Source organism: Volvox carteri (assembly GCF_000143455.1).
Source record: "Volvox carteri f. nagariensis unplaced genomic scaffold VOLCAscaffold_47, whole genome shotgun sequence".
Classification (NCBI taxonomy): Eukaryota; Viridiplantae; Chlorophyta; class Chlorophyceae; order Chlamydomonadales; family Volvocaceae; genus Volvox; species Volvox carteri.
Window position 1 is genome coordinate 100623 of NW_003307590.1, and position 140366 is coordinate 240988.

General features: G+C 55.3%; 12 protein-coding genes across 12 annotated transcripts; 5 read left to right on the forward strand and 7 right to left on the reverse strand.

Annotated features, from left to right (window-relative positions):
• Positions 1-1324: 1324 nt before the first annotated feature.
• Positions 1325-10175, reverse strand: VOLCADRAFT_95795 (uncharacterized protein; the record flags this gene model as incomplete). Its single annotated transcript, XM_002954929.1, has 18 exons — positions 1325-1463; positions 1563-1619; positions 1856-1908; positions 2260-2329; positions 2601-2608; positions 3153-3212; positions 4182-4269; positions 4649-4671; positions 5174-5285; positions 5480-5502; positions 6237-6318; positions 6548-6570; positions 6939-7056; positions 7308-7315; positions 7999-8039; positions 8362-8434; positions 9035-9125; positions 9760-10175. The coding sequence occupies 18 exons, from the start codon at positions 10173-10175 to the stop codon at positions 1325-1327; spliced, it is 1485 nt and encodes a 494-aa protein (XP_002954975.1).
• A 4547-nt stretch (positions 10176-14722) lies between these two features.
• Positions 14723-17495, forward strand: VOLCADRAFT_95796 (uncharacterized protein; the record flags this gene model as incomplete). Its single annotated transcript, XM_002954880.1, has 7 exons — positions 14723-14753; positions 15236-15337; positions 15506-15624; positions 15886-15965; positions 16350-16456; positions 16927-17029; positions 17441-17495. The coding sequence occupies 7 exons, from the start codon at positions 14723-14725 to the stop codon at positions 17493-17495; spliced, it is 597 nt and encodes a 198-aa protein (XP_002954926.1).
• Positions 17496-22578: 5083 nt separating this feature from the next.
• On the forward strand, positions 22579-27131 carry VOLCADRAFT_106592 (uncharacterized protein; the record flags this gene model as incomplete). Its single annotated transcript, XM_002954881.1, has 7 exons — positions 22579-22959; positions 23223-23355; positions 24592-25175; positions 25609-25720; positions 26215-26235; positions 26350-26478; positions 26787-27131. The coding sequence occupies exons 1-7, from the start codon at positions 22763-22765 to the stop codon at positions 27129-27131; spliced, it is 1521 nt and encodes a 506-aa protein (XP_002954927.1). The 5' UTR covers positions 22579-22762.
• Positions 27132-28858: 1727 nt separating this feature from the next.
• Positions 28859-37679, reverse strand: VOLCADRAFT_95798 (uncharacterized protein; the record flags this gene model as incomplete). Its single annotated transcript, XM_002954930.1, has 14 exons — positions 28859-29023; positions 29328-29493; positions 29663-30258; positions 30362-30400; positions 30614-30768; positions 31433-31602; positions 33274-33403; positions 33513-33803; positions 34517-34662; positions 35619-35773; positions 36065-36109; positions 36674-36753; positions 37048-37221; positions 37466-37679. The coding sequence occupies 14 exons, from the start codon at positions 37677-37679 to the stop codon at positions 28859-28861; spliced, it is 2526 nt and encodes an 841-aa protein (XP_002954976.1).
• A 4880-nt stretch (positions 37680-42559) lies between these two features.
• VOLCADRAFT_95799 (uncharacterized protein) lies at positions 42560-46384 on the reverse strand (the record flags this gene model as incomplete). Its single annotated transcript, XM_002954931.1, has 8 exons — positions 42560-42705; positions 43297-43404; positions 44078-44123; positions 44390-44491; positions 44545-44671; positions 45512-45584; positions 45645-46021; positions 46326-46384. The coding sequence occupies 8 exons, from the start codon at positions 46382-46384 to the stop codon at positions 42560-42562; spliced, it is 1038 nt and encodes a 345-aa protein (XP_002954977.1).
• Positions 46385-48625: 2241 nt separating this feature from the next.
• On the reverse strand, positions 48626-53273 carry VOLCADRAFT_106593 (uncharacterized protein; the record flags this gene model as incomplete). The annotated part of the gene is made up of 9 exons (XM_002954932.1): positions 48626-48706; positions 49510-50386; positions 50627-51072; positions 51671-51712; positions 52000-52082; positions 52380-52504; positions 52774-52861; positions 53131-53209; positions 53241-53273. The coding sequence occupies 9 exons, from the start codon at positions 53271-53273 to the stop codon at positions 48626-48628; spliced, it is 1854 nt and encodes a 617-aa protein (XP_002954978.1).
• A 5464-nt stretch (positions 53274-58737) lies between these two features.
• VOLCADRAFT_65425 (dynein heavy chain 9) lies at positions 58738-85375 on the reverse strand (the record flags this gene model as incomplete). The annotated part of the gene is made up of 50 exons (XM_002954933.1): positions 58738-59169; positions 59500-59784; positions 60100-60297; positions 60619-60712; positions 61036-61166; positions 61556-61720; positions 62219-62438; positions 62819-62907; positions 63198-63486; positions 63761-64016; positions 64233-64638; positions 64980-65090; positions 65380-65496; positions 66105-66221; positions 66553-66693; positions 66995-67150; positions 67488-67587; positions 67872-68089; positions 68325-68408; positions 68615-68734; positions 68923-69125; positions 69552-69771; positions 70086-70244; positions 70441-70581; positions 70903-71032; positions 71298-71404; positions 71587-71688; positions 72283-72996; positions 73207-73399; positions 73726-74048; positions 74475-74584; positions 74979-75171; positions 75394-75981; positions 76538-77208; positions 77575-77740; positions 77917-78063; positions 78599-78703; positions 78992-79148; positions 79348-79435; positions 79748-80033; positions 80375-80526; positions 80976-81141; positions 81563-81639; positions 81966-82062; positions 82369-82515; positions 82850-83001; positions 83492-83762; positions 84103-84214; positions 84612-84858; positions 85207-85375. The coding sequence occupies 50 exons, from the start codon at positions 85373-85375 to the stop codon at positions 58738-58740; spliced, it is 10122 nt and encodes a 3373-aa protein (XP_002954979.1).
• Positions 85376-93143: 7768 nt separating this feature from the next.
• Positions 93144-96110, reverse strand: VOLCADRAFT_106594 (uncharacterized protein). Its single transcript, XM_002954934.1, has 5 exons — positions 95773-96110; positions 95269-95470; positions 94665-94783; positions 93920-94081; positions 93144-93760 (listed from the first exon to the last, which is right to left on the reverse strand). The coding sequence occupies exons 1-5, from the start codon at positions 95920-95922 to the stop codon at positions 93650-93652; spliced, it is 744 nt and encodes a 247-aa protein (XP_002954980.1). The 5' UTR covers positions 95923-96110; the 3' UTR covers positions 93144-93649.
• A 4232-nt stretch (positions 96111-100342) lies between these two features.
• On the reverse strand, positions 100343-109593 carry VOLCADRAFT_118894 (uncharacterized protein; the record flags this gene model as incomplete). The annotated part of the gene is made up of 17 exons (XM_002954935.1): positions 100343-100546; positions 100782-101021; positions 101377-101695; positions 102349-102491; positions 103132-103260; positions 103513-103620; positions 103983-104060; positions 104572-104695; positions 105200-105449; positions 105537-105715; positions 105989-106314; positions 106829-107074; positions 107129-107271; positions 107491-107629; positions 107979-108117; positions 108396-108641; positions 108968-109593. Coding segments are annotated over 17 exons (3639 nt in total), but the record flags the coding sequence as incomplete, so codon positions are not given.
• A 690-nt stretch (positions 109594-110283) lies between these two features.
• On the forward strand, positions 110284-118350 carry VOLCADRAFT_65427 (uncharacterized protein; the record flags this gene model as incomplete). The annotated part of the gene is made up of 20 exons (XM_002954882.1): positions 110284-110320; positions 110398-110639; positions 110875-110988; positions 111287-111391; positions 111654-111710; positions 112046-112153; positions 112404-112529; positions 112970-113164; positions 113483-113575; positions 113896-113951; positions 114565-114694; positions 114898-114965; positions 115199-115322; positions 115660-115830; positions 116039-116207; positions 116524-116721; positions 117084-117223; positions 117560-117628; positions 117816-117959; positions 118189-118350. The coding sequence occupies 20 exons, from the start codon at positions 110284-110286 to the stop codon at positions 118348-118350; spliced, it is 2508 nt and encodes an 835-aa protein (XP_002954928.1).
• Positions 118351-121598: 3248 nt separating this feature from the next.
• Positions 121599-125041, forward strand: VOLCADRAFT_95808 (uncharacterized protein; the record flags this gene model as incomplete). Its single annotated transcript, XM_002954883.1, has 8 exons — positions 121599-121763; positions 121846-122037; positions 122649-122747; positions 123184-123254; positions 123602-123735; positions 124289-124353; positions 124565-124657; positions 124939-125041. Coding segments are annotated over 8 exons (922 nt in total), but the record flags the coding sequence as incomplete, so codon positions are not given.
• A 400-nt stretch (positions 125042-125441) lies between these two features.
• Positions 125442-130451, forward strand: VOLCADRAFT_65399 (uncharacterized protein; the record flags this gene model as incomplete). Its single annotated transcript, XM_002954884.1, has 12 exons — positions 125442-125571; positions 125847-125977; positions 126591-126710; positions 126905-126909; positions 127032-127223; positions 127450-127495; positions 128016-128105; positions 128358-128423; positions 128676-128760; positions 129148-129240; positions 129765-129844; positions 130314-130451. 12 exons carry the CDS (start codon positions 125442-125444, stop codon positions 130449-130451), a joined length of 1176 nt encoding a protein of 391 aa, XP_002954930.1.
• Positions 130452-140366: the final 9915 nt, after the last annotated feature.

Genomic DNA, 140366 nt, shown 5'->3' on the forward strand with positions numbered 1-140366 from the left:
GTTACTGATGTCCTGCCCAGCAAGCGGCGTATACGCATCAACACCTCTCCAATCCTAAGGATCACACGTTGCAGCTGTAAGACGCATGTCAAGCCGCCCTCGAGCCATTACGAATCCGTGTTGCTGATCCGTGTTTCGTTTACACTAATGCAACAAGGTTGATGATATCTAAGAATCTAGGTCGCTGAAATCCAAGACTGCGCCATTACGGGAGAGGGTTTCCGAGAGCAACGAATGTGTGCTTACAAAAGGTGAAATGGTTGTTTGCACCACAGCGCAAGTACACGTACTCATCTGTCTACTGACCCTAAACTTCGATACCCTTATTAGACACTATAAATGCGCCTTATCCTCCCATCAAAAACCCAAACCCAACCCAGTAATCGAAATTCCAACTCCGACAACAAATAAAGAACAAACCAGGCATACGGCACTATCCCGTCCGCTCTGTTCCACCTGCTCTCCTGCACCTCCCCATGTCATGTCATTCCCAATTCCACGTCCCTGCTAGATCGTTTTGGTATGACTGGATACATGTGCTCCCGCAGACACTCGCAACGCTATACAGGGTTGGAAGCCGGCGGACAAGACAATGGCGAGTAGGGAAAGGAGGCGTGCTGGACGAGAGTGCTATACAACATGAACTTCACACAGGGGAGGTACTTCCCTTCCCCTACAGGTCGAGAAGGACTACACTGCATCGCAAAAAATAATGTCGTTGGGCTTGGATCAACATCACGCACGGAACAACGTGCGAATTTCGCCCCTTGCCGTTGCCGTTGCGTTGCCAACCGCGCATGCAAGTATTGTACCCGTGCCAATACCTCTTGTAACGCCAACAATAACCTCATGTAAACTTAGCTTCATGTACAAGAGGAGAAAACGCGCTATCATCGGCATTCGGTAACCGCATGAACACATCCTTACAGGCTGTGTTAACGTTAGCGATGGCGAGAGCGGAAAAACAACGACACGTAATCAACCCCTGGCACAACCAGGTCAGATGCTTTTCATCCCGATTTATTTACAACAGCCCCATCCCGCTGCTCTATTTGCCAGCAACGCACTACCTGCGCAACGCTTTATGAGGAAACAAATTACACGCGTTCTTCAACACATGTACACAAATTACAAACGCAAAGTACACACGTCCTGCAACGCATGTGCACAACCTCAACGAATTCATACGACTGCTGTTTCTCGCCTTATACATACTGTCTCAACAATTAAAGCCCGACTACATACATTCTCAAAAATTACGACTCCGCCTGTTCTCCCGACCCTCGTTGCTTCCGTATGTTTCTATGAAGGACACCCTCCCTCTTCACTTGCAACCCTTGCCCCAAGTCACCCTGGTGTACGGAGCGGTGACGCAGCCGCTGTTGCCGTTACCGTTGTTATTGCTGTTGTTGTTGTTGTTGTTGTTGTTATTGTTTGTATTAGTATTGCTGTTTTGGCTGTTGCTGTGCAGAGAAAATACAAAAACGCAAGGAGGCAGGAAAACGCGAGGTAGTCCGGCATCAGAAATAGGTGTGTGCATGCATGGGAGCCATGGACCGCACCAGCCATTGCTAAGGAGTGCTATGGTGTTCAGGATGTGGTGGATCAGGAACATACAGCTGCATGTGCGAGGTGGGAGCTGTTGCATCCTGCGCCCACCCATGCACCCGTCCGTGTCGCACACAGCAGGAGTATATCTACCCACAACCCCGGACAAGCGAGGACTTTGGTGGGACTCCAGAATGTGAAGAAGAGTGATCAGAACCCCCCCCCCACGGGGTCCCCGACTATCAAAATTCTAACCTCCAATACCTAACCCCTAACCGCGTGTCCCTCCTTACCGTTGCAGCCTTACCTGCCGTCGCCCTTGTTCACCGTCACGTCCGCCCAGTCAGTATTTACCGTCGTCTGTACACGGCGTGAGCGAACGGCCGAAAAGCACTTGGTACTATTTTGGGCCATCAAGACGTATTGACCGTACCGGCCAGGAGCCCGGGCCATACGTATATATACAATCATATACTATATTATCATTATTTTATCATTATCATTATATTATTACATGTTACATATTATGTAATATGTTATTGCATGGAAATTGGTGTGCCACACAGGTATCAACCAAACTCGGAGGTTGTACCCCGAGTTGGCTGTACCGCAGTTTAGGGTTTGGCTCTCGCGTAACAAGGCCAGCAGTTCCCCACGATTTCCCACATGCTGCAGTTCGCAGACGCCCAAATTGGCCAGGCATATCCTCACCTTCTTGTTGGTATCTGTAACGGTGGTCGTTGGAGCTGTAACGGTGGTTGTTGGGTAGTTGTTGCCCTTGCTGTACGGGTGCGAATGTAGGTGGCATGTGGGATTTCACAGGATTTCCGAAACGTATGAATGTCCGTCCACGCCACCATCAAGGTGAAAAACCGGCAGACGGCTGCGTTTCATGCGCATGTGCTTCGCTCAAGCCGATCGTAAGAGCATCGCAAGTGCTTCGAAGCGCGGACGTTACCCCCATAACATTCTCAGCCAGGCCAGCATGCCAGGGCCTCCCTTTATTTCGGTAGCACTGTCGTTTTCCTACCGTTTTCAATTGCAAACCTCACCTGGAAGCCTGGAGGCGGACACATTTGCCCATGGTCATTTAAACATGTGCAGTGCAGCAGCCGCCATTGTGGTTGCCGCGGTAGTTGGTAGTTGGTCGTTGAATCGGCGTCACAAGGATCGGGGGTTGATTGGAAACCGAAACCGGAACGAAGGCGACAAACAGGTTTTAAGTGCACTTTGCATGCGATATGTTTACTCCACGCACCACATACCATGCCTTTTCACGTTTCACGACCTCGCATCCAACCCAACAACACCCAAGCAAGGCCCAATTACACCGCTATTGTCGCCATGCACTATGCACTACGTAGCGCTGTTTTTTCCCAGAAAAGTCCTGTGATGCATCACGCACTGTCGTACATCCCAGAAAAGTCGTGTATACCAGGACGTGGCTGAATCGGCCAGCACAATGACGAACGCATGTACATTGTACATCCTACATGTGAACATTACCGACAACCTTCGGCTGGCAAGTGTAACGCACACACACATGCGTTTTTGCACGGTTTCACGGTTAGTATCCCGTTATCTCACCCCCCCCCCACACACACCTCCTTCAGGCCCCGGCTGCCAGCCCCCGTGTCGGCAGTTCCCGCGGAGTCACCAGTGCTCTGGAGCCGACGTCCAGTGCCCCATTCAACTTGGGTGCCGGGGGCGCTCACGCTACCGCTACAAGAACGGGGAATCGAAATTGCACGCCAGATTTCGATGCTTCCGTGCGTACGGTTGCCCCAGGAATGGCCAGCAGAACAATTGGCAAGAGTTTATTGTACAGAATATGGCTGGCAACGCAACAAATAATTTAATAATCTTCGCATGTCGTACGAGGACCTACCACTCAAGTGGGCCCACCACTCAATGTGTACTACTCACCTAGGGCCTGCCGATACATCGACCTTGGGTATGGCGGCCCCCGGCGGAGGTTTGGATTCGAGTGGAGGGGAGGGAGGGACAGGAGTGTGCTTGTCAACACTGAGTTTGGGATGCGTGTGCGTAGGGAAATTCTGGAATGACGCGCAGACCGATGCAGGGGAAGTGATACCATTGTAAATAGGGTTTAGATGATGGCAAACCCAAAGCACAGAATTAGCTGGAAAGGTGTCGCTCTGGGTCAACCCTTTGAGCACAACATGACATCAACGATAGATCCACGCAGCGTAGCTATCTTCCATTAGATACTTTCCTCGCTTCACTCTTTACGTCTTTTATTTGGTTTTGCCGCGTTAAAATTGCCTGATCATACCGAATGAATTTATGCGGAATGCCACAAGGGTCCCGAAATCGATCCCTACCTGGTGCAAATACATACTTGAACTACCAAGCCATAAAGTCACCTAACGTTTTCCCCATTTCTGTAACCCAAAAATTCTCGTCCAGCCAGCTATTCTTGGCCAAGTTCCGACAGGGGAAAATGGCAGTGGGTGCTATTTCCCCAACAACGGAGATGTGCGGCATTTACATTGTTTCGCGTAAAACCCTAAATCCTAGGCCCTAAATCATCAAGATAGCCACGCTGCATCCCAGAAGCGTCCCACCTATAGCTTGGTGGGACGCTTCTGGGATGCCTTAATCCCACCTACCTTTGTGCCGCCGTCGCTCTGCAGGCTGCGGCGATGGCGACCGCCCCTCCACTGCATCCCCACCAGTCCATCAACATAGACGAAGCCGCTGCGGGCGGAGACGGCGAACGACCCCAGGGTGCACAGCGCAAAAGGAAAATCAGCCGCATGTTGTGCAGTCAGCGGCGTGCACTAAACTGCGACTTCATCATGCCGTCAGCTCGGCGTGGTAGCCAAGGAGTCGTCCTCAGCAGAAGATCAACGGTTTAATGGCCATACGTCACACAAACGCAAGAGCTTAAACCCGGGGAGTCTGATGTAAAGTTCCTACGTCATGCCCAGAGCGGCGGCTCTTCCACGGGAGAGAGGATGCCGTAAATCGCAAAAGTAATCATAGTACTTTAGGACCGTTTTGGATCCATGTAACAAGTGTGACCTCTAACTTCTGCAGCCTTACCGTCACAGGCCGTTCATCAAACGCAACTCACTTTTGACCCGCGCCGACCACTACCTGGGCTCCGAGGAGATCATCCATCATCCGAGGTGGTGGTTCAGGACGTGTTAACCAGGAGGAAGAAATTGAGGAAGGAAACGAATGAGAATCGATCAATCCAGAAGCTGCAAAACACACACAAACACACTGTCGACAGCTCGTCCGGCATGTCCATTGCAACGCATGCACATTCTTAAAGGCGTGCCCATACGGCCGTACGCCAAGAACAATGCATTTCGCCGAGATTTTTTGATCCAGGGGGATCAGGATTCTTTTGGCACGTCGCAACATTGAGCTTGCTTGCGGTACGAGGATGGCCCAGACTGCTCCGAGACCATCTCATTGGGCATCTATGCCATAGCAGAGCGTGGGAACCTCAGCCGCGGGGGCCCACATAGACCTCACAGATGACAGTGCGGTACGGATAATGAAACCCAAGTATGCATTGCAATGTACCTTTCCGGACATCGTAACCTGTCAACCCCGTCATCCCAAATCCCCCATCCCAACGCCCCCCCACCTCCTTCAGCCCCCGGCCGCCAGCCCCCGTGTCAGCAGTTCCCGCGGAGTCACCAGTGCTCTGGAGCCGACGTCCCCAGGAAACTTGGGCGTAGGGGGCGCTCACGCTACCGCTGCAAGAAAGAAGAATTCCAAGGAATTGCACGCCAGGCTTGGATGGTGGTAGCTGGCTGCGAGCCCGCCATAGCTTGTGTAACCTAGGCAACTCCCGCTTGTGAATTCCTCGACAGTGTTTTGTCCATGGCTTCGAATTAAATAACAAACAAGAGAACTTGGCAAGTCCCAAGCTGCCATACGTTCATCTTACCTCGGCCCGGCATTCACAGAAACCTGGACGTGATGGTAACACGCGGGGAGGGAGGGAACATGAAGCAGGGCGCGAGTGCGGGTCAAGAGGACGTGCATGCGATTTAATCTGCACCAACGATATGAAACGAATCCGTGTTTTTGAATCTACAGCCCATAGCATCGCCCGTGCACAGAATTAACCCTGCGGCCAATGCCACCCATCGAAGCACACAAACGGCGATACAGCAGTACATCCAGTTAAGCCAGTACGTACGACGACACGACGCAGCACCGCTGTTCGACTCCCGCTGTGGCCATTGTTATAATCCTGCGGCTACCCTGCTGTTGATGGCGTGCTACGAGGACAGGGAGCTGCAGGAATCCGCTGCTACAGTCCACTACGCGAGACGCTGTCACGAACGCTTAATTTTCCTTCTACCCATCTTCTCATACGTTGGCAGTCCAGGCTTTGATCCGATGGCAGAGGGGAGTAATCGGCAATTTAATAACTGGTAGGGCGCCGCCTTGCATTACCTGACATGCATTGGCATGATTGCTCGGAAGCTCCATGGGGTGGGGGAGACGTTCGGGATACCGCCACCGGGATGTGCAACCCCGATATGCAACCCCGACGTGTGCGCCAGGCTACAAACGAATGAAATTGAACTAGTGGCGCTGGACCTGAGGGCAGCTGTACGTGCCATAAGACTTCGTACTATAGGACGCTCTGGTGTGCTAACCAGCTCACGTGCCTATTTAGGCAGCCAGTTGCCTACCTGGGTACCGCTCTGCAGATTGCGGCGGCGGCCGCCAGCGTTCCAGCGCACCCGAACACTGTTGCCGACATTCACATAGCCCCTGCGGTTGTAGCACGCGGTGTGGGTTGCGACGATTACCATGCGCGTCTGGTACATGGTACACGCCTGGCAACAATTTCTAACAACGGGAAACCGACAACCAAATAAAAAAGGTAGGAAGCTGATCATGTTTTTGCCGTTTGACTGTGGATGTGTATCACTTGATCAGCCCTGCGCCCTCTTCGCACACTCCAGTCAGGACCCAACGGAATTCAACCAACTCTCCGTACTTGGGACCGGCGCCGACGACGACCTGGCGGCGGGTGATACATACATACATCCGCAATGACCCGCCCGCGCGCGGGGTGATACCATCGTCATCGTTGTCATTGTTGTTGTCGTTGGGGTTGTCGCCGTCGCCAATCCAAACGCCATCATCCGGGGAAATGGTTGGGGGATCCGGACAAGCAACCGCATCAGAAAACATCGCTGTTCACAAGAATACTGTCATGCATCGGGCAAAGTCCCATCGCCATTCTTCTCTCCATTCTTCGGCAAACCGCTAACTCAATTGAGTTATCATACAATCTTCCTTCCATCTGCCTATGTACCCCGCACGCGACCCCCATCCCCCTCACTCCCCCTCACCCCCCCATCCATTAACCCCCTTCACCGCCCCACCTGCTTCAGCCCCCGGCTGCCAGCCCCCGTGTCGGCAGTTCCCGCGGAGTCACCAGTGCTCTGGAGGCGACGTCCAGTGCCCCAGGTAACTCGGGTGTAGGGGGCGCTCACGCTACCGCTGCAAGAAACATGGGAAAACGTAACGAGCCAAGTGGGAGGGAATGTGGCAGCTGAATGGCCACTGTCCATCTACCAGAGGCACCATCTATACAGTGCATTTTCAAATGGGTTATACCCGCATTCCGTACGAAGCAATATAAGAAGTAGAACAGAAGACAAAGCAGTTCGTCGCTGGACACGCCTGCCGGTTTACGCCGAAAAGTCCTCAAATGGCAGCCCGCTCGCCGTAAACAGATGTAGGGCACCCACCTAACTCCCTGCGTGCGTCGGGGCCAGGTTGTAGGAGGAAGAAGGAGGGGAAAGGGCAGGCAGGGGTTGGATCGACGTTTGCACAGCAGACGGCTAATATGGATTCGCGCTCGAGACCCCGAAACTGAGCAGGCCAAAAGAAATTATGAGAATCCCTGCAATAATCATTCTAGTCGGTGCGATCTCACCGCGTCGTTAGCGTACTTACTACTAGCGTACGATTCAAAGAAGGGACGCGAACCTTCCCTGTTTCTTTAAGGTAGGCTCAAAGGTCATACGCAACTGCCAAGCACGTCGCTGTCAAAAATCTCAAATTAGAATGCATCGTGCCGCCTAAGAATCACTCATCCCTAGCGTGCAGTAGCCGCCTACCCTGGTATCGCTCTGTAGGCTGCGGCAGCAACCCAGCGCGCCAGCGAACGCGGACGCCAGTAATAAATATATTCGCGTTATTGCCGTCGCGGGGTGGTGGAGGGGGGTAAGGGAGGCCGCAGGAGGAAGTCAAGTGCGATCTGCCGATAGATAACTACTGGATCGTAGCCAAAAAGTCCAATGCGGATCGATAGGGTTGACAATTAGGTGACACACACTTAAGCTTTGCGGCTGGTAATGCAAGATGGGTTGGCTAGACCCATACACACAAACCTGATTACATGGCCCACCACCTGCCGTGCACCCTAGTAGAACTCACGTGCGACCTGTGCTGCTGCTGCCGCCGCCGCCGCCCAACACCTGCCCGCGGGAAGCCATACAATGCACCATACAATGCAGTGCGAAGCGGAGAAGGTTGAGCCTGAACATTTTTAGGGCTCTCTCTGTCCTCCGAGACCAGGACGGTAGGAAAAGAACCCGCGACTCCAGTACCTAAATACGTCGCGAAATGATCGGATTGCGCGGCGTACGGTTGCAGAGATGGTATCGGTTACGCAATGTACGGTCATGCACCTGACAGCGCCCGCCCTGCTTCCGCACTGCCCACCGCGCATTCACCTACCTGCCCCCGTCCCTCCTCCAACCGATACCCGCCCGTTATCAACCCCTGCACATCACACACCTGCTGCTGCAGCTTCCGTCTGTCCACGCAGCCGTAGCCCCAGAACCAAGGACCCCAAACGTAACAGCCTCCGCTGCTGATAAAGCGCAGACAACAGGGCAGGCGCCGAGTGAGGCAAGGGTGAGAAGGGAGAAGGAAGGAGGGCAGGAGAGAAAGGCCAGTGGGAAGGGCTCTAAAGGCCAGCGGCAGTTGGTTGTGCGGATGTTGACCCAGCCGGGGCCGTATAGGGCTCGTGGTGGCAGCCATATCTGTGTGCGTGTGTGTTACACATGTTGGGGTGCGAAGGCCCAAGGGCATGTATGGACTGGCAATCGCCTAGTTCAAGCAACGTCGAACAAGTCGACTCGCTGCAGTCACTGCTGAAAACGACGACGGTGCTCGTGTCGCTCGCGGAAAATGCACATCACAAATGGGCTGTTGTGCTTTGCGCCCATCATCAACTGTGCCCCTAAAAGGATTTACGACATTCAACGTGGACGCGGCTCGAATGACAAGCAAGGCGAACATGACGTGGGCATACCTAAGCCCTAGGGGGCATAACCATGTCTTCTTGTTTCGGCGCGTGTTAAGTACAGCACAAAGAACTCACATCAAACGCAAAAAACAATTAAAACACATTCCACTAGACCGGGTTGTGCCCCCGACCTCGTACCCCTCCTTCCGTCGACCTTACCTGCCCGGATTGTAATTGACAGTCTTTCCGAAGCTCCACTGCCCCTGCCATGGCAAAGTACCGTACATAAACAAGAGAAATGGGGGTGAGACTGCGGGAGCAAGCAGCACCCTCCGGTGCCAAACATACAGCATCATCAGCTGCAACAACCTGCGCATTATCTAATTATGTAATTACGTGTGAAGTTGATATGTCGACATGTGACGAGGTGGCCGAGCGGTCTAAGGCGCTAGATTCAGGACTATCCGGTGTTCCGGAGGAAATGTTCTAGTCCGTAAGGGCGTGGGTTCAAATCCCATCCTCGTCAGTTTTGTTGTAGGCGGATGATAGACGTTAAGCTGACTTCTGCTCCCGAAGTGTCCTAGTTCGAATCCGCCAGCCGAATCCTCGGGTGTTTGAGGAGTGTTGAAATGGGAGGTGGCCTCCCATCTTATGAAGAGTGTAGGACGTGATTGTATCAACTTGCGAGCTGACCAGGAACTAAGTTGTGGCACCGTTGATCCGCTAGATTTCATTGGATGCTGGTGGTGAGTTGCTGAACCCACCGAATACATTCTGAAATTGGATGAGGTGAATGCATTAGGGTGCCCCTCTAGCAGGGGAGAGCAGGGACTGCCTCGGGAAAGGGGGCCGCTGGTGAACCACCCTGTAATAACATCATACATCCAATGCATGCAGCATCGCTTGGGCGTATGGTACGGTGTAGAGCTACTCGTACTACTTACCGCCTGGATGGCGGTACGATAGATGGTTTGACACAGCATACCTTAGTGTCAACGGAAACAGTCGTGAATGGAGCCGTGACCTGCACATCGGCTCCGCTGCCGCCGCCACCGCCGCCACCGGCGCTAGGAGAAGTGGGGGCGCCACCGCCGCCGCCACCGCCGCCACCGCTGCGGCCGCCGACGACGGAGACGGTAGTGAAGGGCGCCGTCACATGCACATTAGTGCCACTGCCGCTGCCAGTGCCGGAGGGCTGCTGCTGCCCGCCGCCGCCGCCGCCACCAGGCGCAGCGCCCTGAACAGCTCCCCCACCGCTGCTGCCGCTGGCGCATCCACCGCCACCGCCGCCACTGCCGTCGACACCAACTTTGACTGCCGTACATGGAACCACCACCTGGACGCCCTTAGTCAAAATCATTGTTGTACCTCCACCGCTGCTGCTGCCGCCGCCGCCTCCATTGCTGGCCTGCTGCTGCGGCTGCTGCGGCTGCTGCGTGCCTGTAAAGCCATGAGCCGCCAGACATTACAACATCGGAGAAATAGCTGAGAATGATGGAAAATTGTTCGCTAGACAATATCATCTCGCAGCTCTGTATCTTCCAAATCGCGTCAGATAATAATCATATACGGGCCGAAACATTCCCACGTGACCCCACGCACGCCGTGCGGTCTCAGTACTGAAGCATGACGTGCTACTCAATATAGACACATACACGGCACAGAGACGGTAAAATAGGCTAACAATGTCACAGCTGCTACTGTCTTACCTGCATTACTTGAGGGCGTACCCTGATCGGGCACATTCACGCGAAGCCCAACGTTCACAGGACCCCCGTCTGTTGTGTACGCAGTCGTACAGAATGGTTTACATAAGCAGGGCAAAGCTAACGTGAGTCTCGCGCACATATGTGCATTCTTACGAATCCGGGTCGGCATATTAAGTTGCAGGAATTTGCTTTCGAAGATATTTTCAGAGATGTCGGTTCAAATAAGGCCCGAAACAAATGACCTACTTACCGGAAGTCAACAGGTCGCGGCTGGCTCCTACAAGGGTTGAGGTCAAATCAGGATCGCAAACGGTCGATCACCCAGCGCAGCAGCAGCATCAGCAGCAACAACAGCAGCAACAGCAGCATCAGCAGCAACTTGCATAACATGTTCTGTTTGAAGAAGAACTCATGCTGGCATAAACAGAGGACATAAGCCAGCCAGCCAGCGGGACCAGCCAGCCGGCGCGATAACATACAACCTCCAGAACGGCCATGGCCAGGTGTTGCGTGATAAGAATTAATCAGAGAATGAAAGATACATATCATCGCGTAAACGGGTTTGAGTATGCGCGTGTCACAAGAGCTGGCGTTACTCTCCGAAGGCATAAGGGCCCATACGAGCCGGAGGCTCTAGGGCCAGTATAAGGCTGCCCCAAAAGGATAAAAATGCAAAATAAAGCAAAATATTACTTATCCTATCACTCAATAGAGAATACGAGATATTGGGAGTGTGAATCGCTCCTATGTTCGCTCGCTCGCGCGCGCGAGCCACAATCCTTGTCGGCGACACCAGCGCCGACGTAGCCCCTGGCATACATATTGAAATGTGTAGATTATATGAATATAACTCTGATTGTCGCGTGACGCAACACTCAAGATCAAACAGCGAGTAACTTTTGATCCAACAGTCGAAGCACAGAGCGAGGCGGGAACATAATCAAACCTGTTTACACAGTGTTGAAGACCCCACATAAGAAACGGATTTTGACAACTCAAGCCCACTCACCAACGGTGATCACATGCAGCTGACATAGCGCCAAAACTGCCGTGGCCAGGATCGCCGCCGTTAACAGGCGCTGTGCCGCCGCTGTCACCGCGCGGCTCAGACCCCGAACTTTCGTGCAACTCATCTTCTAGGCGATCAACAGGAGTCGCTGTCCACCGGGCGACCTGGAGGCTAGCGCACGTCTGGGCCAAGCGCACAGTAGAATTATGGGACGTATAGTCATATATTGCAAAGATTTGCATGACAGGAAGGCAAAAGACAAATGGCAAAAGGCAAAAGACAAAAGACAAAAGGCAAAAGACAAGCACTTGATTTGTTGGGAAGCGGAAATGTCGCCCGCATGCGTTACACTAAACCCTTATCGTGTAGGAGATGGTCGGTGGATCAGATGGTCGGCGGTGTGAAGAGCACTCACCTTTCGGTCTGTGTTAGGTTTTGCAATCTGTGAGTCTGTCGTTAGCCGCTGCACTTCTTAAGAGTTTGCGCGCTGCCCTCTTGTTTAGCGACTATTGCTTGAAGTATATCTATGATGAGGGCAGCCAACTGACTGGGACAGAAGTATGTATTTCCTGACCAGCTCAAGAATACGTGGTTTTCAAAGATCCGGGGAAATAGGACTTCAGATTGATAACATGATGACCTGGCTCAACAATATGTTTTGCAATCTTTAGATCCTCTCGAATCTGCCTGTGGAATAGGCACAATCGACATCGAGTCTTCTTTGACAAGCGTCCAAGGTCAATTTAAGGTTCCAAAGGGCCGTTCGTCGTACGCTCGAGTTCCGCAGGCGTGATATTTTGGAGGTCCAAGGTTGCGAGGCGTCGGTGACGCCCTGGAAAAATCTACAACCAAGTCAAGTCAAAGTACCGGTATCAGTTTGCATTCCTTGCAAGCATAGGAAGCGATTGGCGAATGACGCATGCGAAATGATGTCTTCAAGTATGTGGAGATGGACATTGTCGTATGCAGTTAGGCTATGTCGGGCCGTGCCGGTCGCTATGGTACGTGTACCGCACATCGACCGGAAGTCTGCGGGCATCTACAGCCACCCAACACGCCAGTAAAACACAATTACTCGCTTCATACGACTTTTAATATATTTTGTTGCAGTCGCATGATACTACAGACTGCTCGCTCACTGCCACAGCGATCGCAGCGCGTTCTTCGTCGCCGACTCAACTGCCAAGAAAGTTGCTTGTTGATACGGGTACAACATAATCAAAGGTGCATGCATAATGACATACCGCGTACCCAGAGGTCCAGATATAAGTTTTTCACTGATGGCAAGGACACTCAGTCTCGTATCGACTAACTAGCCTTGGTTGTTCGAGCTAGTCAGCTGGACGGCCAAGCTCCCAGTATCGCTAATGAACTAAAAGTACTGCTCGTGCCAGTCTAATAAGTTATATTGAAGATAGTAGGATCCGTAAATGTTTTTATAACGATATTTACTAACAGCAGGTGGGTGCGTTGCCTCTCCAATCCTTTCTAGTTCACTCCTCTTGGGTCCAATCCTTTCCAGCCTCGCACCCTTGTGCGCGGTAGGCACACACCTTTTCACATGCTCTTAAGCTAAGCCTCTGCATTGTTGCATGAGCGTCTGATCTTCTCAATCTTTAAAACTTCAACTGTCCTATCGGCTCCCCTCCCCTTGCCCGCACGATCCTTTAGCAAAATCAAAGCAGCTGAGTACCTGACCCTCCCCCATACAATGCCTTTGCAAAATCGGCGACTAGCAGGCAAACGCACCCATTGTTCAACACTGGTCGCCTAACAGCGCATCTGTTGGAGGAATCGACCAGGCCCCGTCTTTGTCCCTAATCCCATTCGTCATACCATCATACCGTACCGTACGACAACTCGCCATGCGGACCATGATCAACGCAGCCGACGTCCAAGCCCACAGCATACGGCGGCGACACAGCGGCCTATGGCCGCAGGCGCCGCCATCTTCGTCGCTGGCGCGCTGTCGGGCTGCAGCAGTGCTGGCGGCTGCGGTAATGGTCATCCTGGGGTTCTCAGCCCAAACTGGTATGTGCGTCACGCTCTATTAGAGGTCGCCTGATGCCGTTGACCCTTGGCTTGGTTTCGAATATTGGAGTGTGAGGAGGGAATGGTGGGGAACAGAATCCCACTGGGGGCGAGGTGGAGAAGAAAACCTCTGGGAACACGCATGGCATGCGTCTTCGAATAATGGACCTGTAACTTGCCGCACCCACCCATGTGACCCGTGCACGTACCTGTACGGGACATGTACGAACACGTACAGAGGGGCTCCGTGGATCCTAGATAGCAAAGCCCGAAGAGGCAGTGCAAATGCCTGGGGGCTTACTGGGCAGTCAAGACGGGTTATGTGACTCGGCTATGGATGAGCGATAGTTCGACAGATCATGCATCCAGGAGGTCGCATCCGTTTCTCAAAGCACAAATGCTATGCCGGGATAATTTCATCTCATACACACACACGAGAGGCAACATTCACAACCAGCACTGGAAACAAGGTTGCGACACACTCACACTCACACAAAGGATGCAACACACTCCCTCAACTATGCGCTGCTGCTTCTATAGCTGCTGCTTCCCGGCTCTCCGCCGTATCTTCTAATGTACTTTTACCGCGGCATCGTGGTCACAATTCTGGCCATGAATTATCATTGGTGACAGGTGCTGCGAGAATTCCGGGGTCCAACTCCCAGCAGTATAAAAGCGGGGCTGCTGGCGGGGCTAATCCTTCGGTCACGAGCCCAGGCGTGGTACCAGGTGCGTGTCTGAGCGCGTGCCTGTATGGAAGTGGCCTGTCCGTGCCGCTTACCTTGGGGCCTGCCTGTGGCTTTGCGTGCTGTCTTGTGGTGTGCCGTGTCGTATTAGCGCTGCAATCGAGTAATTTTTTGTGGTGTGCAATCTTCAGGTGTGTTATGTTTCTGGTTGCGGTGTTGGTGACAAGGCATTCGTTTGAGCGGGGGTATGAATTTGTGACGACCAGAGGCAGGGGCGGGCTGGTTGCAGCGGTTTTGGCGGGGCGTCTGGCGCTGCTGCTGCTGCTGCTGCTGCTGCTGCTGCTGCTGCTGCTGCTGCTGTCGATTTGATTGCTGCCGGATTCCATCGGATTCCTAGCACGGCGATCCGATGAGCCTTCGTTGCGTGCCTCGTGACCCAACTTTTATTGCATGATCCGGTGTGAAGACAATAATGGACGCGTTTAAACTGTTTGGGGAGGAAGGTCCGTAATCACCAATTCGCTGGCAGACAACACCGCTTGGGGAAAAAAACGCTTCGGGTAGATAGAGCGCTTCGGCGTAGGCTTAGTCGAAAGCCGATGATGATTTCCTTTTCTGCAAAAATGTCTTATGTACTATCACTTTGTGTGACATGTGTGACATGTGTGACACGGACAAGTCACGGCCAAGTCACGTCCAGGGTAAGATCGCTTAAAAGGATTACAAGTGCACGTACGATACTGTGATGGAGTCCTCACTTAACCATAAGCTCCACACACACGGCGCCATGGCTTGAACTGAGGATATATAACTCATCGGCAGCTCATGCACCCGTTAGGTCTGATGCCAATCCGTGCAACGCCAGCCAGCGCCAACCAACGGCCACCAAGGAATAATGATCCTTGGCATCTGCAACGTGCAAGTGCATCCTCGTACGGTTGATGGGTATCGCCCTTCCAACCTTCCACTGCCATTGCCAAAACAGGCCACATCGGTTCCCAGGCCTCCACGGCTGACGCTGCCGTCGGCATCACCACCGCCGCCCCGCGCGATGGCGACGACGCCGCCCCTTCCGGTACCATTTCCGGTGCCAGCAGCACAAGCAGACTGCGCGGCCAACCGCAACTGCAGCAGCGGGAGCAGCAGCAGCAGCAGCAGCAGCAGCAGCAGCCCACCACAAGTACATCAGTAGATCCCGTTACTCACCGTTCACGGCTCCTCAGCACCGAGAAGGGCGCTGCTGTGTGTTCGGGAGGCTCCTGGGGGGGTTTCAGAGCTGCCGTCGATGTGCCTAATCAAGCAAAGGCAAGCGTCGACGTCGATGCGGATGACGAGGAGACGTACGACACCGCGACGAAGGCCTCGACAGCACCGGTGAAGGGGTTTTGGCATGGCAGCTGCCTTCGGGGCCTTCAGGGACTAGGAGCCTTATTGGCCTTAATGGCTGATTCCTCGGAGGACATACATGACTCCCATATTATCGTGGCGCCGACGTAGACAGTGGCGCGGCCAATCTCTTTGCGTGGCAGCTGTGCGGTGCCCTTTCAGGAAGCAAGTGTCGGACTAAAAGCTGACTACAAACCCTCTTTCGCTTTCCGTCCCTCCTCATCCGCCGCACCCCGACGTCCGTCGTAGGTGAACTGCCTGAAGCTGCGAGTCCACGGCGGTGACGGCAGCTCAGCTGATGCACTAGGAATCCCCGTAACGGTTCCCAGGTATGGCGTCGCTTCTCAATTATGTCGTCGTACTGGCATCACGGTGTTCTTTAATTTTGTGTTGATTAATATTACACATCGTCAAGCGCCACCGGCCACCCGTCATCCTAAGAGAGGAACGTGTTCGTCCACACTTGCGGTGTTGAGTAGGGAATTCCAGGCATGTTTCCTCCGACTCCCGGATTGCATCTATCCTTAGCTTTCCATGCAAGACACGTGTCACCCCTCCAGGCTTACCTCCCTACCCGCCTGCCTGCCTGCCTGCGTGAGTATATGCGGGAAAGTGTGCACTTTGTGGGCCCTGCCCCAGTACTCGTCGCACACACCCTGTTGCACCCACCATCATCCGCCCGCCCACCTGCCCGACTATGCCGTGTCACGCAGTGGTGGTGTGACAGCTCCCATGACTGGCGACACAAGCTGGCAGGGGGCCCTTAGTTCCGGCGAGAAAGGAGGCAGCGACCGTCTTGGGAACCGGCGTGGCCTCCTGGGTCAGGCTGCACCCGGCACACCGCGCTCAGACCCGGTATTGTATCTGTATTTTGCAGCTTTGTTGTATCGGTTGTGCGTCTCCCAAATCATGTCCGAGTAGATGCCTGACTGTCTGGGGCACCTGTTTTAGTTAGCCGGTAAACGAACTAACGGAGAACGAGGGGCGCTTCCATTCTGCTCACAACCCGCTAACCGACTCCTCACCCTTAACCGTCAACCGTCGACCGTCAATCATTAACCTTGCTATTAATCATTAAACTCGTTATCCTCGGCCCTATTGCCAGCATAATCACCTTGTTGGGTGCAGTTGCAAGAAAACTCCATTCCCGCAGATGTATGCCTGTATGTACATTAATGTTAAGGATATGCTGCATCTTGCATAGCACCGCTCCTCCGTCGTTTCCATGTTTCGAGGGCATTCGGAAACACTGCCGCCGAGCGGCTCCACAACCCGTCGTACACCCTCAAGACCTCCCCCTCGTTTCCTTTCCGCTGCCCCTGGACCGGACGCTCGATCAGGTACAAATAAACACTGGATATGTCCAAGTTCAAGTGGACAAGGCCCAGGGCAGGTAAGCGACCCGTGTGTCGATGGGGTTAATGCATGGTCTCAGTGAGTGTAAGTATTCAGGGCCTACCACGGAATATGCATCCGCCGATTGGTACAAGCCCTTTCCGCTCTGGCTTGCTCAAATTATTCCCACAACTCCTTGTGCTCGCGCGAAGTCATGACATAACAGTCAGCGACACATGCGACTGACAGCGCATTCGAGGGATTCAGGGAACCAGCCGTGCCTCATGATTATGAGAAGAAGGAACTGTTCTAGTACTTCTTAATACTGCCCCTCGTCTCAATACCTGGCTCAAATGTGAATGAGTCATTATTAGGCCTGTTGTATTGTTTTTCCTTGGTAAATGTGCTTCGTGCTGCTGCTTCTCCTGCTTCTGCTGCTGTTCCTTTATTTCCACTCTCACGTCCGCAGCGGCTGCGTGGTTATCCCCGGCATCGGGAGATTCGGCTGGCAGGGCGGATGCTAATTGTCGACGGCTACTGCTGCCTTGTCGGGATGCGTTTCGGGATGCATTTCGGGATGCGCCGTAATATTGTTAAAAGAGGATCTCTTGGACAAGTGCCGAGGCCCCGCTGTTGGCAAGTGGTTGAAGAATGTACTGCTGCTTGTACAGACGTACATACTGCAGGAGCAACACGCGCTCGTGTGTGCCGAAGTAAGCGACTTCTTTGCTGACAGGCATGCGATGTAACAGCGAGGGGATTTGGTAGGGCCACTGCGGCGAGTTGGATGGATGTGCGTGGACGCGTGGGAATACTGGCGTCTACAGGTGGCAGGAGTGCGGGGGCCTGAGGTTTCAAGGGGCATGCGTTCATGCGCGTATTGCTGATAGGTGAGCAAGATGAGCTAGAGGTATTCACAATAGGACTCGCCACGTGTTCGTCTTAGGCTGGCGTATTGGCACAGCCGCGCATGCTGTACATGTACGGAAATGGATCCTGTTGGGAATTGGGAGGTAAGTCCTCTTAAGGCATTCTTTCTTTTAATATTTTGTTTCTTAACGGTATGATACGCTAGTTGCAAGCAATGAGTTACACATCGCAAATGTTTGGGTAAAAAATGCTGCGAAAAGACCTAATGCAACGCATTTTCAGGGAAACATACGGGGCATGCAGGGTGAGGGCGCGTACTCCTTAGTTTGGCATGCAAAATAAGTTGATGATGATAACTCCGGATGAATACACATCAGGCCGCCAACCTTAGGGCCTCCACGGTCATCACGGGCATCAATGAACCCCTACCGCCGTACGCACGACAACTTTTAACATGAGCCACCTGATACTCCTCATCTTCTCCATTTCCATTGTTACTCAGCTATCTGTTGCCTTCAAACAGCAAGTGGAAAGCAGCATCTAGCCCCACACATGCCAGTCTCCTTCCTCACCTAGAAGCCGGCCCTGCTGCCTACGACGCCGCCAACGGCTGTCCCTGCCGCCGCTGCTTCCGTTGCTGCTTCCGTTGCTGCTTCCGTTGCTGCTGCTGTTGCTGCTTCCGTTGCTGCTGCTGTCGCTGCTTCCGTTGCTGCTGCTGCTGCTGCTGCTGCTGAATCCTGAGGCTGCAAACACCGGACTGTGTCGTACGTAGTTGTAAGTTATCCGCCATCCAATCATGTAATCTTTTGTAGTAATGCACTGGTCTTTGGTTTGTTGGTTTGTTGAAAGTTTAACTGATCTCCGTACTGATCCGTATCGTCCGTACTGTTGGGTAGCGGAACTTGGAAGTGTTGGTGCTAGCTGCTAATCAGGTAGCTCTTAACAACATGGTATGAGCAAACATACTTGATGTTTCGATGAATTGTGGCGGTTTGTGGTTGGTATACAAGGTGCCCTAGAGTCCCAAGCGAAAGTGGCGACAGCGGTGATGGAGCTGATGATGATGATGATGACCAGAACAGTTGTGTTGGCGATGATGATAGCGCCATTGGGTGCTGCTGAACGCTTGACGTTTCCCTGGCTCGACGGCTCATGCATCGGTCATAAGATCGATTTTGGTCTGTGGCGCGAGATGGAGTAACGTATGTTGGCAAGCGAGCAGGAAGTATGTATGTATTTGTGTATGTATGACGGCCATTGCCGGTGGCATATAACGTTGCTTGCAGCAAGTAACTAACGCATATGGTGTTGCAAAGAGTTTGAGCGGGGAGACGGCGCATGAAGGCGGACTGACGGATGAGGTGGTAAAGGGCGTGGGGTCTCGCTCGACATAGACATAGAGGTTGTGTGTATATCAAAATTAATCGGATAGGAGGGCAGCAGTTGGCTCAGCCTCAGTTTACATGCAAAAGCCTGCCTCGCATTGAAACACCCTAAATAATGGCAAGTTGAACACAGAACTTAGTAATAAGGCGCGTAGATTATGCAACTTGAAGTTCGACACGCCTGGATTGTTAGTAGCGGGTGGCTGTGCATGAAGCGGTCCGTTTCTTGTTTTTGTGCAGTACGAGCGGTACGCCATTCTTCTGTTTCCTGGAGACTGGTATTAATAAGGCTACTTGCAGAATAGAATTGGCTCCTGGTTTCGAGGTTGCATTGTTTGTTTTGTTTTGTAAGGGTGCCATGTATGTCCTTACGGTTATTTTATTTACGGAATGAGTGAGAACGGAGATTTTCTTGAAAGTGCATTTGGCTTCCTAATGCTTTGCTCGACTTGCATCCCTACCGTCGTACGGGAAGTACGGGCGATCGTTTGCTGCGGATACAGGTGTACGACTGCTCCCCCGATTCGTGCAGCCGTACGCGAACGCTCCTTGTATGTTAACTAGTTGCATGTTTGGGGCTAAGTCCTATACGTCCGCAACTGATAAGCAGCTTGCATGAGACTTCATTTGTATTTTGTCGCCTATGTGGGCCTGTTTCGTCGTACAGCATGTTCTCATACTCGTAAATGGCAGTCGTGTCGGGTTGTGCTATACGGCATCTCATCATTGACTTGGGTAACCGGAGTTCGAATCGCATTATCGGTGTACAGCTGTGTCGCGTATTGCAGCACGTGCATGTCCAAATTCGTTTGACCGTGTCGGTTGAACTTTACGTCGCGATGTACGACGATCGTGCACCCTGATCACTGAATGGTTTGGCCACGGCGACGAAGGCACGACGGGAGAGGTAAGTGCAAGCACATCCTGAAGGTTCCAACCTATTCGTTAAGAAACCATCCAAGGTTGGGCTGTGGGTGTTGCTCGTTGCTGTAGCACACGTTGTTGTAGCACACGCCCATTTGACGCTTTGTGGAAGCTAAGCCAGCGCCCAGTTGTGGCATTATCGGCACATGTGTTGACGTGTAACGCCACGCGTTGTGGCCGAAGTGGTTTTTTGCATCTGAAGAAGCAGCAGCAGCAGCAGCAGCAGCAGCATGCAGGACGGCGGGATGGCGATGCAGAGCACCTAGTCCAAGCAAGCCATTTTTTGTGTCCATGCGCGTCTCACTGTCTTGCCAGAGGAGTACCCATCATATGGGAAGCAACCGGGAGTGCAGATGGCGAAGTATAAGCACTGGATAGGGCTGCCCTTTTCGGGAGCCGCAGCCGTCATGTGGCCAACACATGCCAAACTTTTCATTCCTCGTTTAGCACATCGTAAGCTAATGCAGTTTCGTTTATGTTGCTGGGCTTTGGAGGCGAACAGAGCACGAAGGGACAAGCACCGTGTCCCCAGGGAGCGGCGGTTTTGCCCCTGTTGTGGTATGAATAGCCGAATCGAGGATGAATAACAAGTGTTATTGGAGTGCCCAGCCTATAATGACGTGGCCATGAGCCAGTACATCTGGCGAGGATGTTGGAATGTATGTGGGCTCACCGCAACTCAAGTATCCCCATTGGGCGCTGGTCTGGGCTGATAGTGCGGTGTTTCCTGTTCGCCGTGGCTTTTAGGCGTATAGATATTGCCTTTGGGCCGGCTCGTATGGGTAGTTTTACAGGTATGGGGTCACGCACCCCCAACCATGTAACACACACATTTTTTCTTAGGGGCCTTGCGCCGATCGACTCAAAACTGGGTACAGCTGCCTTGCAAGAACGTTCACAGACTCGTGACTAGTTAGGTTATCGGCGGTCGGTCCAGGTCGGTCCAGGCACCATCTCGCTCGTCATGCATGCACTATTACCAGCATCTCCGTGTGCACTTATCAGCAGAGGAAACCTCTCACACGCGCATTAGGTAAACGCTCGTGCAAGACACACAGGTCTCTTGCCATTCAAAGAAGCGCCAGCAGACATGCACCTCCCCTACGCGGTGCGGCCACCAGGGACAAGTCGTCGGGGTCCGGAAACGGGAAAATGCACTCTTTTGTGTGTCAGATAGAAGGGCTGCTACAACTGGAGACGCAGTAAAGGGAGGACCAGGGAGTTATACATGCTGCAGCTGCTGCCAGTGGCTTTTTGAACGCTTGGAGTTGCTGTTCTCAGCAAAGGCGTCCTGAAGGAAGGCGAAGGTGCTCTAAATGTTCTCCATGCATGCTCCCGGAATGTCGTCCCCACAGACGATGGGTGCACCGCATCCTGCCAAAGAAAGAGAGAGCTGTCGGCCAAGCATGCACGGCAGCCTGTAGATAAGGGGCCTCAGACCGGGCTTACTCGGCCAAGCAATTGCTTGCAAGCCCGCCAGGTCACTCATAAGCAGAGCGCCTGTCCATGATAGGCTTAGTTAAATTCGATATTCTTGGTTTAGGTTAACAGCGCGTTCTGAATGCCTAAAGATTTGCAAGCGAAATGTAATACGCGGCTTGAATTTCGGATGAAACCAGCTTATGCCTTGGATTCCGGATATGGATGCTCATAAGGAGCAATAATAATACGGCGCTATGAAAACTCGTGTATTCGACCAGGTGGTCTTGAGACGGGGAACACAAAGCGCACGCTCGCCAGCAGCACCTATGTTCTCTGCTGTTGTACCATGTTGCACGCATCTCCTTAGTTCGGTGCTGGATCTCCCTTCGCAAAATTCTCCTTCCAAAATCCTCACGTATAAGGAAACTATTTAGCTTTGATTACGGACTCGATTTCTCAGAAAGCTTTCCTGCCGCTATCTGTAGCAATGACCCATTCAGTCCCCTTAATCATCCGTATTTCCTTCCGCAATTCCGTCTGTGGGAGCGAAGGGCCTTGTACATCGTTGAAAAAAAATTATCTTATAAATTATACGTCATGGTCTTGTGGCTGGTTATGCGTGCCCCTTGCTCACTTCTGCGCGCTTGCTGTTGCCCCGTTCAGCTCTCACCTTGTTTGCATTGACAAAGCAAGCCATCACAGAACTCGTGCTACTGCTGTTTATGCGCTTGATTAGAGTTAAGCCTCGTTAATATATAAGGCAAATGCTCGTAATAGTGGCGTTACCTACCGAGCATGTTTTAAAGCGCTCACCCTGTTGTTAATCCATCAAGCTGCAACAAGGAAAACATATTGTGATGCATTATACCTAAGGCATTCCGATGTCTCCAACGTTTCTCAAAACATCCTACGTACGGTGGATGTCGTAAGAGGGCTGCTGGCATATCGTAATGTGGGTTATGAGAAATAAAACCGACTGGCATAATTGGATTATAAAAATGCTGTGTCAGTAAGGAACTATTCTGGCGCTCACGACTTTACCCTCAGCTGCTAGGCTGGCCGAGCGACCTGGACGTCCCGGATAACAGGATCCCTCAAGAACAAAAACAATTAATTCACGACAATAAAGCCTAAGCAGCTGGATTTATCTTGCCTTGTTACTTACTTTCCGGTCTTCAGGGCGGTTTGCTATGGCAAAATCCGCTGCGCTGCTTATGGCCGCTGCGCTGCTGTTCCTGGCGTATTACCCTGCAGAAGCCCAGGAAACCGCAGGAAATGCCTGCCAGGCAGTCCTTATTTCCGGCTTGTACAGCACTTTTCGGAATTCGTACTCAGAGATCCACCAGGCGGCATGCGCCGATTACTGGATGTGGGACTACCCATATGAGTGAGTACACCCTAGCCCACCTTTTCATAGCGCTGCTATGCATCCGAAGCTGAAGACCTCTCCCTAGCCCCCCTCTCCATGAGCCAGACAGCTCTGGGGGTTGTGCAACATCCCAAGCTGGTTGTGCTGGACATACAGACGCACACACGCTGCTGCCCCTTGGCCGTGTGCTGCATCGATCGATGCGCACATTATTGCTCTCCCCTTACCCTTCGACTCCTCCCTAGCTATTGGTAACTATAAAGAAATTTCTGCTGTTGCAGACAGTACCGGGAGGATACTGCAACTCCAGAGGCCCAGGGCCTTGCGGCCTCTCTAAATATAGCAGTAAAAGCCTTCCGATGGGTGGTTGGCGGGACCTATACCGGATCAAGATACATCCAGAGCGCCGCCCAGGTATGTAGTTTGCGGCGTATTTATTACCAGCCAGGTACCTGCGTTGTACAGGTTGTTATTGTGGTACTGCAGTTAGTTTCGTGCGCGCTGCAATGTCCTGCTGCAATAGGAAGCCACCCAAGGCCTTGCAAGTAAACCACACGAACGCCACACGCACGCCCGACATACAGCAGTACACCGTGCGCTGTACACGTGCAAAACCATGTTTTCGAGCTTCAATTTCGTTGGACTTACCGGTTCAGCAAATGGTGAAATGCATTTGAAGATTGCAAGGGGAGAACTGATATGAGGCGCACGCGAGCTTGGATTTGCAAATAACCTCAATGGGAGCAAGGCGGGGTCCAACACAGGCCCGCAGAAAGCCCGCTGTCTGTGATGCCAGCAACGGTGTTCCTGTGTGTGAGTATGTGTGTGTCGCGGTCCCACGGAAGCTACCGTCTTGACGCATCACATTAAAGCAACTGGCAAGGGGCAACGTTGTTATACAATATAACATATATGTATTCGGGTTCACGACCAGGCATAATTTTTATTACCACCCTCGCGGCAGTGGGGCAATGAATGCTCGCTTTTACGGAATAGTGGATCGCGACACTCTTGCAAGTTTGTGACGTCGGCGCGCTGCGCTTCCTTACACTATTATCATCGTTGAGGATCATCCACGTGTCGTACCAACACGTGCACAAGGCGTGGCCGCGCAGGCTTTATTTGTTCTGACGATGTCCAGCACGGCTCATCAGGAATGTACGAATACACACGCACATGTCGTGCGGTCATCAGTGTTTTTTTTAAATTGATAAAGCATGGTGCGCGCACGCATGAAATGGTGTTGCAAACGGCATGCCTGAATGGTGTCGATGATAATAATTGGCAGCACGCAAGACGCTCACACGTGCACTTATTTGCGTCCATGATCGCCGGCTTGTTTGCAAGCTGTCGTTGCTGTGTTTCTGTCTCCAACAGTACATTACCTCGCCGTGTTGGGCAGCTAAAAGCTACCTGGGGCCTGGCCAGCGGGGATCGCAACTCTGTTCCTTTGTCGGGCGTGCACGCTCGTGCATCATGTCAAAATATGTATTGCTTGTTTGTGTCCGCGCGTACCAGCTACCCGACAACTGATTCGTGTCATTTCATTTCGCAGCAGCCTAGCTCCCTTTGTTGAGTTGTTGTGTCCGCGCCTACCTAGCCTGGGTGAATTATGCGACCCCGCCCTGGGACCCAACATGTCTGTTGCAGTTTGCAGTAGTCCGGATGGAGTCAGAGGCCTACCGTGCGACTAGCTGTGGCAGTTCTTTGGTGAACTCCTCTACCGACAATGCTGTGATAATACTCGCCCAGTTCGTTGACCCGGCTATTTACCAGGCCTACATCTCGTGCATCAACCTCTTCACCAGCGGTCTCCGTATAACGCAGACTTCGGCGTTCACCTACAGGCGCGTGTCCTTGGAAGTCCGCTTTATACCCACCCAGGCCCGCCCCAGTGCATTTATCACTGGCATCGTCGCTTACCCGCCAAACACAGCGCAATGCACCATCTACCAAACGCCGCCAGCGGCCGAGCCCGCCGCCGCCGCCGTCCCCGTTGTGCAAGCTGCTGCGAGTCCGCCGCCTGCTGGAACAAGGCGCCCATCACCGCTACCTCCACCCCGACCGCTGCCGCCGCGGCCGCGGCCGCCGTCCCCTTCTCCTCCTTCACCGCCAATCACATCGCCGCCAGCGAGCCCGTTCCAGCTGCTGCCAAGGACTGTGTACTCTGTCTTCTGCCAGATGTCACCCGACGTGCCCTCTGACCTCCGCTACACAGACATCAATGTCTACACGTAGGTAGACATTATTAGTGCGCCAAAGTCATTGAACTGACGGTGCATAAACTGTAAGCAACACATGTACGCAAAGGCTCATCTATCTACCGTGTAAGAAAGTAGTGTTTCGGTCTAGTTAAAGAGCCCTCAGCTTTTTTGGGGCGAGGTTGCCATGCACACGTAGTATATGTTAAAAAGGTAGTTGGGATATCTAGCTGGTTATTCACACATGAATGCTGCATGCACGCGCGATTGATTAGGTTTGCCCTTCGATCTGCACGTTAACAGGTGCTCCCACTCTCCCAGCCGAGCTCATGTGCACATTATTTCCCTTTTATCGCCTGTCACTTACCTGCTACCTATCACCTACCTACCGCCCGTACTAACAACCTCGCCACTGCAATACATACATGGCGAGCTGACCAGTGTCCAAGTGGCTCTGATGTCGCAGGTCTTCCGGCAACTTTCATACCCTCGTGTACAGCGATCCGGATCCTCCAGCCAACCAGCTCACTGAAGTGTTCAATCGCATCGGGGCGCTGGAAACGTGGCTGCAAGCAAATGTAAGTTGCAGGGCGCACGTATGTGTCTTTGCAACATGCATGGTTGTCATCTAATGCTCAATGGAAGCCAGGTGGGCAGCTTGTTCCTGACTTGCATGCAACCAGGCTCGATCCCTGCTGTTACATTTATGCCTGCCGATGAACACTTGACAGCGTGTGAGTTACTGCACGATTCCTGCATAATGAATCTGTATGTAATATCAGGCCCCTGGAAACGCATCTCAAAATGCTGGCAGCAGAGCGCTTTTAGCGGGCATTTACAGACGATGTGTGTGCTAGCACACGGGAAGTACAGCGCGGTACTTCCCCACCGGGGCCCCGCCGATCCGTCAGCTGGCGCACTCTTAGGGATTGCCAATGAAGAACTATTTGCGTAGTTCTCCACCGTGTTCCCGCCATCTCACATTATCCATCAATCCTGCTGCTAACAGTAGCTCCACCCGTTTTGTTGTGGTTGCTTGATTGCCTTGGATGCTACGGGCGTCCCCAAACAGATTTCAAACCTCAGCAATAAGGTAAGCTTGCGTCGTCTTGCTCGCTCGGAGCTCTTTTTATGTCTGACGGATGTGATAGCGCGCGCGCGATGCTGGCGGCAGGCCTGCATTGCGCGCGCGCACCACATCCCTCAGGCTTCAGGCCAAGCTAGCCCAGCACACGCCGCCGTGCGTGGCGGCAGCAGCAGGTATCCTAGCAATGCATGCTGTCGATCTGAGAACTCGTGCAGGAATAGCCACGAGATGTTCGAGAGAAATAATGTGGTGCGAGCGATGTGACGGCAGTGTTTTTGCAAATAGCTGACGGAGCTAGTGATGAACTGCTGATGGCATAGGCCACTCGCAGTATGCGTACCCCCTCCTACATGCATACAGATTACACGCATTCTTGGTTACCTTCAACGTCTTTTCGGTATATATCGTAGCGAAAAAACGTGCCGTACACCTGCGCAAATTGGCTTCGCTTTGTTTTGGGTTGTGACGACGTCCATCAATACTTGCAGTCGCGCTTCGACACGCCTCACTTCATCCATACACGGGTCCCTTGCTGCCTCCATGCATTTTGACCACAGGTCCAGCAGCGTGCGTCAAATGTCCAGACCGGCTTCTACCAAGTGAACTTCGGTTGCAGTGAAGCCAATAACTGGGGTTGCACCGGCGGGGCAAGCAAGTCGAAAGTGTTCTCAGTCAACTTTCCGTCTTCGTCCTTCGCATCCACGCCAGTCGTAACCCTGGCAATTAATGGTATGGATGGGCCGAAGACCCAAGACAACGTGCAGCGCATCAGGACGACGATCATCTCGAGCAACCGAACTGGTTTCATTGGTGAAGTAACTGCTTGGATGCTCGACCAAGGCTGCTTCTGCCTCATCGACCTAACCTGGGTGGCTGTGGCGAAGGATGTATTGAACTTGTGAGATATGATGATGTTGTTACAGGGTGGTATAACTTCACCAGCGGCCCCCTTTCCCGTGGCAATGCCCTGCTCTTCCCTGCTAGAGGGGCACCCTAATCCAATCACCCCATCCGACTTCAGAATGTATTCGTTGGGATCAGCAACTCGCCACCAGCATCAAGCTAAACCTGGTCAGCTCGCAAATTGCTATAATCACGTCCTACACTGTCCGCAAGATGGGGGGTCGCCTCCCAATTCAATCCCCCTCACACATTGAGGGGTCGGCAGGCGAATTTGAACCCGGAACTTCCGGGAGCAGAAGCCAGGCCTTAACTTCAACCAGCCACCCGAGATATGAAAGGAATGGACATCATGTTCTTCATGTTTTATTGGTCACCAAGTGGCCTTCCTTTCCTGATTCAACCTCTCGCGTTTAAGTAGCTATATATATGGTAGGCAGGTCAATGATAACATAACCCTAACAGCAGCGAGAGAGCAGCTGACGTACGAACGTACGGCATGCAGGCAAACCCAAGTAAGGTGGCACGAGGGGGCGGTTGGGTAGATTTAGCTCGGTGCTGCAATGCCAGTACCGTACAGACAGCGCAGTTATTGCCCTGTACGGTAGTCATTTCGGAGTTCGAGCGCTTGTTAAGAGGCATGCACGCAGGACATAAGAATTATTTTGGTATTGCCTGGATAGGTTCTTACTCAAGGCCGATGCTCAGCAGCAGATAGGTTCTCATAAAATTCCCAATTCATTATGGCTGGCTCCATGAACATGCACGGAGTCCATGCATTCCTATGTGCCGCTGGCTACACATACATACGTACCGTACACGCATACACCATTGTTTGATTAAGCAAGGGTTGTTAGTTGCAAGTGCAAGCCAGCCATGCACCCTGCTCGCATGTGTGGACGCGCACGCACATGCACACGCACACGCACACGTATACGGAGCACCGTATCCTGCCGGGGCTACCGCACCCTGCCTGTTGCTGTCTGATTCAGGGGTCCATCCTGCCATAATTGTAATTGCAAGTAATAATCGATGGGACGTTGTGGGGGATGCATGCGGGCGTTCCTGGCTTAGCTTACTTAGATATCTGTGTTTTAATAAGGCAGGCGGCTGGCAGAAGTTAAGGCCTGACTTCTGCTCCCGTCGCGTCCCGGCGCGTCCGGGTTCAAATCCGCCTGCCGACCTCTCGGGGTGTTTGAGAGGTGATGAAATGGGAGGTGACCCCCCATCTTGTGGACGGTGTAGGACGTGATAAAATCAACTCGCGAGCTGACCAGGAACTAAGTTGACGCGCCGTTGATCCGCTAGATTTGGTTGGATGCTGGTGGTGAGTTGCCAAACTCAAAGAGTACACTCTGAAGTCGGATGGGGTGAATGGCTTAGGGTGCCCCTCTAGCAGGGGAGAGCAGGGAATTGCCTCGGGAAGGAGGCCACTGGTGAAGCTTAACCACCCTGTAACAACATCAACATAGTAAATGAAATCAAAAACATACGCATTTTTTTCATGGAGTTAGGTGTCCTGTCAAGTGATCTCCATGTCCGCTTGCTCGTTATGCTTGTAAGGATTTCCTTGCGTAGTTTGGCTTCAGCCCATCTAAGTTTACGTGGCACACCTACCCTACCGCTGAAAACGACAGCAGCCAGGTCAGCAGCAGGCATATATCGGCAAACGTATTCGCATTTATTCTGTAGCTGTAGAATCTTACAGCAGGATTCAGCGTATTGCAGCTCAGGCTTGGGTTTCTGGACTTCTCGCCGAAATACCACCGCCGAACCAGCTGCCGAGCAAGGATAACTTGTGCAAACAACATACAGCGAACGATAAAGGCAAGTATTCCGATACCACAATACAACAGAGACGTATATAATATTCGACGCCACCATTATTACCATACTGCGGAACAACGAAGGAAGGCACCAAGCTACCAACTGCACCCAGACAACGAACTGCAACCATCAACCATCAACCAGCTTAAGTGCAATAGCAAGCATGTACCTCGGTTGACGCCGTATGTACGTACATACAGACCGAAATCGATGTCAGTCAGTCGGCCCTGCATGTTCGTTCCTTAATCGAGCCGAGGCCAGTACCGTGCGTGCTGGATGCACACACGCTCCTGGGGCCAAGCATCTATCACCGCGCACTTCTGCTTGGATGTCCTAAATAAAGGGGACATCAGCCCCGCTAGGTCCCTCACCTGCGCCGAGCCGAAGCCAAGCAATCCGCGCCCTTCCACCAGGATGATTGCCCTGGAAATGCAGCACACCTTACCTTTCTTTTCAAGCCGCTCATCAAGCACATGCAATGGCGAACACATCAGTGACTGCCTCCAGACATCATGCGAGTCCGCATGCCCGTCTGTCCTGTACCAGCCAAGGTGCATGCAGCACCACGAAAGGACACCCCGCGCTAACTGAACAGAAATCCCCTAGGCTACTGACATAAATATTTCAGACGGCCTTGGATGTATGGAAAGGGTTTAGGGAGTGCGCTTGGACTTGGATCAGTCGATGCTATTCAAACTGTAATAACTTGCGACTTGGTGTAGGACCACTTGAAGTGTCGTCGCAGGGAGCTGTTGATGCAGGAGGCGGCGGCGGCGGTGGTTGCGACACCACAGGCGGCGCCGCGCCCTGCGGCGGCCGCGGCGGCGGCAGCTGTGCTGCCTGCTGCGGCGCGGCGCTCGTTGGCGTTGGCGTTGGCCCTGGGGCTGGCCCTGCCGCCGGCGGCGCCGCGCCGAGAGGCTGTGGTGGCGGTGGTGGTCGCTGCACCGCCTGCTGTGCCGCACCCTGAGGTGGCCGTGGTGGTGGTGGTGGTGGTGTCACTGCCGCCGGTGGCGCCGCGCCCACAGGTGGTGGTGGTGGTGGTGGTGGTGGCGGTGGCCGTGGCCTTGCCACCGGCGGTGCCACACCCAGGGGCGGTGGTGGCGGTGGCGGTGGCGGTGGGCCCCGTGGCGCTGCTCCCACCGGTTGTACGGCAGCGGCTTGCTCCGGAATGCGCGCCGGAGGCGCTGCAAGCGCGGCGGCGGCAGCAGTGGCCGCAGCTTGTGTTCCAGCAGTAGCGGTGGTGCCGCCGGGCAGCTCGACGGTGGGGATGGTGGTACCGGGTCCTGAGCTCAGGACGGGACCCTACACATGGCGGTACGGGAAAACACGTCATGCATGCCATGTGTGAGTGTGGACACGCTGTAATGCCGTTCGCATCTCCCCTGCCAGCGACAAAGACACATACGGTGCGCAAGGTCTTATGGAACGACACCCGATGGGCGGCCTGCAAGGCGCATGAGAGGACGCCGGAGGAGGGAGCGCAGTGGCGAGAGCAGTGATCAGCCACGCAGTATCCAAGCTGTATGGCAGGTTCAAATTGTGTCGGAAAGCATTTGCGTCACAAACAAGCCGACGCACGCACCGCGACTGAACTGCATGCGCCACCCCTAGAGCACTTATGCTGGCAAGCTAGAATGAACACCTTCTTAAAACTTACCTTCGGTGTTCCAGTCAGCGTTTCGACGACGCCACCGCCAGGCGCTTTAAAGGACGTGGCGTTGGGAGAGGTTGTCAGCGAGATCGGTCGCTCTGCCTGCGCCTGCTGCACAAGCAAGGTCGCTTCCTGCGCAGCCCTGATCCCAAACGCGGCGCCTGCGTGGACGACATAATTGTATGGCATAGTGTACGGCACAGTGTACAGCATTTGCTTTCCCAAACGCATCAACGGCTCCATGGGCATGTTATCAGTGCAGGAGTAGCGGCGGCAGCAAACGTTCGCATGCGCCCCGTTAGGGCCTCGGGGACCGCAAGCTGGTGATAATAGGCATGCGCAACGGCTTCATGGGCGTTGCTTACACGCTTACATACAGATGCACGCGGCCGCATTTGTATGCTGCACAACTTACACACAAGGTATCGCACACATGCTCACTAATAAGCGTTTCGTAACCAACGAAGCTCCTCTGACAGGAACACAGCGTGCGGATAGCTTGGAGGTTATCATCTTCTCGATAACTGAGCTGTGAAGCTCATCATCACAAACTCCGCTGCTGGTTTGCACCGTGCGACAGGGTGCATGAGACACGGTGCAAGAGACCACGGTGCAAGGGACATGTTGATGTGTAAGGAGACCGGGCCAGGGCTGCATATGGCGAGCACAGACATGTGCAGGCAAATGCAACAGTGGATGGGGGGATGGGGGATGCCGAGCCATCGGATGCCAACCTTTGGGTAATGGGTGGAAATAAGCGTATGGATATGTGTATGAATATGGGCCGCGTGTTGCCGTTTCCGTCCCCCTACGCAAGCGAGGTACCTTCATCTCCGGGTGGCTGCGGACAGGGCGGTGCTGTCGACGCCGGCGGCATTGCCGCCGAAACACCGACGGCCACCAAAAGCACCAGCAGCAGTCCAGACGCCGTCGCTACCGTCGCAACCGTCGCCACCCGCTGGCCAACGCCGCTTCGGCGCATGGCTGAGCTGGGCCTGAGTACATAATAACGCACACTGTGTATATGCATTGCGGTGTGATGCGATGCGTGAACCGCGTGACTTTTCTTTCTGATGCTTGGGAGAGGCAGCCCATGGGCGTTACAAAGGACAGCACATTTCTTTCGAGTTGGGCCTTACTGTACAACCAAGCGAAGGTGAACTCAACACCAATAGGACGTGGCAAAGCAACGTGGTACGAGCTTGCAGCAGCTGGGAAAGCGTAAAGCAGACGTGGGGCCGCGTTGATCCGACAAAATGTTGGGCAAAAGTTTGGCAGATCACCATAAGCTGCTGCCCATTGGTACCTTACTTGAAGCAAGGCCTTCACGTTACTAGGGAGGTACCGAGCTCAAGGATATCCTATGTACCGTGAGCGCTTGGCGACGTATAAACAGCCAACAACGACTTAGGTTTCAATTCATAATGAGCCGAAAATGTCCAAAATAAATCGCTAATGTTGCGGAGCAAATTCCGGAGGAATCCAGAGGAAGACTGATAACAGCCCGGCGGGACGGTCGAAGACGAGGAGGATTTCAAGGCTACATCATGTGACCAGACACATAAAGCTTGCCGCATACAAAGTCACGTGTGCTGGCAGGGGCTTATCTTAAGCAGGCCGGTCTTGGACCTACGTAAGTTCCCTAGTGGGAGCACACTCCGAAGCGGCGAACGGCGATGGACAAACAATGCGAGTGCATGACGGCGTGCGACACGACACGAGCCGATCTTTCGGCACAGTCGTGCATGCGTGTGGTGCTGCGAAAACGAAAAGGTTTCCATTGGACGATTCGGCCTTATAGCTCCTTTATAGCACTGGTAGGCGGCACTATTTTTCAGGTGCGCATTTCGTAAGGACAGGACGAGAATAACGGTGTAAATCCAAGCTAGGTAAGACAGGCAGGGCAAGGCTTAAGATTGGAACTTGCTTGTCTATAGAAGCTTAATCAGGTTATGTGGTGTAGTTTTCGTGTGCTTTAGTGGATACTATCTGTGCTACTGTTGCCTCTGTATGACATCAGATGGCACATGCCAGGGCAAACAACTCCTTTGGATTGATCTCCTTACCTGGCCTGGTAGATTAAGTTTCAGTCAGCCAGCTTTAATTGAATGTTAGTCATACTTTTTATTTAGAATTTGGAGTTACACACAACCTCCTTTTGGGCAAGTTGTTAGAGTGTGACTCATCATCTTGCTTTTCGTAAGGAGTGCCTTTGCAAGTATCTAATCAAATTGCTACTTCTGGCAAATCTGATTTCTGGCAAATCTGACCATTAAATATGTTCATTAACGACATGCAAGGAGCGGGTAGTTGTGGCAGGGCAACTGCCGCCGTTGCCGCGCTTTTGCACGAGCGTTCTAAGTACGGCTACATTCTGACCTCTCAAAAACTCAACTTGATACATTCGTACGAAACGAATACTCTCCAACTAAGCACGCCCAACATACATCATAAATCCGTAAGCGGGCAAGTTTTTAGTTTTCGATAAATCGTTCCGGAACCCGCCGCAGGACCCCTCGGAGATGGCTACAAAACATGGATGTTTTGTCTGCTGCCATCGTGCATCTCCTTTCATCTTCTCGCAAAATCGATTCGTTATTGGCACCCACTGTGTGGACATGCTATGCATACAGGGGCAGGAATGCTTCGCAGCAGCATTTCCCCACCTTTCACCTGCACTGTTCGTCGCCTCACTCGTGGCCTTTCGCCCCAGACCTTGTGGCTTGCTAGGACTCGTGGCCTTTCGCCCCAGACCTTGTGGCTTGCTAGGACTTGATGCGGACGTGACAATGTTCGCTCCGGAGAAGGGATCAGCAAGGATGGAAGCCGCACATACATACATACTAAGTCCGGTGATTCATGAACACGTTATGCAAGAGTTCTGTTAGCACCCTCTATCATCAACCTGAGATCTCTGTAACCATACGCCGTTTAATGTGCTGCACAGTCGTTACGTTGCAGTTGGCAAAATCACGGTGGCAATTGCGCAGCTCCGCCGTCCCCATCCACAGCGCCAGTTTGCTGTACCCCGAGAAGCTCGTCAGCAAGCAACGAGCCCGGGAAAGCAGGTACAAGTCCACGAACACATTTTGAAATATTGCTAAGTCTCCCTTTTTGACCTTGTCAATATGCACCGGGGTTACGTTGGCCGTAACGAGCTTGCGAAACTCGCCGCGCAGCACCAGGTCCCGAAAACCTGCAACGACGGATGGAGGCCAGCAGTTGGAGGCCATTGCTAGCATTCCAGCTTGGATTCTTCTCTCCTGCATATCATTGCCGATGTTAATGCGGATTTCCATGCGGAAGGCAGACGGCAATATGCTAACTAACAGGACGACGTGTGTAATTGTTTTGTATAAAATAGTATCTAGAGATGGACCGTGCCCTGGTATTATACGGTAGTGCCAGTAGAAATTGGTGACAGAATTTTTAAAAAGTCCTGAAATTTCCAATGATTCTTGCAATTGGTGATGGCCCGGAGATCGTCTTACAACTGTGTGACGAATATTGGTGACAAGCCGGTCGCACCGTTCACGTTTTGGCCTTGCCTGATAACTGCCACAAAGCTAGGCCAGTGAACGGCGTTCCGGGGCATACGCATACTCTTCTTCCCTCTATCTTTTCCAATCCCCCTCGCCCTCCGTCCCCCATCTCAACAGCCCGAGTGGCGCATCCCCAACTTTAGCAGCATGGTAAACCCCAAAGTTGTTGACTGGGGGTTACACCCCCCCGACAGGACTTCGCAACATTTCCTGTTACTTTCCCCTCTCCTCCTCCTTCCGTCCCCCTTTCTCCCTTCCTCTTCCTTTCCGTAGGGACCGTCCCTATATAAATATTACACTATGGCGCAATAATATATAAACGATAAAAAAACGTTTACAGACATATTATTGTACTTCTATACTTTACCGTTGAAATCTGTGATGAGGAGCGCCGGCCGCTCGACGAGATCTACCCCAATATCCGATGCCAGCCTTGCCGCACAGTCCAGAGCACCTTTCAGTTGCGAGATCATAACAGGTTTTTCCTTTTTGTTGTCCACATCAAAGTGCCGCCTGCGGCAAAAGCGGGAGCAAGCAAGCATGAAAAATAAAGCAAGGAAGCTGGATGGTACAGCCTGATTTATCCCAGCCAAATTACTATATAACGGTGGATGTTGGGCGACGTATTCGGTTGAGTCACACGAATATCGATTGACGCATACGTGCCCACGACACGCGCCAGTACTGCTACTGGTCGACAACGGATCTCCAACAACGCTGAATAATTGCCACGTCTGATTTAGTACCTTCTGCTGTGCATTTCAGGCGGCAGAACAGGAAGCGCTAGGTAGGTAGGTAGGTCGGTAGGTAGGTAGGTAGGTAGGTAGGTAGGTAGGTAGGTAGGTAGGTAGGTAGGTAGGTAGGTAGGTAGGTAGGTAGGTAGGTAGGTAGGTAGGTAGGTAGGTAGGTAGGTAGGTAGGTAGGTAGGTAGGTAGGTAGGTAGGTAGGTAGGTAGGTAGGTAGGTAGGTAGGTAGGTAGGTAGGTAGGTAGGTAGGTAGGTAGGTAGGTAGGTAGGTAGGTAGGTAGGTAGGTAGGTAGGTAGGTAGGTAGGTAGGTAGGTAGGTAGGTAGGTAGGTAGGTAGGTAGGTAGGTAGGTAGGTAGGTAGGTAGGTAGGTAGGTAGGTAGGTAGGTACGCGGCACGTTATTGCGATTGGTAGTTCCGTACACGTGGACAGACAAACGAACTTAGCTAGCAATTGATCCACGCTCGCCTACCTCCGATACTCCCTGTTACCGACCGCGTGTATGGTATCTGCTTGCACACGCAACCGGGTACATGTTCCGTAGGTGTCGTACGGTACGGCACACGTATCATCAATAAATATGCGCAAATAAAGCGCTTTGCGAGCGTCTTGTTGGCCTCAACTACTAAAAAATTGCATCGTATCGCTACCTACGTAGGCCTTTACACATGTGCACATACACAAACACACACAGACACACACAGACACAGACACACACACACACCAGTGCCACGCCACGTAGTCCACGTGTGCTGGTCCGTACAGGTTTTCAAGGTGCCTCTTCCCGGCTTCAGCAATTGTCTCGTTTATTTTGAACAGGAATTGGAAGTAGCAGGCGCCAATGTCGATGGCGTGCTCGGGATCGATGGGCTCGAGCCTCTAGGAGCGAGGGCACGGACGACGGACGAATAAACGGACGGGGGCAGATGGGCCGTGAGTCATAGCTGCAAAGTTTAGCCTCCGTAGCACTTATGTCAGCAGATTGTCGGCCGCCAGACGATTTTTTTACTGGATTAAACATGCGGCGAGAGCTACCTGATTATTTGTGGCGCGGTTGATTGTGCGTGGCGGGGCGCTGTGCGTTGTCATGGTGGAAAAGATGCACCATCGCTAACAGTACGTGCTGTTATTGACCCTTTCTCAACATGGCCGTCGTGCATGTGTACGCACCGTTGCATTGGTCTCGAATATTTGAACACCTCTGATAGTGAATTTCTGCGTGCGCAATGTGACACGTAAGGCGAACGGCCGGTAGGGCAATATGGAATTAAGACGTTTAAATATCTGGGTTTAGTATCCGGGGCATATCAGGGGATCTGCATCCGCCGATCGGTACTTGTTGTATAACACTACCAATCGCCACCAATCATCATTGCATGGGCTGATGGAAGCACGCAAATCTTAGCTCAATGAAGCCCGCTGTGGGGCTCTCGCTGGTTCTGGTCAGCAGCAGTAGTCTACAACGCGCCCGGAAGGTTTTGCCGCGATGAGGACTGGGACTGCGCGTCCGACCTTCGCCTTTTGGTTGAGTGCATATGGCTTATTGGGCAAAAAAAATATATATGGTGCGTAGGTTAGGCCTTCATCATGCTGTATTACCCTGGTCCTTCCCTTGGTTGCGGCCTTAATTCTTTGATCACGTCGTGATCTATGGTATGCACTGCTATTGCGTTGCCAAAGAGGTCACATGCAAACGACATGATATGCATGACATGATGCATATCGGCATAGTTCTGTTCAGCTACTTTCGCGAATCCTTGGTTTCAGTGAGATACGTACCTTCGTTTCCAAGAATCTTTGTACTGTCGAAACCTCCGATCCGTTGCCGTGGATTGTAGTTGCGTAGTACTCATCCCGAGCTGCAAAAAAACACATAATGTGGAACAAAGGTAAAATTTTGTTGCCCAAGTTGCCTTTGCGAAGGCCAGTAGAGGATCCACTGATTAAGCGTGTAGTAGGTGGCTAGGTAGATATCCCGTGATGCACGCGATATGCAGCAGGAGCTAGGCACCATGCAAATGTGCATGTTGCGCAAAGCAACAACTTTGCGGTAAATCAACGCAGCGTTATGTCTTGATCATCATGAGACTATCCGGCGGATACATATCCTCATTTATCCCGGCCACGGACGAAATCTCCCATATGGCACGTACTTAAAGTGTTGCGGTCCTTGAAAAAGTTTTTCGGGAAGTTAACCATTCTCCAGTCGATTTGGTTTGGAATCAAGAAGTTCGTTAGAGCGGCCGGCCTTGTCCAGTCGATGATCAAGATCTTCTTGTACTGAATAGCCACTCGTAAGTTGAATAAGGCGCCTCGGAGTCGATCACCTTGACAAACCACGGGAACCCCATGTTGTGCCAGCTCTTAGTAGTTGCCTGTCCGCAGCAGCAGCTTACATAGCAGGAATGGCAAGAAACACTCGCAGACAGGTCCTGTTACCCGGCCGGACAGGGGGAGCGTACATACACCCAACAAAAACATTATCGACGAGCTGCCAGCAGTAGCAGTAGTTTGTTTGTCGTGAGCTAGGCGTCTTCACCTCGCCCTCCTAGGCAACACCAAGCCACGTACCTGTGCCCGCACACTTTGCACCCCAACATTCTTGGACGATGTATTGGGCATCCGGCGAGTACTTGTTCGCGTTATGGAAAGCCTTGTAGTCCTGGAGCAGAGCCCGGTGGGGCTCTGGGCAACCCGCGAATCCTAAAACTTGCTGGGGCAGCAGCAGAGCATAAGCGACGACGACCCAGGTAGTTGCCACGGTAATAAGCAGTAAGCTTGACATTTCGGAAGGGGCAACACGCAACCCCCCTCGCAGCAGTAGTTACCCTTTGTGGATAATAAGCAGTAATTAGTAATTAGGTGTGCAACAGAAACTCTCTGTGTTAATGGCCTCTTGGCGAATGTTGGAAGGAGACTTGGCGCGACTTCCAGTGAAATAGTTGCTTCTAATATGTAGCTATCAGCCCTGTGGCATTTTCATATGCGTGCGCACGGCGGCGCGCTTACGGATCTAGGCTGTCGGATGCTCTGCACTGAACCTAGGCCTCCGTTTTGCTTTAGCTGTAATGAATACGAAACGAGTTGAATACCAGGAGGAACAACCGGGTCGCGCAATGTGCCTTTAAGCCGTGGTCTCCAAAGCTAGAACATACACGTCATAGAGCAATGGAGGCGATATGTCGGGTGAGCCGAATGAAACGATCGATAGATGTCGGGCGAGCCGATGGACGCCCGGCGATGTTCATCTGATGTGCCGTTGGCAAGACCTACATATACCTGACGGTTTCTTAAGGGCCTACGGGACGAGGTGAATGCGATTGTTACAGTGGACCCCGAACGGGTCGAGTGCAGGGCCCCTAGGAACGCCTCCCGCACAACACTGTGGGCCTTATTCAAAAAGAACTCGGCCAGGCCGTACTAACTTCACTGGACACAAGGCCTCAGTTAGTACGCTCATACAGAGAATATGAGGCTCCGACGTGAGCCCTCAGACCACGTCATTGTACATCGGTAAACGGCAAACAACCATGTCTGCGTCATTGACATATAACATAAGCACTGGATGGGGCTGCCCTTTTCGGGAGCTGCAGCCGTCATGTGGCCAACACATGCTAATGTTTTCATTCCTCGTTTAGCACATCGTAAGCTAATGCAGTTTCGTTTATGTTGCTGGGCTTTGGAGGCGAACAGAGCACGAAGGGGCAAGTACCATGTTCCCAGGGGGCAGCGGTTTTGCCACTGCTGTGGTCCTAATAGCCGAATTGAGGATGAAAAACACGTGTTATTGGAATGCCCAGCCTATAATGATATTCGTGCTGAAGAGGGATTCGATCATCAACAGAGTATGTTGGAGGCCATGCAATGGGAACCCGCACGCCTGGCGAGGATGTTGGAACGTATGTGGGCTCACCGAAACTCAATTACCCCCTTTGGACGCTAGTCTGGGCTGATGTGCGGTGTTTTTTTTCCTTTTCTCCGTGGCTTTTAGGCGTTGTAGTATTGCCCTTGGGCCTTCGGCTCGTATGGGTAGTCTTACAGGTATGGGGTCACGCACCCCCCAACCATGTAACACACACACACACATATAAAATAAGGGTGGTTGTGAGGCACGTGTTCCCAACGGTTTGGCCAAGTAATCCCGTGCCGCAAAAGTAGTTTTAAACGGGCCCAAAAGTCAGAGATAATATCGTAAGTAATGCAGTTCAGCGTCGACGTTGATACAGCCATGTTGGCATGAAGACCTTCCCTAAACAACAAACGACGACCGAGATGAGGTGTAAGTCTGCTGCCGGACCCGGTCGGGCCGAGCTTCAAGCGCTACGTGCATATATATCTGTTCGTATGTTGTTACAGGGTGGTTAACTTCGCCAGCGGCCCCCTTTCCCGGGGCAGTCCCTGCTCTCCCCTGCTAGAGGGGCACCCTAATCCGTCACCCCATCCGACTTCAGAATGTATTCGTTGGGTTCGGCAACTCACCACCAGCATCCAGTATGTCAACCTCCTTACATAGACACGTTATGTATGCATTTATTAAATAGTCACCGCTTTGACATTGACCACCGCGGAAGCGCAGTGGCGAGTCCTAGAGATCCCGTTCAACGATATTACATTTTCTGAGCTAAGGCATTTAGCTCAGGGAACAGACGCATGCACACGTGTACGAGAATGTATTTGAATGCCTTCTCCACCGCCAATCCTATCCTTCCTCGACAATAATATGGTGATGCCGGAACAGCGCTGCCCTTCCTAAGTAATGAGGTTTGGTATCGCAAGGACGCAGGATCAAAACCTGCGTTGGGACTTTTTATACATATCTTAAAAAACTCATTTTGATTAGCGCTAGCCCAGGCTTCCAGTAGTAGGTTCCTAGTCCTTCTGCTCCCTGCTGGTTAGTGCCGCCACGGTTGGATGCGCAGCCCGAGATATGCCCGAGATGTGGCACCTTATGAGGGTTCCTTAGGACCGGTAAGTTGTTGAACATCTCGAAACACATGGCAGTGGATGGCGTCGGCAGGCTGGCGACTCGGAGAGAGGCCGCAGGCATGTACAAAATACTGGTGACCAATACCGCTAGCGACACCCAACCCCTTCATCGCTGGGCCCCTTCACTAACTCCTGCCGGGTTAACACTAATCTTATGGAGTACATTTATTTCCTCGTTAATCCAGCAGCTGCTCGCACACATGCAGACACGTACCCTGCACAGCTGCTTCAAAACTTCCAATATACCCTGTTCGCTCGCTGTTCCATTCACACCGCCGCCACATCGCAGCATTCAGCCAACGTTATGCCTAATAAGTTATATCTGGCGTACGCTTGTCGCGCGCCAGAAGTGAACGAAGGCAAGCAAGTGACTAGGGTAATTCAGCACACGGGGAGCTGCATATATCGATGCAAACAAATCGTATTCAAGGTAGTACGCAGAACGTATGCAAGCAGGCGCATGTCGACGGTAAACAGATGTACAATTGGTTGGAGCATCAATTAAATCATCGTACTTTCCGTGCATCCTACCTGCCATGCGCTATCGATTGCCATTTGCCAGCTCTTTACCTCGAGACCTATCTGTTGGCCCCCCCCGCCGGCCCAGACAGCGACATTTACGGCACGTAGTTCATGAATAAATCGGCTAAGGGCAAGAAACCTATAGAATTAGTTTTTTTTAAGCCGCAGGTTCGCGCGTATGTCGTGTCGATCGATCGAACGTGCGGCGGCTGACGGAGGCATGAAGCTGCAAAAGGTACAAAGCAACAGACGATGAAGCTCAAAATTATAAATGCATGTATACCCAAGCCACAAAAATGCCCGAGTAGTAAACCAGAAGGCAATCACTGCCTATCTGCAAGAAACTCTTGCATGTTTGCTTCACAATCATTTACAGCTACACACGGCGTCATTGAACTTTTTAGCGCGTCATTAAACTTTTTCATCGTCTGTCTCTATAGATCGACCAATGCCCTAACAAAACAAATAGGGCCGCCCGCCTATCTATTACACCAGAACTCCATAGACGACAGGGACGGGCGTCCGTATCTATTATACTAGGGCATGATCTATCTGCTATCCTGCCTATATCTACCTGCTGCAAGCAACCTGCGAGAACACATGCACACGTTGGGCGCTATGTGGATCCGGAACGCGAAATCTATAATACTACACCACTCACACTGTTATGAATGTATATATCGGACGAGGGTACGACGTTGCATGCACCGTCAGTATATATGTGTAAGCCTCCGCGGCCGCCATCACGACCTGATCGACATATACATTGCGTGTTATTTTCACGAAGCACCTGCATATGTACGCACGCCATACATAGATACGTACAACAGCAGGGAGCCAGCCTGCAAGCCGCCCAGCCAGCGAAGAGGAGCGAGTGATAAGAAACGAAGGAATGAACAAGACCGAAAATCATCGCAGCAGCACACACGCATTAATTCGCCCATGTCCGAAGCAACCAGCCCAACCCGCCCCGCCGCGCATGCATACACTCTCATGGACTTCACGCATCTCGCCATCCTGCACGACAACATATACTTGGGAGTATTTCCATCCACCCCGCCAGTGGCATCAGTAGTGATAATAGGTTATCCGTCAAACATCGTCCACCCGCAGCAGGAAGTAAAGATGAAGCCAGTAAGTAAGCTGCGGCAGGAAACAGAAGTTACATCCACACATTGGGCGGTTTGCAGGTACGGGGAACCCACCCCACGACCATGTAACACTCACACACACATACACACACACATACACACACACATACACACACATGGCATAAAACTTCCTGCATGCCATATATAGGATTACATACATACGTACATATCGCTTAGGTCAGTGCTCGCGGTGGCATACTTAATAAACAATAAAGCTCTTTCCTGGGAGCGAAAATGACATTGCAATCTGCTGCTAATCAGCCAAATTTGCTTGGTTATTCGTTCCCCCACATGCAGATACGTAGCAAGTAGTGTGCATGTGGAGCTGGTGATTGTGGTCGCCAGCAGCAGCAGCAGCAGCAGCAGCAGCAGCAGCAGCAGCAGCAGCAGCAGCAGCAGCAGCAGCTAGTTGGGCAGATTACGGAAATGTCGTGTAGTAGTCCGGTGGCGGCGGGCTCGGCGCCGTCGCCACGGGGTAGGTTGGGCAGCAGCTCTTGTCTTCATTGAACAGACTGACGTAGCTGCACATAAAAACATACATACAGGCATACAGGCATAGGAGGAGATATGCTTCGGCGGTCGTTCCCGTTGGGGTATGGTTAGGGTGCCCCTGGCCAGTGTCAGGCCCGGATTGATATGCATGTAACAAATACATACACACACATGCTATGGGGCACGGGCGGCGATATATGGCTGCAGCCATAAACACCGACCCGGCACTGTTCCTGGCCCAATTGGGGAGTCTAATGGCAAACTCCCCCGGGGTTGTGGGTTTCTGAGCTTCCCTTTGGGTTCGCTTTCCCCATTACGTGCATTCAACTCCAGGCAGACGCAGCCTCCATTGTTTTATTTCCTACATGTCTGTCTCTCGCTATTTGATCTATTAGATAAAGATAGAGAGCGAATGAGCTAAGGGCTGTTCTTAATAGGGAATGCATGGAGGCGTGCGTGCATTATTGTGCGCCACCTGATAATGGTGTAAGTATGTATGTATGTATGTATTCCATCATCGCACACATGCAGCAGGTACAGGTACGCGCACGCACCAAGAGCCTCCGATGCAAAGATCTGAGAGCTGTTGGAGTTCGTTGGAGATCTCGATGCAGATCTCGCCTCCCACAGCCTCAGACATGGTCCAGTTTAACGGAGTAACTGCAGCCAGCCAACCAGCAGCCAGCCAGGAAGTAGGTATGGCGTTGTATTAATGCAGCACATACACACGCACCATGTTGTATCACGTCTTATCGCAGGAAAAAAAGAACCAATCGGCGGATGCTAGATCCCGTGATACCCAGGATACTACACACATACTCTCGTTCTGTGCGTGTGAGCAAGGCTTAACCATGCAGGACTGGATGTATGTGAGAGCTGTCTGTGCATTTATATATAAAAAAACAAAAATTATTTATCGCACGCACGCTTCACAAAATGAACCAAGTAATTGTTTTCCCACCACCACGCGCACGTCTGTGACATATGCTAGGAGCAGCATGCATATAACGTGTCTGCGTGCAGACGGGCGTAGCGTACGCCCGCAATAATCACGCACATGCACACATACACGCGTGGACACCAGTAGCTAGTCAGGCCGGCAGTTGCGTACATCAATCCGCTGACACATGCATACGCATGACGCGCTAGATGAAAACAATCGAGAAACACTAATCAACCTAGCTACGACGTAACTTACGTAACCAAAGGTACCAGCTATAGCTATCTAACTGATGACTACGTCGCCCTTACTTTTCAGTGTGTTTTCGCCGAAGGCCATCCAGGAGGGCGATCCCCAGACTGGATCGCCGCGGTACTTGGTTGTTCGAGTGCCCCTGACAGCGCGGCGCTTGGTGTCGTCTGCATTACATATACATTAATAGATAAGAGCGCGGCAGGCAGAAGCCAGGACAGCCACACATACAGACGTCAGGCCGGCTAGATACGGCGATATATAACCTCAAGGCTAAAGCCACCACGCACCAGTTGTAAGCCCGGCACGCACGCAGGCGTGCACGCCGGGCGTGTATATCTGGGTGTCTCAACAAGCTGGCATAGCCAGTAACCAAACTGCTTGCATTTACCAGTATGCATGCTCGTTCGTTGTTCGCGAACTCCTAGTAACGCACTGTCGCAAATTACGATGATGAGTGGGTGTGCATGTCCGAGCGGGGAGTGGGGAGCAACCAGCGGATGTGGTCGAGTCCGGATGTGGTCGAGTCGTCAAGTACAAGCCAATAAGCAAGCCGCATATGTGTGCCAGGGTATGAAGAAGAAAAAAAGCTGTACATGTGACCAGCAACCAGCAGCCATTCAGCGTGGCTATTATAAGCAGCAGTATCAGTTGTTCAATGAGCTTCCAGACTGTGTAGCTTGCGCGTGGAGTATCTAGCTAGGCTGAGGTTCATAAAAGCTTGGAGGCAGAGCCGCAATGATATGAAGCAATTGCAAGCGCGCGGGGACGCAATCACACTGCTCGGTATCGCCCGCAAAACTCAGCAGCGGAGTGCCCCTCCCCCCTGCGTCTACACACCTGCCCAGATCTCCGCCTTCAATAGGTATGTAGATGTACACGGGTTCTGCAATCAATCAAGCCATTTAGGTAGATTTACAGGGGCGGCCATTTGAGACGTGAGCGATCGATGCTCCTTCTGAAGCATCGATCCCCGTGTAATAAATGATACGCAAGTAAACCCTTCAGTGTCCTAACCTGCGGCGGAAAGCAAGTTCATTACAGTAACCCGGCTACGCAGGCTTCACCTCCAACCTCTCCGTGCTATGCTAGCTACATGCCGTTGCACGCCGATATCGTCATCGCATCACGATGTTCAGCAGTAGCACTTACCAAACAGGAATCACGACATACCGGAATCACGACATACAGGAATCGTGCACTATTACTGCAGTAGCTCGGTGTGAAATCAGTGTGAAAGTAATGTAATGGCGACTACGCGCGGTATAGACAGGTGGGAATAGTGAAGCCAACAGTTGCTCTCTTACCGGTGGTACTGATGGTCTGCTGCTGCCGATCCTAAAGCAGTACAGGGTGGTTTTGCTCGTCCGACCAGGCTCGATGACAGGGAAGGAAACGAGGCGCAGAGGTGTGACGTTTCGCTTCTTGTTGCACCTGATGGATTCATACACCACCGAGGGGATCATCCCAGCTGGTTTGGAACAAATTTGGACCAAAACCCTAAACCCTAAACCCAAACCCTAAAAGCCATGCATACGCACGCTCATGTACATGTACATGTGGCAGCGAGGGTATCCATGGAGATAGACTAACATGCAGATGCTATGCGTGAGTAGGTGGAGCCGCCGGCGGTGACAGTAGTTGAGTGGTCACGCACCGTCGGAGCGCGGCTGGCATCACCCTTGCGCGCCTTCATATATAATGAAGGTTCATGCAACATGTCAGATCACGAACATGAATGTGCGAATGCAAGTACACATTCGTGCACCGCGCCGGAAATACGGTGTGCCCCATGCCTATGTAGTAGTATTATAACACACATCGTGTATAGATGTGCAAGTGCACTTATGCGGAGTAGTTTGTAGGTAGGTAGCTGAGTTGGTTTCCGCTTCGGGTGTATGTCTGGATGCCACACTCACGCACGCGTATGCATGGGCGCGTGTGGGCCTTATCATGTGTTTCAATGTATGCAAGTACAATAAACACGTGCCCTGCTCACGGCATAAGTAGGCCAGTGGTAACTGCTGGTGGACTCACCCAGGCTGTGTATCAGTCCACATCTTGCGAGGCACTTTCCCTCGGAAGACAATAACCCCACAGGCATGTGTATGTACCCGTATGTGTCCGTGCTCAATGCATAGTGGATTATGGGGGATAGAAACCCTCATTGCCTTGTTCCCCTTAACACATGTCAGTCTTACAGCCGGCGTAATCTAATAGTAGTAATCTAATAGATTGCAATAACACGTAGCCGTGCCTCCGTCCATGGCTCACTCGCAACTTGGAAAGGGCGGTCGTAGCGGCTGACACACGGCGCTGACATCCAGCTGGGGTAGGCAGTTGCCGCCTGAGGAGGAGGTGGAGGTGGAGGTGGAGGTGGAGATGCGAGCCCGGAAGCCGTATCCACCGGGGACAGCAGGACAGAAGAAGTTGTTCAGGATCTGCTCTGCACCCCGACGGACGGTCTCCTGCATGGTGACCGCATCCGACTGGGAGGCGAACGTTGCACACCACTTTATGCTGTTGGGCCCGCATGAACGATCCCCGCCAGCGAAGCCAGAGACCATTTGGGAGATGAGGCCCGAATCCGCAGCTTTGAAGAGCGGCTGGTCTAAGTAAGCTGTAATGTTTCCAATTGCGTCGTAGCAAATGTTGTCATTGCTGCCATAAAAGAAGCTCAGGGGTGGATAGGCGTATGCAGGGGTCGGCGGGGCCATGAACTCGAAGGCCAAGCAGACCTTGCTACAGGCCGTGTCGCCGGCTATGGCTCCGCCCGCCATCAACCTACAAAGAAGTTTTGCATGTCCATTAGAAATTAAGACGCATCTTTCATGGATGTTAACAACCATGCAGGTGTTGGAGCAGCAGCGTCACAATCGAGTAACCATGTCATGCACATCACCATCCGTGCATGGCTTAGCTGCTTCCTCTTCTTTTAATGGTTAGTAAATCGGTGTCAGATATTACAAGATGACGGTTATTAAACATGCAAAACATTCCGGCAGGCGAAAGCAACGAAGGAGCACTCAGGGTCCTAATGAAAGAAGAGTTCAAGACGAGGATGAAGATTGCATTAACACCGACTCACCAAACCGCAAGGAGTAGCAGGGGTAGGGTGGCAACATTCGGCAGCTCTGGTCGCGCCATGCTTCAACCAAGTGAAATCAGGGTTCTACAGGAAGATCGTGTAGTGGGTCAGTGGTAAGACATGGCGAACGCTTACTTTACGGGGTGTAGAGCACGTACAGACCCCAGCAGCAGTACATGGTGTTCCAGAGTACGGTGCGATAAATACTTGATGGCTACCTAATTCTATATATTATCATTGACAGCATATACAGGTAACATCATTTGGATATTACTTACAGAATGAAAGCTTCGATTAAGAATTATGTTCCACTGCAAAATTCAGCTGTCGACAAGCAAACGCCAGCTTCCCCGAAGGTGTCCATAGGCATAACATTGTGCAATATGTAAGATGTCTACGAAAGTACAATTAGCTCTTGAGTTTATTCATTGTTGTCTTGAAAGGTTACGAGTGAAGCCTGGTGCTCCAAATCGGTTAAGTCGGTTATTAAATTGCCATCCGATAGTCGACGAAGTTTGAAAGGCATAATGGAATATCCAGGGCAATCCGAAACAAATGCTGCACCTTATGGCGGGCCGGGCTGGGGAAGTTACGGATCGCAGCGACTTCCAGAATGCTCTCCTTGACGCAGATGTCAACCGGAGGAGATAAATCCAGTACTTTGTTATAACTGCTCCGTTAAGTTCGTCTGCGACGTCGTTTCTTTCTTCTGAGCAGTAGCCTGCTTACTTTGCCGTTATTTATCACAGCACAGCTCATCCTAAGAAAGTACACTGGTAACCGCTTTTCAACAACCACTTCTTCCTCGTCGTGGTCGTAGTCGTCTTCGGAGGCGGAGAAAGCCTGGCAGGAGCGGGGACATTGGCAGTGGTCGGCTGGGTACGCGGTGTTGGTGCAGCTGGGGGATGTGTTGGACCGGGGACCAGATAGCTTGGCGTTGCTGATGTGGCTGGAGATCCTGAGGGCGGGTGCTTGCGAGACAACTTGATAAGGGACAAGGGGGAAGTGGATAGTACAATAATATAATAAACACATACCTGCCTATCTGTCTGTCTGTCTGCCTGTCTGTCTCTTGTCCGTCTGTCAATCTCGCAGCACCTTCCCTGGAGTGGAGGTGTGTCCCATGAAGGTCCCCAGCACCTTACATTGTTGGATAGCCGTACCGTTCCCATTCCGCCGATGGATGTGTGATGCCTGACAGCCACCGTTTTGAGTATACATGCGTAAAGTCGCTCGCCAGGTGCACACAGGCAGAAAAAGAGGCGATGATAACGAGCGATTCTTTCTGCCATGTCTAACGAACGATTCTTTAAGTCTGTCAATCCCATTCCCCACATGACACGCATTGATATCACGTCGTGTCTGCAAAGCGATCGTTCATGTGTTATGTACGTGTTTGTTTGTATGTATGTTTGTATGTGTAAGACAACTTTAAAATTATAAGGGACAGTGCAGCGATAGCATGAGTTAAACTGCCTGAGCCATGCAAGAAATGAAGCCCGAACCTTGACGTGGCACTAGCCAAGTTGACACTTGGCTTATGGCACATGTGTGCCTTGCTCATAGCCACACATGCAAGGCACACAACTCTCAACACATGCCATGTCACATTTTGCAAGGAAACATGTGTAAACCGAACAACTCGTTTCGCTGACACAACCCTGACAGAATATGCCCCTGTCCATGCCCCTGTCCTGCACAATCTGCCGCCCCCGGCCCCCGGGCCCCCCCTGTGTACACATGGGAATACGCTCCCCCTTTCCCCTCAAGGCACCCGTCAGCCTCATGCGGCCCTCGGAGACTAACACACTCGACGGTGTAACACACACACGCATACATACATACATGCATGCTGTGTTTCGGCTTCGGCCCTCGCCTCTCGCGGCCCACAGTGTAACCAAAGTTATACATACATACATACATACATACATACATCAGCGCCATCCCCGGATGGAGGGGCTGCGGAGTGGCTGCGTAGAGTGTTGGCAGTCTGAGTCGGGGTCGGGAGCACACAAGACTAACCGACTTGTGCTGTGTGCTCCCGACCCTTGCGCTGTGTTTCGGCTTCGGCCCCCGGCTCTCGCGGCCCACAGTGTAATCTAAGTCATACATATGCAAGCCGACGGAAGGCGCCATCTATCATATGAAAGTGTACGCCACAGTCGCACAGTCACATGTAGACGTCGCACAGTCACACATGTTGCGGTCGTGAATGCGGTAGTATATTGGTGCCCGTGTTGCACCGCTGGTGGTGTCTGCAGCACTCGCTAGAGCAAAATACTATCGGGCCAAAGAGCCCGTCAGGCCAGCACGGACTCCAGCAGGACCCTCCGGGCGGCGGTGTTGAGAGCGGCACGACCGTCCAGGAGCAGTTGAAACACCTGCGAGCACACCGCCAGCCGGACCAAGAGGACGGGCGATCGCCCTGTCGCGACAAGCAGCAGCAAAGTCTGGCGAGATGCCGGGGAGCCCACCTGGTTCCATGGATTCACATTCTTACTGAGGCTCGTCCCCAGGTAGCCAAATTAGGAAAGGTTCTCATTCAATGGATTCTTGGAAAGAAGTCAGTCAGTCAGGAAAAGCACACTCCATGGTCGTGGGGATCAGCTATGGTCAGCTAAGGAACCGCAGGAGTGATACCGTATGAAGAGAACAGCACACAGCGAACCAGCCAACACACACAGCGAGGCGGTCTTCAACTGGTGCGGGGAACAGAGGCACGTGCTGAAGACGGGGAATGGAAGAAAGGAAGAAATCGAGGCAAAGCCGACTCCAAGATTCGAAGGGTCCGAATTGCCAGAAGAGAGGGCGGATGGTTGAAGCTCGGTGTACGATGTACGGTGTACGGGAAAGTCGGGTGCGTGAGAACACCAAGGCAGGCGAAGGTGGTTCAGCCCCCGGGCGGGAAACCTCTCAGGTAAGGAGCAACATCAAGGGGCATACACACATCCGGTAATCCGGCTGGATATGTCATTTTCCTTCTTTATGGGTCATTGTTGATAACAGCTTTGACTCTCGTACCAAGGAAACGACAGACGATGCACTACGAGACAATACATATTACATAGCCAGGCGAAAAAAACAGTTTAGCAATGCAGGAAAACACAACCGGTGACAAACACAGGGCAGGCCGCCCAACACGTTCACACCGCATCCAAGCCCAGAGCTCACTCAACCCACCGACCTCATCCGGATCGTCTACAGTGCCGTACAGTCGCGCAAAGAAGCCCTTGGGTACGAACGCGCCGGCGTCGCCGCCGCCGTCATTCAGGGCGGCGAGGTCAGCTGCAGCATCTGTGCCGCCACTTTTTCTCCGCAAGTTGTTCCCACCATCACCTCCGCTGCTCGCGCGCGCAGCAGGAGCCTCCCCCGCCACACGTCCCCTGCAGTCTTCCGCTTCCTGCCCCATGCCGCTGCCGTACCGGCGCCGCTTGGCCGGCCGGTCCTCCGAAACCCCGTCCGCACGGCTGCCGCCCGCCGGGAAGGTGCCGCCGCCGCCGCCGCCGCCATCAACCCCTCCGCCACCGCCGCTATCGCCTTCGACGACTCCACCACAGCAGCCGACAGCCCCCACCTTACTTATATCCACAGTAACCATAGCACTAGCAATAGTTGCAGTAGCAGCGGAAGCTTTCCCACAGCACGCGGCAGTACGCCCGACATCTCCGCGTTCAGTGACCTCTTCCGTGTCCGTGATTCCGTGTCCGTTCGCAGCAGTCACTGTCGTACCCGTCGCTGTGTCTGGCGCCGCCACTGCCGCTACCGCTGGGCCAGCGGTTGCGTCCACCGCCGGTGCTGCCGCCGCTGGGTCCGATGCCGTACCCATCTGGTCAAACGCGCGCGTCAGCAGGCACGCCACCGCCGCGACACGGCAGCAACAAGTCAACAGCTCCGAAACAAGGTATGGTGCTGTGCGGCACATATCGTCCAACGCGGCCGCCAACAGTTCCGGTGTCAGAGCCGCCAGGGCGGAAGCTACGGGGTTGCCGAGGAGCCCGAGCGACGCAGCCTCGCCGGGGGCTAGCCGCAGCAGCAGCCCGGTTGCGTACGGCAGTAGCGGCCTTGGAGCTGCTGTTGCCACCGCCGCCGCCGTCGCCGTCGTCGCCGTCGTCGTTTCGGGTACTGCAGCCGTCGACGGCGCCGCCGCCGCACCATCAGCACGAGCTGCCGCCGGTGCCGTTTTTCGTCGTACGGCATTGGACAACAGCTCGACGGCAGCTGCTGCCGTCATGGATTCAGCCACGTCGCTGGGCAGCCCTTCCGCCGGCGGCCCCGCTGGCACATGCGCTGGCGCCACGCACGCCAGGAGTCCCTCCGCTATGTCCTCAATGGCAGCTCGCGCGAGCTGCCGCAGTGCGAAAAGGTTTCGGAGCCCGGGTCCAGGACCTACTGCTAAAGATGAGGATGCGGAAAGCACAGCAGGCCTCGCCGACGAGAGGCCCATGACCAGCGGATCCGCCGCCGCTGCCGGCCCCGCTGCCTTTGGTACTTTTGGTGACGGTGGCACGGGTGAAGTTGCATCCGTCGCGGCTGCCGCTGTCGCTGCGTCCAGGGCCGAGGTCGCCGCCGAGGGTGGTGTGACGGAAGGACGGTACGGCACAGTGACGCGAGGGGAATTCTCGGCGCTGAGCATCGCTGCAGCTAGCGCAGCGGGCGGCAGCGGCGGCGGTGGGGCCGTTAGGAGCTGCGTCAGAGCGGACCGCCACCAGTAATTGACAGCGATTGTGGTTTCGGGGCCGCTATCTACCTGGTAACAAGGAGAACAAGGAGGAGGAGGAAGAGGAGGAGGCAGGAGAAACATTAAGAGTGGGGGCTCGGATTTTGGGGTCGCGTCAGGCACCTCACGGTACGCGTCTTATGACGTGGTTTTGCGAGCGCCACCTCGCATGTTGCATAAATGCTCTCTGAATGCTCTCTCTATGTCTCTCTGCTGTCGCACCTTGAAAATAATTCCTAAATAAGACTGTACCCGCCTGCGGATCCTACTAGGAGGTTTCCTTATTTGGAAATATGGGGTACCTAACGGGTCGGGGCTTGGGTGGGCATTGTTTTCCGGTGCCTGGTTATGCCAGCCTACCGTAGGAAACCATCTGCGGCCGAGAGCCCCCCACACACATCCGCATGGTATAAAGTGCGCACAGTGTTTTACTATCACCTGTTTTACCTCCCGCTGTACATCATCGTCGCGCACGACCGCCCAGCAAACCCCATGTGTCGGAGGCCTGAGCTCTTGGGGGCCTTTGCGATCTCCAGCCCCACCCCCGATCCTGAGCCCGGGAGGTCATCCTCGCTCCCACTCCCACACCCTCCCACACCCTCCCACACCCTCCCACACTCATCCCCACCTGGTGCCACCAGCCCTCTGGAATGAACAGCGCATCACCTGCCTGCATGTATGCATGCATGCGCGAATGCGAGCAGCGCTGTTTCGGTGTGTACTAGTTTTGTGTGTGTGTGTTGCCCTAGGCAGCCTAAGCAACTTGCGTACATACGTACATATGTACATACATATCGCTTCAGATGTAAGCGAGGTCCCCTTCTCCTTCGAACATTCACCCAGCCTTCCGGCGCCATCGCCCACATCATGCCTGCGCCATGCCTAACGCTCAACCGCCTCAGCTAACTGTAAACTGTCAGCAAACGCTAACGGCCAACGGCCAACGTCCTTACGCACCTGAAGTTCGACCGCCGCAGCCGCGTCTAGCGCCGCGAGGTAGGCCGGGTGTTGTGCGGGGGGCTGTGTGTCCGAAAAGGGCACTTGCGAGTGGTTGGGGGCGTCACCTGGCTCATGGCAGCGGGGTGGATAAGGCCCCTAGGTTAACATGTTTCGTCCCAAGTGTAACGCCAAATCTTTTTCGATGTATCCGTACATCCAATAACCAAAGTTTAACTAACCATGACGTACATCTAATGGACTGCATGGGTGTGACACCTTACCTTGCGTTGCGTTACTCACCAAAGAGAGGCGTGCTTGTCAATCTCACAGCCAACCAACCAACCACGCAACCAACCAACCAACTAACCAACTCCCCAGCCCGCACTCGCCCAGCTCACCTGTGAGGGTCATGGGGTACAGGCAGTGCGTGAGGTACGGCGGTACGACAGTCACCACCTTGCGCCCCGAAACCACTACCAGCAGATTGTGGTGCGGGTCGTAGTGAAGGCTGGAGCGTACGGCCCTGTGCGACAAAGTGTCGTACACCAGGTAAGTAAGGTAATTAATTTAGCTGCCGTGAATCTCATCCATTCAGTACGGCAAAAGAACACGGGGCAAGGAATGCCGCATCTGGAAGGACAGGACGTTGGAGTACGACAAGCAAAGGAGACGTCGGCGCGGTAACAGGATTTTGCCATACAAGCCGTAAAATCTATATATATAATTTTTTTGCAGCTACACTTACAACCCAACCGTGCCATACCGAGTCGCCAGTTCGAACCGCTAACCTACCCGCCGCACATCCACAGGTTGGCGGCTGTAATGTCTTTGCCATGCAGGCAGCCAGGCGTGGGCACATCGGCCTGAAGGCGTGCGAGGCCTGCAAGACACGAGGGTGTGTGTGTGTGTGTGTGTGTGTGTGTGTTGGAAAGCTGCAGACAGGAAGGTCGGTAGTTATGGGGGCAATCAGAGTTAGGAGAGGACCTCCCGACCGGTTGGTGGTTGGTGGTTCGCGGTTGGTGGGCTGCAGAAGATGTTGGGCTCCGTCGAGCTTTCCAACCCAGAATTCACTTTACGTTAAAAATGGGCCGAGCTCCGAAACCCCCATCCACTGCGACACCTTGGCAGCCGGCCCAACCCCAGCAGCACCGTCAAGGGACCGGCAAAGCTCCAGAATATGATGTCCGAAGGTGGCCACACCGAATTCCCTAGGCGCTGCCGTACGGCACTGTACGACAACGGCAAGCACCTCCTCTCACCTTCAGCAAGCGGTTGCTGGGCAAGGTATACATGGATGCGGCGGCGTGCGCTCTCATCAGCTGCCCCATCGCCAGTCGCGTCCTCGTCGCGCAAGCTGCTGCTGCTACTGCTAGGACTGCTACTGCTATTGCTGGCGTCACTGCTCATACCATCGCCATTCCCGCTGCTGCTGCTGCTGCTGCTGCTGCTGCTGCCGCCAAGGCCACCGGTACTGTTGCTGCCGTCGCTAAGTCTGCCGTTGTCACGCTGTTCCGCGTCCGCCTCGTCACATGCGCCTGCCTCGCAACCAGGACCGGCGGCGGCGGCTGCCCCTTCCAGCGGCAGGGGTGCTGCTAGGGGTGCTGGCGGCGGTGGGGCCTGGGTTGACAGAGGATGCGGGGGCTGCGGCATGGACTCTAACACATCGAGCATCTGTCCAAAGCTCGTGGTAGCGGGCTGGTGTCGGGATATGTCTCCGAAGAAGACGCAGGAGCTTGACGTCATTACCTGTATACGGCAGCAGATTTGTACGAGTAATTGGTTGTGATACAAGAAAGAGCTCGGCAGCGGTATTGAACGGCTGGGTAACTAGGACGAGGGGAAGCGAGCCACAGCACGCTCCGAGATGCATGCCCTTTGACAGGCGCACACGCCTAAGCTAAGACAATTACACTTCTCTGGTCTAGCTGTGATGGATACATGTCGAGGGGTATCTTTGGTTGGTGTCCAGGAAGGCAAAAGAAGACAAGAGTAGTTTGCTATCAATCAACAAATAAAACTGCCGGAATTTTAACACTAGATCCCCATGAAGGTACGCTTTCTGGAGAATTCACGATTGGGAGGCACCCGCACGTAAATTTTCCACTGGCAGCAGCCAGGGGGCTGCTGGCTGTTGTACGAGTGCGTAGTGCCAAAGCCAGGGTTGAGGCGCCTGTAGAACAAACCTGCACTTCAGCATTTCCTGCTAGCTGCTTCAGGTGGGTAAAGCCTTTAGGTCCCTTCCAGAGCGTTAAAGCAGGCCATCCCGACATCAGACCAGGAAAGTGGAGGGGCTCGCTGCTCGCCTCCGCCCATCGAAGTAACTCCGTTGCAATATCCGAACTGGAAGAAATATTAGGGATGCTGCAGACATATCGGCATGTTTGGTAAGTCCCAGTAGCAGTGGCTGTCGACCGCGGTAACGAAGAGCGTGCTTCCATTCGGGACATACGGCATAAGATACTGTCATGCATTATGCATAGTGTAAGGGATTTGTGTTCGTTACCGAGTACGTATGGTTTGTCTTTGATCGGTACGACTCTGTGTCGTGCAAGGCTTTGCCAGACTATTTAAGGCATTCCTACACCATTATTTGTAAGCTTAGTATTCTTCTCTTCCTTGTCTCTCAGTCAGCGATTGATGTCGGGCTCTGCAGATCGGGCAGGTTAGGAACTAATGCTTCCTCCAGTCGCCAACTGGAGCCAGTTCCTTTCATATGGTATCGAGACCAGGTTCAATCCTGCCTCGGTCCGTATTGGAGCTGTTTTCCCATCGTCACTGCTTTTGCACTTCGCGCCACCGCACGATCGTTTGTTTGCCGGCCCGTGTTGCCGGTCGTTCACCCGCATCTCGTAACTACCGGGTTCATCGCTCTTCGGTACTGACATTCAGCTTTGTACGCTACTGTTGTGTGCAAGTCGGCTCAAGTCGCTCCACTCCGAGTGTAACAGTTGGTGTCACAACTTGAAATCGGAGCTCTTTCCTTTTCAGTTGGATCAGAACGCCTTACCGTCGTTCGACAGTCGGCCAAGTTTGGACACCTTGCGCTGGACTGCAGTTTCACGTTCGTTTCGGGCTCAAGAATGGGCCATATCCGTTTGCTTCTATCGTTTGCGGAAGCTGACAACCCGCCGTCTACCTCGTTCGTTCAACGTTAATCGCCGTGCCCTGGTCGCCAGTATGCCTGCCCGTCGTGTAGGTTGTATGCGTGCTCGTGTTGCAGCAGCCTCCACGGCAGGAGTGCACCGGGTTGACAGCGACTGGATGCTTGCGTACCCCACGTTTCACGAGTTCAATCGTTTTCGTAATCTTCGTCGTCGATCCAACGTCACGCTAAAGGCCATCACATCTCATCATGCCATGGAGCTCGATGTTGGCCCTTGTGTCGGTGTGCCCCTGTGTTTTGGCTCAAGTCGACCGGGGCGCCCAGCCGAGTGCTCAAAAGAGACCTACCATCACCTTCACGAGATTCTCCGTTCTTACTTTCCTTCGAGTTCTCATGTGTGCTTATGTGTGCAGTAGATGCAATCATTCCGGAGCTCACACAGTCATGCGTTTCATTTGAGCCAAGCTATGTTGTCTTTGGGTTTTCCTTAGCTGGAACACCTTGCCTTATGTGGTTAGCTGTCTGAGTCCCATATGTAGTCATGCCATGGCATTGTATGGGGGTGCAGTTGCCTGAGCATGCCCACTGTTGTGATGAAAGCAGTGAGTTGCAGTATGCAAGGGAACCTTGTGCTTGCGTCTGTAATGGCAACGAGGACGTTGCAGTTTGAAAGACCGGGGAAATGTAAGGGATTTGTGTTCGTTACCGAGTACGTATGGTTTGTCTTTGATCGGTACGACTCTGTGTCGTGCAAGGCTTTGCCAGACTATTTAAGGCATTCCTACACCATTATTTGTAAGCTTAGTATTCTTCTCTTCCTTGTCTCTCAGTCAGCGATTGATGTCGGGCTCTGCAGATCGGGCAGGTTAGGAACTAATGCTTCCTCCAGTCGCCAACTGGAGCCAGTTCCTTTCACATAGCTAACAGCGCATATGCATTCCTGAAACGGAAGTTTCCAATTCCGACACGTTGGATCTCGGCTCCATTACGTTTGGGAGGCATTTTAATCAATTAGTGCTAAACTTGTAATGTTTCTGGCATTTCTATGGTAATCCGTCTTAAGGAGAACATTTCGCTAAAACTGAAAGTGATTTAAGCAAGAGTGCTCATCCACTTGCCTAACGTCTACGTGTGAGTTCGTGCAAGGGCGAAGTTTTTATTGACACCGGTTCCTATGTGGGCGTGTTCATAAACAAGCTGAGAATCGCAACGGCACAAATCTGTCTGGAAACACTCGGTGGGTTATAAACAACGACGGAGATCGTGCAGTGACGTTGTCTCGGTGCGCAATACCCTGCAACGCTCGGCCACCCAGGGTGTTTGGAACCACTTACCGGTACGCTACAAGTACACCCTTCATATGCCTAGCCTGAAGCTTGGTTACCCACGATACCAGCACATTTCTCTAGAATCTGATGGAGAGCCTTAAGACGTGTTATTAACATGCGCACGGCAACCTTGTTGCCAAGTCCTAGTGAAAGAGCGACACGCAATGGGAGGAGTACATAGACCCCATGCACGCACTCAGAGCATAAGCGCGCCCTGCGGCCTATATCCCCTTCTTTCCTTTCGTCATGTATCATCACCTCTCCTCTCATCACCTGCTCTGTCATGTACACACAAACACGCAGTAACACGCAAAGCGATATTCTCTGCCAATACCCACGCACAGATTCGCAAACACACCATGAGACCCAACTAGCCGAGGAGCGGTGACCCACGGAGCCGTATGTATGGCAAATTCGCTTGTCTACTTTGACACCGAATCATGCAACGCGGACATCAACCTCCGAAGAGCCCTTCATCCCGATGATGTGAAGAAGTTTTATAACGAATGTGGGAGTCACGAAACACGTATGGCAACCCTGAGTTGTGTGTTGTGCGCAAAACACGCACAACATAACCCAACCTACCGTGCCTGAGACACCCTTGAGCATGTTGGCTCCACGCGCTGCCGCCAAACTCTCAGCACCCGGCACCCGGACCAGCACCCAAGGCCCTCATTTTTAATTCAGGTTTCTATGTGGCGACACGCCCAAGCCCAACAGCTCTGCAGCCCAACTCCCAGCTTGAGCCATTCAGTCGTCTTTCCTGCAAATCCGAAGCTTCGCAGGATCTTTACGGGGCCCCTTCCGCGCCCTTACCTAGCTGGATAGCTGGTTGGTCATTTGATTGGCTGAGCCAGGCCCAACCGGCTAGCGCATATGCGGTGCGCTCAGGACTCCCTCCCTCCCGCCAGCCCACCCGCCCGCACCGCCTCGTGGTGCTTAAGGAACACAAGCCGATACTAAGTGCCCCCGATGGGCATTACGGACGTGTTGGGAGTTGGATGTAGTTAAGTTGCACCTGCGTTTGGATGTCTCCTGCTGCTACCGTTATTATCTCGCTCGCATCATGTTACGTTCCGTCACCTTGCGTGCTATTGCGATTTCTTCCACCAGGTCAGTCGCGGCCGGTCAGGTGGTCGCTGCAGGGCCAGTCGGCCCAGGGGCACGCACCTGCCCGCCCACACCAGCCTCAGGGAGGAAAAGACGCAACATACATACATGCAGACGTGCACATACAACCGCACACGTGCAAAAATACTTTCATACGTTCATATTCAAGAGCAAAGTAATAAAGGCCCAGCAAGTTCAGGTGCAAGGCCTACACGGCACACATCCAACCCCACCTTATTCCGCCGCCGTCAATCCGTCATCAATCCGTTCCCCAGCGGGTTCAATGCCGTGGTTCATGTTTCCTTTGCAGCATTTTGCCCTTTTCGCACCGCGCGGTAGTCAATCATACAGTTGAGTTAGTCAGTCAGTGCATCAAACGGTCTTGATCTGTTCAAGGTATGTAGACAGGGCCGAATCCCCGGCCCCCGTCCCGTCATTATCCCAGCCCCAATAATCTCCTCCATGCACCTTCTTCCCCACTGCATCACCTACCAGCACATAACAGCAGACCACACGACAGCAGACCACGTGACATACGCTTACCAAGCGGCAACAAGCCAGCCAAGCCGGCCATCACGGTCCTTATCCTTTGAACTCAGTAAGTCCCAGGGCGGAGCAAGGACTCGGGTTAAAACCCTCTCTTGACACCGCCCCACCTACGCCGGAGGTAGACCGCGCACATACCTGCTGCTGCTGCTGCACCCCGGAGCGACGCGGCGCACCGGGGCTGGCCCCTCCTGCCATCCTCCGGACAAGGCTGCAAACACGCAAGTACTATAAAACATCTGTACTTAAAAAGTAAACATACATAGATACACGCGCGTACACGCAAGTCCCATACATATATGCACACATGCTTGCGCGGCAGCGCCGCCCACCCGCTCGCTTAATTACCTGCTCGCTCGTTGCCCTGTCCGGACAACAGGACGAGAAAGGGGCGGAGCGACCCGCCACTGGAAGAGATAGAGCACAACCGTGAGGGCCACTAATCTCCCTTTCTTAGAAGTTGAATCCCCCTAGACCCTTTCCTTACCCCTTCTAACCCTCCCTCTCTCCCTACCAACCATTGCCCCGCTCGCCTGCTTCGATCACGCCTGGCTCTTCTCCTCCCCGCCTCCTCCTGCGTCCTCCCTCCTCCCCCTTCACCCTCTCTTCCCTCTTCGCCGTTTTTTTCCACCCCACCCCACAGTCCACGATCCACCTTAACCCTCCCTTTCAGTCGTTCAGCGATGTCAACAGCGCCACGCCGCGCTTGGTCCAATGCGCAGGCTCCCTACTCGAAGGCAACCGCACATCCAACACAAAGTTCGTGGAGTGGCCCGTGGTGGATAGCACACCGCGTCGCTCCGTGGTCTTATAAAGCGGGCAGACATAGTGCGGGAAGACACGGAAGCGCGTGATCTCGCGCGGCACCATCCAGATGGGTGGCATGGGCGTAAACAGGACCTTGGGCTCGGACTCCTCCAGCTCATGCATGTCCACGCTCCACCGACAACCCTCCAGGAACAAACCGAAGCAGTAGACGCCGTCGTCTGGGGGGTTATCCACCTGGCCCGGCAGATCCCGCACCTCGAAGTCGAAGTCGATGTGGTCGATGGGGATGCGGCACTTGCGGGCAAAGTTCTGCTTGGCACCTGTTAGGAAGGCCTAAGATGGGAGGGAGGTGAGTGAGGGAGGGAGGGAAGGGAGGAGAGGGGATTGGAGGAGATGAGGGATGAAGCTACAGAGATCAAGGTACACTTGGGCAGGGGATAGCGGAGGAGGGCAAGGAAGGTTAAGGAGAAGGGAATGAGCAGCTTGGAGGAGACAGAGCGCAGGCTAGCCTTGCCGTGGCAGACACACAACACATCGATACGCAGACTTTCTCCGAGGCCACTGCCTCCAAACACACCCTCATCACCGTCACCCTCATCATCCACCCCCTTCCTCGCCCTCCCCCCCAACATCCCTCCCAATCCCCCTCTTCCCACCCCCTACCTGTGTGAAGAAGAACCCGCTGATCCAGAACACGGTGGGCGCCCCGCTGTCCACCCAAGATTGGAAGAACGCCACCCGCTCCAGCACCTCCTTCACGTAGGCGCCCAGAGGCTTGAGGGAGGGGAAAGACTTCTTCAGCCACAGACCCGGTACCTTGCCGTCGAACAGCGCCCGGCCCACGGCATCCAGCTCTGCAGACATGAGCGCCAAGCCCTTGACGGCCTTGCCCAGGTTCTTGAGACTCGTGCGGATGACTGTGAGCAGGTTGTTGAAGCGAACCAGCTCCTGGGAAGGGGGTGTAGAGCGGAGAGTGGTGGAGACGGGGGAGGAGGAGGGAAAGAGGGGATGTGTGTAGCTTGAATGCTACGTAAGGTGAATGAATGCAATTTGGGCGAGATGCCAGCGTCGCTGCTCACCAGGCAAGGATGCTGCCGTATTCCACCCTCCGCCATGCTTATGCTTCTACCGCCGCCCCGCAACCCCCATACCCTCCACCTCCCCGCTCCGAAACCCTTAATCCCCACCCAAACCAAGTAACCAACCGACGTCCTCGCTCCACCCCGCATCCCCAACACCCCCCTGCCTACACCTCCCTCCTACCTGCGCCAGCACCGTGTTCATGGAATTGTAGTAGTCCTGCGGGTAGAGCCTCTCCACCGCCTCGATGTCGAAATTGGCAGGCAGCCGACCCAGCACCTCTGCAGCCACCGCCCCCACCGAAGACTCGAAAGAAGCGGCACCGCCACTCGCCTCCCGGCTCTGAGTCAGCATCAGACTGTCTAGCAGCAGGTTGGTCTCCTGCAGGCGGTTAGGGCGGGGAAAGGACAGGGAGAGACAGAGGGCGGAGGATGGCAATGGTGTTGCGGAGGAGGATAAAGTGAAGACGAACGTGAAAATGAAACTGCATTCCGGGGTCGGGAAACGGAGAAGGGCGGTACACAACCCGGGGCCAAGCTGGTCTGGAAAGGTCGAAAACAGCGAGATGGATATGCACCGATCAGCTGCGAAGAGCATGTGCCGGGACAGCGGCGTGGGGGTGGGTTATATTTGGGGGGTAAAAGAAATGATGTTGCGTGAAGTCATGTTACGTCAATAAATTCCGGGACAGCGAATATTCACCTGCAGGTCCTTGGTAATGTCCGCGTTTTCGTGGAGCCCGAACACCTCGGGCTGAGCGATGAGGGGCAGGCTGTTGATGTACTCCATATAGCCCCTGGAGGAGGGGTAGCGGAGCACACAAGGGAGCAGGAGGTGTGTAAGAGTAAGAGAAGTGAGGAGGTTGAGGAGGAGAGAGGAGGGAGGCAAGGGGGGGAGGTAGCAGGGCGGGTTTAAGTTCAAGGGGGCGAGTACCGGATGGCGTGCCGGAAGGCCAGCCTCAGCAATCATGTAGATCTGCCTCTCCTAGATTTCCTATTACAGACTATATATACAAGCTATTACAGGCTATTACAGACTATATATACAAGCTATTACAGGCTATTACAGACTATATATACAAGCTATTACAGGCTATTACAGGCTATTACAGACACTCACTTGTAGGTGGTAAAAGGTGGCGGGTAGTAGGTGCCCGATACAGAGAATTTGTAGCCCTGTTCGTGAATTTGCTGTGTGTAGTAGGTGGACAGGATGGTCATCAGCGTGTGCCGGTCGTGGGAGTCGGTCACCTGTGGTGTGGTGCGGTGCGGTGGGGGGCAGCAGAAGCGGCGGGAGGGCGCCATGACCCATGAGGAGGGGAAACGAGACGGGGTTACGGGGTTGGGAGCGGGGCAACAACAACCCCACAGAGGGGGTATGTGTGGGCAATAGCTGATAGTGGTGGAAGGGAATATAATGGCACAAGGCAAAGGAGGAAGGGAAGCGTGGGGTGAGGTGTTCGGACATGATGGATGGTTGCTGGCTGGGGGCGACATGTGAAGGTGACAATGAAACGACAGCAACAGCAATTTACAGTAAGAGCTGTAGCACCTGCAACCTCTGCTGCTGCAGGAGCAGCAGCAGCAGCAGCAGCAGCAGGAGCGCGTCGGCTGCCGCGAGCAGGGAGGTTGTTGCGTACCTTGCCGCCGTAGTTGCACTCGCCGCACGTGTATGCGAGCGTGTCGTATGGGATGTCCGGGTATTCGTCCAGGAACATGCGGAGCTGCCGTACGGAGATGCGCAGGTCGTTTTCGTTAAACTCGTACGGGATGTTCCAACCGATGGGTCCGAACTTGCGACGCTCCTGCGGGAAAGGAGCGACGCGAGTCACCACCGAGGGATAAAAAGTTACGGAGCCTGCGTCTCATAAAATGTTGTTATATCTTGTATTATATACATCATTTCTCCGCGCAGCACACGTCCTATCTGCCCACCCCACCACACGTCTCCATACCAATGCACGGCGAATCCACTCCACCCCACTCCCCACTCCTACTCCTACTCCACTCCCCACTCCTACTCCTACTCCACTCCCCACTCCTACTCCTACTCCACTCCCCACTCCTACTCCTACTCCACTCCCCACTCCTACTCCTACTCCACTCCCCACTCCTACTCCTACTCCACTCCCCACTCCTACTCCTACTCCACTCCCCGCTCCTACTCCTACTCCACTCCCCACTCCTACTCCTACTCCACTCCCCACTCTTACTCCTACTCCACTCCCCACTCCTACTCCTACTCCACTCCCCACTCCTACTCCTACTCCACTCCCCGCTCCTACTCCTACTCCACTCCCCACCTGCACAACCGAGTGGAAGAACGCCAGCCCGAACAGCATGCTGCGGAACTCGCCGTCCTTGACGCAGCCGGTGAAGAACTCCGGATTGGAAATGGGGTCGGACATGTAGGTTCTCAACAGACCCGCCCTCAGGCCCTTGGGCGCCTCGTTAGTCATCTTGACGCCGTTCTCCAGAATGGAAATGGGGAAGATGGGTGACGGGTAGGAAGTCAGCCACAGCCTGCAGGAGCAGCAGCAGCAACAGTAGCATTGGAAGGGGAAATAGCAGCAGCAGCAGTACGGTCAGGCGGCTGAGCAGAAGGGTGCTGAGGGCAATGGAGGACAACAGATTATATGTAAATGGGGTTTTCCTACAGGCCTAATCACTCAGGCAAATTCTCAAGGAAAAGGTTCTTGAGCCGGCAGCTGAGGAAGCCTACAGGAGAGTCCATTGTCGCGGGTGGGTGGGTGGGTGGATTCGGCACTACGGCGAACATTTTTTCTCAAAGCAATGAATCGTTTTTCTTTTGCCGTTCCTCCTCCCTTGTTTTCCTCCTTCTTGTAAATAAGCGCCTTTCGTCCACCACCCATCAGCTTGTGAGCCCATTGTGCAGCGCGCACCTGAAGTTCCTGTTGACCTTCCCATCCACCAGCTGCTGTTCGCAAATTAGCTCCAGGGTGGGGAGGAAAGACTTGGCCAGGTGGCAGTTCTGCATTGCGGTTAAGGGTAAATTAAGGATGATTTGGGTCCGGAAGAAGGATGTGGGTCGGGAAAGTAATGGCCCAACGGGAATTTCGTATAAAAAGAGACCGAATTCCGCGCAAACCCCAGAAGACCGACTTTCAAAAGACCAACACGGGTTTTGATTGCGGGATAGGAAAGAAAGCCACAGAGACTGTTGGTCTAAAAATGACCTCAAGGTGCCAACAATGCACCTACCCCTAGGTACCCCCTCGTCCCCGGTGCCCTAACCCTGCCCCCACAACGAACCCCTCACACCTGCAACACCACCCAGAAGCCCTCTGCCATGCCCTGCTCAATCCAGCGCTGCGCAATGGGCCCCTGGCCCTGCCCCAGACTGACGCTCTCCATGCGGATGCCCTTGTCGTCGGCGAACATCTGCAGCGAGGCCATGGGGTCGGAGCCTGGTGACAGCACGAAGATGAGCGGCGAGGTGGCGGTGGAGTCGTTGAAGGAGGGCTCGATGGCGAAGGGCATTGGCTCCACGAAGCGCTTCCCCATGGTGTCCGCCACGAACAGAGTCAGAGCGGGGATGAGCTTGTCAGGCCTGGAGGGAAGCGGCGAATGAAGTGATTGGGAACAAAAGGGGTGGAGGAGGGCCGGGCAGAGTAAGGCTTCGCTTTAGATCTTTTGCGTTTCCGGCGATCGACAAGTCGGTATGGGTGGAAAGGGGGTTAGGGAAGCAGTCCCTCGAGTAGTTAAGATTATAAATCCGTGCCCACGGCCCCACGGACACATACCCTTACCTCCCGCAGCGGTAACCAACTACCTGCCATGGCCTTCACTTCCACCATCCCAACCCATCCCAGCCGCCCCCGTACCTTATTGTCCGCAGCACCAGTATTCTCTGGAAGGGGTCCAACCTTGACTGCCACGGCTCGGGCAGAGCTTCCAAGTGCGGCTCCAGGGAGTCGTAGATGCGCTTCCAAGCAGCTGGGTCGGCCGCCACGTGGTCCGCCAGTTCGCCCCAGGTGGCGGAGGCGGAGAGGGCCGAGGCACGCACAATCTCGCCCCACATGCGGTCGCTGATCCATTCCGGGGCGGGGTTAGGGGAGGGCAGGTCGCCCATGGCAACACCTGCGTCCATACGCAAGTGCGTGTGCGTGTGTGAGGGGGGGAGGGAAGGAGGGTACGGTGAGTGAGTTCGGGTTCGAGCTGTGATTTTGTTTTGGTATACCGTGTGTGGAGATTTGAGGCGGGCTGCGGAGGGAAAGCTAGGGAAAGCCTTGACGGCAACATGCAGGGAGGACGCTCCGCCCCCCAAACCATCCCCCCTCCCGTCATCTCGCTCACCTCCTGTGAGCATGAACCGCAGCTCATCCGCCGCCATCTTGTGCTCATCCATCTGCAACTTGCTGACCAGCACAAACGCAAACAGCAGCTTGTCCTTCTCGAACAGCGACCGACACACGTTCTGATACAAGAAGTACGTAAAGTAGGAGTTCAGCAGCTGCAGCCGATCGTCCAGGTCATCCGAACGCTGCGAGTCTGCGATGGCGCGCACGAAAAGGTCTACGAACCAGCGCAAGGAGTACTGGTACATGGGATCGATGTTGGCCATGTCGGTGACGCAGAAATAGAGGAGGGACGAATGGTGGGCTACCGGTTGGTAGCCTGCGCGCGCCTCGTCGATCTTGGCCTCGGTCACGTCGGCCACTTGCTGCTTCTCGCTAATCTCATCGGAGAGAACTTTGGAGGACTGTCGGGCGGAAGAGTAAGGTTGGAGGTACGGAGGAGGAGGGCAGGAAAAAGGAACAAGAGGGGAAGGTGGAGGGCATGTAAGGAGGGTTATTAAGGGAATAGGAGCATGACCAGGATGTTTGATGAAAAGGATGAAGCCCCTTCTTCAGGACCGTCAGCCCCACATACCACAGTACTTGCCCCTAAGCAAGCAAAGCTGATCGCAATCGCAATCGCACATGTACACGGATGCACCACACACGCGGCTCCCGAAAAGGAAGGACGCAGACCTTGTCGGGTATCAACACGCAACTGCGTATCGTACGTAATATGCAGCGCTCGCACACACGCGTTATATACCTGCAGGATGTTTACACCCTCCTCGTCCTCCAGGATGTTCCCCTCGCTCGATGAAAGCACCCTGAGAATCTCATCCTCAATCTCCTTGAGTCGCTTCTTGTTCTCGGCACCCTGCAGGTGTAGGTAATAAGTAAGCGGTAAAGGGGTTGCGAAGGAGATGGCACCTGCACCGCGCGGAACACACAAACACACACACACACACACACACAGAGCCGCACCCCCAAAACGTACAGACCACCATACAGACAAACACCTGTGCACAAGCACACAGGTGCGCATGTGCACAGCCTCTGATCTCATAATCGTATTTGGCATTGGCCTTTTTGGGATCGGCGCTCCCTCCCTCCGTGTATTGCCTGCACACCCCCGTGCCTCCCCCGTACCCTCACATCCCACTTACCACCAGGATGAGCTTATTCTTCTCCTCCTCCAGGTCAGGTCGCTCCTTGGCCACCACAATACCCAGCAACTGGTCCTCTAGACCTTCGGGCGTGGTCATGAAGTTGAGCAGGCTCACCTTCAGAGGACATGGCGGGAGGCGGGGAGAGGAGGAGAGGGGACGAGGTGGGGGCAGTGATTCTTTTTTCATTTAGGGCAGGTCTCAATTTATTCCAACCTAAGTAACAAAGTTGCTAGGGTCGTCGTAATTTATTCCTTAAGTGTGGGGCGCGGCGAGTGGGTGAAATGGCGTTCGGTTTGCTTGGTTTGGCTTGATTAAGGAAAGGGTTTTAGGGTCATATATGTGTATAACATGGGATGTTCCGATCTGAAGACCTGACTGAAGACAAATGCACCCACAGGACGGGATGGGGGATGGGAAGGGAGCAAAGGGCAAATGGAAGTAGTAATATGAACCAGACGCGGTAATGTCCTCGAGTAGGAGGGAGCCGCTTCCCGGATATGCGATAGGTTGGATGGGGGGGTTTGGTTGGGTAGAGGGGAAAGGAGAGGGGGAGAGGAAGGGGAAGGGGGAGCGAGGGGGCAAGTGTAGTGAAATGAAGGGTAAAGGTTAGGCTGAACCGCATTACAGTGCTCTATCCCACGTACACATACACACACACACACTCGCTCTCACACACATACACACACACCCTCTCACACACGCGCGCGCGCAGGGGGACCTACCTTGGTGCACAGCTCGGGTGTATAGTGCGGGTTCCTCAGTTTGGTGGTCATGTAGAACTTGAAGTCCTCGCTGTACTCCACGGTGGCGTCACCAAGGCGAATGCACATCGCGCCACCCTGCGGATGGGATTGGGATGGGATGGCAATGGCAGGAGGGCAGCCAGGCGAAGATGATGATGATGAACGAAGAGGGTTTTTGTTGGCGGCATGAGAGGGCCAAAGCACTCATGAACAAGCAGTTTCATAAACAAGCAGTATGCTCAGGGGCACGATATGCCAGGGAGAAGGAGGAGGAAGGAAACGCCATGGCGTCAAGATGCGTGTGCACCTCAACCCCCACGTCTGCTGCCCACGTTTTACACCTCTCGTTTGGGTCATCACCTGTGGTGTGTCATCCACCGCCACCGCCACCACCACCACCACCACCACCACCATCACCTCCGCACACCTGTTTGAAGGTCTGCTTCTGTAGCAAGGGCTCCAGGGATGCGTCCAGCGACTCCATCACGTTCTCCAATAACACTGGCTTGCCGAACTGGATGGCGTTCTCCAGCGTACGCAGGTAGTTTGCGTCCGTCAGCTTGATGACCTGGAGCGTCGGGGCGGGGAAGGGGAGGGGGAGGGAAAGGGGAGCAACAGGTGGAGGTGTAGACATGGCACGCAGCAAAGGGACGTTTGTTGTGAGAGTTGGTGCAGAGTTCACGACGAGTTAATCAGGATCACTGGAGATTTGCTACAGCAGTAGTTTCCTGCAAAGACTCCGTGTACACGATATTTGGCCCCACCGGGCGATGAAACCAACAATCCAAGAAGGATGGGGGGAAAGGACGCACCGAACAATATACGATTTTGCACCCCAATCCCACCCGCCTCGTCCCCCCGCCCCGCACCTGCAACCCTGCCTCCTTCTCCATGTTGCGGATCCACTTGTTGGCCAGTCCCTGCGGGTCTATGCACAGCGGCCAGCGCCGGCCCTGGTCGATGGCGATGGAGTTTTCGGTGCTGAAGTCGTCCTTGGGCAGACCCCAGATGTTCCATTGCCGGATCTAAGGGAGGAACCCACACGGGAGGGCGACACGGGAAAGGGGGGCCGCACAGGCGCACGCAAGCGTGTTTGTAGAGTGCGTGTGGCTGAGACGAACTGAAAACCGCGCTGAGTGGAATTCAATCCTGCGTATCGTCAATCTCAGATATACGAAAGAGAAGAATAGAATGACGATAATCATGGCGCGCATGATGGCGCACATCACCCGTAACACGCTCTGGCTGGGATGCGCTCCGTGTCCCTGTCCCTGACCCGAGCAAATGGCAAATGGCAAGGTCACATCTTCCCAATGCCCGTCCTGACCCTTTTCCTTTTCCAACCATGGGACGCACTCCCACCTTGACGGGGTCTCCTAGTACGGTCTCCAGCTTGAACCGGTCGTTGCAGGGCACACCGCTTCTCTGGCACGCCGCCACCCACTGCGCCAACACGGTGGACCTGCGTCCATCCAATGCCACCACACGCAACGGTCGGTACGCGACCAGGAGCCCCGGGGCATTGCGGTACCGGTCAGTGCTCCATCCAGGAGGCAATCAAGGGACTTCAAGACTCCAAAACCCATCTCATCCCATCCCCTTTCCGTCTTCTCCGCTCCACCGCCCTTCCCATCAGCACTCCCATCATCGCTCCGCCAACCTCCCAATCCTACTCTCCGCGTTCGGAATTACGGTTGGATTTCTTTGTCGCTTTCGTCATCGTCCCTCCCTCCTCCGTTCCCTCACCTGTACATGGCCGTGAAGGGGCCCAGGTAAGCGATCTGTCCCGCGGCCAGCAGCACATCGCCAGTCAGCTTCACGTACAGCTCCCCAAGGGTGCGTGCCGCCGTGGTCCAGCGGCTCTTCTCGCCGCCCAGCCCGCTGATCAGCTTCTCAGCGCGCTCCAGCTTCACCGTGCACATGTGCACGTCGTGCTCCAGCTTCTCCTTGCGGCGCTTCTTGTCCTGTGGGTTTTTGTTGGGTTCGAGGTTTTATTTTAATTCATTGCTTTCCGGACCGTATACGTTTGCAAAGACTTAGGGCTCGTGTTCGTATGCGGCACATGGGACGAACAGACTTGACAAGTACAACGCTTTGTGGCTCTCTGAATTTGCGACGCCTAACGACTACTGACCCACGGGTCTTTGGGTGTGTCAGAACGCGAAAGGAAGGGTGCCTCCGGTGGAGAGTAAACCGCACCTGCAGGTCTGCATCCAGCCTCGCCAGCTTGTCCATCACCAGCTTGAGCTCGGCTTGCTTGGCCCGAAGTGCGCCCATCACCACCTGACACAGGATAACGGGGAAACACGACAGCATGGAAACAGCACGAAGGTGGGAGGAGAGCCGGGAGGAGAAGAGGGCAGGCAACACGATCGGTTAACGATGACTCATTCTGGTGGACGTGGGGGCGGACGTGGGGAGGCCCCACTCCCTCGTCACACACCAGAGTCCGCAATTTGTGTCCCCTCCAGCCCCCTCCGTGTGCGCACCTCGAGCTGGCCCTCGGCTTCCCGGAGCTTCTGGCGCTTGGGCTCCACCTCCTTGATGACCTTGTCGTACTTCTCCATAGCGATGACCCACGAGCACAGACCAGCGCACGCCAGGGATTGCTGCGGATGGATGCGTCCGTATGGGGCCGGTGAAGGTTGAGATGAGCGGGGAATAGGAAGGGGCAATGTCACGGCGTTTTGCAATCGCGCAAGGCCCCTGACAGGCCTTGACCCCGGCTAGGCTTTCTAGCCGGTATATATATGAACCCAGAGTCCTCGGGGGAAAGGGTCGGAATATTAAGACGCACCTTCTCGATGACCTTGGGCTGGAAATCGGGATCCTGCACGAAGGGCCTGATGCGCTGGATGATCTCGGGCGGGATGTGGTCCTTGTCGTACTTTTTGAGCGACTCTAGGAAGTCAAACTCCATGAGCATCTTCTTCGACGCCTCCCAGTAGTCGTCCACCATGCGCCCCGTGTTGGTGTCCTTCATGCGCACCGGCCGAATACCTGCATATACGCGATTTGGCGGAAGGGGAGCGAGGATATGTGAACGTGAGCGTGTGCGCGTGCGCGTGCTTATGAATTGAGCGTGTCTGCAAGGGACGTGGATAGCGCGTTGACGACTTTCGCGAGGCAAGCAAGCTCACCACAACCATGAAGGCTATGCCGTGTTTGGTTACGTGCAGAACCGGTGAATAACAACGATCGGATTCATTGTAACAACATGTATTCATTTTACATTACCAAGTCGCTGTCACCATGACCACCAGTTCCACCAACACCAAGTCGGACGGACACCGGTGCCAACCAACCCAACCCACACCACCGGAATGCGTAAGGCAGGATGTGCGAGCCATGGCAGCCCAGACGGCCACACTGCGAGCCCATCCGTTCAGCCACCCAGCCACACCCGAACCCCCCACCATCACGCACCTTTCATGATGCAGATGGCCTCAAGCACTCGCCGCACACCCCCCGGGGGGCTCTTCATGCCCTTAACCTCCGTGATATCCGCGGGCTTGAGCGTGTTGAGCGCCGAAATGGCGGCTTCCAGCGCGGGTAGCGCCTCCGCCAAGTCCGCCTCGCACTCGTCCTTGATGGCCTTGACGGTGGCGGCCTCGGCACTGGCGGTGGCCTCCTCTTTGGATACCACCTGCGTGGCGTGAGGGACAGGGGTGGGGCCCAGGATTTCAGGATAGGCAGAGAGGGGCAGGCAGTGGGCCATGAGGAAAGTGATGAGGGGAGGGAATCAGAAATGGAAACAAGACAAGGCTCCGTTTTACTCGCTGTAGCGTTTGGCGTCAGGTATGTATATTCACTTTAACATAAGCAGGTTTAGGCGTGGCGCCTAAAACCAACCACCTAACCACGTTACCAACTAGCTTTGGCGTACTGAGCAGACTGGCGTACTGGTGCTGGTACGCACAAAGGTCGGACAGAGCAGACTTGGGGGGCACGCTACTGTACCTGTTTGACTTTATCCGCCTCCACACTCTCCTTGCTGATGACCTCCATGGCAGCTGCGGTCTGGCGGGTGGACTCCTCCAGCTGGGGCTGCAGCGCTATGAGCTCCTCCTTCATGCCAGTGACACTCTCCTCTGTGAGCTGCAACTTCTCCAAACCGATCTATACAACATCAGCAACGACAGCAACAGTAACAACAGCGTCAGGACGGACAAAAGTTACAGCATCATCAGCAGTCATCAATAGTAAAGGCGGCCTAGGCGGCTGTGAAACAGGGGGGCAGAGAAGGACAAAAGTTCAGCAGTTTAGCAGAATCAACTCCGCCGCCAGCCACCTGACCGCATATCCTCCGCCCTACCTCGTATCGCCGTTTGACCGTCATGACCTCGTTCTGCCTCTTGGCCAGCAAGCTCTTGTAGCTGAGCAGGAGCTCCAAGTAGGAGGTAGGAGTCACGTAATAGAAGCGCCGGGCCTCAGCCAAGTAGCGATCAGTGAGGGCCTGATTTGACGGGATAGTGTTGTGGCAGCGGGAGGGAACGGCCATGAGGACGGGGCGGATCAGGGGTTCCCCATACCTTCTCCCCTTACGGAACTCGAACGGAACACGGGACAAAGGGCCCCGGCTGCTTCCTCCTCTCCCACACATAGCGAACACACGCACACAGGGATTCCGTGTCGGGAGTTGAACAGCGTAACACGACGTGTGGCACTTAGGCACAAGCTCCACGCCCTGCTGCAGCTTTGCTCGCCTCCGCTTGTTCTCCGAGTCAGGCAGTTGCAATAAAGATCAGCTAAGCCATCACCTCACGCGCGCGCCCACCTGCACCGACTGGTGGAACATCACGCACAGTCCAGGGAGCTGTGCCGCCACACGCTCCTCCATCCCAACCAGGTGCGCCAGGAAGCTCTGCGCCACCGTGTGGAGCGCATCAGTCGGCCATTTGGTAAACCTGTTGGGGGTCGGGGGGATGTGTGCGGAGTGGGTGGGGACTGGGTGGGTGAGGAGCTGGTGTGTAGATCCGTGGCAGTTCGGAGGATGGGCAGGGCAGGGTGGTCCAGGTGCCCGATGATGGTCCAGTCGGTTAGGGTCTTCTTCCCCAGGCCCCGGGGCCCTGTTTGCTAAACGACCCTTTTACGAGGCGAGCCTGAGTCGCGGTGGTCAATCCCTCTTTCGCTAGCCTCGATTATGGGCCCTCGTTTCCTAACCTGTCTTACCAGTCGATGGTGGTGCAGTTGACGAGGGAGGGGAACTTGCGCAGCCTCTCCCGGAAGCTATCGCCCACAGGGCTGAATGACAACACAATGTGCATGTTGCGACGGACCTGTACCGCACAGGGTCAAATGGCAGACAGGGAGACGGACGAGACACGCCAGCATTAGAAACAGCGACAGCATTACCAGCTTTAGCAGCACACTATTTCTCAGCAACAGCAGCAGTGCCGGGGGAAACGTTAAGAGGGTAGAAGTTGTTAAGCTGAAAAAAAACATCCTTATGTTGTCGTACCTCCTGTACGAAGAAGTTGTACAGCTGCGTGCGGCCACCGTCCATGCCTGCGGCCTTGGCGCGGGGCCGGATGTTCTCGAAGATGGCCACCAGGTCTCCAGACTAAGCGAGAGAGCGGGCGGGCAGAAGAGGTTGGGGCGGGAGTCGGAAAGCAGGTCATTCAACAGCAGCGCTAGTAGCAGCGCTAGTAGCAGCGCTAGTAGCAGCGCTAGTAGCAGCGCTAGTAGCAGCGCTAGTAGCAGCGCTAGTAGCAGCGCTAGTAGCAGCGCTAGTAGCAGCGCTAGTAGCAGCGCTAGTAGCAGCGCTAGTAGCAGCGCTAGTAGCAGCGCTAGTAGCAGCGCTAGTAGCAGCGCTAGTAGCAGCGCTAGTAGCAGCGCTAGTAGCAGCGCTAGTAGCAGCGCTAGTAGCAGCGCTAGTAGCAGCGCTAGTAGCAGCGCTAGTAGCAGCGCTAGTAGCAGCGCTAGTAGCAGCGCTAGTAGCAGCGCTAGTAGCAGCGCTAGTAGCAGCGCTAGTAGCAGCGCTAGTAGCAGCGCTAGTAGTCTACGCTAGGCTGTCGCAAACGTCCCTTGTCGTGCACGGCGTTCATAGCATTGCCGATATGAAATCTCGACAAGAATCTTTTGCTGCGAAAAACTGCGGAACGAGGGAGGCGGCATCTTCCCCTAGCCTAGCCCACCTTCCCCTACCAACACACACCTGCATGAGGTTCGGCACCTCATATGTGTTAAGCAGGTTGGAGATATCCTCCACGAAGCTCTCCTCCTTGATTTGCGTGTCGCTGAACAGGAACACCACTCGCTTGTTCGCCTCGCCAGCCATCCTAAGTACCTTCTTCAGGTCATCATGCCACTCCGTCTTACAGTACGTCTTGCTAATTTCAATCTGGAATACCTCATACTCCTCGATATACGCCGCCAGCCGCGTCAAGCTCTGCCGCCCCGAGCCGCCCACGCCAACCAGCAGCGCGTTGCCGCCGGGGCTTGTGATGATGCGGCAGATGCGAGCAATATGCTCCAGCGCAAACTGGAAGATGACCAGGTTCATCGGCTTCTTGGAGGTGGCGTTGTAGTCGGACAGGTAATCCATCACGACGCGCTGCATTAGCGCCTGGTCGCGTACCTCGCAATAAATCTTCGGATCAGCTCCAGGAATCATGAAATCCGCAAAGACCAGCGACCGAAGCGCAGAGAGCATGGTCTCGGGTGGAATTTCCGCGCTGCCTTCAAGATTTAGCACCTTGTTGAATTTTTCCTTGAAGTGTCGCTCCACGAGGCCGGAAAGCGTTTGTCCCATCCACACGCGGTCCGTGTCGTCCACCAGGCGGTCGTAGAAGACGCGGAGCACCTCGTGAGTCCACAGGCGGATCATGGAGATGTTGTCCTCCACTGCGCCAGCGGCCTTGGTGATGCCCTGCGGGTGGAGCCCACGCCGAGGGGGGAGGGCGAGTGTGTAAGAAATATTTGGGACAAACGGGAAAGACATGATAGAGGTATCATATCCAACAACACTGTGACATCAACAACTTATTAACAACAACAGACCCGCCTTCCCTTTTTCCTCTTCTCGCGGATTACTTTTGAAAGTTAATGATTAAAAGCTGATACAGGGGAAAGTGCGCACCTGGAAGACCTTTGACACGTCTCGAAGGTTGAACGTGTAGTGGCTCTTGGCGGGGGTGGGCAGCAGCTCCTTCTGCGCCAGCTGATATACCTCCAGGGAAGCCGCTACCAGCGGCCGGGCCAGCCGCGATACACCACCTGCCTGGTAGTTGTACTTGCGCAGCCACCACTCCACTAGCGCAGTGAAGATAGTGCTGCACGGGAGGGTGGGTAAGGGGGGACGAGCTGAGCCGGGGAAGGGATAGGCGCAGAAGGAGCACCGTTCAAACCACCTGACGCTGCCTCAAGTTCCACACACGGACTGCTCTTTTCCTGCTCGAGTACGGCATTGCGAGCAGAACAGAGAACACCCCGCCCTGCCGAATCCCAAACCACTCCGATTTCCAACCCTCCACACGTCCCAACGCCTCCCTGCACCACAATGTGCACGGTGGCCAACGTGAGCTTGAACTTTGGCTAGCCCAACCCTACCCCGCTCCAACCAGCCCATCTTTAAATGACGCGTCCCGCGCGCGTTTACCTGAGGTTGTCCGAATCGAAGGCCGTGAGGCTGATGACCGAGAAGTGGCGCAGGTAGCGGTTGGTGACGGTGTTGCGGCCGCCACCTGGCGGTCCCATGGCCGCGACGAAGTGCACATCGACCAGCTTACGCATGGTGAGCTCTTTGCGATCGTACCAGCCGCTGTGGTCCATGAACTGACGCAGCAGCTCGATCGGAGGCTGGGCGCCGTATTCCTCCACCTGCGGCATGTTGAGATCGTCCACGAAGATGACCATGTGCTTGCCCTGGGGGGGCCCGTACACTCCGCGCCGCCTCTTGTCCATCTTGCCGTCGATAATGTCCTGTGGGTCGTGAGACAACCAGAGCAGGATAAGAGAGGAGCGGATCAGAGCGGATCAGGTTTAAGCAGGTAAAGGAAGTGCGGAGGAGGTGTCGATTAGGCAGGTGGAAGATGCGTAGAGCAGGCACCAGGCTATCAGGAGGTACAGACACTAGCAGGGGCCAGACACTAGCAGGGTGGGTCAATTGTGTTTATCCGTCCGTCTGTCTGTCCGTCCGCCTGTTCACCTGTATGTCTTAAGCACCTCCGCTATCTATCTATTGCCAGTGGTGAAATGGTCCCTGGTGTAGATGTAACCAACCCGGCGGCGCGGCTATGTAAGAAACACCCATACACCCCCCCACAAACACACAAACACGCACGCAAGGCATGTGTTCAAGCCGCCGTGTTCCGAGACACTGTGCCATGTTCGACGGCTCCCCCTCACCTGCGTCATGTTGGCACTGGTCTGTGCCGAAAAGGTCATGAGCATGTTGGTGAACGAATCCGGCAGGCCCTCCTGCAGGTGCCGCTTCACGTAAGCGGTCTTGCCCGTGCCTGTAGGGGGTCACGGTGGGAAGGCGGAGATGAAATGAATACGCAACGCGAAAAGTAAAGGACATTCGGGATGTGGGAAGGGGGAAGAGGCGCGCGTGGGGTGGAAAAGGACCGCTACACGCCAGGAAATACATACCGCGCCATACCCAGAGCTCCACCATCCGCAATAACATAAAATACATCCAATGTAGACATCACTTCGCCAGGCTTTTGTGCAGCTTTTCTATGGACACGATACAAAAAATGAAGGTAGGTGGCCCACCACGTGGCTCACGCCATTCCATCCCCAATACGCAAGGCACCATTCGCTCTCCTGAGCGTCACTCCGGCCTCCCCCTCAAACCCCGCCCTAACTTGTCCCACCCAATCCAACATTCCCGCCAAGCCAACCCACCCGTGGGTCCCACGAACAAGCAATGCATGTGGTGTGTCACCAGCTTGTCCAGCAGGTAAGTGTACCTCACGGTATCCACCGTGGGCACAATAATGGTGGTGTATTCCGCCTCCACATCCAGCGCCTTGCTCTCAATCGTGTCCAGCCAGGGAATCCACTTAAGCCGAGACTTGTCAAACATGAACTCATACACCTGCTCAAGACGCGGATAAGTCGGCGGAGGATCAGGAGGAGGGATGGGATGTAAATCTCTTATCGCAACCAGCCAGCAGTGTACCAAGCAGCCAGATCGTCACAGCTATCCTCTTGGGTTTGACGTCCTAGCCATGCGCGACGCATGCATCTTGGTCATTGTCACAGCCGCTACCATTATCACTCGCCGCCCTCGCCGCCGTGATTCGACTCAGGCACTCACCGTCCTGCCCTCCGGAAAAGGCGCCGTGACCTTGTGCGGCGTACCCGATGCCACATACGATGCCACCTCTGGTGAGGGGTCGTGTGCCAGCAGCTTGCGCAAATGCATGTCGAACTTGGCCCGACCCTCCGCATCCGTCAGCCCGCCCAAGCTCCACACCAAGGCAAACAGGAAGCAGCCCTGCAGCAGCGTCGTGAGCTGCTGATCCGTAAGCTCCTTCACGTTGATGGTAGGGCTGGCGTTGGCGGCGGCAGCGGCGGCGTTGCTAGCCTCCGGCTTGAACTCGTCCAAATGGCACTCCAGCATGCGCATGAGGGAGCAGACAAGGTTGATGTCCTGCATGGGCTGTGGGCTGCGCACCAGCTTGAGTGCAACGCGCAGCATGGGGGGCACCAGCCAGTCGAACATGTTCATAAGCTGGAGCTTGAGGCTGGACGTTATGGCAGCCGGCAGTGTGTGCAGCCAGGAGAGCATCACGGGTCGCCAACCCAGCAGCGCAGGCTGCACGTATACCATGCCGCAGCGGGAGACGGTGGCGGGGGAAGCGACGGCCAGGTCCTGAACCTCGAAGATCATGTTCATAAGACCCTGTGTGATTGCGTGCGGGGGGATGGGGCCGGGTGAGGAAGTGTGGGGAGGGTGAGGTGGGGGGTAGAGGCCAACTTGGAGGTCGGATAGATATGGAACGGTGTACGCAAGTACGGTCTGAGGACCGCACACACGCATTCCGACGCATGCATGCCCCTCCATGTATCCCCGCATGATCAAGACGCATCCGCATATCCACACACACATACACACAGTTCGGCGGTCGTTCCCGAGGGGGTATTATACGGCTAGGTGCACCTGGCCTGTGTCAGGCCCGGATCGATATGTAACAAATACACACACACACACACGCACACTCACGCACACATATGGGCTTTGGCATCATTCTCCTTGTCATCACCTACTTTATAAATAGATTCAGCAATTTTTACCGCCGCTTTGTATTACTTCCTTCGGTACGGAGACTCGTGCGCCATCCTCAGCGCCAGCTCAGTCCTTACAAGACGTATTGTCTCACATACCATTTGCGTCTCCTACCCTCCTACGCAGTTACATTTCCCACACCCAGCTGCCCGTCCTTTCCCTTCACTCATACCTGCATGGCAATAATTTCTCCGCTGTTGAGACACAGCTTCTTGTTGTCGTCCAGCACCGTGTTCATGTTCTCAATCCAAATGGCGTCCACTGGCCCGTCAAAGATGACCCACTTGCGATCCGGCGATGTGTCACGTGCGGTGTTGCGGAAAACCACCGCCAGCACGCCGTCCGTCCATTCCTTCGAAACCGGATCCTCTGCGCCATACAGCTGACCCATGGTGATCGACTTGGGGTTCAGCACATAGTACTTGGTGTTGAATTCCTTATTAAGACCCTTCGCGTGTAGGTCTGATAGCGCCGCTGCCAGGATGCGGTAGGCCGCGGTTTTCATGCCGAACGACTGTCCCACAAGCATCAGGCCGTGCCGTACAATGATCATCTCGTACAGCTGAATGATCTTGATGATGAAGCTGTCGAGGGATTGTAAGTTGGCCTTTGTGCAGTTATCCTTAATGGCGGCGACAAGGTTGTCGTAGTCCACGACAGGCAGGGCGACACCGGGGAAGAGGTCAGAAAGGATGCCGTTGAAGAGGGGCACGTCCTGGTCCAGAAACTTAGGCAGGTTGACATCGTTGATGGCGCGCAGCATCAGCACATCCTCTGCCGAGTCTGGAAAGACGCGCTTCAGGTTGCCGGCTGCACGCAGCACGCTCATCACAGCGCGCATGCCTGCGGGTAGGACGTGGAATAACAGCATGTGCCAAGGGCGTTATGGCATGGCAGCGGAGGCAAGAGAGGTAAGAACGGCAGGCCAACAAGCAGCCATGCGTAGTGTGAGCGGAAGGCATGAGTTCAACAGGAGGAAACATCAACGAAGGCAGTAACATGCCGCGGGCCCTGATGCCAAGTGATGGAATTACCGTCACCCAAATGCTCGAGCGGGAGGAAGCCTTAGTTTAAAAACCACCACTATCGCATTTATCGCTGCAACAGAGTCGAGTCGCACAGCCCGAGCTGCACAACCTTGCAAACCCCCACATCAGTTCCCCGCGAACACATACGTGCGTATACATATTGGTGTGAGACTGCTCTCACCGTAATCGTAGTGGTCCTGGCTGGACAGCTGCTCGGAGCACAGGCGGTACGTCTGCACCAGCTTGCGCGCCATGGCTCGAGCCTCCAGGTAGCCGTAGCTGTATAAAATGATCTCGGAGATCATGGCGTAGTCGGGAACCATCATCGCCACGTCCCGGAACAGCGCCTGGAGGGGGGAATGAGGAGATGGCAGATGGAGATGAGGAAACGGACGTGTAAGGTGTTGGTTGCAGGAAGCCAAGGACAAGGGCAAGGTAAAAGCTGCCCCTCTTGTGTCCTATAACTCCATTATTGCCGGTCGTTTCTATAAGCGATATCACCCCTGTCCCTGGCAGCACGCACCTTGAGGTTGTCCGGCAGCTCGGAACGGCCCGCATATCCAGGGTTCATGGTAATGAAGGTGTTGCAGGTGGGCACCAGCCGGATTTCGCTGCCCTCGAACACAAACGTCTTCACCTTGAGCGCCTTGGCACGGACAATCGTCAGCACCTGGGGACAAGGGAGGAGGTCAAGGCAGGCGGACAAGGCGGACAAGACAGGCAGGGTTGGGGGGATCATATACGTTGGCGGGGACGCGTGGCCAGCCGGGCCGGGCGTGCAGACGGCGGAGAGAGGTATGGGGCCCAGGTAAGACGTGGTGTTGTTTGTGCCCACATGCGCGAAGAATGGCCCGGTGGGACGGTCTTCTTACTAGTCGCTATTCTGGTAGTCATGCAACTAGTCTGATGACGCCTTGAAACGGAAGTGGGATGGCGTTTATTAGAACCACCCGACGAGTTGGCCCGCCAAAGGCCCAACATAGCACGGTAGAACCGTAGGAGCAACGGTCTTTCCCCCCTTATGGACACGTTCCTTCCCCCCCCCCATCCCCTCCGCACACACACTTTCCTCGACCGCCCATCTTAGGAAACACGGCTTACAAAAGGCCAAATCGCAGTGTGACGACTTGGGGTCCCTACACCGCTCACCGCCGATCCCACCTCCAACCTCCTGCTGTCTCCCCCCTCTCTCCTGTCCCTCGTACCTGCTGCGCCACCACCGACAGCACCTCCAGCTCGATGCGGTTAAACTCATCGAAGCAGGCCCAGGCGCCACTGCAGGCCAACCCCTTGAAAAAGCGGCCCATGGCCTGTGTCGCATTGTGTCGATTGCCGCAGCCCCATGTTACGTGTGACAGGGCGTGAATCAGGGACGTGGGAAGAGACCCACACGCAAGCGGGCAAGAAGTTGAGAAAGCTGTGGTGGCTACTGACAGCGCTGTAAACCCACAATATCAAGAAACCGCCAACGGCCAGCAGCATTTTTCACATTTCCTTTTCATGATCTTTCCCCGCCTGTTCTACAGCAGATTATAACCATGCATAATTTCCGCGCCAAAAGGAAAAATCCAGTCTCGCACTCTTGCCAACTACCCCACCTTGTAGTCCAGGCCATCGGAGCAGTTGAAGACAACGCACTGGATGGCCAGCGCTTTGGACAGATCCTTGGTGGTCTCGGTCTTGCCGGTGCCGGCAGGGCCCGCGGGGGCACCTCCCAAGTTCATGTGGATGGCGCCCATCAGCGTGCGGTAGCACCTAGCAGGCGGGCGGATGCAGAAAGAGGTGAAGAGGTATGTCAGGTTGGCCCGTCCCTACATGCCCCACCTGTCCTACCAATACTGCCCGCCTAAAACTACATTACCGCATAACCCAACACACGTATCCGTATCGCTAAATCCCCAACACAGTCCCCAACCCTGTGACTCGCCCAAAGCCCACCCACCCGGCCACCTACCTGTCAGTCAAAGGCGTAATGACGAGGCGGCCGCTGTTGCCTAGATACTCGTAGCCGTAGAGTGCCTCAGCGTTGATCATGCGGACCACTAGCGTTTCCTGAGGGTGCACACCTGCAGACAGGCAGACAGGCAGGCAGGCACGGCGGGATTAAGGTAAAACAGGAAACGCCATGTTTTCGCGAGCCCTTCAGCTCATTTGCTTCCCAAGCCCTCTACCCAGCCTCCCCACGGGAGCGGTCCCTTCCCTCCTTTCCCCACCACGTGCTGCTTTCGACCTTCAACTGCTCCTAAACACACTCCCGCACCCGCAGCCCTCCCACACACTCCCCCCCAAGTCCTGCTTTTACATCACCCGCCTCCTCCCGCTCCCCCCCATCCTGCTCCAACCAACGTACTTACCAGACGGCGGCTGCTCGTTGAACTCCCAGTAGTACCTGAGCTGGCTCTCCCACTTGAAGTCCCTCGTGTCCTCCACACCATCCTTGGCCATCGCCGCCACCACGTCACGCGCGTGCACGTCAATCACCACCAGCGCTCCACAGGTAGCACGTTCCAATGACGCCAGCTGGCCGCGAACCAGGTTCACGATCTTATTGAGCTCCAGAGTGCACCGTTCCGAATAGGACGCCAAGCCGCGGCTGCCGCCGGTCCGGATGGCGTCAGTCACCTCGCGCGTCCAGTACACCTACGGAGCGACCAGATCCACAGGCATTACACAGATATAGACATTGGAAATCAAGATGTGAACAGAAAGAAAGGGAAGCCATCAGTTACATTAAAAAAAACGCCGGTTGTGGCTTCTTCTTCTCCCCAACCCCAGCGTATGTGCGGCACGGTGTAGCTTTTCGCCTGATGGTGATGGCTGGTGATAAGATTGGCAGTGTAGCAGATACCTTGTTTTTGCTTGTTCCGCACTTGAGCCTCCGCTGCTGTTTCAACACATGCGACCCGTGCTCCCGCTACTGGGTAATCCCCGCATACACACACGCACACAGATACACGCGGCCCCGGGGCGGCAACCTGTACCTGGCTGCAGTTGAGCACTATCTGTCCAGGCCACTCCAGGATCCAGCGGCTGCGTTCCGACCGGGCGTAGGCCTCCAGGGAGTCACCCGCGATCTTGTGCAAGGTGCGCCGGATGCAACTCTCAGAGTCCAGCAGCCACTTCTCCACAGCTCCTAGCGAGGGCGAAACGTAGCGGTGGGGACAAAGGAGGGAGGACGAAGGGGGGGAGCTGACAAAGAGAGGGAGCGGATGTGCTAAGAGGGCAAGGGAAGAAGGGGTGCAATGTAAACGGAAAAATGTAGGGCTGGAAGCAGGATTGGAAGAAGAGGAGGGCTCTTGGCCGGCTAAGGACGAAAATTCGCAGTCCTGCCACCGATTGACCCGGTCCGAAACCACGTTTTGGGCAGCTCGGCACACAGGGCACGGCCGTAGAGTAACAAGATAAAATACACACACGCACATCACACACACTTCTACCTGAGCAATGAGGGGAAAATTAAGGCATATGGCTGAAAAGTGCAGGACAGGGCGGAGCGAAATAGTGCGGAAGGGCGCAGCGGTGGGGCGGCGGCGGGGGCGGTGCCACGCCTGCTTTTTTTCCCTCTTGTGCAGGCGCACGTACCTGTGGCGGCAGGGTTGACGGTCTCAATCCACTGGATCTTCTCGCCCTCTACGGAGATGAGTCCGGAAATCTCGCCGTTGCGCTCAAAGATGAACTCGCGAACCGACTCAAAGCACTTCTTGACAAAGGGCTGAATCTTGAGCGGGTCCTTGGCCTCCGACAGGATCTAGCGGGGGAGTTTCGGGTGCAAGGGGAGATGTGGTTGCGTGTGGCAAGGTGTAAGATCGGAAAACCGGACGAGGAGTTTAGAGTTTCTTTGTGCATTGTGTGCATTGTGCGTGCGTCAAGAGAGACTAGACAGGAGCTACCATGTATATCGGCAGGGCAACGCCTTGCAGATGAAACATCCTGCATGACTTCACCCATACATCTAGCAGTAAATGTTCCAGCCTAGCGAGCAGTGCGGGAGCTATCTGAGCACTATATGACCGCCTATGCACCTGATCACTTCCTGAGCCACGTCCCTACCCAGGCCGACCCCGTACAAAACCGCAGAAGCAAGCTATCTCCACCCATAAGGAGGCGGGGCACACAGCCTGCAGGACAACCGTACCTGATGCAGTACCTAATGCCTATCCAGCACTCACCTCCAGCACCTCGTCATTGGATAGAAAGAAGAAGCGTGGGAAGGCCGTCTTCTTCATGTCCAAGAAATCGTTCAGTCCTGCGACGGGGAAGGAAGTGGGGAGGAGCAGCCTAGGTGAGTCGAGCCTTGCACGCGCGGGTGGTCTTGGAGAGGTAGGCGACCAACCGGGCAATCCGAAATCCCGCCAAACCGTCATTATCCGACAGTCCCATGCCCCCAAAATCGGCAGGTATCTCACCTCGCACTACTAAGGGAGAGAGCCTACCAAACCCCAACTGTCCCCCTCAATATTACGGTTGTAATCTTCCGTAGATATTGTGTGAGGACGGAGTGGCGGAATATCCCAGCGCAGCCCTCCTTATCACAGAATCTCACCGAAGCCCGCCCATTCAGTCCCTACTCACCTTTTTCCACCACGTCCAGCGACTGGTTGCAGGCAATGAGGTCCTCCAACAGGCCGGGCATGTCTGCCACATCCATCATCAGGGGCTGGGCGCGAACCTGCGGGTGCACACGGGTGCATCATGCACACGCACCGCCCAGCTACAAATTTACCAACGCGGCAGCAGATCATTTACTATTTGAGCTAAAACTCACACCGTGAAATTAAGGACATTGATAATGCCGTGGGTAGCAAAACGGAAGCGTACAGTACAAAGTGGCCGCTGGCGGCGCAAGGGAACGCAGGGAAATGGAACCGGAGAGCGCCGAGACACCCGCCAGGACAGGCAGATGGAGCGGCAGGACAGGCCGGCGGTGATATAGCGGCGGCGGTGGTATAGCGGCGGTGGCAGAGCGGCAGCGCACCTTGTCCATAATGCGGCGCCAGATGCCGTCCATGTCCCTGAAGGCCTGACCCTCGCGCGGGATCTGCTTCATGATCTCCTCGGCGCCAAAGATGGGCTCCAGGTACTGCCACTTGCCTTGACACTTGAGCCACTGGTCCAAAATGTCCTGTGCAACGCAAGGAGAGAGGATGGGAGGAACGGGGGGGAAAAGTATGAGGAAAAAATTACGGAATAAACCTGTTGACGTTTTTACTCGTGACTCCAGGTAGAGAAGAAGCGGTCTACAGAAAGAGCGCGGCCGTCTCGACCCAACAGCACATGACACGATCCGACAGGAGGAAGGGGAGGGGAGAGGGAGGGAGGATGGGGGGGGCAACGGTATGCAAAGCTGTGCGAGCACACGTGCCTGCAGGAGGTGATGCATACGGCGAACGTGGCAGACACTGTACATGAAAGGTTAACGAGCTGAGAAACCCGCCGCACTCAAACCAGGGCCGTACCTGGAATCTAACGAGTTTGCGCTCCCATGGCACCAGGCGGTCCACAAAAGGCTTGGCGAAGGGCGACGCGGACATGGCCTGGCTCTTGACAATGTGGTCGTCCAGGAGACCTAGAGCCTCGTCCACGGGACCACCCTTGAGAATGAACGTGCCTGCAGGGGTAGCAGCAGCCAGGGAGCAGGAGGGCAGCAGCAGCAGCAGCACGGTAAGTAGGGTAGGCAGAGCCGAAAGGTGGGAATTTCAAAGGAGTTCGGAGCAGGCTTGGGAAACGCCGAACCACATGGTCCTACGAGCCCAGGTGCTGATGCATGTACGTTTGTTTGTATGTGGTGCTTATGCATCCGGATGTGCATGCTTTGACGCGTGTGGAATGGCATTTTGGCGGCCACTCAGACCATCCTCGAACCTGATGCGGTTGGGTCTCTCCACTACCACTACCATTACCACTACCACCCCCTACCAAGCTGCCCAAGCTGATCTAAAACCTGATACCAAACAGCTTCCGTTGATTAGCTCTACTGCCAGGCCGTGCTCCGCTGCCACACCCAGGCCTGGCCAGACCCCAGCAGAGGCCCAGACCAACCGTTGAGCTGCTTTTATCCCCAACCAGAGGCGCTGGCCCCGGAAGAGCACGTCGCTCACCCGTCTCCTTCCACGGCCCCAGCTCAAACGCCAGGCCCTGCCAGTCCGCCATCATCTTATCCAGCGCCTTCTCAATGCTCCACTCCCGGCTGGCGGAATCCGAAATCTCGCTGATGCGCGCGATGTGCATTTCGATATCGAAGTCCAGCAGGCGTTTGAGGCTGGTCACCTCATCGCGCTTAATCTCAAAGCCCACCAGGTCCGCCAGCGCCGCCCAATGGCGCTCCCGCAGACCCGGGTTACAGATGGCCGTGATGAGCGGCAGGTGTTCCTGTGGCGTTGCGGCGATAGTTTAGGGGAATCGGTGTGTGTATGCTTGTATGTATGTGCGTTTGTGCATGTGCATTTTATATCATGTCTGACCGGGCCTGGCGCTGGCCAAGAGGTAAGCAGCTTACCTCCTGCCCTAACGGCAAGATCGCCTAAGGAAGCACTCTCCTAAACAATGAAGGGGGACATGAGGGACCCTCCTTTTGCTCCACATAGAGCCTTGCGCTCTGAGCAGCACGGCTACGGATATGCAATATGGGTGTACGTACTGTGTGCTACGCCAATCGCTAATCCCCCCTCCCCCTGCCGCTTTCCCTCCCGTCTACTCCGCCACGTCCCACCTGGAAGGATTGCACTCGGGACTTGGCCTCCTCCGCGACCGCCAGAGGGGCGTCCCGCTGCTCGCTCACTCCCGCACTGCCACTGAACACCTTGGTCAACTTGTACAGTCGCCTGGAGTGGCGCAGCGGCAGTGAGAGGGAAAGGATTTCAGGAAAAGCGACAAGCGAACCTGAGCGATTCCATCGACAAGCGAACCTGAGCAGATCAGACTAAACCGAGCGAGGAGGGGTGCAGGGGGGAACGAGAGGGCCAAGGCGTGCGCAAAGGACGGCAAAGGCAAGGCAGGTGGAGGAGTCGGCACGCGGTTTGGTGGCCACGGACTAGGGCGTCATACAAAGGAAGGAAAGCGGACCCTGATGCGATTCGAAGCTGGAGTGTGAGACACGACCTGGGAGAAGGAGCTGGAAGCTGGAAGTCCTGCGGAAACCCTTTCCGAAATGTGGCATATGACGGACCGACCGACCGACCGACCGACCGACCCGACAGACAGACAGATAGACTGATTCACCTGAAGGCATCGTTGGTATCCGCCTCCACCTCCTCGGGGTTGAGCTTGTAAAAGGGGCCGTTCATCCAGGAGGCAAACTTGTCATAAAACTGCGAGACAGTCGTCCACAGGATGACGTACGGCTCCAGGGTGGCAGACAGCTTGGCGATGATGCCGTACTTGGTAGGCGCCCAGCCGAATAGGCGCTCCTGGCCGTTGATGGTGTCTCCCTCCACCTGCGCCAACTTGAGCTTTTCTGCCAACTCCGCTACCTGGGAAAAAAGAAGGTAGGCATTAAGGAAAAAGAACAAGATATAAATGAGAAGGTTAGGGGCGGTGTTTTCATGCCTGTAACATTCCATGAGAGAGAAAACTGCTCTTTCTCCCTTGGCTTTGCCAAGGCACAACCTCTACCCACAAGCCAAGTCCCATTAAGACCGGGCCAGCGCAAGGCCCGGTCATGCAGGCTACCCGAAAACACGCCCCCCGCCTAGCCCGGATGCTCCATCCTACCGCCACAACTGCAACCACCAACAACAGCAAGAAGTACGCACACACACACGCACACACACACACACACACGCGTGCGCGCGCGTGCGCGCGCGCACGCGTATACGCACCTCTCCCGCGATCTGGTCCCTCTTGACGATCTCGTTCTTGGTGCCATACGACTCGACCTCCTTGGCATACGTCTCCAGCAGCTCCCCAAAATCCTTGCGTCGCGCCTTGAGCTGCGCCTCGAACTCCTTGTGCTCGCCGTTGACCTTGGTGTTGGCCTCGCGCATCACCTGTGGTGGGGGAGGGAGGGGAAATAGGGTTCGGAAAAAAATAATTACAATTAAATCGAAAAGGGTTGAAACAGAACAACCACGAGCGGCAAACTGGGAAATCCCCAAAGTAAACGCAAGAAGGCAAGAGTAAGGAAAATAAACAGATCATTGCAGCTATCCCAGAGGTAGTCCTCAACAGCAGGTTAGCTTCCTGCGGGAGGTCTAGGTCCGGCGGAGAAACCAGATGCGGATACCGAGTGGCATCGGATACCAGTAAAGTGCAATCGTGCTGGCTTGGGTCCCCCCAATCCAATCCACCCACCTCGATCATCCTCCTCGGCCACTCGTACGCCTTGATGGCCACCTCCAGGTCCTCCTCCGGCACCGGAAGCCTGCCCGAAGAGGACCGTGCCATCATCATCATCATCATCATCATCATCATCATCATCACAGTACGGCACACAATACACACCAAGATGGTACCACCACACACATGAGACACACATTCAGATTATTATTACCCGTCGTCCATGCAGGTCTGCAACTAGGTAAAAGAGGCGGGTGGCACGTCTTCCAACGTGCCGCGCACCCGCACCCCAGCTTTTCTGCCGCTCTCGGCTCCCCACTAGACGAGGAGCACCACCCACCTGTGCATCATGAGGAAGTCGTCCTTTTCCTTGTTGCGGGAAATGGCGTCCCTCAGTCGCTCCTGGTCCTGGCTGCACTTGGCGATGTACTTCTTCAGGGCCAGCAGCTCCTCGGCCGTGTTGCTGGTCTTGCCCACCTCGCCAGTCATGATCTGCACGAGGCAGGGAGAAGCAAGGTAGGCAGATACGTTAGGTAGGTCGCCAGGTAGTTGGGAATAAACTTTTTTAGCTTAAGCAGAATTTACATTACTACTTCTGGAATAGCTAAGTAGGCCGGTAGGTAGGTCAGTAGGCAGGTCGGTAGGCAAGGTGGGTGGATGGGCAGGTGGATAGGCAGGCAGGCAGGCAGGTAAGGTGGCAAGGCACAGGTTGGTCGAATGGCAAGGGAAGGGTTGTGCGAAGGAGCGGAAACGGATTCAGGACCCCGTTGGGCGCCCAAATAGAAAACAATGTTTTTCCTACGAGCACAATACATATCGGGCGAGTACTTGCTGCACCCAACCCAACACGCCCTACCTTCCCACAACCCCCACTCAACATAGACAGCTATACAGACGCATACATACATACATATATACATACATACATACATACATACATACATACATACATACATACATACATACATACATACATACATACATACATACATACATACATACATACATACATACATACATACATACATACATACATACACACACACCTGGTACTCTTCGTGGATCTTAATGTTGGATGCGCGCACTGTGTTCCTGATGTGCTCCAGCAGCTGGCAGATAAGCTCCTCAGCACTGCTAGCCAGCAGGTCCTTGAAGGCGCGGCAACGAACCACGTAGATACCTGGAGAAGAACAGGGAGGTGAAGACGGGGAGGAGGAGGACGCGCGGGACAACCGGGGCCGGATCAGGGTCGGCAGGGTTTAACCCAACCAACCCAACCCAACCCAACAAAACCAACCAAACCAAACCAAACCAACAGGTTTGCATATGTACCAGTGGCCCAGGTCAGCGCCGGCAGAGTCCGGGTCCGAGGTCAATTACCCACTCAAGCCCACGCATCCCGAGCACCACCGGCCCAACGCCGCCTCTGAAATACCCACCCACGCACCCAACTGCAACCTCACGGACCTGTGCGCACGTCGTCGGTGCAGATGACCCGCACCGCGTCCACGGCGGCACGCAACCGGTCGATCTCCGCCTGAAACTCCGACAGCTTCGGCTCGGGCTGGCGCTCGCAAAAAGCCCGCACGGCGTTGGCCGCATCCTCCCCTATGAGCCACATCCACTCCTCAAACAGGGCCGCCAGCCGCTTTGGCGCAACCGCGTTGCGCTCCATCACGTGAAGAACGGCCTGGGCGGTCGGCAGCGATTGCGCGAAAACAAAGCGATCGATGCTCGGATCAAAACAAGTCATGGGATTGCGATATCTACCAGAGGGAAGCGCCCCTAACAGAAACGAATGGAAGCAACGAATGGATACGGAAGGGCAAAAGACAAAGGCGCGTGCGCGAGATGAGAGAAGAGAGGACACAGAAGGAGGTGCAAGCGGAGAGGAACAAACACGTGGGGACGCACACACTCGCACACATACACACACATACACACACACCTTTTTGGCATTGACGACGTTCTCCTCCTGCAGGCTAGTGGTGGGGATGGTGGTGCTGCTGGGCGGGACGACCGTGCCGGGTGGGGGCGGCGTAAAGCTGGTGGAGCCCACCGTGTTGGAGCCCACTCGGGGCAGCCCAGCCACAGCTAGCACCATGTTGTCCAGGATCTGACGGACAATGTCCTCGCACTCCTGAAACGTGGGTTTGAAGGTGGGCTTGCCTGCGGGCCGGGCGGGGGTGGGGGCGTCCGCGGGCACGGCGAGTCGCGGGACAGCGGTTCTCAGGGAAACGGTTAGGGAAAGGGGAACATGGCCCATGATGGTTAGGGAGGAGCTGACACTGGAGCGGCCCAGGAGCGCTAGGTCGCAGATCCTCCTCCTCTCCGTCCACCGCCGTCCTGCCCTCCCTCCCCTAGCGGCATAAAGGTTACCGGTCCTGCGCCTACCCTGGTCTCCCACCCCTTTACCAAGGGGGCCCCGCTATGGCGCAACCTGCCCTATGCACCCCCACTTCTCCACCTCACACCTGGGTTTCACACTGAGTCCAGTTTACAGGTCTTAGCCCCAGAATCCCCATGGACCTCACCCGAGACTCCGAGGCCCCGCCGTCTAGACCCCTCCCAGAGCCGATGCTTTAAGACGGAACCCCCAGCCCTGCTCTCTCTGCTACGTCCTGCTACGTCAAGACCAGAGACCTCTTTCCACCGCGTCTTCCCTCCCCCCACGCCCCGCTCCTCCCTCCCTCCCAGCCCCCCTCTCCCTCCCTTGCCCCACGTCCAGATCGTTCCAAGCCCTCCCTCACCGTCCAACTCCACAAGGTCCAACACAAACACCGGCGGCACACTCCACATCAGGGTATCCTGCTGCGGGTCCACCTCATTCCGGGCCGTGTGCTTCCGGAACAGCCCCTCGTAGCTGTCCAGCGACCGCTGCACCAGCCCACGCAGCTGGTTGCTCTGCAGCGTCGCCACGGACCGGTAGTACGCGTCCGCATCGCCGTTGATGAACACCGGCGGCAGCCGGTTAAACACCTCCAAGCTCTTGGGCGCCCAAGACGTCCACAGCTGCCCTTTCACCAGCTCCATGACCTCGGTCTGCTGCTCGTAGAAAGTCTCCGCGCTCAAGGGCAGCCGCGTCACAAACTCGGGCGACGCCACGTCCACCAGCAACGCCGCGGAGAAGCGACTCGCGTGCCACAGCCGAGAGAGCTCCAGGGCGTTAGCGGACAGCGTCTGCAGCGTCCAGGCCACCTCCTGCCGCGCAGTCTCCACGTCCGCGTGCCAGCTAGGCAGCAGCAAACGGTCCACAACCGCGCGCCAGGACTCCGCAGTAGGGGTCGGAATCGCCAACAGCGGCTCCAGCGCTTCCAGGTTTAGCCGGTGGCGTTCCACAGGTGAAGAGATGACGTAATTCACCATGGCACGTTTCATGGCCGTTACGTACTCGGCGTGGATTTCCTCCAGGGAGGATCGAAGCAGCATGTCGTAGAATTGCTGGGATACGCCGTACGGCGGCAGGTGGGGGACCATGTTGAGCGCGTTGCCGGCCCATTCTTCCCGGAAGGGAGCCACGTGCCGGGGGTCGATTCCCACCTCCACGTAGTAGTGGTAACGCAGGATGGCGTCAACCAGGTGGTCCAAAGGAACATCGGACACGGCTGAGGGGGAATGGAGGGAAGGTGGGGAAGAGGGGAGCAGGGTGATGAGGTGCGCGAAAGGTGACGAGGAAGCGAGGGGGGACGTCGGGTTCTGACAGAAAGCACACAGGCCGGTTGACTAGCAAAAACACACCCGTCGGTTCCTGCAGCAGCCGAAACCCGCGGATTGCAAAGGACCTGGGGTCCGGTTCCTGAGCTATTTCTTTCCCTGCTGCGCTGCACTCCATTGCACTGCACTGAAGGGTGGCAGCGGAGGGCCGCTCGGCAATCCGTATAGCCCTGTAGCAGCTTGCTGGCAGCTGCCAAGCCCCTCTCCCACGTCCTTGCACCGCAGTCCCTTCCACATTCCACGACGCTGCCAGCGGTCCCATACCGCCTTGCGCTCCCTGGCCCTCATTGCTCCGCCCTGGCTGTGTCAGTCCCAACAGGGCTTCGGGCATCAGGCGAGGATCAACGCTGCCTGGGTGACGCATTCGTAAACCCCCACTGATGCCTTCGCAAGGCCATTTTCCTACGTTTCTGTGTGCCTGTGTTGTGGCACGCGTACTTCGCAATATTGTCGCAGGGCGGCGTGTAATTTCCAGGCCCCATGCTATCCACTGCTGCGCATGGCAAGGTTAAACTCGGTGACCAGTTGCATCCTATGCCCAAGCTGTTTCAGCTGGAGTATTCAGGGCCCGACAAGGCTGCCGCGTGCGCCGCAGGTGTTGTGCTGCCGCCATGTGTGCCTCACCGAGTGCTGCGACCAGAGAACCAGTCCGCCCTGCCACGCGGCAATCTGCTAGCGTCCTACGCTGGGTGGTATCCGCCGCTGATGTAAGCGCCAGCTGAGCGTATCCCAAAGGTCCGGATAGAAACTCTCCATCCGAGTTTCTAGCAGCTGCTTGCGGCCGCGTGCAATGCGAGGAAAACTACCACTTGCTTTCAAGCAGTCGTTTGGGCCTAGATTTCGCTGTTCTACTGATGGCTGGTTGGCGGCTGCATTGGCCCATGCGTAGCCCCGGCCTCAATGGCAGCTGCCCGGCCCCCAGCCAAGGAATCGCTGCCACGGCACATTGTTGGGTTGCCGTAAAATCCCTGGACTTAAACCCCGAACTCAGCAAGCTCAGCGAGTATCCATTAAACTGCCTACCTGTAGTCCTTTAGTACGTTAGGGTTTCATTCCAGCCGTTGAATGGACCCGCAAGTGACGCCGCTGCTGAAAGCAACAATGTGGTAAATTGCCTTGGACTCACATCAGCACACACACCAAAAAACATGCACGCTATGACGTATCTCCTCCGCTCCCCGCTTTTTTGTTTTTGCTCTTGCAGAGAACGCATACTTCAGGCTGCAGTTTTTCCTCACCTGCCCTCGCTGCTTTAGCGTTCCGCCAAAGGGTCCCCCCTGGAAGCCCCACATCCTGCGCCGTCCGCTTGGTGCCGACCATCCTGCCTGGGGAGGTGTGCGGGCTGAACGTTGATGCGCCGTAGCTATGGCCATTGCCGTTCCCAGCACCATTGCTGCCGTTTAGCCCGGCGCCGTTCAAGCCATTGACGCTGTTGGCGGTGCCGGAGCCGTTTAACGGCGGCAGCGCTGCCCGCGGGCTGAGCGGGCGGCTGCTAGTAAAGGAGGAGCGTACGTCCTGCAGCATGCCGCGGCCGCGCGTCCTGGGCGCGTTGGGGTCCTGCCGGGGTGACAGCCGGGAGCAGGATACATGGGTAAAGAGGCGAGTTTATTGCTGCATTCATGGTGGGCTTGAGGAGTAATCCTGATGCACCCGGCTGCCCGTTACATATCTATCTAACCCAGATCGGAATGAAACCCATGAAGTCTGGGGGAGCTAGGAGGCAAGGCCCGCCATCCCAACGTATGAGCTCATGACCTCTGAAACTCCGACAGGCCAAAACGCCTCTGGCTGACTGGCTGGCAGGCCCAGTCCTTGACCCACATCCGCATTTGCGAACCCCGTGCGGCGCCTGCCTGCTGCTATTAGCAGCCGCGTTTGCTTTCCGTACGAGAGTACGTGCGCCAGCTGTATCAGCTGACGATGTGAACCCTGGTCACGGCGCTAGCTAGCAGTTTGTAGTACGTAGTACTTAAAAAGCGCGGTGCCCCATAACCCGGCTAAGATGCTAATTTGGCTGCAGACCTGCGGGAATTCCTCAAAAAGGATGGCCGCTGCTCGCATGGACTCTGGCGAGTAGTAGTTTCCGATGCGGTTGGAAGGCGAGTGGTAAAATGGGTCGTCCTTGTTGCCAAATGGTGCACCCCGAGTGAACAGCGATCGGTCATTGATGAGGGGGGGCAGCTTCCGACGCTGCGACACGATCTGTGGGAGGAATAGGGGCCGTGCAGGTCCCAAGGTAAGGCCTGTGAAAGGGCGCCCTTGCAGACGAGTACGTAAGGCGAGCTTAGGCCCTCCAGTGATTATGCCGTTGAGTGGTAGGACGGAAGGGGCATGATACTGGTTGTGACATGCAAGGCATCGGCATCGGCCTCACCACGACCGGCGACCCGGGCACCCCTATGTTGCGTGTGCGTCACGCTGGGAAAGCGCCAAGTTGGGACAATTGAACCCCTGACCATGCACCGAGCACCTGCCCGCGACTCGTGCGTGCCATGAACACAAGCTTCGCCATATCCGGCGACAACTGAGGTAAATGCGACCGATGTGCACGGTGAACACCCACCTCTGCCGCCATTTTAGCCTCCATTTTCCTGACAAAATTGTCAAGGACCTCAGATAGCGTTGCAGTATAAGGGTCCCGGCCCTGCAAGGCATATTTGTTTGACCCTTCTATGGCATCCAACCAAAAGTCATGGACTTAGCCCAAGGTAGCAGCTTATAGCTTCAGATATGCTGTTTACATAATTGCAATACCACACTTACCTTGGGGATTTCGTCTCGCCCGCTCCTTGCCGACTGCATGTGCCATACTAAGGGATGGGATGCAGAAGAAAGGGGCTTTGCGTATGGATCGCCCCATTCTTCTGCAGCCACCAGGTAACCCTCCATGCCTGCTCAGCCTAAGACTTGTCAGTTCAGGGTCTATAGAAAGTTAACATTCTCGCAAGCTTTCTTATTATCATTTCGCATAAAGATTCGCCTACATAGGAAAGCTGAAATGCAATAGGCTGACGCGCTGGAGGTTGTCGGCCAACAAAGTGACGGAGAACAGGCGTACGACAGCACCGCTCAGAGTGAAGAGTCTTTGCTCCTCCGTAATATCACGGCGTTATATATTGTCCACCTGTTTTGGATACCCGATATCAATATTGCACTTTCAATCCGGTTTGGGTTGTAACAATTCAGCGTTTATCAGGTTGGGCTAACTGAAGCCTGCCTGACACAAGCGATAAGGAGCATGCTGATATATCAATATACCATCTGCACCTACTGTTGAAAGAGACAATGCGTCCTGATATCCGGCATGTCTGTCCATGCGAGTTGCCGCAACTTGCAGTTCGATGTGTTTAACCAGCACTGAGGTTAACTGTAAATCAATATTGGTAAAGATGTGCATTAAGGACCGCCGGATGCAGTCCATGCCTGAAGACGCAGACCAGATGCGGTTACCGCTCGCGCTTCTTTTGCACCACAAGAGCACATCAATAGTGGAATCCTGGTACAAGCGGCTCTTCCTCCCTGTCAACCCATCCCTGTCCACTTGCTTATCGTGAGCCTGTATGAAAGGCTTCTGTGTATTGGGTTGGCGGTGACCGGCTGTGGTGCTGCAGGGGCCTCAGGACTCCTGATTGAAAAACTTAGAAGCCGCACGACCAAATGGGGTAGCGCCACTAAGCCGTTCGTGGCAATGATTCGTGTGAAGCCTGTGTTATGTGACCCCTGCAACCGGCGAGGACAACAAGCCGCAACCCACCCAGGGCTGACCAAGATGTATTACAAGCCTGAGTCCATTTTGGGTTTGCTTTTTGTCTTGTAGGGCCTCGCCCATTTCCCGTCGTGGAGAGGTTCCTCAGGTTCCTCCCTAGTTCCCGTCCAGCCAGCACAATGCCGGAATGAAGTGTCAAAACCAAGCGCAAGATTGCTCGACTTCCTGCCCGCGTGGTCAATGACATCTCGATTACAGGCTAAAAGCCGATATCTGCATATCAGGACCCGGTCACCGGGTCTCACTGCCATTACCATTACCAGCACTAGCTGATAGATCCGATCCTCCACTCCCAAGGCCATGACCACCACCACCACCACCACCACGACGACGAGGTCCTGGTCGAAGTTCCATACGTGCAGGACCAGCGCTACAGCTCCGGTTGCTGGCGGTACTGCGACTGGTGCCGCCAGGCGACACAGCGGCTACTGCTGCATTTGTGTGTGTGTGTGTGTGTGTGTGTGTTACATGGTTGGGGTTGCGTGACCCCATACCTGTAAGACTACCCATACGAGCCGAAGGCCGAAGGCCCAAGGGCATGCTGCATTTGTAGGAGCTCCAATTCCCGGTAAATCGCCTGGAGGTGACGCAGCTGTAGCCGCGGCAGCAAATTCTACACACACAGAGAGTCAGCGCGTTTGCAAGTTGGCGATGGTCAGCTGATCGACCGTGGAGACGAAGGACTGAGGTCGTCGGTCAAGGAGAACGTCAACAAAAAAAGTCGGGAGTTGAGACAAGGTGGTATCCACTTCGCAAATGGTGGGTTACGTACCTCATACGGCACAGCCAAGCGGCTGCAGCTGCTGCTGCTTCCATTTCCACCTGCGTTGGCGTCCGTGTTGCCATTTCTGCTGCAGTTCATAAAACTGCTATCGTTGTTGACATCCCGAGTTACGAAGGCCAGGAAGAACCGCACATCGCAGCTAGTGATTGCCTGAGGACGCGGAGGAAGGGAAAGACGAACCAAGGATGAGTGAAGCGGAGGAAGGGAATGAGGGAAAGAAAAAGGAGGGAAGAGGAGTGGGAACAGACAGGCCCGTCGGGTCCCCTGTATTTAGGAAATTGGGTTGCGGGCAAGGGGCGAGGACTGACAGTAACAGTCCCACTTTGAGTAACCCAGCTGACTCGAAAAGTGCCCAAATAGGCCCCCCCCAAGTGGCCGTGTGGCTGCTGCAGCGTGTCGCAGCAATTGCAGCCGCCCAAGCCCGATCTAACCCCCTCGTTCCATATTGCGGAAGTAGACATGCGCCTCCCTTCCCTTCCCTTCCCTTCCCCAATCGCCAAATCGCCGCAACATCAACCACCGATTTAAACAAATATGAACCACTCTCTAACATGGTACGGCAGCCTGTCAAGTACGGATTCCAAAGCCACCAGTGATCCTCCAGCGCCAACTCTTACACGAAACACCAAACGTCATCATCATCACCATCACCATCACCAGGGCAAATGCCAAGGAAATCCAACGGAGGCCCCACCCCACCCCGCAACCCCAATCCGCCGTCCCTAGGCCCGACCTCGCTCAAAGTCACGTATGAGACTTCCTGCGCATCTAAAAACCGTCGGCGCCGCAGCCCGCAGCGCCGTACACTCTCCAGCACGTAGCCCACGCCGCCGGGCAGGACGAGCACGCTCTCTGCACGTACATGAAAGCAAAATACGCGGGAATGGCAGGTACGGGGCGTACGTGGTACCGGGACGACGGACCGGTTGCATGCGTGCTGGTGCATCGCGGTTTTGGGACCCAGACCTCTTCGTGTTGTGGAGGGCTTTTCGGACCAACATACAAACAGACCGACAGACACATAGCAAGGAACATACAAACAGAGGGGCTGGCTTGCAGACCGACGGGCCGTAAGACATCATGGCAGCGGCAGCCTCTTGGACCGCACACCCAGGCATACAGACAAACAGACCGACAGATCAGACATACAGACTCAAAAGGGTACAAGCTTATCAGCCTCGAGAGGTCACTATCTCCACGCTCCTTCACACGGCTCCAGGCGCAAATCCACTGTATGCATGTCCATTAGCATCCATCCGACGCAAACCCAACTCATGCCCCCACAACCTATCCGCGACCCAACCCAACCCAAATCCATTCCGTACAATATGCCGTACCACTCGCCACCTGGAGCAGCTCCCACGCCGCTACTACGGCTACTGCCGTTGCAACCACTATTACCAATCGCGCCACATTCGCGTTCCCGCCCCCGCCGCCGCCGCCGCCGCCCCGGCTGGCCCAGTCTGAGCCTGCTGGGACGACATCAGCCCCAAGGGAGTTGCAGGGACCAGGAGTCGCAGGGGAGCCGCAAGGCCAGGCCTGCGGACGACGAGAAGAGGGATGGTGCGCAAGTACGTTTACCTTTCGAGAGCCTGTGGGTCCTTTAATAACAACTCAACAGCCTCCTTCAGGCGGGCGCCGAGGGATAAATCCGTGCTTGTCATGCAGCAAGCAGTTTGCCACACGTCAAAGCCTCCCCTTTTCCTGCAAGCGCATGACTCAGGAAGTTAGTCTGGACTATGCTATAGACTATGCGATGCTCGCGCGGTTCGTACAGAAGAAGTGCGCACGTAGTGTAGCTGATCAGCCTTCATGTGTGTGCGTGCGCATGCATTGCTTACCCAGGAATATGCTGTTGCCGCGAACGTGGCCAGGCAAGTCGTCAGAATGAGCGCCGCGGGGCGTCCGCCCCGGACACGAACCGTCAGGAGTGTCCCGATGGAATCGTGACGGAAGTCCAAGATTACTGTGTCGTGGTTCTCGGGCAACATGAGAGCCTCGGGGTTGCACGGCCATGGAGGTATCAGTGTGGCATTTCTCTCCAAGCTCTCCAATGATCAGCAAGCCAAACACAACAATTGATAAGTAAAGACAGTGATGGACATTAGGCATTTCGCTGATAGATGAAAGCCAAGGAATTAGCCACAGCCTTTGTGTCGGTTTGGCATTTGTCGCCAATTCATACGCACTACTACTAGAAAAGAAATACAAGCCTCCTTGCAAAAACTTCCTACTTGGTTAATCGCGTTTTACATCAACGGCTTTACATCAACGGCTTTACGGAGCTACAACCGTCGAAGTCGAACTGCCACCGTTCATGAATGTAATCCAGACATCGGCAAACGGGGTGTCGGGAAAGGGTGTATTACTGTCTTCCAGTACAAATTCTGTTACAAGGCCGCGGAATGAAAATGCGTTTTTCGCAATAGTTTGACATTCGAATACGGCGTATGATTATCTTATAGACTCTCCACAACCATGACCGAACCGGGTTAACCCGGTCGGTCTATAAACTATCCAAAACCGTTTTTGATAAGGAGGGCATCAAAATGGCCCGCAGCAGCACAAACGGATCATGCCGCCGGAATGTCGGCGGAACGACATTCCCCATATCCCTTCTCAGGGAAATTACAAATCTGGATCAACCATTTGGAGGACTTCGGTCATTGACAATGAGAGCTCTTTTTCACGAAAACTACCTGGAGATTAGGAAAGGGGTACGAGACATTATGCAAGGACCAATAGGAGAACGTATCGTACAACAGGGTTCACAGCTCTATCGGTGGCCCATCGGTAGGATCAAGCCCGGTAACTTCTCGGCAGCCATAGACAGCCATGTTTACTTTCTTATCGGTTGACGGTTGTGGGTTGTTGTGCTTCGGGCCTTGTGTAAGTTTAGGCCTATAGCGGTTGGGCGAGGGGGAGCGCGTTTTTGAGGGTGTGGATTGTGGTTCCCATCGTACCGTCGGTTTTGATTGTTTTCGTTATGTTGGGCAACAGCACACCTGAATGGCTATTCCTTGGTTTGTTGACAATCGTGGTCCAGCTTCCGATCCAGCCTTGGTTGTGCCTTTTGACCAGCAGGTACTTTTGGGGGTAAAGCTGGGGTCGTGACAGGTGACTTCAGGTTAGTGCGAAGGGGGGCCGGCCCTAGGGCAAGGGCGGGAGCAAGGGCTGGTGCTGGGGCTGTGATCCCAGGCGTCGTGCAGGGGCCTGACAGGCATCGTTAGGTATCGTTTACCCTATGCATTTCCTCTTCGCTGCACTCGCGCTTCATGATCTGCTGCATTCAATGACAGTACCGACATCCACCAGCCGCCGCCGCCGCCGGGGGCCGCGACACCCCGCCGGCGGGCTAGTTGCTCCCCCGAGGTTTCGCTCTTCAACAGCGTCGATTTCTTTGCTTTGGCTGTTAAGCTTAAGCCTAAAACAAAAATGGCAAGGGCATTGCGCAACGGGCAACGTGGCCCTCTCTCCAGGGTCTCCTTTGGCTCACGACTCTTTTGAGTTCATTTGACTTCACCAAGAAAGGCGTCTGATGAGCCTCTCAAAATATTCCCTTCACTGCCTAATTTCATATGAGTTTACAAACGGCCGGCCTGTCGACGCTGGCTCCGTGAAATTTCTCGGACTTGGTCTTCTGCCCTTAGCTTGCATTTGGGCCCGGCGACCGGGGCCGAGCCCCTCCTAACTCATGATGCACTTTCCAGCTAAAGTAATATCTATTTGAAGAAATATGCACTGTGGAGTTCAAACAGCCAAACATAGGTATTTTTCTGAGCCGTGTTTCCTGAAGTGATTTTTTTCTTACCGCTAGTCATAAAGAGATTTGAAGGACGTTACAGGCCTGTAACGTTGGCAGATGCTCTCGAGACGTCGTGCCAGCAATGCGCCCTCGCCAAATGCCCTTCCATAGAGAAGCTGGAGAGCAATAAAAGCAAGGTGAACGCAGAGTATGTCGTGCCGTACAACTGTGTGGTAACGGCCATAACGGCCGCCTTCGTAAACGTTTCTTCTTCTATCGGCGTCCATGATGACTGCTATGCGACAACTCTCAACCGCAACTTGAGCAAATCTTTCTACATTCCATGTAGACTTCGCTATCGTCGTTTTTAAGCCATAAACTACCCAAGAAAGCTAAGCAGAAGGTTGTGCCACGCAAAGCCACACACGCACACAGAACCTTCCAAGAGCCAGAAGACACAACCAGTGGTTTGTGAGGGGATGGACTAATCTTCACGTACGACGAACCAGTTGGTCGTACGTGTGTACGGCATACACAAAATTATTCGAACATCTGCATGCCGTACAAGTCCCGTACGGACAGCGCCGCCCGGAAGACCTCCTCACTGCCGCCCTCAATGTCGACATCCGTGTAAAAACACACGCGCGGTGCTGGTTCCACCGGCCCCGTCTCCGCAACGTCGTTGCCGTACAGGGGCGGCGCCTGCGCCGCACCTCCAGCCTGCCTGCTGCCGCCGCCGGCACCGCCGGCCGTGGCCGCGGCCGCGGCGGCGGCGGCAGCCTTAATCCAGGCTGCCGTCATAGATTCAACACTCACTCCAGATCCAGATATAGATCCAGCAGTTTCCATTGCCGTACGGCGCAACTGATCAGACGTGTTTGGCGATGACGACGATACCTCTGGTGGTGGCGGCTGCGGCTTTATGCCGTCTCCCGCTGCTGCTGCTGCTGCTGCTGCTGCTGCTGCTGCGGTGTCTTTCCCGACGCCGCTGCCCTCCGTCGCCGCCAGTACCGGCAGCAGCGGAATGAAGTTCTCGCTGAAGTGCCCAGGCAAGGAGGTTTCTAGAGCCACCAACAGCGCAGGGGCCCGCCGGGCACGTAGCCGGAAACACCATTCGTACCGCGCACCTGCCGCCGCCGCCGCCGCCTCTGCCGCCGCCACGGAAGCATCCGCGCCTGCCACCGTCGTTCGCTTCTCGATGTCGTACACCTCGATGTCTGGCTGGCGGACCTCCAGCGCCTTCGGTTGAAGCGCCCCGCGTTGGCGTTGGTGGGGGAGGGGGGGAGGGGGGGGGGTACACCTCACGTCATGAGGGGGCAGTACGCAAGGCTGCCGTACATGCACGTACACGGCCAGACAGACACACAACGCACATACACGGGCATGCGGGCATATGCAAGAAGACAAATACCTGTCGTGTTTTAAGTGGTTCCGTCTGTCTGTCTGTCTATCTGTCTATCTGTCTGTCCGTCTGTTCGTCTTCTGTGTTTTCTTTACGTCGCGGACATACTTTCCGTTTCCAGGGGATTGTAGACTGTATTGAAGACCCCCTCACGCCAGTAGGCCATAACAACTGACTCTCTTCCCGCAGAACAAACAAACTGCCGTACACGTGTGACATTAATTTATGCCGTACATCCATATCGTCGCATGGCCATCCACCCACAAGCCCACACGGCTATGCACTTCTCCCCCCCCCGGGTGGTATATACCTTTGGCGGCCCCATCATCACCAACGCCTCCGATACAGTCCAGTCCCACCGCTGCGCCACCACTGAGGGCACCTGAGGACCGCCCGCACCGCCAACCGGCTGCTGCGGCGGCGGCTGTGGCTGCGGCTGTGGCTGAATTGGCTTCAAAACCACATGGACGCTGCTGTCATAGCCACCACCACCACCACCACCACCACCACCACCACCACTCTCGTCCTGGAAGCCCGTCCGCCAATTGGCCATTCGGACCAATGCCGCCAAATCCTGATTAGGATCGCGCCGACCCCAAGGCCACAACAGGCCATCGGCGTCAGAGTTCCTGACGTCGACGCCGCCGACAGCCAGGACGCGCAGCTGGAGCCGTACGACACAGCTGGTCTCGGAGCAACCCGGCAGCGCCGTCAGGACCTGCGCCGCCGGGGCGTCCAGGACGGATATGCTCCGCTGGGGCGGCGCCGTCAGGTTTTGTACGACGTACTGTGTTCAGGTGTGTACGGCAAGTACGGCGGTACATGCGGCAATAAAGCAGAGTGCGCGGCGTGGCAGGAGGAGAGGACAGTTAGGGAGCAGGACAAGATGTGATCGTACATTGCAGTTCGTACACGAAGCCCGTACGTTTGGAGTGGGCCGAGATAGGAGTGGCGGCAGGAGTGGGCTGACGTGAGCGGGCTGAGACGCCACAGCACGGCGCTGTGCGGCTGGCCTGTATGCTGGTAGCTGCAATTAGCAAAATGAGGTGAAGGTACGGAGGGAGGGAAAGAAGATGGATGATTCCCCCGAACCCGCCAAAATAGCTCCAAGAAGCTTCCATTCACCTCTGGGGGTTCGCTCGGCCTCTGGTGCCCCCGTGCACCACATGGGGGTCGCAGCCTCCCTAACACTGCCCCCCTCATTTCCGAAGCCCCCTGCCAACATCAAGGACAGGTGTTTTTCAAAACATACATACATACATACCCGCGCCTCCCCCGCCGCGTCGCCGCTGCAGCCACCACCGCTGCCCGAGACACTGCCGCCGCCGCCGCCGCCCCCGGTAGTACGGCTGGTATTGGCGGCAACGCCGCCGCCGCCGCCAGCGACAGCAGGGCATGGCGCCAGGGAGATAACCGTCACGATGAGCTGTACGGCAACCTCTTGCGGTCCGTCGTTGATGACGTACGCCTGACGGCGAGCGAGGCGGGGCGACGGTGTTGGGGGGTTTCATTACATCAGGAGATAAACACGGAGGACACCGAAACGGCGGGGGAGGGACGGAAGGTGTATTGGATCAGGACGAGCACCCGCCACAAAGACCGTTGGAGCAGTTAACAACCGAATATTCGCCCCTGCAGTTGCCCCAGTGCCCCACGGGACTCCCCACCAGCACCACCATCCTGCTTCAGCCCGACCTACCCACCGTGACATTTCCGCTCCGACGCTTATAATACGACGCCACAATCGTCACAGGCGCAAACGTCCGCCGTACAATCGAGTGCAACGGTTTCCAACTGCCGCCGTAGTCCAGGGAGGACCAGCTGTATCCGGGCCAGATGTCATTGAGTTGCCAGTACAGCACTCCCATGGACATGACCCGTGGGTCGGAGCGAAGTGAACGCCAGCGGCCGATTGCGGTTGAGTAACACAGCGCTTGCTGAGTCTGCGGTGGGGCATAAAACACACACACATACACATACACACGCACACAGGAATGAACTGTAGGTACTGGAAGTACTGAAGAATGAAGTTGTTGGGGGGATCTTCGGGGTTTCGATGTGGGGTACGGCAGGGTACGGCGAAGAAACGAACCCTCTGCCCCTCCCTCCATCTTTTCCTCCCTCCCTCCTCCTCTCATGCAGATGTAGTTTTGTGTGTATTTGTTGAGGTACGTCGCCTTCCGCCCCACAAAAAGGGATGCTAGGAGCCCCCACACCCAAACACACCCAAACACACCCAAACACACCCAAACACACCCAAACACACCCAAACACACCCAAACACACCCAAACACATACCTGCAATTGATATATCCATGCCTTGTACAGGTGCAATGGATCGACCTTTGTGTTGTTCGCCTCATCCTGCTGTTGCTGCTGCTGTTGCTGCTGCTGCTGCTGTTGCTGCTGCTGTTGCTGTTGCTGTTGCAGCTGCTTGCCTACCATCGCTGCCCTGGCCGCCCTCGCCGCCCTGGCCATCGCCGCCGCCGCCGCCACTGCAGCCGCGGCAGAGGACACGCCGCCGCCGCCGCCCCCGGGTGCCCACCCCCCGGGCGGCTGACGGAAGTGTGACGTCAGCGAGGCAATGAGCTCGGCCTCCCCGTTGGGGTGGCGCTGCCTACCATAGGTACATGTCGTACGTATCGTACATGTATTACATGTGTTACACTTTCGGAGGGTAACGCAACTCAAGAACTCGTGCATGCATTGTGATGTACACCAAGTACACCAGTCGTTACAAATCGTACAGTACTTCGTTGTGCACCTACCGTACGTGCGTCGTACTCCGTTGCATTGTGATGTGGTGCTATGTTTGGAATTGTCGTTTTGGCGGTGGTAAAGGTGGCGGTGGTGGTGGCGGTGGTGGTGGTGGTGGTGGTGGTGTAATCGTGATGGTGGCAACCCATTGCTGAGCTGACGACTGCACAGTGTGTAGCGAAGTGGTTGATGGCAGGGACGCGGGGTGTCCCGGGGAAGCAAGGCGGACGGAGAAGGAAGGCTGTGGGTTGCCTAATGACGCGGAGGATGTTGCCTGTTCAAGCACACGCTACCAGCATCCCCGGATGCTGCCTGTGCAGGCAATGCCTTCCAAGATGTTGCCTGTCGAGGCGATGCTTCCTCGGATGTGCCTGTTCAGGCACACTTCAGCATCCCTTGAATGTTGCCTGATCAGGCACAACCTTCAGGAATCCCCCTCGGGAGAAGGGGGTTCGGATTCTCGTCGGCACCGTCGCCGCCGCCCACACCGGCAACTCCACTCCCCCATCTCACCTGTGTCTCATGAACTCGGACAGAGGCATAAAGTCCGACGGCTCACCGTACTGCCGTATCACCTCGTACGACGCGAAGCTCTGGTAGCCGTACTCAGACACGAAGCGGGCCATGGGATAGATGCCTGGATCCAAGCAGTCGTCCTGGTCGTGGGTGGACGGGGGTTTTGAGTGATTGGGTGTGTATGCGTATGTGTGTGTGTTGTCTGTACGGTTGTCTACACAGCCGCGCCATATCGCGAAATCTGTCGGTTACCCAACCGAAGCGACCTGTTGGGTTTTGTGGCTGCTGTACGGCGGTCGGTTACCAAACCTGTTATATGCCGTAGGGGTTGCGGTGTGTGTGCATATGCTGTGCGGCGCACGCTGCTGCTTCCGCTCATATGCTGCATTGATTGCTGTGTGGCCGCGCGGCTTTCTCACTCTTTTCTTCGACCCCCTTTGGAATATCTATTTATGGCTCAGCTCATCGCCACACTCCGCAACTCCAGCAGCCCATCCAACTGCCAACTGCTCCAGCACTTCCCTCCTTCCCTTCTGTCCTTCATCTCACGCACATCTCATAACATGTCCTGTTCTCCAGTTCGACTGGCAATCGGGAACTGGGTTCGCGCAATATAGATTACCTGGTATGGGTAGTGCAGCACTTTGTCTTGCTCTGTCTATTGGGAGCGGCTCTCCAGGCAACCGACAAAACTACATTAACAAAAAATCAATATAAACAAAAAAACGACGAACCGACGAACCGACGAAAAGGAAAGTTAACCGTCAACCGCCAACCGACCTTATAGTTGTAGTAGTGCACATCACCGGCGGCTTGATCCCCAGCGTTGCCCCAGCGCTTGATGTACGGCAGCCGGGAGTACAGCCCCGAGGAGGGAGAGCTGTCCACGTAAGGTCGACCGGGGTCCAACTGCAGGGGGGCCACGTGTGTGTTTTGGTGCGTGTGCGTGTGCGTGTGTTTTGCGACCGGTACGTGCCAATCATCGAAGCGGCCGGTGATGATAATTCGGCTTATTAATAATTGTTAAACTAAAACTTAGTACATGAAGCTTCTCTTAGCGTGGGGGTGCCGGCAACATAAGTACAACATAAGCATTATGTGAAGGCCTGGAAGGACGCTCTCACTCCGCTGGTGTACCGCAATACCGTTTTACCGCCGTACCTGCTGCAGTACACCCCCTAAAAGCTCCACGAATTGCGCCACAAAGTCCGCGACGTAGAGCGGCCTGTTGGCCCGTGTCTCGTCAAACCAGTCGAAGCTTGTCTCAACCTGCGACAACGGAGCAGTTGAAGAGGATGTGAGACGGCGTGGCGTGCCGCGCCGTGCCACGTCACGAAAAACACACACGCCACAGCTCCCACGTCGCCACAAGGACGCTTCCCTCCTCTCCCTTAAGAACGAAGGAGTGAAGGCAGGGGGGTGGGAATAGCCGTACCAGCGAACACGGCTATTCCATCACGTCGGCGGGGGTACGGCAGAACCTTCACACCTTCAAGCCGCGACACGGGGAGACAACAGCACGTGAGCACATACATACAGGCAGACAACACAGCGCCACCATCCTCTCCAATCCAGGCCTCTTAAGCATCAACCGCAACCAACTTCCCAACCACCTCCAACCTCCATCTCACCTCGTTGTTCCCGCCCCAAATTGCAATTGACGGGTGCCCGGCCAGACGCCGTACTTGCTCCGCAGCCTCATGCTGTACCTGTAGATCCAGCGGGGTGTCCCCGGGGTACATTTCCAAACCCACGTATGTATGTACGTATGTATGTACGTATGTATGTGGATGTTTTAGCGCTTGTGCGTGAAAAAAGGACTGGTCGATGGGCAACCAAGTGGAGGGTTGTGTGCTGTGATATGGGTGCGCGAATAAGTGAGAACGCGTAAAGACAGGAGCGGAACCAGAAGAAGCAAAGAGAAGCAAAGGGCTGCTTGCAAAGAGGTGATGGATGGATGCATGGCTCTCTCTCTCTCTCTCTCTCTTTAGATAACAAACAGCAGCTAGGAGATAGCGGAGAAGCGGCCCACACGGAGAACAGAGTGAACACGAAGGTGATATTTTGGGGGGGTTGTCAAAGCGGAGAGAGCTCCAGTGTTGCACTGCAGCGCGGCATCTTGCGTGCGGGTGCGGCCCGAGGGAGAGGAGGGGGGAGAGGAGGGGGTTAAGGATTCCCGGTCACCAGGACTACAGAATTCCCTTCATTCCCTTCATTCACCTCTGCATTCATGTCCAGCGTGTTGGGATAGGGGTTGCACGCGAACATAAACTCCTGCCATATCAGCAAACCCGCGCCGTCAGCCATGTCGTACAGCTCGTCCAATTGGTAACGCCCGCCACCCCTGCGCGGGCGTCACCACCGTCGCCACCACCGTCGCCGTCGCCGTCGCCGTCGCCGCAGTACGTACACACACAGCAAGGGTAGGCGGGCAGGCGGCACCGAAGGCGGCGGAGGAGGAAGAGACTTATGGGGAGGAGAGGTGCAAGCTCGTAGTCGCAGCCGTGGAGACCACTCCTGGCCCGTTTGCGTTCGATTTCTCATCATCATCATCAGCCGCAGCAGCAGCAGCAGCATTATCATTATCATCATCACCATCATCACCATCATCACCATCATCACCATCATCACCATCATCACCATCATCACCATCATCACCATCATCACCATCATCACCATCATCACCATCATCATCATCATCATCATCATCATCATCATCATCATCATCATCATCATCATCATCATCATCATCATCACCATCACCATCACCATCACCATCATCACCATCATCACCATCATCACCATCCCTCAACCCATCCCCAGCTCCAGCTCCCCACTGCCCACTCACCACACTCGCAACATGTTCATTCCCGACCCCAGTGCCGCCGCCAGCAGCCCAGCTATCCCCTCCTGCTGCTCCTTCTTCGCCCTCCCAACGTCCCATGGGTCTGTGCCGTTGGCGCTGCTGCTGCTGCTGTTGGCGCTGCTTCTTGCGATGGTGGGTGTCATTGTGTGTAATATGTGGAGCGGTATCACGTTGGCACCTCGAGCGAATAACGGTTGGCCGTTGACCCGCAGGAAAAACGTCTCATTTGGAGCTGCGGATAGGGGCAACGGTCAACGGCCAACGGTCAACTGTCAACGGCCAATACATGAATATGGTGTTAGGGAGATGAGGAGCCCACCTTGCGGGAATGAAGATGTCGCGGAGCCGGGGGGGCGGCCCGGGGGGCCCGATGTGTTGACTGACCCAGTTCCAGTCGTCCCGCCTTTGGTTTCGGTGCCGGATCCTAAGTCGACCAACTCTGCCATGACGTCATCCAGCGGCACCGTCACGAGCTCCACTGTACGAAACCCCACACGTCTGGAAGGCGGGAAGCCGGGGGGAATAAGGCGGGGGGGATAAGGCGGAAAGAGAAGGGCGGGAGGCGGGCGGAAGGCGGGGTGGGGGGGAAATTTGGAGAAAGGGGATGTGTGTTATTAGGCGAGATGCAGTACACCGGCAGGACCAGGATTCAAAATCCCTGAAGTCTCCCACCATTTGTGTGGAAAGCCGCCATAGCAAAGCATGTGTTTAGCGGTGTTTAGCGGTGTAAAACATTTCCTCATCGGTCATCCCCCCTTTTTCCACACACACCTACGAATGTGCGGTTGACGTTGGCCGCCAAAAGCCGTGCGCCAGCCCGAACCACCGCCGCCGCTGCTTCCCACTGCCGTGTCCCAATTTGCGCCAGTGCCCGCCTCCGCCTGCAGCAGCTTCTCCTCAGAGCGGGGAGCCTGTTGCTGCTGCTGCTGCTGCTGCTGCTGCTGTCCACCTGGCAGTGGCGATGGCGGTTGTGGTTGTTCTTCTGGTTCTTGTTGGCCTTGTTGCTGTTGTTGCACCCATCCTGCCAGGGTGTACAGCGGTTGGGCTCCGAAACCCACTGGCCACCACAGCCGTACCGCCGTGGCGTCCAGGTCCATCTGCCAAGGGGAGGACCAGTACGGCACGCACAGGTATTCTTTAGGTAGTTTATAGTTATCATCCGCAAAAAAAAAATAAAAGAACTTGACGACACTGCAGAATGGCACACGGGAACATAATCTGCCTTCTTTTTAAAAAAGGAAGTAATCAAAGAAAGGATATTCAAAAGAGCTGTTAAGAGCTCCTGTATCCGTTTTCAAAAAAATAAGATGCGCGCGGTGCGGTACTCGATGCGGTACTCGATGCGATACGCGCTGCGATGCGACAAGCTTGATGCGACAAGCTTGATGCGACAAGCTTGATGCGACAAGCTTGATGCGACAAGCTTGCAAGAGCCCGTAAGAGGCCCAGACGAGCCAGGAGGCTCAGGAACCGCGGACGTACATCCAATCCCATTCCGACATGAGATGAGGCACCAGGACGGTCGCGGATCGTTCTAAACAACCGGCAGAATGGAAATCGGAAGGAAAATGGTTCCGGAGCTACAAAAGTGGCGGTGTCGCACACACTCACCTGCAGCCGCACGAACTGTGTCCCTCCGACAGTTATCCCAGGGGACTGCTGACCTAGGGGTTCCTCAACCCGGCCCAGGACGCGCCGCGATCCGTCGTCGCTGCCGCCGCCGTCGCCGTCACCGTACGGATCCCAAAGCTCAATCACCACCGTCGCTGCCGCTGGGATCGACGCTGCCGCTTCGAAGTCGTTCGCCGACGATCCCGGCGGTGATGATGCCCCCATGTCGAGTTGCTGTTCCTGCGACTGTACGGCAGGCGGGGCTGACGGTTGCGGGGGCGGGAGCGGGGGCGACCACACCTCAGCCTCCAGCACCAGGCTGATCGCACCGGATTGCGAATCGTTGCCGCCGCCGTCGCCGCCGCTTCGGGCGCCGTCGCCGTCGTCGTCGGCGGCGCCGCCGGGGGGGGATGTACGATGCACTTGCTGTACCACGTGAAGCCCTGTGTAGTGGAGACGGAAGGGCGGTGGTAACAGCAGCTATGGCGGAGGTGACGAGCTTAGAACAGAAGCGGGATCGAAGAGGTCAGTCGACAGAGCACGTACACATACACATACACATACAAGGCAAATACATACATACGCACGCACACGGAATCGCAGGCCGCAGCCCACGCGGGAAAAGGTGCCGTGAGGAGACACGCGCCACGGCAATGCCGTACCTGTCATGTACGGCGCGCAGTACCGCACCAGCCGTACGGCGCCGTGTACGCCAGCGGGTGCGAATGCGGGTCCCCAATCCCAACCCATATCGGATGCTGGCTTGCGTACGAAGGCGAATTGGCCGAAAGAGCCCGGAGCCTGAGCGGGGGCAGATACACGCGCACATGTACGCGAAGTCAAGTAGAATAAACAGCAGCTATATATTCTTTCCCACCGCCGCTGTTTCCACCACCGTTGCCTGGATTGCTGTCATCGTTATGATCATCATCGTTATCATGACCGTTATCTCCCCCATCACCACTGTTTCCGCCGGCGTTATAAAGAGTGTGTGTGTATGTGTGCATGTGTGTATGTGTGTATGTGATGTCACATGACAGCTCGCCTCGGTGCCCCAACAGGCCATCCCGAAGAGCACAAAGACTCAGCATTGCCAAAACAGGCACCGCTAACAAAACAGCTTCGCGGAAAAACGCACGCACGCACGTACCGTATTGGACGGCAGTGGGTACGGATAGGCTGCCGCTTTCTGTCGTATGTACGGCACCGCCGGGTGTATGACGATGGACAAATTGTTGGCATCTTGGTCCGCCGCCTGTAGTATTTGCCGTACGTCCAGTCGGTACGATCTGTACACAGCAGAACGTACACATCGAAGCCCTCATCCTAGGAGCGTGCGTCACGTAGTATATACATACATACATATACATACATATACACATATACACATACATACATACATACATACATACATACATACATACATACATACATACATACATACATACATACATACATATACACATACATACATACATATACACATGCGCACATAAATACATACAGAAAACCATCGAAATAACTCCTAATCCAACACATACGGACATACGCACAGACGCACGCACACCTGTGAAAGTTCTTGAGCTGGGACAGCATCTGACCGTTGAGCAGTACATCCGCCACCGTATCCACCCCATCCAGGACCAGATCCCACCCGCAGCCGTCGGCGCCCACCACCCCGCCGCCGCCGGCGCCGCCACCGGCGCCTTCCGCAGCCGGCGCCGCTGCCGTACCGGGTGTCGGCGGCAGCGTGAAGGTCGTGGAGAACGTCCAAGTGTCCATCGCAACCCAGCGAAACTCAAGTTCATTGAACCTGTACACGTCGTACATGTCGTACATGTCTTACACGTTACATTCGAAATTGCATTTCTCTTCGCCGCGCCAGTGGGCAACGCTGTCGACGCGCACCATTGCACGGTCTGTTACAACGCCGGGCATCCGCCTTGGCTGTACGGCGCCGTACAGCCACCAGTTTGACACAAAGTAGGACGAGCGTAAGTCGAGCCCCCTACACCAGCCGCATCTTTGGCATTTTTGACGCGTGAAAAAACCACTCCTATAAACTCGGCTTTTCAGCCCTCAGTAATCAGTTGGTCGTTGGCGGTTGACACCAGACTCCCTGGCCGACGCCTCTCTCACCTGTACAGCGGGTCGCTCTTGCGATCCCCGGCGGGTGCCCCCAACAGACCGGCGTCCCACAGCGCCGCAAGCGCGTAGCCGGGCACCGCCACCGACCCCAGTGTCACGCTACCGTTGGCATTGGATAAGCTCCATGATGGCCCGGCGGGGCCGGATAGATCCAGCGTGTTGACGGTGCCTGCGGCGACGTTGGTTTGCCTGCGCCACGACTGCTGCGCCAGCGGCTGTGTACCCATCCCCATCGCCGCTGCGCACACAGCCGAGGCATCTGCTGCTGCCAGCTGCGCGGCGGCGTAAATCCAAGGACTGCAGGAGTGTGCGCTTGCGGTGTCATTGGCGTACTGTGAAGGGAGGAAGAGGCAGCAACAGCTTCCTAGGCAGTTGCAGGTAGCGTCAGTGGCGGCGGTTGCGGCGGGAGGGCTTTGGGAGATGTTGGCGGGGATTGGCGGGGTGGAGTTGTCTGTGGCGTGAAGATGACGGAGGCTGAAGGAGGTGGAATGTACGGCGTCGGCCGGGCATGTGCCCAGCAGCAGCTTCCCGAGAAGGACGATTGCGACCAGGAGACGGTTGAGTGCGCCTGTCGGCGATCCTGTAGCTGACGAGTTCGGGATGCGCTGCAGTGGCATTTGAAACTGGATGTTTTTTGTGTGAATGTCCAGGGCAGGAGTTCAGCTGAGTGCCTGCCGGGGGGCCTTTTTAGTTTCAGAGTGCGGTGGCGGCGGCCGTCCCGCGGGTCGTGTCGGAAAGCGCAGCCTCACGCAAGCAGCTATTTTTGGAGGCCGCTTGACATCGATGTCTATTCGGGTGGATAATTGTGATGTGTTTGTCGAAGGCGCGTATGTGTTGACGGTCCTTGAATGACCATCGAATTTCCCTGTGCAACCAGGACCAGCGACAGATGGTGCTAAATTTTCATATTATGGATACATGAAATGTACATGTGCAGACTCAGGGTCTGTTTAGAGCTGCTTGCTCGAATCGGTGCAGAGGTAGTTGCAAAGGGCTACGGAACACATGGCCAGCTTCCCTAAGTTAGTCCTAACCTGATTTATGGTCCCACTGAACAAATATTGCATTCTCTGGTTTTCCAATTCAAACAATTGTAGGCTCCCTCGCTGCAAACTTAACGGAGTCGTCCATTTACCGTAGACGACGCTGCAACAGAACCTGCCGATGCAACCCCAATACGTTACTATTATTGTTTTGGCAATTGCGTACATCTAGCTAACGTTTTCGCATTGCTGTTCTGGAAGTGAGCAGTTTGTACAGGGGCCGGGGGCCCCTATAGGATATTGTAGGCCGGGTGCACCCGGAAAATGTCCGACGGAAAATATTTCTCTACAACTAAAAGAGGTAGGAAGCGTTGGGAGATGGAGAAGTGTGTTACTTTTCGCGCGATCACTGGCTGGGCCTCTGTCTGTGATCGGCAGGTGAGATCCATGAGTTCAAAGAAGAGCTCAGGAGCCTCGATAGGCCCAAGAAGAAGGATGCTGTGAAGAAGGTCATCGCGGCTATGACAGTGGGAAAGGATGTGTCGATGCTTTTCCCCGACGTCGTCAACTGCATGCAAACCGATGACCTGGAGCTTAAGAAACTCGTCTACCTTTACCTCATCAACTATGCAAAGACACAACCGGACTTGGCGATTATGGCTGTCAACACGTTCGTGAAGGTGCTGGCAACTTCGGGGAGGGAAACTGGACGGCCTGGATGGGTGTGAGCAGGCATGTGGGCCAGGCATTCTTGCCATTACTCCTCTTGGAGCCTTTCAGGCCAAAGGCTCTGACATTTTCTGGGTCATACCCAGGTTGCAGCACTGAATAGTGCTGAAGCACCACTACCGCTACTAATCCTGATTCTCCAACTGCGACGCTGGCAATTGCGATCCCCTCCATGCGCCCCCCCAGGACTCTCAAGACCCAAATCCCCTCATCCGTGCGCTGGCTGTGCGGACAATGGGTTGCATTCGGGTGGACAAGATCACCGAGTACCTGTGCGATCCCCTGCAGCGTTGTCTTAAGGTGTGGATGGCTTCCCTAACAGGCTCTCATCCGACCAGAAAGCCCTCCGCACCGCCATCCTACTGCCCTTGGAACGTACGGGCACATGTTTTGGCACACGGCGCCAGGTTGCATTGGGTGTACTGTGAGGTTGACCCAGATTGAATCAAGGACTGCGATGCCAGGTTGTATGCACATAGGCTTGCATGGGGGGGAAGGTACGGGCTTTCATCCGCGTCAGCAGCTCCGATTATAAAAGATAGCGAGCGCTCAAGCCTTGTGACAAATAATTTGACTCACCGGCATGCCTGTTTTTCAGGATGATGATCCGTACGTGCGCAAAACGGCGGCGATATGCGTGGCTAAGCTGTATGACATCAACCCAGAGCTGGTGGAGGATCGTGGCTTCTTGGACATGCTGAGGGTGGGGCCCTGAGTTTGCTTGGGCTGGTGTGTTGTACTAAAAGACTGCTCATACATTAGGGGCGTATGCGCCAGCAGCTTGGAACGATCTGCTGCCCCAAAGCGCCTTGTGGTCATGCGTCATGCTTTGGGCACTGTCGTTTGGGTAACTGTCTTGCAGGGCAGGCCCACAGTACTAGGGGCCAGGCAGTCTGCTTGCGGTAATCTGTTTATCTGTTTGTTCCTTTCCTTACTTTGCCCGTTTCCCCACCGAATGTCTACAGGAAATGCTCAGCGATGCCAATCCCATGGTGGTGGCCAACGCGTTGGCAGCGCTGCAGGTGGGTGTCGGGTGTGCCTGGCGCACAAGGCATTCCCCAGCGGGTTGTATGTATCGCAACGTTTCTTACGGATTTTGTTGGCCAATTTTGGGTTCGGCCTTGGCCCATTTATCCACCTACCCAGGTACAGGCGGACGCATGTGCATAGCATGGTGCAAGGACGCGCAAGGGGGGCTCCTGCGGTTCTTGGCAGTCCGCATGTATCGGTTGAGGGCGACTTAGAGGTTTTTTGGCATGACCGACCATTGGGATTTGCCGGAGCATCTTTGGGCCGCTTCATAGTATGCCACACCACCCGAAACAGTTGCCGTATTCCGGGATGTCTGCGAGTGCAGGAAATCCAGGAGTTGGCAGGCAGCGGCGGGAAGGATCTGCTGCAGATGACTTCCCAGACGCTCAACAAGCTGTTGGCGGCGCTGAACGAGTGCACGGAGTGGGGCCAGGTGGGCTGTGGTGGCATTTAGGGGCTGTGTGTGGAATGAGGGAAGCGCTGGACTGGACCTTCGTTAGGCTGGTGGGGTCCTGGCCGTGCGGTGTTGGCCCATGGCCCCAATTATCGCCCTGGATTGGGAACCGTGGACGCAAACTGGGTTGTGACTTCGGGCCTGCAGCACGATGCCTTCAGATGTGTCCAGGCGCGTGACTCCTGTGTGTTATGCCTGCGACATGGGCACCGCCTCGGCGCCCCTGTAGGTATTCATTTTGGACTCGCTGGCGGCGTACGACACTCGGGACCCAAGGGACGCGGAAAAGATTGCGGAGCGCGTCCTGCCGCGCCTGCAGCACGTCAACTCGGCAGTGGTCCTGTCGGCGGTGAAGGTGATAATGCTGGGTTTCAGCATGGAGACGTCCAGGGGCTGCATGCCAGCACGGATGATGAGCATGCTGGGGCTGCATGCTTGCTGTGGGACGGGAACGTTAGGCGCAGTAACAGCAGCAGCTACACGTGTACTTTGACTTGTGGTGGTCCTGGTGTTGTGATGTGGTGATGGGGGTCTCGAAGGAGTTGCCCGGTGGACCGTGCTGTGAAAAAGACACAGCATCGCACAGACCCTAGCATCTCTAGCATCTCTCAGCACTAACATGAGCATGTGGTAGAAGGACGCATGGACAGGTACACGTGTTATCCTGGCAGAAGGACGCCTTGCATGGCAATGGGTGCGCGGGATCTAGGGAGCCGTCCTCACATGGATCACACGGGTTTGTCTGACACCCCACGACGCCTTGGTGAATTCCTGATATGGTTATTCTACGCACAGGTGATTCTGCGCTGTATGGACGTGGTGGCGCTGGGGCCCGGAGGCGGCGAGGAGACGATTAAGACGTGGAGCAAGAAGATGGCCCCGCCGCTCGTGACGCTGTTGGCGGCGGAGCCCGAGGTGCAGTACGTGGCCCTGCGGAACATCAACCTCATTGTGCAGCGGCGGCCTGCTATTTTGGCCAACGAGGTTAAGGTGAGAGGGAGAGCTGGAAGGAATGATGAAGTGGACATTGGGACGGATGAGGCTGCTATTTAAAGGGAGGGCCGCAGGTGAGTCGTCTAGGGGAAAGTTGGTGCTCTGGGATAGCGAGCGAAGTGAGGCGAATTGGTGGGGGGGACTGGGCGGAGGGTTAGCCAAGCTTCCCACACCTGAAGCTATGTCGAGTTCGTGAGCTTCCTCAAGGTCTGGGTATTGAGTTACTAATATTAGAAGAATGCGAGAGAAAAGATTGATTGAGCTAAGGCATAGTCTCGTATGCATTATATTGGCCATCGGTTGCTGTTCGTGCAGGTGTTCTTCTGCAAGTACAACGACCCGCTGTACGTCAAGATGGAGAAGCTGGAGATTATGATCCGCCTGGCGTCTGACAAGAACATCGACCAGGTGCGATATCAGGATGGACACAGCCACCAGGTGGGGATTCCTGAACCTGTTGTATTGGGGTTGCGGGCGTGCGTGTCAAGGTTGTGCATTGCCGGTTGTTCGGGCTTCGAACACCGCAGCCGAACCTGGGTTATGCCCATGCAAGCATCCCAAGTGTGCGCTCTAGCAATGCAAGAATTGAGGTGTTCGGGTCATCGTACAGTACAGTCGCTCTTGGCTTGCACCCCACTGTGTCCTTGTAACTTCTCTGTTGCCTGGCCTACCATGTCGCATGCTGACGGCCCCTCCCGCGCACCCTTTCCCAAACCAACGCTTCATAGGTTCTGCTGGAGCTGAAGGAGTATGCACAGGAGGTGGACGTGGACTTCGTGCGGAAGTAGGTTTGGGCGATATTGGGGAAGTGCAGTGCGTACACCCCGCATCCGTTTGTGGGATGCCTGGAGGAGGAGGGCGCAGGGCGAGGTAAATCGAGAGAAGAGGCATCTGGAACCAAAGGCTCCGCCCGTAGGGTGTTTTCAGGTTTTCGACCCAGTTTGTTTCAAAGCCAAAGCAGCTGATGTGCGTTGTCAGCTCGGAGCAGCGCTTGCTCCGGAGGCGAACAGCCCTGCGCTTGGATCGCAGCGTGGATGGAGGCCCACCTTTCTACTGCCATCTACCTTGCTGCGCGCTGGCCAGCCGGTGCCAGCGGGCGTGCACTAAGCTCGACTGCTCACCTATACATTCTGCCGCGTGCAACGCAGCGCAGGCCCTGCACGGGTGGATTCTCCAGGACTGTACTTTTTTCCGTGTCTGCCAAATGCATCCTTGATATCCTGGCGCGCTCTCGTTTGCAGCTCTCAGCGACATATCTGTCATCATGATAATGTCTTTTCCCACATGATGACAACATAGGAGCATGCCTTTGCACGCGACCGATATCCGTAGTAAACCCTACGCCGTTGCTGAGCCGACAGCCCAACCCTCACCCGTCCGAAACGTCGCTCCCTCAGGTCCGTTCGTGCCATTGGTCGCTGTGCCGTGGCGTTGGAGAAGGCCACGGAGCGGTGCATCAATGTGCTGCTGGAGCTGATCCAGACGAAGGTCAGCTACGTGGTGCAGGAGGCCATCATCGTCATCAAGGTAAGGAGAGCGTCCATCATGTGTGCATGCTTTTCTTCACTTGAGCTATTGCCGGGAGCGGTCGCTGCCACGTCCGCTGCCACCACGTCCTGATGGGTATGCAGTTGGTATGCTGCTCAATCCAAACAGGGCGCGAATCTGCGACGGTCTCCCGTGCATCTTCCGTGGTCCTCACCGGTGCCTCCCGGTCCTCCTCGTTGCAGGATATTTTCCGGCGCTACCCCAACCAGTACGAGTCCATCATCGCCGCGCTGTGTGACAACCTCGACAGGTAGGGGCATCGCCGACGGGTCACCCGCATGGAGGATCGTTCGTTCAGTCAGGCAAGGGAGTCTATAGGTTGTCCGCGCGGGAATTTTTGGACGCATGGACGCTGGGGATATGGCTGGAACGCGGCAGCCCGCGTCCCTTGGGTCACCTTTCACACAAAAGCCACGCCAATTAAGCGGCATGCTAGTTTTAATTAGGCGTTTTGCCATACACCGCACGAACCCGCGCGTGCAGTCTGGACGAGCCGGAGGCGAAGAGCAGCATGGTCTGGATCATCGGCGAGTACGCTGACCGCATTGACAACGCGGATGAGCTGCTGGAGGCCTTCCTGGAGACCTTTCCCGAGGAGACCGCCATGGTATGTGTCCGCGCTTACACTCATAGGGTTATGGGTGTGCTGACTGTGGTATGTATGTATGCATGTATGTATTTGTGCATATATGCATGCATGTATGCCCGCTGACTACCATTATACCTATGTGCGCTATGGTTGGTTACACGGGGGTTGCATATTGCATCTATTAGCTTGTTGGGGGTGTGCTGCACGTCTGCTTTTGGTTGCAGAAAGGCGGCGAAAAAGGGATGTCGTTGGTGTCGTCCAGGGGGACGGTGCTCCCGGCTCCTCAACGAGCATGATCTCTGGACGATTCTCACGAAACGGGCGGCCCACGTGTGGAAATCCCCTTGACCTGTAGGTCCAGCTGCAGCTGCTGACTGCTACCGTAAAACTGTTCCTGAAGAAGCCCACCGAGAGTGCCCAGAAGATGATCTCCGCCGTGCTGTCGTGCGCCACCACGGAGACGGACAACCCCGACCTGCGCGACCGCGCCTACATCTACTGGCGCCTGCTGTCCACGGACCCGGAGGTGGGTACCGCTGGGGTGTGCGCGTGAGGCTGGGCAACATGGGAGTTTATTAAAGAGGAAGATTAAGACTACCGAGGATTTAGATGCAACTTTGCGCAACAGCGTATCAATGAATTCCCAGCCCGCTCAATCCGTGTATTCGCACATCAATTCGTCCAGCCGTCTGTCCACATCCGTCAGCCCACGCGTTCTCACCTTTTTGCTGCAGGCTGCTAAAGATGTGGTTCTGGCGGAGAAGCCGGTCATTGCGGATGACTCCTCCACTTTGGATCCCTCGCTGTTGGAGCAGCTGGTGTCGCGCTACCTGGCCACCGTGGCGGCGGTCTACCACCGGCCGCCGGAGACCTTCGTCAGCCGGCAGCGCATGGCAGTCACGCGTGCCGAGGAGCTGGGCAACCGCAAATTTGAGGTGGGAGCGTTGGTGCTGAATAGTTGTGGTGCCTGGCGGGGGATCAGAACTAGGGTGAAAGCCGTGTGTATGTGTGTGATGGAGCCGTCTTAGGTATGTTGTAGGAAGGTGTTGAGAAATGGGTTAATGTGTCGTTGTCGGGTCAAAGTGGCCGAACCCGAGACGTGTTTTTTTATGGTACCGTGATTGCGGGGGACACGGGGGGTGAGAGGCGGATAATGAGGCGGATAATGAGGCGGATAATGAGGCGGATAATGATCCGTCTTGCTTCTGGCGCCCGGTAGTAGGTGTAGCCGAAGAAGCCAACCACTTCACTAATGCCCCATACTCATCCCGACAGGAGGAGGATGGCGCCACGCCTGGAACAATGGTATCGGACAACAACGCCGCTGCGGCGGCGGGGGCTGCAGCGGCAGCAGCGGCCAGCTCCGTGGGCGACCTGCTGGACCTATCAGACGCTTCGCCGGTGCCCGTACCAGCGGGTGCCGCCGGAATCGGCCCAGCAGCCCCAGCGTCAACTGCTGCTCGGGGACTAGACGACCTGTTGGGCGGCCTGGACCTAGGTATGTGCTGCGATAGGTCGGCTTTGGAAAAGGAAAAGTTCTATCCAATACTGACGAGAAGAAGCATCACTTGGCAGGGTAATCTGTACGAAGGACGTCTTCTTATCAGCAGCTAGCGTCCTGAGAGTCCTCACCAGCTTCTGATCTTACTCTTAACGTTGCGTTCCGGTTGTGTTATCATCCGTGCTTAGGCGGCCCAACGGCAAGCACCTCCGTCATGCCCTCCTACGCCGATGCGGACCCCTTCGCCGCCCTAGCCGCGCCTGCTCCTGCCGCGGCAGCCGCGGCGGCGGGGATCTCCCCTGCGGCGCTGTCGCAGCTGCCGGTGCTGCTGGCGAACCCCGGCGGCGTGTCGGTGCAGGGCCGGCTGGTGCGGCAAGGCGGCCAGGTGGTTTACCAACTTGCGCTGCGAAATGATACGGTGAGGCAGCACGCAGACTGTGGGGCCGGGAAAGGGGCCGTTGGGCCATAAATAGGCCAGACAATGACGCAGGAGGCCCCGATGGGAGATTCTTGCTCATTTAACTTGCTAACCGCCATGGCAGTGGGGTCAGGCAGGATGTGCAGTGGTGGCGAAAGCACGGGGTGAAGCGCAAATCTTTGTTTGGTACTGACCTGTGCCTCTCACCAGCGCGGGTGTTCCTAGTTAGCATGCATCTGTTCTTTCACCTCACCTGGAATGGCTTCCTTCGCGGTACCCTTGTACGAACAAAGCACGCGCCCCTTGCCGCCATGCCCATGGTTCCACCTCCTCCAGTTGGCGCCCGTGGACGGTCTCATGATTCAGACCAACCGCAACAGCTTTGGACTCAGCCCTGCCAGCCAGGTAAGGATGAGGACGCCGAGGCGACGGGCAGGCGCGTGACCCAGCGGATGTATTTTGTCCTGCCTGGTTCGACCCTGTCGATAATATGCTTTCTTGTGCCCTGCTTGCCTTTTACCGTGCCTAACCCTACTTCCGTATCGGCTGTCCTCTTATGTAAATGTGTTTGCGCACCCCTGTCCTTGTGCAGGTGCTAGTGTTGTCTACCCCGGGCGGCAGTGCCATCCCGCCTGGCGGCCTGGCCCCTGTGCGCGTGCCGCTGCTGGTGGACCCCGCTAAGGTCACCCCGCCACCGCTCAGCACCGCACTGCAGGTGGCTCTGCGAACCAACCAGGTGGGCACTGCCAGTGTTCCAGTGTGCAACCCACTGGGCACCTCCGCGCGGTGTGTGGGGAGGGGCTGCATGTACCGGGATAGGCGCTGTTTAGCACTTCAGTATTGCCATACGTTTAGCCTCGCATGCAAACGGCAGACCGGTGCTGGGGTAACCGTTGCCTTCCCAGGCATCTTCAATTTGGCTGCCTATCTGCCGGCGGCCCTTTTCTCTCCTCCACGACGTGCAGGTGGGAGTGCTTTACTTCAACGACACGGTGCCCCTCTCCGCGCTAACGGAGGAGGGAGGGACCATGGAGGCGCCGGATTTCCTGGCGGCATGGAAGGTGAGAACGCATGGGATTCGAGGAGAGCTTCCGCAAGCTCAACTTGGCTCAATAACACGCCTGTAGCTGTTACCCTGTCAAATTCACATCTTCGCTCCCTAATCTCACCGATGCACTCCGTCCCTGCCCTTTCATCTGCCCTCTTCCAGGCGCTTCCCCCTGAGGCCAGTGCCCGTTTGCCGCTAGCGGTGCCGTCAGCGGAGGTGGCCAAGCAGCGGTTGGCGGCCGCGAATTTGTACGTGTTGGCGCACCGTCAGGTGGGTGTGTAAGTGGTTCTGACGTGCCGCAGTTTCTGTGACGACGGAAGACTCGTGTCATTTGGGTCTTGGGTGTCTCCTGGAAACGTTCAGCGGGGGTGGGATTCAGAAGCAGGCAACACCTGGGGTGGCCAGGCAGTTGGAACAACGATGAGGATACGTGACCCGTGTATGTGATTTCCTTGGGAGTGCAGCGTTCCGGACGTTGAAATGGCGAGGCGGCTTTGCTTTTGATTGGAATAGGTTACCTTTCTTGCTGCGCCACTCGTTTCATGCTATGCCGGCTGCAGGTTCCTGCCACGGGCCAGGATGCCATCTACGCCACGTGCCGCATCTCTGCGGGAGGTATCGGGCAGGTGTGTGAGCAGGGTGTCATCGTCAATGAACTGTCATGGACTTTCGCTGCCGCACGTGATGCCATTTCGGCCCAGCACTGTGCCGTGGGCCACGCTCTGTATGCACGGGATGGCGAAAATGTTATTCGCGGACGACCACCAGGCGCGACGTCATTGCGAGCAGCAGCTTCCCGGCGCGCCTCCCTGTTTGCATGATCAGACCTATCCCATCGGTCGGCAACATGCCATGCCAAACCCGGTTACCTGTTTGAAATGGCATGATGGCTGGTTGAAGTGTCGGTGCAGCAGCTCACAAGCTGCTCGATCAAGGTGCTTTCAAGCCCAAAATGTTGTGCGCGCTGACGTCCCCCACTTTCAAACCCGCTCCACCAGGTGCTGCTTGAGCTCAAGTTTGTAGCGGGGGCTGGCGGTGTAGACGTGTCGGTCAAGGCGGAGCGGCAGGATGTCGCGCAGCTGGTGTTCGACGGGCTGCCGGCAGTGCTGCTGGGCGCGGCATGATGAGGCCTTCAGCTGTGGCGGGTACCGACTCCTTCTACCGAGGCAGCGATGTGAAGAAGGGCTAACGCCTTCTGTGCAGCGTCGTGTAGCAGGTTTCGGGCCGACGAATGATGCGATTGGACTCTTTGTGTGGCTTAAGCTCAGAAATCTGTTTGTACTGGGCCCGCGTGGGCCCGCGCAGACGTGCCTGGGAGAGGCGGTGGGATTCTGGTCTTGGGGTGGCTAGCTGGGAGTGGAGCGCAACTGCTAGCTATGGTGGGAGCCGCGGATGGTGCGACTGGTGGTGACCACTACATAGTCGGGGTGATTTGTTTCGCGCGGTCGCCGGTGCAATGCAAAGCGAGGTGCAAAAAAAGGGAAATGGGGTAATGTGGAAACATGCATGAACACTTTCGGGAGGGCGGCATGCCCTAGCACACCGCCACTACATCATCACACACAGTACAGCGCAGAGCGGACACTACCTCGGACGAACTGTTGGTTGCGAGAGACGTGAAGTGGGTGCCGGAGACAAGCCAGTGGCGGCGGGGATTGCTGCTGTCGCAGCGTATCTGGTCATTGAGGTGAATCTAGAGAGGCTGGTAGAGATTTGGAGGTGTGGACAGACGCGTGGCTCATCCGCCTTCTAAGCTGAGCGGTCAGTGACGAGGCGGAAATGGGTTATGTTGGACACTTGACGCATGTGCATACAGGGTAACGTGTCGGCCCACATAACATGACTGCACGAGGTCCTTTCGGCTGCACGGGCAGTGGTAAATTGCATGGACACGATGCCGACCCTGTCACCTGCAAGACCACAACTGAAATATATGTTGCTTCCCATGGATTTGGACTGTCCTGCCAAACCTTGTTTGACTACACCGATTAGGGGCATTAATGTAGATGCAGCTCTGGCTCGTGCATTGTAGCTTGTGGCTGTACAACAAAGTCTCTCCAGGGCAATAAGGTTAGTGCAGCGCCAGCGCTCCGGCATGCAGCAACCTTAGGTGATATGGAAGACCACACGGCCAGCGAGTTTTAGCCTATGCCGGGGCATTGGTCCTTATTCACAAAGCACATACTGCCGTGGGAATGCCCCAAGCCCCATTTCAAGCAGTGCCACTGTGCGAAAGAGAGGCAAAAGAACATTACAAGACACTGAGCGTGTGAAAGAGAAGAACACTAAAGGGCTGTCCAAAACATATAACCCTCCACGGGCCCCGCGCCTCCCGTATCCCTTGCTGCCTCCCTGCGGCCCCCGCCCGCCGGTGTTGCCGCCCTCCTCGGCCTGAGACAGAGCATCGGTTTTCCGTCGCTTCACCTTCTGTCCAACTGGCTCTCCTACCTCCACCTGGGTCGGACGGAATGGCACTGGCGGCTGCCCCTGCACCGGCTCAAAGTTTAGGTCCACTGACAGATGTTGATGCTTCCGACATGCAGACATTTCCTCCCCCCGGACTGGCTTAAGAGCTCCTTAGGTTCATCCTGGGCGAGTGTTAATGATCAGGCTCTTCATCATTGACGCCTATCGTACAGAGGAGGGCAGCAATGCCTCCGAATGGCGCTGGTGGTCAAAAATGGGACTATGATGATACCCCAAACGAGCCCGATCATTCACGGATGTCATCACCGTGATTAACTTGTCCATTCCTGCGTGGCTTTGAGGCTCACCGTAAGCTTTTATGCATCTGGTTTCTGCAGGACGTCTAGATGCTGGTTATGATGCCAAACTTGCTCACCGGCTCCTCTTGTAGAAACACTGCTGGCTGGTTGGGTTAATGTCTGATTCAGAGGTCGGCAAATAAGGCGGGTCCGCACCACCGTACCCGCAGCCGAAATTCGGCTACAGGCCCCGGCTGCGGGTCCCTATTGACCAAAATTTGACCAAAAGATGTGGTTTGCAGCCTCTATTGCGGCCCGTAGGGCCGCGCGCTGGTGTATTTGACTTCGAATTTTTCTTAGGTTTACTGACCAAAATTATGCCGTCCCGCAGCCGGAAAAATCGTGGCGGTTAGAGTCGGTTAGTGACCTGACTAACGTCCAACAGCTGTTAACCGTACCATAACTGTACACGGCTACACTTGCACTCCCATACTCCCGAAACCTGTCAGGATCTTAGAACTATATGACAATTTTGTATCTTTAACCGTTTCCCCTGGGATCATTGTTGCAGACAAGGTTATGAGAAAGTGAGAATACTATCTGGCAGAACGTAGCTGCCAATATGAGCACTCATGATGCTGAAACAATACAAAAGGTAGTTCACGGACTGTTTGATGGCAAGGGCGATCCAACGATTTTGGACTACATATGCGGCGTCCTGGAAGATGAACACTTTGAATTCGGAGAGCAGGGTGAAGATGCATATGAGGCGATCGGACCATTCTTGGTGAGCAAAGGTTGTGCGGCGAAATCTTCAGGCGGCATCCCTTGGATGATCTGCGATGTGTGCACCCGCATGCTCATTTCAGATCGACGGCCATTGCGTTGGAAGTGACGAGGAAGCGCGCGAAGCGTGCCGCGTCCTGGCGGAGAAGTTATCCCTGCGTGCTGCGGCCGCGGTGCCCACAGTGCGCGCGTTGGAGACCGGGCCTGTCCAGCTCTCCAAAGCCGACAGTCGGGCCGTGCTGTATCAGGAGCAATCTTATCGACACCTTATCCAGGTGACCAGCTTACAAATTCTGGCCGTTGGGACTCTCCCTTGAGCGCACCCAGGGTATCGTGCGCGGAAGTTATGGCATAAACCCTAGCGGCGACGGCGGTATCGGAGGTGGAGGCAGCGGTAGTGGCAGTAATGCGGTGGCGTGGGCCATCATGTACCCGATCCCCGTGCTCGGCGTGGGGAGCTAGCATCTCCTGGCGATAGGTTACCTAAAGCCGGAGAAGGATGTGGTGCCTGTGCTTTAGGTCATAACTAAAATGTATAAATGCTGGTACTGGCAAACCAATCTTTTTCTCACCGTCCCGCTCAGCTCCTGTTACGCCTGGGGCGCCTCAGTTGGTCGCCTGCGCCGACCCCGTCAGTCACACACACCACCGTCGTAAGGCCATGCCCAATGCGCTGTGACCGCTGGTCACTCATGTGATGGACGGCTGTTGGAGATGGGCGCAGCTCAGTGCAGTTCAGTGCAGTGGGGCTCCACTTAACGGCACCTAGGTAATGGACCAGCTGCCGTGATGCCGGTGCCCACCCGTCCATCCCCCTCCTTTGACCTTTCCAGTTTTTGAACTCCGCGGCCATGCCACGCCATCTCATTGCCAATGTACTCCACAGACGCCGTTCGGGGATGAGGCGAAGCCAGCACCCCTAACTGAGAAAGACAAGGCCAAACTGGAGAAGCGGGCGGCCAAGGAGGAGGAAGCCCAACGCAAGGTGAGAGGGAAGGCAAGGCGGCTGGGCAGATGTTGGATTAGAAAGCCGGAAAACAGCAACACATGTTTGGGGAGAAGGGGAAGGGGGGAAGAAGGGGAGAGCCGCTGGAAACTGGCTCTCTCAGATTTCCGTGAGCACGGCATGTGAGAGGAGAGCGGGAGATAGGTGAGATATTCTGGGCATCTGGAAATCCCCCACCTCTCTCACATATGACTTCTCGCACATGAGATCTCCCACCTCTCCCCTGGGTACCTGGTGCTGCTGTGTACTCAATCCCTTCCTCTACGCGGTGCGCCCTTTCCCGTAATCCTCGCCTCCCTTTCATTCCTTCATGTAACGCGTGTGAGTTCCTTACAACCCTCACCCGTCTTTCTTCCCGCCTGGCTGCTGCGTACCTGCCTACCGGGCCTCCCTCCCCCCCACACACACTCTCAAGGTCCTCGCGGCGCATCAGGCCCGAGCAGCGCACTCCCTCAAGGGTGACGTCCCCATCATCATACGAAACAAGTAAGCCATGCAACAGCATATGTGCCCCCCCATGTCAGTTCTACGTTTGATACTCTCTTGCCCTGGCAGCAGCTTCAATCGTGTGTGGTTCGTCTTTCCCTCCCCCCCATGGCATCGCGGTTGGTTAGCCTAGCGGTAGGTTCCTTGTGCTATGAGGACATGGTGGTCGTTGCTGCCGACTAGGTTCTCCTTTTACATGTCTTGGTGCTTTTGGGCCTCGCCTCACCCACCACCTTCCTCCTCTGGTGCTTTTGGGCCTCGCCTCACCCACCACCTTCCTCCTCTGGTGCTTTGGGGCTCCGCCTCACCCACCACCTTCCTCCTCCCGCTGCGGTTCTGGCTCACAGGGGTGGCGGCGGCTCCAAGGACGTGCTGCTGGAGAACTTCAGCCTCAGCAACGGCGGCAAGGAGTTGGTGACGGATGCCACAGTCATGCTGGCCTTTGGGAGGAGGTACGGCCTCATTGGCCGAAACGGAACGGGTGAGCATTCGTGATCCTGTGTTCGCGTACATGGTTTTGTCAACATGAGGGGCGGCTTGTTAGGTGGGAGCGGTATTGTCCGGGGTTTTGGACCAATCGTTCCACATGCGTGTGCGTGTGACGCAAGAGGCTCATGACCAGGGGCCCTAATGAGAAACATCCTGGTGTGTGAGCAGGGCTAGGCTAGTTGTCGTTGCTGGATGTTTTGATTTTAGAGGCTTTCAGACGGTCCCCTGGGCCCCCTGTTGGTTGGGTTTCGGAGCGGTTGGTTGGCACGAGGTGGTCGGTTCACGAAGAGGTTGCAACGGGTGAGCTTCTTAGACGGACACGTTTCTTTTTTCTTTGGGCCATTGTGCGCGTGGTTGGTGGGGGGCTCGTGAGAGGGAAACCGAAGGGGTGTCATCCCAAAGGGGATGGTGTGGTAGATGGGGAAAGTTAGATGCGTTAGGGGTTGGTGGGGTGGCTGGCTCTTGGCTTGGCTTGCCTGGGTTAAACCCGCTTCCGACACCCCACCCCGAACCTCTTACTACCCGATGATGATTCCGGCCGTCAGGCAAGACGACACTGCTACGCGCTCTGGCCGCACACGAAATCAAGGGCATTCCTGCCAACTGCCAGGTACGACAAAACGGTCAACTGAATACCGACATCGGCTACGTTGCTCGGGGAAGACGCTTGAGTTTCCAATGGACCTTCGTCGGGCTCGTGAAGTATTGGCGGCTAAGGTATTCCTGGTGAACCCCCGCTACCTAACTACCCGCCCACCTAACTACCCACCTACCTAACTGACTAACTGCCTACTTTCCTACCTGCCTACCTACCCCTGCAGGTCCTCCATGTGGAGCAAGAGGTGGTGGGAGATGACACGCCTGTCATAGAGGCGGTGCTAGCTTGCGATGCGGAGCGGACAGCCCTGTTAAAGGTAGGCTAGGGTAGGGCTGCTGGCTATTGTGACGGCGTGTCTACATCGTCACCTGGATCCGCCCTTAGACGCAGCGCAGGGAAGCCATGATAATGGGCATGGGCGTAATGTGCAGTTTGCTGCTACTGCTTCTATTGCTCCAGGAGGAAGCGGAGCTCCTTCGTGCGCTCAACCGGGAGCGAAAGGACGGCAGTGGTGCCGCTGCCACCGCTGCTGCTGCCACCGCTGCTGCTGCTGCCACTGCCGTCCAGTCGGGCGACGCCGCCAACGGCGCAGCCAAGGGCGCGGCAGCGACACCCGGTGACAAGGTCGGCGGTGATGAGGCGGCCATGTCGGCTCGCTTGGTGGCAGTATACCAGCGGCTACAGGAGATAGACGCAGACGGTGAGAGGCAACACGGGTAGGCGGGTGGGTGGGTGGGTAGGCGGACGGGTGGGTGGGTGGGTGGGTAGGCGGGTGGGTGGGTGGCTGGGTGGGTGGCTGGGTGGGTAGGCGCGAATTACGCCATGTGCAAAGGTCAGTGAAACAGCCGCCGGCACGTCCACAGCACTGATGGCCTGCTTCATGCCAAAAGTTTGGCGCGAGTGAATTGTAGCTCCGGAAGCAGGTAGGGGGGCTCGTGTGCACCTCTTCCCGCATCCCATCTCTTATCACCGCCGCAACCACCACCGCAATCACCGCCGCAATCACCGCCGCGGCAATGCACCCACCACTTACCTGGTGGTCTGCAGGCGCCGAGGCCCGGGCCGCGTCCATCCTCGCGGGTCTGTCCTTCGACGCGGACATGATGCGGCGCCCCACCCGCACCTTCAGCGGCGGCTGGCGCATGCGGGTGGCTCTGGCCCGGGCGCTGTTCGTGGAACCGGACCTGCTACTGCTGGATGAACCCACCAACCATCTGGACCTGCATGCGGGTGAGTGAGAGAGGGAGGGAGAGAGGGAGGGAGAAGAAGGGGGGAGCCAGGGAGTGTGGGTGCACTGCACTGCGTCTCGGTCGGGTAATGCACCGCATGTGGCCCAAGACGCTGCACAGCCTCCGCACCCGAATTCCTCTGGGGACCCCCGCCCCATCCCCTGCAGTTTTTTGCTTTGAAAAGAAAAGTTCTTTTCTTTGAAAGAAGTGCTTTGACTTCTTGCGCCACCCCACCCTGCCGCACTCCTCGCTCATGCCCCACGCGGCTCCGTGCAGTGTTATGGCTGGAGGACTACCTGGTCAAGTGGCCCAAGACGTTGCTGGTGGTGTCGCACGCGCGGGAATTCCTGAACGTCGTCGCCACGGACATCCTGCACCTGCACTCGCAGAAGATCATCACGTACAAGGTAAGGCGGGGTTATTGCGCGGGGGGGGAAGGTGGCGCCCGGGGGAGGGGAGCTGTGAGCGGATGGGTTTTTGTGTGTTTTGTTTGAAAAAGGGGGTAAGGCGGGGGACGACGGGGGAGATGTGGAGGGGGGTTTGGCACGCCTTCCAAGCGTGGTGGACGTGATGGTGTGAAGATGTGGAGAAGAGGAGAATCTGTAAGCGCTTGGCCAGAAGGGCTTCTGTGTGTTCTTTGTTTGGGAAGTTGCGGATCCCCAGCGGCCGGTGACTCAGTTTGTACGGATTTTAAAGCCCGGTGAAGGCTGTAGCTGTTAAGGAGGAGATTTGTTTGAGTTGGTGGGGTCGGCCCGCCCAAACTTGCCTTTCCTTTCCTCCACGCACCTCTACCTGCACCCAACGCCGTTTTCTCCCTCCTTTCCCCTCCTTTTTCCCTTCATCTACTCACGCGTACCTGCCGATGCGCCTCCTTCCCTTATCCACCCCCTCCTCCCGCCCTTTTCCCTTCACTTTGGACGGCGGCAGTTAATTCCTTGTTTCCTTGCGTCTATTCCTGTTCCCCCACCCTTCCCTGCCTCCCTTTCCGTCCTTTGTCGCACACGCCCTCCACGCGCCCAGGGCAATTACAGCATCTTCGAGAAGACCATGACGGAGCGACTTCGCAACCAGCGTAAGGCGGCCGAGGCTCAGGAGGCGAAGCGCAAGCACGTGCAGCAGTTCATCGACCGCTTCAGGCAGGTCAAGACAGGCCCTCACACCTGGCCTGCGACTTCACGTCGTCGGGTTGCTCACAGGACTTGGCTTACAGATCTCCCTCCTCACAAGTGCACAGCACAGGGCAGCACAGGCCGGCGGGAGGGGGGAAGGGAAGCGCAAGGCGGGGAGGGGGAGGGCTCTACCGAGACCGCACACCGGTATACCCGTCCCATAAGAGATGGTGGTGTCACGCATTCGCATGCGTTTGTCTTTATGTATGTGCGCGAGGGGGGAAGGTTTCCATTGATTACCAGGTTCACTCACTCCCACATACCTCCCGCACATTGACGCGTGTATGTATAGGTACAACGCCAACCGTGCCGCGTTGGTCCAGTCCCGCATCAAGGCCTTGGAGCGCATGGCGGAGGTGGAGGTGATGGAGGAGGACCCCGAGTACGTGTTCTCCTTCCCCGAGCCCGAGGGCTCCGCAGCGCCGCCCATCATCGCCTTCAACGACGTGTCGTTCGGATACCCGGGGGGCCCCACGCTGTTCAAGTGAGTCCGCTGGCTGGGGTGGGGTGGCTGCCTGGGAGGGAGAGAGGGGGAGGGAGAGGGAGAGGGGAAAAGGGAGAGGGGGGAGGGAGAGGGAGAGGGGTTTCCTTTGTTGCTGAAGTAATGGGAGTCTGTTCGCTGAGGGTGTGGACAAAGCACCCCTCCTTTCTGTCCTGCAACTGCTCACTGTCCTACCTACCCTACATGTCCTGACCTGCCCGACCGGCAGGAACCTCAATTTCGGGCTGGACCTGGAGAGCCGCTTCGCCATCGTGGTGCGCGTCTTCTAGGGAGGCGCGCGTCCGTCTCCCCGCTGTATCGGGTTCTCCACCACCGCCATCTCTCTGTCCACCGCTGTCTCCGCGCGTACCGCTGTCAACGTACCGGTCTCTTGATCTCTCTTGTGTCGCTCTCTTGTGTCGCTCTCTTGTGTCGCTCTCTTGTGTCGCTCTCTTGTGTCGCTCTCTTGTGTCGCTCTCTTGTGTCGCTCTCTTGTGTCGCTCTCTTGTGTCGCTCTGCACACAAGTTCACGGTGTACATCTACGGGGCGCCTCAATCCTCTCGCCCCTCGTACTCGTTCTGGTTTCTCCAAACCCCCTTCCCCCCCTCATACATGCCAGTTTCTCCACCATCCTCCCCCTTCCTCTTCTGGCGCATCAGTCTTTCCTTGGCATCAGCTTCACTCGCTTGTGGTTCTTCTTTCCCCCCCCCCTTCCTAACCCCCCTCCCCCCCCCCCACTCCTCCTTCCCCCGCTATTCCCTCTACCCCTTACCCCTCCTCCTCCCCCCCCCTAGGGCCCCAACGGTATCGGCAAGTCCACACTGCTCAACCTGATCTCAGGGAAGCTGCAGCCCACGGAGGGCTCCATCACCAGGAACACACGGGTGCGTGTAGGGTTCCACCGTGTAATCCCCCCCACTTCCCGACACCCCCGCTTCTCCAGTTGGCGGCTTTGGACGGCAGTATCGCCAGCTGATTCATTTGCTTTTTGCATCATGATCATGATTATGATTATGATTATGATCATCGTTATCATGTGGTAACGATGTCTCCCCACTCCCTCCCCCCCATCACTCCCCTCTTCCCCCCCAATCGCTCCCTCTCCCCTCCCCTCCCCTCCGCTCCCTCAACCCCAGGTCCGTCTGGCCACCTTCAGTCAGCACCACGTGGATGGACTGGATCTGGCTCTGACACCCCTGCAGGTGGGTGGCGGGTAGGGGTAGGGGTAGGGGTAGTGGGTCGGTGGGTCGGTGGGTCGGTGGGGGAATGCAGTGGAAGAAGTTCCTAGACTGGCTCGGCACCGCCGCCGCTGCCGCCTCCGGGCCGTTGTCGAGTTCCTAAGGCTTCTTGGCTCCCTCCCTCCCCACTCGCCCCCCTACTACCCCTCGCCGCCCACACCTCGTCCTCCCCCTTCTCGGCCCCCACCCACCCACCCACACAATCTCCCGCTGCAGGTGCTCAGCCGAACTTTCCCCGACGCCAAGGAACCCGAGCTACGAGGGCATCTTTCCAGCTTTGGTGTGCCAGCAACTCTGGCAGGTAACTGCGTGCATGTGCGGATGGAGGGGGTGGTGGTGGAGGGGGTGGTGGTGGAGGGGGTGGTGGTGGTGGACGGGGTAGTGGTGGTGGACGGGGTAGTTGTGGTTGTGGAGGGGGCCTGGTGTGTTGCTTTTCCTTGCTTACCTTCCGTTGTGTTGCCGGAGTGTTGCGATCCGCAGTTCTCTACCCTCTTCCCCAGCCTTCCCGCTTCGCCCGTCGCCCGTCGCGTGCTCGCCCCTCTGATGCCTGTGTGTGTGTGTTTAATTTTGCCGATGGGGGAACATAAGTTGTCGTATCGGCAGCAGCATTCGGTTTGCTTGATGATTTCGCTTGAGCAGTGGTTCCCCCTTTCCATGTCTTACGACTGACTGCGGGCCCCGACCCCAGGCCAGGCCATGTACACTCTGTCCGGAGGCCAGAAGAGCCGAGTCGCGTTCGCCAAGATGACCTTCACCAAGCCGCACATCTTGCTGCTGGATGGTGGGTGGGTGGCGGACGGGGGGAAGGGGTCGGTCCCTCTTTGCGGTCCGTTCCCGGGCTCGGGCTCGGGGGTGGGGGTGGGGGGGTGGGGGGTGGGGGTTTGGCGGACCGCCCAGGGCCTTTGCTGGGCGTTTCGAGAGACCACATCCGTACGTATTCCAGCCGCGGAATCAAATGCGTGCCGGGTTTATATTTGGAAAGGTGAAACTGATGAGGCACGCCAGCGCGCATGTGTGTTTATCTGTACGTGTATCTGTGTGCGCGTGTATCGTGTCTTCGTGGTGTCTTCCTCCTGCCCCTGCCCGCTGGCGGGGCCCATTCCCCTTTCCTCCCTTCCGTAATGATACCCTGTCCTGCAATCCATTCCTTTCCTTATGCTGCATATGAACCTCCTCCTCCTCCTCCTCTGCTACCTCTCTGCGGCCCGCCGCCGCCGCCCCCCTACCCCTACCCCTCCCCTGGCAGCAGCTTCACTCGTGTGTGGTTCGTCTTTCCCCCCCTTGCTCCCCCCCCAACTCCTGCAGAGCCCAGTAACCACCTGGACATCGACGCCGTCAATGCGCTGATCCAGGGGCTGGCCACTTTCAAGGGCGGTGTGCTCATGGTGGGTCTACACACTGCTGCGAGGGCGCGAAAAAGGGAATCATATTGTGGGGGGAGAGAGGACACGGGGGTGGGGATTCAGACACCCCTGTTGAACGTGCTGTAAGGCGTCATAAGAGGACGCAAAAGAGGAGTTGCCGCAAAAAGGAGTACTTTACGTTTTTCCGCACGCGCATGCCTTGTTATTACCCTACTTGCCCGCGAAGGCCTCTTTTCCTAGTAGGCAGAGGGGGAGAGGGCAGTAGGACTGTGCTTCCGTTTCCGTTTGGAGAGAAGCGGCAGCAAGAGCGGAGGGCTGGGAAGAGTTTCTGTGCCTGGGTAGAGAACCAGGTGGCCGTGAAAGGGTGGTGATGGCTGCGGGAAATAGTCCTCTTTTGCACCTTTTGAACGAGAATTGAACTTTTGCGGCGATTTTTTGCACCTTGGTAATTCTCCCCCTGCTTCCCTGCTTCCCTGCTTCCCTGCCTCAGGTGAGTCACGACCAGTTTTTAATCGAGAGCACCGTGGACGAGTTGTGGATGTGCGAGGACGGCCGTGTGCAGCCCTTCCACGGTACCTTTGAGGAGTACAAGCAGCGGCTGCGGGCCAAGAACAAGGGCCCGGCTTGAGAGGAGTGGGGTGGGAAGGAAAGAGAGGAGCAAGAGATGTGAGGGGGATGGCAGATAGTCGCTGTGCAGCTCTCACTGTGACGGCCACGTAAAGTGCAGGCGGAACAGTTTCTTGTTGCATGTCATGCAAAGCGGTGAAGGGATAGGTGAGCGGATTCCACGGTTTCGGAGGAGATTGACGAGCTTGCGCGATGGGTAAGGGAGGGCCATGCAGGAGCCGCGGCGCACGGAGGGTACAACCATTGTTGGGGTTGGGACGATGGTGAGAGGATGGGTGGATAGGCCAGCGAATGGCGATAGGGCATCTTTTCATTTCGCAAGCATCTGCAGGCTGCGTGCTAAGGACTGCTAAGGACTCCGGCGGCGGACAGGGCCAACGTGCGCGTTTGGGAGTTAGAAGTTTGGGAGTTAGGGGTTTGGGAGCTAGGAGTCGTGTTCAGGTTGCGGGGAAGGGGCTAGGAAGGTCCGGCCGGGATTCGGTATGTATGTATGTGCATTCGGCTGGGAGGTACACTCGCCGCTGCGTGAGTGGCCAGCAACGTGGTTTGCACGTAGGTAGAGGTAGGTAGTTAGGTAGGATGTGCTGGATACCTTTTGGGAGAGAATGCGGTTCGTGCTTATGGGGTAGCGCGGAATGGACACCACATCCGAGGAGGAGTTTGTTTTGTGGCAGCAAGGAGGCGCTTACAACAACTATTATAGCCAGAAGCTATTACCACCCATACTGTCCTCCGTATTAGCTTCCTTCTTTGCATTTCGAAAAGGGATAGGCAAGGGGGGTTTGGATGGGGAGGTTGAGAAAGGAGGGTTGAAGACCTGTGGGAAGGTGTATGTGCACCGGGGCGTGCGCCATTGGCGGACACGCCGCCCACAAGATGAGGGAGCGAGGGGTGGTGGTGGCGCCCGGAGAAGTAAGTTGGGGTGCTTGCGAGTTCGAACCGGGGCATGAGTGAGGAGCGGAATGTGGCTGCCAGCTGCACCTTCTGTGTGGTGTGTAGCGGGGCGCGTTGTGGCGTGTAGCAGCTGTTCCCGGGGTCGGGGTGAGAGAAGGAAATCGAGGAGAGCGGAAACTCTGGCCAGGATGAATGGGGGAATTGGGGGAGAGACTCTACGCGAGCCCGGAGCCCCCCGGCCTCTCGACGTTGAGGAGGGCATGTGTATGAGAAGCGGTTCGTTGCGCTGCTTCACAAGAACGCAATAGCGCCGGTGTCGCTGCCGGCCCTGTGGTCTAATAAAATCAGCCAAATCAGGGCAAGTAGTCAGAAACGAGGTCGCACGCGAGCTTCTCAGCCCCGGCGCGTGCGTGTCTCATTCTGCTGATATGTCTGCTGGTTTGTCTGCAATGTGGCCAAAAGGGGCATCTCGAGTCGAGCCGAGCGACGGATAAACAGAGCCGAGCCTTGCTAGCGGCCGTCTTGGCGACGCAGTCCCTAGGGCTTGAATGGGTTGTGATGTAAACGCGTCTGGAACACACGCACTCAGTCACTCACTCGAGTGTGCCACGCTAGCCACGTCGGTGGCCCGTCGGTGATTGTTGGGTCCTTTCCATGGAGATCTCGGCGTTTAAGTCCAAGCCGGTAGCTCACGCGGATCCCCCTCACGGCCTCATAACAAGCCTCGAAAAACCGTCCGTTTTAGCCGCTGGCGGTGCATTACAGTGCGCGGCTAACTGGCCCTGGGAGACCGGCAGACTTGATCACATCATGCTTGGAGCCACGGGTTGTCGAATAATTGAGGAAGTTGGCTGAAATAGGGGGGATAGGCTTGGGGCTTTACTGGGCACCACGAATATTCCTTCTACAGCATTGCTTCTTAACAAGTAGGGTGCTATCTTCGTCGGCTTGGAGTGCTAGGGTAGGCAGGGCGCCTTCAGCTGGATTCCCTGTCAGGCCTATTTTATGATGGCCGTTGCCGCCGGGGTGCTGACACCCGCACATGGCCCGAGGAAGCTGCTGACACCCGCATCTACGTAAGGGATTTGCACGGAGAGGTGTCCAAGGCGCGCCCTTATTAATATTGTGGACAAAACAAACCGCGTTACTACTATAGGATGCAGGAGTTCTGAACTGACTCCCCCCTTTGGATATATGCCCCTGGGGGGAGCAGACGTGCGTCGATCGAGGATATCTTCAATGAGTGGTCTCGGTGGCTTCGTGTGGTGGCACTGAGCAATTGGGCCTTCATTCGGCGTGGCTGACTCACAGGGCCCCATACCTCAGAACGAACACGATCAAGCAAGCTTAGCGGTTTACGTTTGCATGCGGTCTATAAAGCATCACACATCCTAGAGTGGTGTGGTATCTTTGAGGCGCAGGGCTAAGGACGATGGAATACATGTAAAACTAGGGGTCTGAACATCCCTGTGTCCGTGACGACGACTTCGTCTGCGACGCAGTCGCCGGTGCAAACGATCACCACCGTTGATCATCACCGAGTCAACGTCATGAACCAGGCAGAACCAGGAGGGATGTTCGCGTTCGCTAAGGTGAACCGCATAACTGGCAGCCCGCGTGCGTGATTTGCCAAAAAAGTAATCCTTGCAGGATAAACAGTAGCTGCTGGCCTGCGCTTGTTTTTCTAGGATTTGTTACCGTATCCCTAGCAGTTTGGTGTCTGTTCTGGCGTAACACAGGCATGCGGGTGCGGGCCAGGGTGGGTCAGGGTGGGCAGACAGGCAGGCAGATGGGCACGAACATCCCTCGGAGGGGTCTGCCTTTGTGGGCTGTTTCCTAGGGGGATGCGTCGGGGGGGCTTCACCCCTCGCAGCGAAGATCCGGTTTTGTCTTTCGCGTCATTTTCAAATCCAAAGGTCGTCGAGGACTGGGGCATAAATTCTTAAAGTTTAAAAGGACAAACAGCCATCCCTAACATGCAATCTAGCAAAACTATTATGTAACACAGCCGGGTCGCGGGGTTTTAGCATTTGAGTAATGTTATATCTGTCGGCTACGGCTTATTATGCGGATGTTGTGCCTACCGTACTGGCTAACGTTGGTGTAACATAAGGGAAAAAGTGTACAAAGTTAAAATCTTTTCCACTCATTAAGAGATCCGAATGACAATTCGTAAAAAGTGCCATGTGATGTTCGTAAATTACGGTTTCCGCGATGCGTAAGCCTAAGCGTAGGGCGCCTAATTATATTTAAATTAAATCCAGATTATGTAAGAACAGCTGTTTTACAAAAAATGGAGTCATTATACCTGAAGGGAGCAGTGTCTTGAGAATTACGGTAGCTGGGCCGCTCAAATTTAATTTAAACGCAAAATCTTGGGTTTCCTTGCAATGGAACACAACATTTCGTCCGCAGAAAGTGAAAAGTAACGCCGTGTGGTTGTACAATTCCTAGGCGGCTTAATTCCTAGGCGACTTAATTGACAGGATTGCAGCGCTTGCAGCGCTTGCTTAGTTTGGAACCCAGCTTCAATCCGTGTAAGCGCACTCCTTTGCTTTAGAGGACATCCATTACAATGCAGCATAGAATTCCAAGGATTTTGATGAAATTCTACAGCGATTCAGCGCAGGGACGATCCAGCACGTGAAACAGACACTTCGTTGCAAAGCAAGAGGCGCAACCACACTGACGTCTTGCGGCTTCGCCAGAAATCTTCATCTCCAGACCGCTGGCGCAATTCCGGGCTTGATCTTGGCATCCCAGGCCTTCTTCCACTGCAACGCAAACTGAAGATCACTAAGTGTCACCACCCAGCCATGCGCCTCGAGCGCCACCTCAATGCCAGCCTCGTCCGCTTCGTCACAGCAGTCTTGTACATTTCATCATCTTGCATGCCTCTTTGGCCAACCGTTTCCGCACAGCGTCTGTTTCCAGCCTCTGGAAGTCCCTCTCGTCCTTCTCCCGCTGCCCCACCTCTTTCTCGTCTGCAGCAGCAGCAGCAGCAGCAGCAGCAGCAGCAGCAGCAGGCATTCACAACCTTATCCCAGCCGCAAGCCGCGCCACCTCCGGCACCCTTTCCCTCCTGCCGCGACGCCTACTTCCTTCGCCGCCAAGGCGCCCTCGTCGACACGGTCGAGGGCTTCTGTCGCGACGCCGCCACCGGCGCCGCCGTCGGCCGCGCCAGACTGTCGGTCATTCCAACCTCGATGGACCTCACGTTCGAGCTGCTCCTGCCGCTGCCTGCCGGTACGGAAGTCCGTGGCGATTTGTACGACAATACAAGCTTCGTCGGCGCTGTCTTCAGTTCGCCGACGCAGTGTAGTGGCGCGCCGCCGTTGCCGCTGTTGTTGGTCTTACCCGAGGAGTGGAGCTACCTGTTGCTGACCATACACGGAGATGAGCTGAATCTGCACCCGTGTGTGGAGGCGTCCTTGCACCTGCTGGTTTCAATGAGACTTCCTAACGGATCTGTGTTTTGGATGGCATGGGACTGGGTTCCCGCCGGGGACCCATCCAACTCCCTCTGCTCAAACTCACCCAACGCCTGGGCTGATAACGGCTTCAGCGTGATGCAATGCCGCTGCCAGCCGCCACCATCCCCATCGTCACAATCGCCGCCACCGCCGCGGCCGCGACCGCCACCGCCAACACCGATGCCGCCTTTACCAATCCCTCCCGCAATGAGGAACCCACCATTGCCCTTCCCGCCCCCTCCCGCCATGCTCAAAATGCCACCGCCGCCTCCAAGCCCAACCATGCCGCCACCACCATCCCCACCGCCACCACCATCTCCACCGCCACCTCCAAGCATACCTCCGCCTCCAGCTCCACCGCCACCTCCAAGCCCGCCGCCACCTAGAAGCCCACCCCAACCTCCAATCCCGCCGCCACCACCATCTCCATCGCCACCTCCAAGCCCGCCGCCACCACCATCCCCACCGCCACCACCATCTCCACCGCCACCTCCAAGCCCACCTCCGCCTCCAGCTCCACCGCCACCTCCAAGCCCGCCGCCACCTAGAAGCCCACCCCAACCTCCAATCCCGCCGCCACCACCATCTCCATCGCCACCTCCAAGCCCACCTCCGCCTCCAGCTCCATCGCCACCTCCAAGCCCGCCGCCACCACCATCACCACCGCCACCTCCAAGCCCACCGCCACAACCATCCCCACCGCCACCTCCATCCCCACCGCCACCACCTTCTCCATCGCCACCTTCATCACCGCCACCTCCATCCCCACCGCCACCACCTTCTCCATCGCCTCCACCAACCTCACCAAAACCTCCAAGCCCACCGCTGCCGAGAAGTCCGCCCCGTCCTCGAAGTCCGCCCCGTCCTCGAAGCCCACCACGGCCTCCTAGCCCGTCACCGCCTCCAAGACCACCTTTGCCTCCAAGCCCACCTCCACCTCCATCTCCACCACCATCTCCTCCGCTACCACCACCTCCATCGCCACCTCCAAGCCCACCTCCACCTCCATCTCCACCACCATCTCCTCCGCTACCACCACCTCCATCGCCACCTCCAAGCCCACCTCCACCTCCAAGCCCACCTCCACCTCCAAGCCCACCTCCACCTCCATCCCCACCGCCACCTCCAAGACCATCTCCACCACCACCACCATCTCCACCGCCACCTCCACCGCCACCGTCAAGCACTATCCAAGTACCCAGGCCCCCTCCGTTTCCGAGACCACCCCCACGTCCTAAACCATCACCGCCTTCCACTGTCGCCACCTAGCCCTCCTAGCAACTCCTTGCCTACCCTTGCTTCGAACCATGTCCACCGCCTCCCCAGGTGCCGCAACGCACTTTCTAATATGCCAGTCGAACACACTACAGCTCGCAGCCATTTCTCTGCTGCCACCGCTTATCACCACTCATCATTGCCGCTGATAGCCGCAGAGTCCCTCCCGCAACGCCCAACAGCCGTGCCTGCCACCGTCACCACAGCCTTTCCGGACGCAACCTCTACCCCCCCCAAACGTTTAACATCAGCTCACTACCGCTGTTGCTGTCATCTCCCGAAGCCCTCTCCCCAACCAAAACAGAGACAAAAAGGTGTTTTTGTTGTCTACTTTGGTGTTACTACCCACCTACCTACGTGCAACACCTAATTTACAAAGCGCAGTTCGGCAGGAAAAAGGGCCATCCAGCCTGCTGCACCTTGTTTGCGGTGTCTGCTATAGCCTGGCCAGGGGGAAACATTCTTATTAGATTGGCTTTTGTGCGGCTAGGTGGCGGAGGCGGAGTTGGCGAGGCGGTGGAGTACTTTACCGACCTACAGGTGCCCGCGAATATCGCACGAAAACATCTACCATGCAATTGTTTGTACGATTGTGTTTCTGCACGCGGTGAGGCACGAGGTGCGAATAGTGAGCGTAGCTGTGCTAGTAGTAGGATTGTTAAAGCCACGTCAGCCTCCAGCAGGATGACGACGGTGAGGCGCGCTTGTTTTGCAGCCGATTATTTATTTCTGCTTGGTAATGATGGACACTATTGGGGAAGTGAAGAGGTGAGGTGAGAGATATGCGTTAGTGATACGCCTGCCATGCCCAGCGGCAAGCTCGTCATAAGGCACCATCAGCTTCATGCTTGATGTGGGGGTAGGTGTGGCAGGATGGGGCCGGCAGGGCGTGGCGGGCAGGGTGGGGGATAGCGTAATAGGTTTTTTCTCCATTCCAACATTCCAACTTCCGACACGCGAACAAGCCTTGTTCCTCCTGGGGGGGAAGCGGAAGAAGTACAATAACCAAAACTAGCGATGTCAATGAGCAGGCGAAATGCAGCAAGCTCACCTCAATCGTTGCAACACATCTCACGTACGGCGATACGGGGCCTGGCGAGATCACTGAAAATTCAGTTGCTGGCTGGACGTCACGCTTAGTTCGTTGGTCTTGGTTCGTTGTCATCACAACATAATGGGCGACAAAGGCGTGATGAGCGATTGCTGTATGGCATGACTCGGCAAGGATACTTTTTGGTATTATTGTTGGTCGTTGCTAGTAGCATTCATTGATCAAAGTGTGCATGTACGTACGGGTGGAATGTTGAGAAAGGTAGGTGTGGGCATTTCGATCGTCGAACTATCGTCGAATGCCGAACTGATCGAATTCGAAGGGATGCATTCATAGCATCTCCCCGCCGCGGCAGCTAAATCGAACCCTTTGCTAGGCTGGCAAAAGCTGCCATGGAGCCGAAGCGTAAATTTAGATGTGTTGCCAAAGTTGGTTATAGCTATAGTAGTGTATTAGTTGCCCCCCCCGTCGACCGCTGCGGGTGCCATTATCCAACGCAGATCAAATGTCACATTTTTTGATTTCTGCGCTATCATGTTGGGTTTAGGGTTTTCGGGTTTTAGATTTTTAGTACACATTCCTTTATATTATGATGTTGCGTATTGTGGTATAGGCCGTTTATGTTATTGACGAGGGAAGTTTGTGTTTATGGCCATGATCTTCTCATCTTGCTTTCCCTCCGTAATCTAACCTTTCCTTCTTTTATATTATTGGGCTGTGACTCGGATATATTTGATGTATGTTGTCATCGAATATTTTTCCTCATTATTGCTACTGCGCAGTGGGACAGCAGCAGCAGCAACGCGCGGGACAGCGGCGGTGAGGTAGCGGCATTTATTCATTATTTGCTTTGCATATGTGTGCAGCGGGCCTATATGTACTTCATTTCGCAAAAATTTAAATTGGTTGTGTGAGTTACGATTGAGTGCATGTAGGTAGTGTATCGATGCACTGTCATTGATGCTGATGCTGAGGGAGTAGATTGCATCTGGGACGGGCGCTGTGTACATTGCGCATGTGTGCATGCCTGCGTGGTGAATGAAATGTTTACGGAAACGAGTCTGATGCCCTGATTACATACCCCAGCTTCACTTGCCTTGCTGTGTTGTAGCGCGATAGCAACACAGTAATGATATGTTTATTAAGAAACATGCAAGTCTGATAACGATTACGATATCCTTTGAAATATGATGGTTCTCAAAGAATATTTGTAAGGATACATCGGAATTGAATATCAAGAATCTGTACGTCACTCATTTCTGAAATCCACAAACTTACTGAAATCGTCTTCGCTCACAAAACGATATGTTATTGTTTTAGAAATAGGGGGGTCCTTGTGAAGCAGCTGCCCGCGTTTCTAAAGCACGTATGGTGTTGGATTGTAAGGTGCCCAAGTACGTTTGCGAGGAAGAGAATGTGGCCAGGCTGGAGAGGAAAGTGCAGTGGCATATTGGAATGTGAGATTAGCGTAAGCGAGTTACAGGGCGTTTTATTGCACGGGCGAATTTACGTGCAAATCTTTCACCGTAGCATCAGTCCTCAGTTCATTTCTTGGAACGAACATCAGCATAGGTGCAAGCCCTCTCGCTTGGAGGGATATGCAAACAAACATCCTGATAGGGGTAAACTCGCACGCTACCGAGCATTCAACCGAGCACATGCATGCTTAGTTGAATGGTGAGATGCGACCCCCCCTTCATTTCGCGGTCGGCAAGCCAGCCACCACGTACCAGATATGTTGGCGATTTCAAAGAGACGCTGCACCTCGGTACCTGTGCGCAATGCGTACGCTGCTCGACCGCGCCGACCAAAACTACATGTTCCCATGTGAAGACAATCCCGGTGGTTCTTCAGCAGCTTTTGAGCTTGCTGCTGGCTCAAGTCCTTCCGTAGTTGCTGCAACACGGCTAACGCAGGCACGGCCGAATGCGCTGCGAAAAGCTGTTCCAAGCCCTCAGCGGCATCCATTTTACTTGCAAGGTTCTGAACGACTTTCGCGATTCTTATTTTTACCTAATTCTGCGTTTGTTATTATTTATTTCGTAAGAGTGTAAGTTGAGTTTAGTCGGAACCATGTGCAATATGCGCTGCGCTACCGAAAGCAGGCGCCTTATGGCTTGCACACAACTGCTTGTTCCCCGAACGCTTCATCTTCCCGCGGCAGTTTCACGAGCCCAGTGTTGCAAGCTACGACGTAGGCTTTCGGTGCTTTCAGATACAAAGCAGCCACGCAATAGTCCAGCCTGCATGCCGGGTGCGACTATGGCCAACAAGACCACCTGCGCAATGCGCTGGCGCACCTCCAAAAAATTTATATACACTTGTACAGGCGCATTTTGCGAATCCCACGCGCGCATCCGCGCGGTAAAATTCGCTCCTGGCTTTTTGGACGATGTACGAACACTTTATTCGCGAACTACGACCGGACACATTTGTGCGAGAGGCTGCTTAAAAAGCGCACACTCATGGCCGATCATGTCGAACATTTGTATGGATATCGTGACAAATATGTAGCTGTGGTTGAGTGGGAGGGAAGGCCCTGTGTCTGAAAAACCTTCAGAGGCTAGGCTTACATGCCATGACGTGGATGAATATCCCACTACTGCCCGAGGGCAGGAGATGGTAGGCACAGGCTGCTGCGGCCAAGATGGATCCCTTCGAAAGGGGAGGAATGTAGTAGCTGAAATATAGTACGGCACACATGAATCATGTGACATGATACCTGCTAAGGCATTACACCAGCATCTTGAAAGGCCTTTTCCGCGGCCAGCTACTACAATGTGTAAGTACGAACGTATTTATGTAACGTACGAATAAATGCACATGCATGTTGTTATCGACATCCATGCACCCATCTCACTGTTCTGTCTAGGCTACTTCGTTTGCTGCTGATGTACGTATGCATCTATCTGCACGTGCGTGTGCTTCCCAATAAATTAACAAATTGATGTGCTTATACGCAAATCATCCAGCCAGCCATCGGCCCGTGGCTAGTTCCGTCATCATAGCAGCATGCCACCTTCGAACTCATGCACATACACACACATACATACATACCGACCTTTGCGCTGTGTTTCGGCCCTGGGCCCCCGGCTATTCAGCCCACAGTGTAATCAACGTCATACATACATACATACATACATACATACATACATACATACATACATACATACATACATACATACATAATACATAGGATCTTGGGAACCAGCCGTCTTGGTAG

Excerpts from the sequence above, each read along its gene's own strand:
- VOLCADRAFT_106594 (XM_002954934.1), bottom strand. The coding sequence starts at position 95,922 with ATGTTGCCCGAGAACCACGACACAGTAATCTTGGACTTCCGTCACGAT. Across the intron at positions 95,471-95,772 it reads CGGCAACAGCATATTCCTGG|GCCTGGCCTTGCGGCTCCCC; the intron begins GTAAGCAATGCA and ends CGTCGTCCGCAG. Across the intron at positions 93,761-93,919 it reads GCTTGGCTGTGCCGTATGAG|AATTTGCTGCCGCGGCTACA; the intron begins GTACGTAACCCA and ends CTGTGTGTGTAG.